The sequence below is a fragment of the Amaranthus tricolor genome, chromosome 2 (assembly GCF_026212465.1).
Source record: "Amaranthus tricolor cultivar Red isolate AtriRed21 chromosome 2, ASM2621246v1, whole genome shotgun sequence".
Classification (NCBI taxonomy): domain Eukaryota; kingdom Viridiplantae; phylum Streptophyta; class Magnoliopsida; order Caryophyllales; family Amaranthaceae; genus Amaranthus; species Amaranthus tricolor.
The window spans coordinates 7,996,679-8,134,178 of NC_080048.1; the positions used below are offsets into that span (position 1 = coordinate 7,996,679).

The following is a 137,500-nucleotide window of genomic DNA, read 5'->3' on the forward strand; positions in this document are numbered from 1 at the left end:
GCAGGATACTGATGATGCTGGAAGTGAGGACATTTCTGACTTTGAAGATGCTGCAAAGAATTTGGACATTGAAGATTGTGGTTGGGCTGGGCCTAAGGTATTAGAAGGTTGACCAAGTACTTTTGTTGGCCCAGAAGTGGAGTTAGACCACAATGAAATGGGAAATAATAGCCAAAACCCTAAGTGCAAAAAAGTAGAAAAACTAGCAGCCTTCAGGAGAAAAACAAAGGCTTGTTTTGAACAAGTAACCATTGAAGATCCAGAACCACAGATTGGAACAGAGGATGATGTATTATATGATGGTGCCGCAGATGAAGATATACCAGTAGGTGGGGATTTATTTGCAGAAGGTGTCACCAAGAACTTGGATAGTAGGGTTGAGAACGGCCTGCAACAGCACAAGTTCCCTCAACTGACTGTTAGGGATGAAGAGGTTGAAGTGAGAGAAGATGATGATTTGAATGAAGACTCAGAGGAGGAAGGCAGTGGAGCAGAATCAGATGATGATAAGGTGGATGAGGGACCAGTATTCAATCCTAAGGTTGACTTAAAAAAATGTGGAGTTGAAGAAGGGAATCAGATTTGAAAGTGTGCAGGATGTTAGGAAGGCCATTAGGCACCATGCTATTATGAACAGGTATGATTACTATTTCTTGCATAACAATACAAGAAGAGTTAGTGTATACTGTAAACATAGATGCAAGTGCCCTTTGAAGTACGGTAGGTATATAGAATGCATATGTGATGAGCAGAAGTGTTTATTTAGAATTCATTGTAGAAAATTAAAATTGGAGGAAACTTGGCAGATTAAAAGTATGACCAGTGAACATAGTTGTGGATTTCACAGTGCAAATCCCAAAGTTACATCTGAGTTTCTAGCTGAAAGGTATTTAGACCATTTTAGGGATGACCCCAATCTGAAGCTCAAATACTTCATGAAGTTGATTCTTAGGGACATTGGGGTAAGTGTGAAGTATCACAAGGCCTATTATGCCAAGGTCATTGCTCTTCACATGATTCATGGTAGTGCATTAGAGCAATACCAAAGGGTTTGGGACTACGCTGCTGCAGTTAGGAAGTATGTAGTAGGTTCATCTGCGTTTGTTATTGTGAGTGACATAGAAAGTCCCCCAACTACATTCCAAAGAATGTACATCTGTTTACAGCCTTGTAAGGAGGGGTTTCTACAAGGTTGTAGGCACATAATTGGTGTTGATGGTTGCCACCTGAAAGGGCAATGGCCAGGAGTATGTTTGGTAGCTGTTGGTAAAGATGGGAATAATAACTTGTTTCCCATAGCGTGGGCTGTTGCAGAAGTTGAAAATAAATATAGTTGGACATGGTTTCTTGATCTGTTGACCAAAGATCTTGGTAGTGTTACTGAACACATCACTTGGGTCCATGAAAATGAGCAGCTAACCTTCATGTCTGACAGGCAAAAGGTACAATACAGTGCCTTTGTTTTGCTCCATTTCAAGTATTCCATAAAAAATTTTAACACAATTTTTGTGAAACAGGGACTATTGGATGCATTCTCCAAAGTAGTGCCAAATGCAGATGTAAGGTATTGTTGCAGACATATATGGGCCAACTTCAAACTCAATTTTGCAGGAACGGCTTTTAAGTCTTTGTTTTGGCAGGCAGCAAGGGCAGGGACCAAAGCAATATTATAAACTCTTCTCTTGTTTAAATAAGGCAATTTTTGTGTATTGATGCTTAAATAATCAATGATCACACTTAAATAATGCAGGACAAATTCAATGAACAAATGCAAGCCATTAAGATGTTGTCTATTGATGCTTTCAAGTATTTGGACAACATCCCTGTTCAAAGGTGGAGTAGGCATGCTTTCAACCCCAAGACCAAGTCAGCCATGGTGTTGAACAATTGTTGTGAGTCATTTAATTCGGTTTTGAGGGAGTGTAGAAACAAACCAATATTGAGCATGATGGAGTGGATAAGAAGATATGTCATGGCAAGGGCTTTCAACAAAAGGGAGGGATGTAGGAATTATCAAGGGTCAATCATGCCAGTTGCTATGAAGGTGCTCAAAAGTGCCCAAGATATGGCCAAGAACTGCTTTGAGACAATTTCTGATATTGACTTGTTTGAGGTGGATCATGATGGAGATAGATGGGTGGTTGACTTGAAAAGGCATTCATGTGGTTGTTTCAGGTGGGATTTGACAGGAATCCCTTGCTGTCATGCATTCAAATGCATCATGGCATTCAGGGGCAACCCTGAAATGTATGTGCACAAGGCATACAGTAAGGAGATGTATGCCTTAGCGTATGCACCTATTTTTCAACCAATGCCTGGAATGAAGCATTGGGATTCTACAGACCATCCCAAACCTAACCCTCCTGGTATGAAAAAGCTCCCTGGCAGACCATCACAAAGAAAAAGAATCAAAGAGAAGGGTGATGGGGAAGCTGAACCTAAACCTCCAGTACTAAGAAAGAGGAAGCCCAATGCATGCAGTAACTGTGGAGGTCTAGGCCACAATAAAAGCAAGTGCAAGAACCCACCTGCACCCCCTAAACCTCCAGCAAAAAGAGGAAGGCCAATGGGTGATGGTGTTCCAAAACAAACCATAAAGAAGAAAAGGGGAGAAATGAGCCGAAGTAGTCAACAACAACTCTTCACAACCAGTAGAAGCATCTCAAACATCTCACACATGAATTTAGTAGCTTTGAAGTTAGTTTGTTAAACATTATTACTTTTTATGGATGATATTATGCATTATGAAAATTGGTTGAATACTTAACAAATGGATGATATTTAAGCTGCACAGTATAAAATGGATACAAAAACAAAAACATCTAACAAATTTAATTCAATACTTCAACTTTACATTAGCAAATGGAGGCAAACACAAAAACAACCGATGAGTTTGGTTGAATACTTCAACAATACATATTGAAATTGAGGAAAACGCAAAAACAACCAACAAAACAACCAAACTAGTCCATCATCTTAAATACAGTTCCTAAAAATAAAACAACCAAAAGAGCCAAAAATTGAGATTTGCTGCAGTTTTTGGCCACCTTGAACCTCCCAACATGCCAACCGTCTGATCTGAAGTGAGGAAAAATACATGATTTGTCATACACCGACCTACTCAACCGACTCCTCAGCACAATCACTTCATTCATCAGTTCCTTCTTCACCTCCACCAACTCATTAATAGTTACCCTTTGCCACTCTACTTGATCCGCATCAATCCACCTGAAGAACGAGCAACCCCTTCTTCCACTTTCAATGTCATATAATTTACAAGCCATGAACCTACGCCCAGGATTTTTGGGGGTCCAGGACCTCATTATCGCAATTCGCATCCCACAGTAGCATCTACAAGGTTGTGAGTTTTCAATGGCATGAGAAGAACCACTAGAAGAAGACATACTAAATGGAAGATCAAAGCATCAACCTTGAAAACCCTAGAAATTGAACTTCAAAGCATAGAGAGAGAAAGACAAGAGAAGAGTGATTTCAAATAGTATTTGAGGGTGTAAATGGAGTGTTTATGGAGGTTGAAAAGAAAGGAGCGTGGATTATAAGGAATTTGCAAACACGCGCACGTTTTTGGAGGTCAAAACGCAAAGTCAACGTCAGAATTTGGACAAAACCCACCGGAATTTCAATTAAGGTGTCTAATTTAACAAAAAGTGTCTTTAAAAAGTGTTTTTTTTTGCAAAAAAAAATTTTAAAAGGTGTTTCTTTACAAAAAACATGTTTTAAAAGGTGTTTGTTTGCAATTTTCCCAAGTATTAATTTAAACTGCCGATATAAATAATAAGAATTTAGTCGGTAAAGTCAAACCTAAAAATTGACTTGATCTTTCTAGAAAAAGGCGGCTGCGGATTTCGACTAAATTGCAACTAAATATTAGTCGACAAAACGTCAGAAAAGTCAAACATGAAATTTGACTGTATTCAATCAAGAAAAGGCGGCTATGTTTTCCGACTAAATTCCTACTATTTATTAGTCAAAATATAGCCGAAAAATTATATTATTAAAATAATTAATCGGGTCAAATGTAGTCAACGATATTGACCACAATTGACCAGAATTATTATTTTATCGATAAAATAAATTATCGATCAAATAAAACAATAAAACGATAAAAATAAGCTCGAATACGGACGAAACTAAATTTATACACAAATTAAAAAAAACATAAAAGTATCTGCCAAATAAATTATACTTCCTCCGTTCCATAATACCCGCTACATTTTCTATTTTTGCCAATTTTATATTACTTGCTACATTTCCGTTTTTAGTAATAAAACAATCATTTAAAAATCTACCTACCCTATTTTTATCCTACTCTATACTCTATACTCTATAATAAAATACTATACTATACTCTATAAAGTAACCTAATAACCTATTTTTCCTTTTTCTTTTTCAATTAACAATAACAAAATATTATATTCTATAAAGTAAACAATCAGCTACAATGTAGGTCAACATTAAGAAACTGAAAAAAAAAATGGTCTAGCGGGATGGTGGCGGCGGAGGACGTTGTTGGAAAGCCGAGTTCTGTTGGAACAACGTGCGCACAAAGAATAGCAAATGGTTCACCTCTTTCCTTTATATATATATATATATATATATATATATATATATATATATATATATATATATATATATATATATATATATATATATATATATATATATATATATATATATATATATATATATATATATATATGAGATATAGTTTATATATTAATTTTGTGAATTATTGTTGAATATAAATATTATTATTAATTTTTGCTAATAAAACGCATAAAATAAGGAAATTCTTAATTAGGGTTTAAAAAATTACTTCCTCCGTTCTTTTTTGATCTTCCATTTTGGGTTTTTCACACATATTAAGGAAGATAGAATCTTTGGGTTGTAGTGGGTATTATTTTAATTAAATAGTAGTGTGAAGTAATGATCGTATTGAAAGTATGAGGTTGTAGTGGGTATTATTTTAATTAAATAGTAGTGTGGAACTGTGGAGTAATGATTGTATTGAAAGTATGAGAGAGAAGATAATTATAAATAAAAGAAAAGGGGTACATTAAAAGAAAAGTGGGGATTTTAAGAGGTAAAAGTGGGATAAATACTTTCTAAAAATAGAAAGTATTCTAAAGTGGAAGAAGTTTTGAAACTATCCGTTATAGTAATGTGGAAGATCAAAAAAATAGAGGAATTATAATTTTTGAAAAATAATTTATTTTACTGTTACTGCACATTTATTTTTCATTTAAATAATTTATGTGAAATTTTGTGATATTAAATTTTAAAGAAATAAATTAATAATCTAAATTGTTATAATAGGTGAAAAGAAAGAAAAGTGAAAAAAAAAACTAAAATTATTTTATTTTGGTGAATAAAAATATACACCAACTCATTTAATATTAGTTAATTTGTAAAATGTTTTGTTTTGATTTTAATCTTAAGGAAATTAATTATTCATGTATTAAATCTAAAACTAAGCTATTAAGAAATTAATAAAATAAAATAAAATTTTATTTTCTAAAAATTTGGATAAATGAGCTATGATTCATAATAAACCCAATATGTCCTATTTAGACATTTTTAGTATTTATTTATGATGGAACTATTTATTTTATCATTTATAATAAATAGACATTTAAGAAATTAATTAAGCTAATTGAAAATTAATCTATAAATAAATGCTAAACACCCATTTAAGTTTTGATTTAGTCTTATAATAAATGATTATTTATATTTATATTTTTATAAATTTATTTTTATTATATGTTATTGTAATGTTGCATTTATATGAAAACAATACCATGATAATAAAAAAGGCTTGATAGTAAGGAAATGTCGAACCATGCTTCCGCATGTGAACAACGTGGGACGTGTTTTCTGGCACGTAAAATACGGCGAATACAGTAAGGTTATTTAACCTGACTTTGTGGCTCGAGCAACATTGTATAAGAGGAGTGACGACTCCCACTAAGTTAGGAGTTTTTGTTTACCTCACCCTAACATGCCCTTACATATATCAAACAAAGATCATATGTGTTGCATTCATTAAATAAGTAATCGAATTCCATGCCCTAACGCTCAAGCAAAAGTGCTAGTAAATCACGCCCTGGTACTCAAGTAAAAGGACCGGAAGTTATATATATTAAAATTAACATTAAAAAAAAACAAATCCTCTATATTGCATAAATAATTGCATAAATCATTGCATATTACTTATTGAAATACACATGTTTGTATACTTGTATTATGCTGGCAAGTTTTTATACTCGGCTTATTAGCTGACCGATTCCCATCGGTTGTTCCCTTATAATAGGAGCAGATGTTGCAAGTAACTTTACATGAGATTATTAAAAAGTTATTGTATCGTCTATGTGATATTAGGATATAGTATGTATGTAATTTATATAATTTGTATGTAATAACGATAATTATGTATTAAAGAAAGATGTAATACGTAAAATTATATTTTAATGTTTTAAGTTTTGTTGTTTTGTTTGAAAACACTGTTTTTTTTTTGCAGTAATAACGATTCGATAGGCTTCCGCTTTAGCATTACTTACTATTATATTATATTAAACCTATATTTAGAAAAAGAATAGTCTGTTACAGCATTTCTCTTGTTCCCTCTACGCAGGGGTACGAATATGATTGTCTGTCACTTTTCCCTTCACTCAGATCCTTTTTCGAACGGAATATTAAATCGATGATAATAATGATGAAAAATGGTCTAACAACTTAAATAGGCATAAAACCGCTCATATATGTATGGTTTACATAAGTTTATGATTATTATTGGTTTTACTTCATTTTTAGTGGATTATTGGTCCCCTACATATACTCATCTAAAACTTTTTAGTTGAAATATCAGATTCTCATTATCCCTAGCTAATATCCTAGATGAATCATCATATTGATTGACACTTTACTTTTACTTGTATCATATCTAACCTAATATCGTGTTTTGAAAAACTCAAAATCAAACATGAAATAGTGTTTTTTTTATTGAGAATCATTTCTTTTAGACAAAGTTTTGTTTGAATATATAATATATCTTGGGGCCTTAACTATCATCTTAAGTTTTTGGTTGATTAGTTTCTTGACATGGTATTAAAGCCAATGTGATAAGAGATCACAGATTCAAATCTCAACTATCTCAACCAAAAGCTCAAGTTGATGGATAAGGCCCCATGGTATATTATATAATCTAACAAGTTTTGGGTTTGATATTCATTTCTTACCAAGTCTTTCCTTTCCCTCAAAAAGAGGTGCTGATTAGGTCGATTTTGAATCATGTGTTTGGGGTCAGTTTAAAATTGGATTATTTGTATATATTGATTTATACATATATAGTTGAAAGCCATTTGATGTCGGGTTAAATCGGATTCGAATATAAGGTTGGATAATTATTGAGATGTATGATTAGTTTTGAACAACTCAAACCTTAGCCTAGCCTATAATTTAAAACGTAAAAACTTGAGAGAGACTGCTACATATTGAGACTATACAATTGGGTCAACCCAAAATCCAATAATTACAAAATAAAAATGGTCCAAAACGCAGAAATTATAAAAGAAAAATTCAATTTGACCTCAAGGGTAACAATTCTAACATTAAAGTGATCAATTTCAACTTAAAGTGAATCTTAAATTAAACAATTAAAATAATAAATTTTAATTCTGACTTAAAAGTGATTAATTTTGATATCAAAGTAATCAAATTTTACGTATAAGTTTATAACCTTAAATAGATAAATTATTTTAAAATTTTCAATTTCGACGTTAAAGTGATAAATTCAAACTATAAAAAAATCAATTATACACAAAGTGATCAATTAAATCATTAGTTATATAAATAAACTAATTTTAACCTTAAAAATATTAATGACTATTATGTTGATCAATTACTAATTAGATATTGTAAAAAATTATAATCAACCAATTGGCGTATTGGTCTCAATATGAGCCCGGTGCTTCCAAGACCTTCTGAATTTAAAAAGTACAGTTTTTTTTACCAGTTGACTTTGCAGGATTTTGAAGAAGGATTGAAGAAGGAAGGAGCTATGAAGCTGTGTAACTCACCGAAAGTGTTGCAACTTGGGTACTTAATACTTAGGAGATTTCTGAATCCTGATCTACTTATATTATTCATATTCAAAGATTTTCTTACCATCAACACATGTCTAATTGATACAACAATTATGATAAAAAAACATTGACTTGAAATTCCCAAAATTGGACTATAAGAAAGATTTTCACCTCTATATATATATATGGAGAAGTTCAAGTGAAAACTATCCTTATATGAGAACCGTGAGAACTATAAAAAGGTGTTACCTTTTATATAAAAATGTGTTACTTTTTCAGAAAAACGTGTTACTTTGCATTTATATTTTTTTCTGAAAGTTACACTTTTTTTTGTAAAAGTACAAGAATTTTTTTTAAAAACAAAAGTAACACATTTTTTGTGCAAAAGTAACACCTTTTCTGTAAAAAGGTAACACATTTTTTGGTTTTCACGGTTTTCATATAAGCTTGGTTTTCATTAGAACTTGACCCTATATATATATATATATATATATATTTATATATATATATATATATATATATATATATATATATATATATATATATATATATATATATATATATATATATATTTGATTTCCATATTACATAAACTCTTTTCTTGTGTAACTTTAATATAACGTGTAATAACATTAGTGGAGTAGGATAGATCAACAAGCAACTTAATATCAACCCGTAAAAATCATTTGAAATATTAATTGAATGTATTTAAAAGAGGTTGTAATAAATTATACACGTAATTAAAATTGAATTGAGTTCGTTTAATTTAATTTTAAGTTTTGACAAAGTATTGTCTTTGCATGATTTTCTTTTACTGTTCTTCCTTATTTCACATGTAGTTAGCTACATTCTTTTCAAAACCTACATTCTTTTCAAAACCTACATTCATATACAATAATATAATTGAAATTTAACAAACTCACTATATGAAGGAAGTTACATTTATAAGACACTTATTCAATAATTACACTAAACTTTCTATATTTTAAATTGACTAAATTCTTAACAAAAAAAAAAAAAAAAAAAACTTCTACTAATTAATGTGATTTCAAGAAATAACATTATCATAATTTAGTTTATACTTTGAAAATTAGCATACTTCCACATATTGTAATTTTCTAAACAATCTTTACATAGGACTGTGACAAAAATTTCAAAAAGTACTAAGCTAACTAAATACACTTTAGTTGACTTTTAAAATATTATCTAAATAAATAGAAAAGTCAAAAAATATCCCATAAAGATATATAAAAATGGGTCATGACCCTAAATGAAGGAGGCAATTAGAATGATCAATCTCAATCTCAATCAAAATCAAATTATATCTTTGTGATGGCTCATCTACCTCCCAAAAGGTCACCAACCAATAATCTCTAAGTGGGGTTTTTACTAACAAGATCAAGGAATTATAATAAACATCAACATTACTCCATGTTCCTCCCATTTTACATTAGTTGCAAAACAAATAAAATATAGAATAAAGAAAATTTATATTGGATAAAGAGATAAAAAAAATAAATATTAGAAATGAGTGATTAAAATGAAAAAATAAGTATAAATTTACAGATTAAATAAAAAAAAGTGAAATCATTATTAAAAAAATGTTAAATAAATAAAGCAAATTAAAATGAAAAGAAAAAAGAAATATTTTCTAACAACAAACAAATTAGAAACTATCTAGTTCTTTCCGTGTAATATCTTGTCAAGTATCTTTGCCTAAGTGTATGTCCATATCACTCTCATGGACCACCATCAATTAAACACACGTGGATTTAGCCATGTCATTATACTTAATTATAATTAGATTTTAGTTAATGCACCTATTATTAACAATGTGAACAATCTATAGTGTAAAGATGGCTAGCTTTGACTTTTTCAATACTTCTATCCACATTGGCAGTGCTACCATAGTTTTTTTTGATTTCACTAGCTACTAGGTTTTGCTTATGGGTGCACTTACATAATTTTTATCAAGGTTTTATAGCGTTGCTTAATAAATAAGGCTTTTTTCGTTGATATAAGCATACTCTTCCTATTTTAGGGTAGATTAGGAAATTTCTACGGATTAGATAAAAGGAGTGTTAATTGTAAATTATTATCTCAAAGATAAAAGAGAAAACTCTCAGTCAGAATAACCTATGATTTTCACCGTACATTTTAACATTAGAATAATGGTTTATAAATATTTTAGGGAAATTCCACATGGTAGCATCTAGTTTTCATGAAACGCCAGTGGTAGTACTTTTGTAAGATTTTTCCACATGGTAGCATCCAGTTTATGCACTATCTAACTGTCGTAGCATTTTCCGTTAAATTCTTGTTAATTTCTGTTTAATTTAATATTTTGTAAGATTTTTCTACATTGTATTTCCACATGGTAGCTTTCAGTTTATGCACTATCTAACTGTCGTAGCATTTTCCGTCAAATTCTTGTTAATTTCTGTTTAATTTAATATTTTGTAAGATTTTTCTACATTGTAGCATCCAATTTTTGCTCTCAAATGTTTAATTCACCATTTTAACGTTTAATTCACCGATTAATTTATCAACGCCCTTAAATGTTGTAACAATTTTATTTTCATTCAAATTATTGGCATTATAAAGTTCAAAAGGTGCATCACAAACACTAATAAATAATTCAAAAGACGCATTTTATAAGCTCAAAAGGTGCATTTCATAAGTTCAAATGGTGCATTCCAAGCACTAATACATATCTACGTAATCGTTACAACATTTAAGGGCGTTGATAAATTAATCGGTGAATTAAACGTTAAAATGGTGAATTAAATATTTGAGAGCAAAAACTGCATGCTACAATGTGGAAAAATCTTACAAAATTATGAATTAAACAGAAATTAACAAGAATTTAACGGAAAATGCTACGACAGTTAGATAGTGTATAAACTAGATGCTACCATGTGAAAAAATCTTACAAAAATGCTATCACTGGCGTTCATGAAAACTGGATGCTACCATGTGGAATTTCACAATTTTTTACTCCTTAAATTAAACAAAAAATGCATTTTTAAATTTTTGTGTAACTTTAATTTCCTATTTGCGACAAAGTTGATGACAACAAAATGTTTTGTCACCAATATTTGTCCATAAAAGTTGTTGAAGACAAGAACGACCACACAATTCTTTTGTTGACATTTCTTTTTTATTTTGTAGTGTGATGAAAAATCAGCTTTATGTGATGAGATTGAAATCTTATCTCATATGCAGAGTAAGTACCACTTTTCACAAAAGATCTTAGATTTTATTATCACTTAACTTTTCTCTTCCTTCATTCTACAATTCTACCTTATAATTATCAAATAGGTATATAAAATGATTTAAACATTTTTTAAAAAAGGTTGTTTCCAAATAAAAATGTGTAAGCAAAGTAAATTATCATGCATGTCTAAATATAACAATTATACTACAAATGAAGACTCTCTAACTCCATTGTTTGTGAAAAAGTAGAGTTTAATTTTACAAACATGTTAATGATAGTAGCACTTAATATTCTAATTAAATGTATTATTTTATTTCACGAACTTATCAATATACTAATTTGACTTTAAATATTTTAATTGTGCTTGGTTAAAATTTATGAAGATTTGATATTAATAAAATTTATATTGAGATGAAACACACAACAACATTATCTCATTTGATTATGTTTTAACGTGTAAATTCTGTAAAACAAAATTAACTTTTCGCGACATAGGATTTAGTAGTATTAAAAAAATGTCATTGATTTAAATTTTTAGTGTAATAATTTTTTGTTTTTATTTTAAGTTCCACAATAAAGTGATTTAGTGACACTTTATTGGACCTTTAGTGACATGTGTAATTGTTACTATAGTCTATTATGACATTTATGATAAATGTCACTAAATCCAATGTCGCGAAAAGTTTTAGTATGATTTTTTATTATGCCGCTAAAGTGTCTAATAAATGTGGCTAAATGTCTAAATCCACTATAGATACCATGAGAAACTCAAAGTAGTGACATTATTAATGCTACCAAATATATCCTACTAAAAGTATTGAGAATAAAAAAATATAAACTAAGAGCGATTAATAGTGATATTTACTAACATGTATTAGAGTATAAAAATATATTATATGGCCTCAACTATCAGTTTAAATTTTTAATTGATTAGGTTACTTAAAATGATATGAGAATTGATAGTTGAGGAGTCAAATTATATCTTATTACATTACACATTTATTTGGGTATTCAAAGCCAAACTCTAGCTTTGCCATTAGAAGCTAAGGGGAGATTTTTCGTCTTCTTTAGAGCTTTTGCCGTTCTCTATGATTGTAGGGAATTAACTTTAAGTGCAATTACAAACCGAAACAATACCATTTTGAACTAAACTAGAGCATTGACAAGAAGTAATATAAAATGTTAAAAGGTAATAGGGATGGAGCAAAAATAAACACTAATTTCAAAGGTTTTGTTTATTTTATTTTATTTTTTTATACTTTTAAAGATGTACAAACACTATATAAATTAATTCAAAAATAATATAAACTAACATCTATTAATGTTAAATGTCATTAAATTAGTGATCCTATGTAATTGAACACCTTATAGATATCCAGAACCACCCCTAAAAAGTAAAATAGCTTAAAGAATGTTCAATGAAACATAACGTGTCAAAATACACTCCATGTTTAAGCTATAATAATAGATTAAAAAAGAGATTAAAAACAGAAATAAAGTGTAATTAGGATAATTAATCAGTAGATTGTAGAGTTTGAAACCAACATAGTTACGTGTACTAGTGAGAAAGACAAGACCAAAAAGTAATTAGTAATAATTTTAATTAGCTTTAAAAAGAAACTTTTGATTAAGGGCGTGCGCTTGAGTTCCTAAAACAATGTGTCGAGAAAGCCATAGAGACCATTATGTTTATGTGAGACCAACTTTGCTCATTTTCTATAACCTTTAAACTTTAATTATTGGCTCCGTCTCCATAATATTGTCATAATACACAATTATAAATTCTTAAATGAGACAGTGTTATAGTGATATTATTTTTTTGGTTGACTCAATATACACTTATTGTCTTAAAGTGATTATTTGTAACGTTCATGTTCTATAATCTTACAGTGATCACTTATAACCTTAAAATGATCACTTACAATCTAAAAGTGATCAATTCGAGAATTTGGCAAATTATAGGGGTCCATTTTATGGTGACACAATTTCATATAAAATTTGTTGTAAGAGAATATGTGTGGATGAAGAATTAAAAAAACTGATGAGAACATTAAGGAAAGTAAAAATGAACAAATCAAAATAAAAATGTTGGTATAGTCATGGAATATAGGGAGTACTTGCTTAAGATAAAGCAAACGTTCATGTACATGCACTAAATGCTTATATTGGGGTTTGCTTTGTTAATTAAAAGTTGTGTTTGTCTCCCATATAGCTTTCATTCATGCTTTAAAATAGTTATAATCCATCATAATGTAAAAGACAATGCATCTTATTAGCTAAAGTGATGACTAATATTCTTGGTGATTTTTGTTGTTTCTTGGAGAATAATAATTTTAATATAAGGACTTGATGCAAACTCGTGCGTTATGTTTGATGACATTCGTGCAAGGAAACTAATTAAGAAAGATATTATTAAGTCGACATAAGAATGTCTATTAAGCTCATAATGATCAATTTGTGTCCAATTAATTACTGATTTCCTTTCATACTGATTCTTACATTTAAGTAAAAAGTTTCCGTTATTTTGGTTAAAGTCTAACAAACAATATGAAATAAACGAAGTTTTAAACACATTGGTAATGTGTCTATTAAGAGAGAAACAACCTAACGGAATATTGGTAATGAGATAGTGAAACGGTATTGAGGCATAGTTATCAGAATTCTTGATTTTGATCTACCATTCCACGATTCTACGATCTAAAAATAGGCGATCGATACTGATCGTAGCTAGGATCTTAATATGGTAGAATCATGTGATTCTACTTAGCTGAAGAATTTAAGTGGTAGGATCATAACACGATACTACGATCCTACGATTTAATCCTAAAAGGGTAGTTTTAATTGTAAAATATTTTCATATAATCCAAATTTCACTTATGTATGAATATATATATTCAAAAGAATTATATCAATACTTTTATAAAATTCAAGTTTTTTTTTTTAAATTTGTAATTTAAAGTGATTATTAAAAATATTCTTTTTCAAATTTAATACATAAAGTCAAATAAGTTTTTACTTTCACCTTTAAACTTAAAAAAGAACAAATTTAATGAATAATCTGTAATCCAAAGTACATTAATGCGTTACCATTCCTAAGGCTCTTCACATGAAGCATGTGAATAGTTGATTTCTTGGCAAAAGCCGTTTCTTAAAAAGTAGATACAGCTCGTTGATATTGTAGTAGTATTTGTCATTTTAAAGTTCATATATTTCTTGTTTGATCTCTTCTTAAGATATTACAATAGGTGCCAAATAAGTAGACTGCAAATTTTATACGATAAAACATTTCTTGTGAACTATAATTCAATATAGGGGTGGATTTCATTAAAGGAAATGAAGAAATAAGTAAAATATTTCTTATTAAGTATGGTGTTTATGCCATCTTAATAAGATAATGCTCTATATATATTTATCACCTCTTTGATCAACAACATCAATTTTTCACCTTTATGTGCCCTAAATTTTATCAAAGTGTCACAATTTTGTCAACTATTATATGTGACCACTTAGAACTATATATAACTTAGTTGTACATCCTTTGAACCTATTCTCTTAAATATTTTCTAGCAAATAATTAGAATTTACTAAATTAATGTACAAATTATATATTCCTATAAATATTTAGTAATGGTCACAAAATTGTTAAGGACATAATCCTTCACCACATATATCCCACTAGTTTTCACCTAGACTTGGAGTTTTATTGACACATGTTGAAAAACAAAGGAAACCAATATATTTTGCCCACCTAAGTTTTCCAATACCATACTTGGTTTATTCAAAAGCTAAAAAAATACAAAAGTATTAAATAATAATTAACAATAATATCATCTAAATTTCTTTAAAATAGAGATAAATTTTTTTATAAAACCGTCTCATTTAAAAAATTTTGTGTAATAAACAGGGTTAATACTTTGGGTTAATTGTAGTTTGAAAAAATCAATCTCAAATTACTTTTAGTTGGATTCATTCCATTCTATTTTTACAGACCTAAAGTCAAGTCTGAATTGATAACAAGCTAAGTTTTAAGTTTTGATTGAATTTGGTTATTTAGATTTTTAGATTTAATCTTTATTTATCTATCACATCAAAAACTAATTAATTGTGTTAAAACAAATTTTAGAACACCACAACAAAAATATCTTTAAGCGCCAAATGATTTAGTGACATTAAATCAAATGTCATTGATTTATATTTTTAGTCTAATAATAATTGTTTTTTATTTTGAGTTCAACTATAAAGTGATTTAATGACATTTTATTTGGCCTTTAGTGACGTATATAATTGTTACTATAAGCTATAGTGACATTTATAAGAAATATCACTAGATCCTATATTACGAAAAACTTAGTCTGATTTTTTATTATGCTGCTAAATGATCTAATAAATTTCACTAAACTCACTACATATACCATTAGAAATTTAAAATAGTGATATTTAAATTAAATATCACTAAATATATCCCACTAAAAGTATGTTATGTTGTAGTGAAATTGGGCTATAGGTTGTATATCTAACTGATTCCCAAACTAGATTCCACTAAAGTTGAATTTGAATGAATAACTTAAACTTTAGTTAAGTTGGTTCCTTAACATGATATTAAAAATCAACGTGACAAGAAGTCACGAGTTCAAATCTGAACTACCCCATTTAAATGTTTGAGAATATGTTATTGAAGAATACTCTAACACAATGTACATTTTCATATTTGATATATTATTCATAGATTTGTCTTATACAAAATTAATTAATTAAGTCAAAGCAAATTTGTCTTTCCCAATTTTCTAGAATGTAGCTTTTGTAACTTAAATAATTTTTGAACATACTAACTGTCTCCATTCAGTGAAAGAATATAAATTAATTATTTTCTTATAATTCAATATATTTTTTGTTTAATTTTATTTTGTTTTTGACAATGAGAATGAGTGTTTTAGTCAAAGTGATTTTTTTATTAATCTTATATAATGATAAGAATATTGATCATATTATTTTAATTAACTACCTTAGTAGGTCAAAATATTGGACCCTATAAGCTTATCCAGCAGCTATTATCTGTACGAATCAAACTTGTCCTCTTTGCACCAATTAGCATAGCATGTGAAGCTCAAATTGTGTTTTAAATATTTAAGAATTCAAGGATTTAAGTTTTGTTTCAGTTGAAGAGTAAATATTACTTTTTAGGAAAGATATCAAGTTTGATTTTAATTTAGTACTCTGCTCTTCTCGGCCTACCTTATACTTAGAGTGTTCAAAACAGAGCTAATGACTAGATGTTTATCCGACCTTATAACCGAAATCGATTTGATCCTACATCAAAAATGGATGGATCAAATAATTATGTTAAAACCAACATGAATACAAGACCTGATTTTGAATCAACCCAAAACATCTAATCCAAAATCAACAAAAAAAATAACCTGAATGAACACTTTTATCCATAATCAATTTTTTTTTAAAATTCTCATTTTTTTGATACATGGACTAAATGTCTATTCAGCTATATATCCTTGTCCAATAGGATATTATCCAAATTCCAAGTCATGATCCCAAAAAATTAATCTTATTGACAGTATATTATGCCTATTGGCCTAATAGTTTTATGAATTTAATGGATCAAATTATATATAGGTCAAACTGTCAAAGGATGCACTGTAATGTCTCCTGCTTCCAAATTTCACAAACAAATAATATTTGATGAGAATGTAATGGATATGTAACAAAAGTCAATGCAAATTGTTTCATTGTTTGATAAAAATATTTTCAAGAATTTAGCCTCATCTACCAAGATTGACCACCAAATTGTATGTAACTTCACCTCCCTCTTTAGAAAATTAGATAACTACTAAAATACTATTGTGCTAGTTTTTAAATCGAACTCAATTAAAAATTTAAAAATTTAAGTTGATAGCTCAAATTTCAAAATATATTTTATCAATATATATATATATATATATATATATATATATATATATATATATATATATATATATATATATATATATATATATATATATATATATATATATATATATATATATATATATATATATATATATATATATATATATATATATGTCCCTTCACACGAGATTATTTTGAGCTTGTAATGTGTTTGCAGTTTGGCTTCAAATATTGCACTTAAAATGAGGAGTGGATGAAATTCGATTCTGTGATTGTTTCGTCATGCTAACTTTGATACTAGGCATGGCCACGGTCCGGGTTGGTCCGGTTCCGTTCCGGTTCCGGTTCCATTTGGAACCTGTCGCGAACGGTTCCGGTTCCGGTTCCGGGCGGTTCCAAACGGTTCCTTGGCGGTTCATGAGGCGGTTCCGGCGGTTCCAACTCACGGGACGGGCGGGTCGGACCATCGGTTCCATTTTTATTTTTTCTTTAAATATTTATATAATAAAAAAATACTATAATATTGCGGACGTACCTTTGATGATTACTTGATTATTCGCGAAATTCATTGCATGTCAAGTTGTCATCGTTATTGAAATATTTACTAAAAAGAATGAAAAAAATAAATTAATAACAAATGAATCAATGATAATGTCGATAAAGATGATTAATAAAAAAAAGGGAGAAAATGGACTTGAACCTAGTACCCAAAGGAATACTAAGCTGCCTACGTATCCCGAAGGAATCAAAGCCCATGTAGGTCTTTGTCATACCTTTTATTTATAGTTGTTGAATGTAGATTTATCGTTGTCGGATAGATCCTATTCGTCTTCGTCATCATCATGTAGTTGGTTAGATGCTTCCGCTGACTCACCTCCTGACGATGATGCAGATGTATCCATCATCATCCATGGATCATCATCGTCTTGATCATCATCGTCGTCTTGATCATCATCATCATCATGTATCCTTCAAATATGGGTTAGTATCATCATGCGTATATTTAAGGAGATGATAAAAAATAGTAATACACTCACTTATTACTAAGTGAACGTTCGGTTCATAAACATATGAAAAAATCTTAGTCGCGTGGTCATACGCTTCTAATATGTTATGTACACCTATAGCTAATTCCCAAGTGTCATCAGCTATGTAACTATCTGTACACTCACTATATAGTTGTGTTATAACTGGACGATAAGCAATCACCTTTCTTAATAAATCGTTGGTTGAGCCCCAACGTGTAGGAGTATCTAATGACCAATACACTTTTTTAAGTTGATATTGGTCACATAATTGTTTATAACGTCTCTTTATCTTTCCAATCCTAAGCCACTTCACTATATCCCTAATTGGTTCTAATAAGTCGCTTAATTGTTTTATGCCAGCTTGGCAAGATAAGTTAACTATATGCGTACAACAACGTATGTGTAATAAGCTACCCCTAAGGATAAAACTAAATGCAGGTTCGTTATACAAAAGTTCTAGACATTTAATGTTCGCGGTTGCATTATCAGTTGAACAACAAAATATCTTATCTAATAAGTTCCATTCTCTACGTATCTCTACTAATCTATATTTTATGTTTTCACCGGTATGTCTTTCTGGCATTGTCTCAAAAGCAATTATTCTTTTTTGAATAATCCAATTTTGATCTATCCAATGTGCTGTTACACACATATAAGATTCTAAATATGGGGGAGCAGACCAAATGTCAGTTGTTATGCTAACCCTACCATTAAAAGATTTAAACATTTCAACTAATTCATAGCGCATTGATTCATATAATTTAATTGTGCGTCTTTTAAGAGTGCTCCTAGGGATTGCTCTATATTGTGGTAGCATAGTTTTTCTAGCGTAACGCTCGTATGCCCTACTTTCACCGTGGTTAAAAGGCAATTCATCACAAATTACATACCTAAAAAATTCATCAATCATATCATTACGATTATATCTAAAAGGCATACCTGTGCTGGGAATGTCCCACTGTGTCTGTCGGCTTCCAGTTCCACTTGTGGTCCCGCTGCCGCTTGCTGCATGAGTTTCTTTTGTGATTCCATGCTTCTTTGCCAAATTTTTGTTAAAAGATCCCGTACCACCACCTAACACGTATTCACAAAACACAATAAATAAATTTTTATAAAATATGAATATATAATGTATGTATAAAAAACGTAAAAAGTATTTACCTCTGGCGAAATTGTATGAAACTAAGGGCTTTACTCCTTGACTTTCACAAATTTGACAAGTGCATAAGAAAATATCTGGATTCTCGGTTGGTTCTTTTGTGAAATACGACCACACATGTGAAACAGCTCTACCACTAGGAGGTGGCATTGCCGGAAAAGGTTGTCTTACTGGTTCATCTTCATCTAAATAAATAATTTAAAATTTGTAAAACTATAATTAAATAAATAAATAATTTAAAATTTAATTAATTTGAAGAATAAAATAATTTATAGTTTTCGCGGTTCCGGTTCCATGGAACCGTTGAGCCGGTTCACCCGGACCGGTCCCGGTTCCGGTTCCATGGAACCGTTGGACCGGTCCCGGTTCCGGTTCCAAACCGCGGTTTTTTAGGTCCGGTTCATGATGTATTTTTCCGGCGGTTTCACGGTTCCAGCAACTTTTTTTCTGGCGGTTTCACGGTTCCGCGGTTCGGAACCTGTCGCAAACGGTTCCGGTTCCGGATCCGGTTCCAAGCGGTTCGGGACCGGTTCGGTTCCGGGTAACCCGCCCCGTGGCCATGCCTATTTGATACCATGTCAATAAAAAGTTTAGATTACAATTAAAGTCTCAGAATATTCTATATATATTCTAACATATAGTATAATAAAAATTAGAGATAACATATATAGTAGCTTCAAGTATTGTTATCAAAATCACAATTTTGATATACGATTCTACGGTTTTACAATCCAAAAACAAGCGATCCATTCGAATCGTAGGTAGAATGGTAAATTGGTAAATCTTACGATTCTAATTAGAATAAAATTTGTAGAGGTAGAATCATAACACGATTGTACGATCCCATGATTTTAAGATCCGATTCTACAAATTTATTCTTAATTACAATTAATCTTTCTTACGATTTAACGATCCATCATCATATTTATAAAAAATAAAGTTATTCATCAGTATTACGATTTAAACTAATTATTAAATATTTTTCTGTTTGATTCTTAACAATGTAATCAAAGAAAGTTTAATTCATAAACTTAGACTTCTGAGATGAATAATTATCACATATTATAAATTTAAGTTTATTATAAAACTGTGCGATCCTACTATTTGATTCTACCGATTAGATTCTACCTCTCTGGACGAATCTAAGTAGAATCTCAATTTTAACAACTTTAGCTTTAAGTATTAGATTAAACTTTTGGCTGAATTAGTTTCTAGACATGGTATCAAATGTTCAAGTTATAGGTTTGCTTCTCATTTATCTCTCACTTCAAGTGTAATTATAAGCACCAAGTAGGGTGTGCATAATAATTCGATCCGAATTATCCAGTAATCGGGTTTAAAAACCGGATAGTTTATCTCTATTTTTGAATACTCAAAAAATTTGGATCAGATATTAAATTTTAAATCAAATCTGAATTTGAATTGGAGTTTTTGTATATTCGAAAATTTGATATTTTCTTTTTATTTAGATTTAAAAATAAAAAAAATTTACATAACTTATCAATTGGTTAATTAATTTAGGCTTTGAACATCCAACCATATCACCAAAAAGATTTTTTAACAAAGAAATTAGACTTAAATATTCATGTGTACAAAAGCGTAAATAAAAATCAAAATAGAAATAGATATAAAAGCGAATATCTGATGTCCGATCTTGAATACACCAAGGCACCAAGTTTGTGAAAGACTAATGTTGCCTTCACTCTTCTACACCAAATATATAATTAAGCATAATAGAGCGTTTGACATATATTGATGACACAATTATCAGCTTAAAGATTTAATTGAATTGAATTGAATTGAATTGAATTGGTTCCTTAACACGTGACATCAGTAAAAACATATCTACATCATAGGAAAATTTAAGATTTTAAAGGTGGAGTTGTAAAGTTTAATCTACTATATTTAACAAAAAAAAATATAAAATAAATTTTAAATTAGCAGTGATTAACTATGAAATATGCTAATCAATATAAAAGACATTCTATTTAACTTGGTTGAATACTACAACTATTTTCCTTAGAGGAAGGTTAATTCATATCTTTATTTTACACTTTCTTATATTTTTTGAAAGAGGATACACATTCAACTATTAGTGTAAAAAAATTATCTATCACGTGACATGTATTCAGATTCACTAATGTATTAAAGTATAAAAGTGTAAATACATAGAAAATTATACAAATTAAATTATTCTTCTTACCGTTACTCCATTGTAGCTAGGCATTTACAACTACTCTATACGTTGAGTACCACCATTGTCATCTAAATTAACCTAAGTCATTTCTATTGATTTAAGTTTTTTTTTGTTATTTTTGCATGTTGTGTGTAATTATCATATATTAAGGTTTTTAGAATGAGAATGAGAAGGAAAATCTTATTAATATAAAACATTTTTGGTATTTTGATATTATAGTGTGGATGAATAAATTATCAAACTCTATTTTCGTGCATTCAATGTTTTAAGAATGTATGTTCTTTTATTTTGGAAAAGAATTAGAATATGTGTGAATAGATTTATTTGAATGTATTTTTTTTCCTTAGTTTTGTTCTTTCGGAACATATATATATAGATTAAAAGAAAAGTAAGAGGAAACATCTTGAATAATAAGAAGATGACAATTGAAAAAGATTGTTCTTGAATGTATGGTGGCATTGAATCTTTTAAATTGTCGATATAATATTATAATTTTGTAATATTGATGCTGAACATCAAGCTAGGATGGGGGATATTGGTTTTCATTGTCCATGTGTCAAGTGTGGCAATGCATTATCAAAGATAGATAGTGTTGACATCCTTAGAGAGTATATACTTGGCATGGGCTTAGGCCTCAATATCATGTTTGTGCTGTTTGGTATGGTGAGAAGTGAGGACGAACTTTACGAAGAAAACATTTTACCACAAAATATACATGAAGAAAAAGGTGTCTCTAGCTCATATGGTGGAGAATAATAATGAATATGAGACTGATGAAGAGCATGTCAATAAGGACATATATCGTGTTAATGAGATGATAGAGGAAATTGAGGATTAGTTAGGCAAATATCCTCGTGTTTTAAACTTGTTGACATAGGCTTCTCAAAAACCTCTGTGCATTGGATGTACAAAATTCACCAAACTTACAGTCTTGTTAACAATTTTCAACATTAAGTCAAACTTCAATTGGAGCGAGATTAATTTCACAAACTTATTGGAAGCGTTAGGTAAGATGCTTCTTGATGGAAATGAACTTTCAAAATCGACATGTAATGCCGAAAAACTCTTATGTCCTCTTGACTTATAGTACCAAAATCGACATGAATCAAAAATATTTTTGGAGATGAATCTAACTAACACCTATCACTTATAATTTTTTGTATTTATCTTAATTGATTTTTACATTCAAGTATTTATCTTAATTGATTTTTACCTTCAAACTTTACAAGAAAGTCAAATATAGTGAGTATTAAAAAAGAAGCAGAAGTACAAAGCAATAAATCAAATATTCCTAAGTATTTCGTCTCACCATGAAATAAGCTCATATAAGTATCTTTTTTCTCCGATTAATCATTTTAAGAGTGTAAGGGATTATTTTAAGGTTATAAATGATCAATCTAAGACTATAAAAAGTTATCACATTAATACTATACATGATTACTATAGATTAATACTATACCAGTCTAATAGAGATGATTTCATTGTGAGATAATCTTATTTTGAGAATTTGTATACTTCTAACACAAACTGTTGTGAGAGGCCATCTTTGAAAAAGACGGTCCTAATTGGGTCGACCTATTAGATTTTTTAAAAATACAAAAACGGAAAATATAATGTAACTGCACGCTTACTCGGTGGGATTTTAGGATATCTCAAATAGGCATTTAGAATACGTCAAGTAGAGGTTCACGGTATGTCAAATAGGTGTTCTACACATGCTGAAGTTATCAAGTAGGTGTTATGTATGTGCTGTAGGTATTTAGGTTATTTGATGTAAGGGTTTAGGTTATTTGTTGTTGGTGCTTTTTTGATGTGTTGTAGGTATTTTTGTTATGTGCGATAGGTGTTTAAGTTAATTGTTGTATGTATTTATGTTATGTGCGGTACAAGTTTATGATACATGCTATAGGTGTTTAGGTTATTTGAATAAGGAGTTTATGTTATGTGTTGTAGGTGTTTATATGTCTACTTCAGTATACAAAATACCTACTAAAAATTGTAGTAGGTGTTTTGTGAAATGTCTGTGTGTAACTGAATTTGGAAGTCGTCTCTCAAAAATACGGTCTCTTAAGAGACTCACTGTACTTTTAATTTTTATTATAATAAAACATACTTCTAATTCTTATCGTTGTTCGACAAACTTTAGGAACTTGAAAATTGCAATACCACTATTAGCCTTTTTGGGCATTAAATTTTTCAAAAAAAATCCCTCGGTTTCTTTTAATTTTTCTCGACTCTCTGTTCTTTACTTGCTAATCTTTTCTTTTTCCTCTTTTCCCATGATTAGTCCTCAGTCCCTACAAGATAGCTAGAAAGAGAGAAAAGTGGGAAAGTTCCTCATCATTTTACATTTAGAAATATTATTATCATTCAATTTACAAAATGAAACAAAATTATATGGACTAAACAAATATCATGTAAAATGGTCAAAAAATCAACTTAATTAAAAGTTTAAACTGATCGTTCGAATTTGATTTAGATATGTTAGAAACTCTATCATACTCTTCACATGATAGCCCATTGGGTAAGAAAATATAGATGCAACACAGTGTATACTGTTAGAGTATATAATATATTCTAAAGCTTCAACAATCTAAACTTATAGTTGAGGCTCTAGAATATCTTATAGTATATAATATATCATACAGCCTTAACCATTAGCTTAAGTTTTAATTATTTAGTTGATTTTTTTACAATGGTATTAGAAGCCAGCTTGCATAAGTGGTCAAGGGTTCGAATCTCAATCATCCCCCCATTTAAAGCGGAATACATAGCTTCAAGTATGGGAAGGGACAATGTTACATCCACACTTCTAACCAAATGGCTTTTTGTGTGAGGGGGCGGTATATATCAAATTCTGAAGTCTTAACCATCAGTTTAAATTTTAATTGAGTTGTTTCCTTGATATATACCTCATACCTAATACTAAATATTTCAGTTGAAACGAGGAATAGATGGAAAAATTTCACCTCATATGTGATATTGAATTCTGGTATAATATAAAAAAACTAACTCGACCAAATCTTAAACTACTTATTAAAGCTTTAGAACATATTATATATTCTATGAGCAAAATTGAAAATTAGAAAGAAGACATAGCTACGTAGCTAACATTTCTACAGTCAATTTGGTTTGCATTAGCTGAGATCCTAAACTCCTTCGTTGTTAAAACTTGTCAGTTTTCATGAACACAACTTAGGTTCAAACTAACAAAATAATATTTTATCTCTTAATTGACATTTTGATTCCTTCACATACATGCACAAATAAACACAAAATAGAAGAAAACAAAAGTAAATACTTCATTTGTACTTTTACCTACATTCAAATACCTTTTCATGCGGTCCAATGCGTTTGTCGGATTGTTTATCTCTAAAGTTATACACAACTAAAAAATTATAAAAATTTAATATTATGAAAATATATGACAAATACAACAATATTTTAAATTATATTTTTTTCTCCTATAATCTTTGCATGTAATATGTAAAATAAATACCATAGAATACGGAACTATACAAAACTTGATTTGGGTGTGAGAAAATAATAGAGAAAATACTACCAATGCAAGTTGCTATTTCTTTGTGGAGTCCCCCAATTATTAAAGTAAACGCACTAGCTAATAGTGTATTTTTAAATGCAAATGGTTTATAGATTTTCTTTTCTTTTTGGTGCCTCAAGTGTACAATAAATTGGTACAATATAGGCTAATCCAACGTGAATGTGATCGGAGGTCACTTAAAGTCAAAGAAAGTCAAAATTTATTTGGTTGAGTAGAGATCACAAGCCCTTAACTAAGAGCTAGCATTCCCATGAGCATGAGTGTACACACCAATATTTGCTTTTTTAATTGTAGGATAGGCCGAGAAAATAGAAGAATTCGGTGAGATCTAAGAACTTATTTGAGAAAGATGATACTAAATAAAGGTATTATGAACTTCATTCTACACTCAAATTTGATGAAATTAACAAAAACATATAATAATGCTTAAGAGTTTAGTGTAAATTTTGCGTACGTGAATGTATGTAATTTTTCTAAGCTGAAGCACCTTCGTAAATAATATTCAAGGCAATCATCAATAAGATGCTCGACTTATGAAACACCCCAATTTAAACACACTTAAAACATAAATAACAAAGGGCTTAAAGAAAAAAGAACCATCAGACCTCCCTAATTATGAAGAAATTAAGATGATTAACTTAAAATTATGACATGTTTTATTTTTTATGGCTCTAAATTTTAATTGGATGAATATTGTTAAATGAGAGAATAAATATGTTGATACAAATTTTAATAATTGTTGAAAATTTTTCATAAAAAATGCAGTAAAATTAAATAAATTCAACAAATGAAAATTACAATGCAACAACGTAAAATGCAATACTATATATTGTCACCTTTTTGTATTGCATCGTCCTCTCTGTTAATAATTTGACTCCTTAACTTCTTTGAAACAGAAGTTCCAAAAAAAAATTTCTAACAGACCAAGGGAGCACACTAAATGTGTACCTCAACCTGACTCAATCGCACATTTTGTGCAACTTAACCTTTACTATATTTATTTTTATATTTCTTTAATTAATTTATTTTTTAATTATTTTAACAATATCATTATTATATATTTACATTTAATTTTTAATAATTATTGTAATTATTATTCTTATTTGTTTATATTTATATTGTTTTTGTTATAATTATTAGTATTGTTTAAGATTTGTGTTTAATAATTTGTTTTAAACTTTTTGTTATTAGAAGTATTCAAAAATTATTATTTTTTTTAATAATATTTAATTATTTTTTTTATTATTTTTAATAATTTTTGTTTGTATTTTGTTATGTTCAATCGTAAATAGTTTAATTTAGCATTGGTAATTAATAATAAGTTTTGTTTAGAATTTATTGCAAAACTTATTGTTTATCGACCTATCATTGTTGTTAACGAATATTGTTGTGATAGTGAATAATAATTACTTTGTTTATTAGTTTTATTTCGATATTAGTTATAATTATTGTCATTATTTATCGTTATGTTAACAAACTTTATTTGATCTCATTGTACATAAAATTAATTGATATCGTATCATATTATTCTTTGTCAATACTTCCACTATCACAAATTCCTTCATACTGAAAATCAAAAAAAAAAAAATTATAATAAATTTAGAAAGCTTAATTTGATCTCATTATACCTAAAAGTAATTAATAACATCGATAATATGAATTGGCTGACAAAACTTTTCAATGTTATCCTCAAACAGCTAAGATGTTGAATAATGGAGGGGTAGCACACTCATTCCAATTTTTAAAAACAAAGATGATGTCCAAACATGTAGGAACTATAGGGGGAATCAAAATCCTCAGCTACACAATGAAGCTGTGTGAGACAGTTATCGAGAGTAGAATTAGATGAGGATATTGGTTTTTCCATACCTTCCCTGGACCTTGACTTGGGCAAATTCATTGGAATGAAGATGATAATGATGCTAATGATGATGATGAATATGATAAAATTTAATGCCTCTAAAAAATCTAAAATTTAAAGTTTCTAAAAAATTAAAAAATAAAAATGCTGACCTAGATTTAGTTGCACGCTTTACGAGGCTACCTAGGTGCAGTCGTTGAAAAAGTGCGACTAGACCTAGCTAGGTAAAGTCATACATTTTGTGTGACTCTGCCTTGGTGCAATTACACATTTGCAACTAGACCTCAATACGTAGAGTGACACATTTTGTACACTTTGACCTTTTTATTTTAATTTTTTAAATTTTTATGAAAATAATCAACAAATTTTAAATTTTTGTTTAGAATAGTTATTGGAATTCATGTGTTGTGTTTATGTTCAAGAAGTCTTGAGTTTTGATGTATATTGAAAGATCACACCATTTTCAAGAGGTTGGGGCAAAATGGGCACATAAAAAGGTAATGACAATGGAAAATAGGCATGTCAAACATATTAGGTTGGGTTGGGTCCTCGGTTTATATATAAATAGGTTAGAAACCCCTTGATCCGAACCTACTGTTTAGTTAATTAGGTCGAAATCACAACCCTAACCTAACTTGCAACAGATTAGGTCGACCTGATTTTGACCCACTTGATCCGTTTAGAGTTTTTTTGTTTTCATTTTAAAGTTTTTAACATTGACTACGTCTAATTTTTTTAAATGGATTATGTTTAGGTTACACTTGTTGATTTAACTCGGAATTTACACGTTTGATTAAATAGGTTTTGAGTTTAAAATTCTGACCTAAACCTATCTCATTTAATAAACAAATCAGGTCGAGTCGACTCATTTAATTAATTGAGTTAAAAGTCTCAACTCAAATCTACTTATTTCGAGTTAAATTCGGGTCGAATTAGTAGGTCGGGTCAACTTTTCCTAAGCCTAACGAAAACCATGACGACAAATAATACATGCTAATTCTTTCTTGGCAACTTAACTAATAGTATGTTTAGCTTGAATATTTTTTTATTGATGGATAGGCAGAGGAAAATGAATGACTTTGTGAGAATCAAACTCAAAATTTTACATGAAAAAAATTATTAGCTTTCCAACTGAAATAAGAGTCGATTTTATGCTTAGCTTGAAACTAAACTTAATACAAAATGGTGCTTTTTTTGTGTATATTTGATGATTATTTTTGTGCCTTTTTGTTGAAACAATGGACTTTGGCTACATAAGGACAAGTTGCAAGTGTGCAATTATTGGTGCCATCGCTTCTAACTTCTCTAAACTTCTTTTATGTGTTTTGTACCTTCAATTTTTTATAGTGTGCTTAGAGAAAAGGGGAATTCTTTCAACCAAATGATGGAGCTTTTTTATGAAATTAATGACTTTTATGTAATTTATTAGGGAAAATTTTATGATAAGCCAAGTATTAGTCAAATTTAAGCACTACATTGGAATAATTACTTGTAAGTTTCGGAAAAGGAAGAAATAGATATAATGATAAACGTTTCATATATGAATAAATGTAGAAGGGGATAAAAAACTTCTAGAAATTTTAATATATGATTTTACACTAATTTTTCTGTTAACAATGTCTCACAATGAGACAATTTTTATTGAGTTGACTTAAATTATAATTATTCTAAAAAGATAAAAAGAGCAAAAAAGAAAGATTTAAAAATGGTTTTAGGAACATATTGTAAATAAATCAGTTAACAAATTTCTACTTTTTAAAATGAGTTATTTTTCATGGTGAAACAATATCATACAAGATGATGGTGATAATTTAAAAGAATCTATAAAGCATTATTTGACGTAAACATGTCATATAATTTTGAGTAATATATATATATATATATATATATATATATATATATATATATATATATATATATATATATATATATATGTTTTTATGAATATTTTCTAGAGAGTTTGTGAATTGATATTTGATGTAAATGACTTTTTTTAAGGAATGATGTGAATGATTCCTAATTAATTAAATAGAAATTAAGTCATATTTATAATACCAAATTACTCTAGAAAATTCATGACTAGAATAATAATATAGAAAATACATCAAATAATTAAAGGTGACAATAATAAAGATTACATGACATATTATCTGTAAATAATTAAAAAGCAAATTAATACTTAGTATGAATAACTGCATGTTGATTAATTAAAAATTAGTAAAGAATTCACCTTAACGTTTCGGTTAATAAATTTAAATAATTAACCTACACAAAAATTACCATTTTCACCCTCTCCTTCCACTTCTTCTTAACTTTTTCGATTTCTTCCCTCCCTCCTAGTGGTGAGCAAAGTCGGTTATGTGATCTGAAACATGCAATCGGATCAAATATCCGATATCCGAAAGTTGACATATTCAATATCTAATATTCATTTCGATATGAATTAGATATTCAAATCCGATATCTGAAAATATATGTTTAGTACTTCTACTATTTACTTCATTTTTTTGTGACCAATTTATTTCTTTAGAACTAATGTGAAAAGAATGAAAAAATTAGAATGATATAGTAGTAAATAGTTTAGAGTCGACATGAAGTACTCATGACTTTTAAGAATATGACTTAGAAATTGACTAAAAATGTAATTTACGCTGTCTTCACAACTAAATTTCAAAAACAAAACTCTGATATTGCCATAAAAATCTTTCAAACCCATTACTATTTGGGCCATTATATATTTTGATTTATTTTTTCAAACTATAAATTAGATATTAATGTAAAACATTAATAAAGTCCATCTTAATCATTACAATTAAATCGTCTAATTTCAGTTAGACTTTTTCTGAGAATATCTAACACCTCAAACTTCTGCATCCTGATCTGAAGCAATGTACAATTTCCGTCCCACGGATTTCTGCTATATTTTCCATTTTGGTCAGTTCATTGGATTTATTATTTAGGATTACTTCTATAGGTAAAATAGACATTTACCTAAGACCCATAGCTAGAGAGGGCCCTAATATCTGAAAATTATGGTTAATAAAATAGACACTTAAAAATTTGCAATTTATAATCAGTTTTTTTATCCATTTTCAAGAGCTAGTCTTTTGATAGATTGTCTCTTTGAGACACGTATTTCAAGCCCAGCCAATTAAACATTAATGCCTATTCATCATATTCTTAATGCCTACTTACAATATTTTTAAAAATATATAATGAGCCGGCCCATTTAGAAATGGTCTCTTAAAGAGGTCGTCTCTCACAAGAGTTTGTGTTTTATCAATTAAGAAGTATGACACCTACATTTATAATGATAATTATAATATATAAGGTTCGCTTGTTATTTTTCCGAACCACTATCACATAATTCGCTAATCTCTCTGCGAATTGCGAATCGAAAAAAGCAAATTTTGGTCGATTTTGGACCATATTTGTTCCATTTTGAGCGAATCTAGAATCTACACATGCGAATTAACTAGAAATCATGTGACACTGTTCCGAATACCCGTTAAAGTTCAGAATTGACCCTCTATAGAAATGACCATTTTCTTTCAATTTGCCTAGAGCCCATAAAACACCAAAGACGGCATTGTTACTACTTTCCATTTTTAGTCATAATTTTTTTTTTAATTTTCATTCATATGTGTAATTTAGATTTTTATCTAATACATATATTAGTTTCATTTTCGTAATTCACAATTTTTACCTCACTTTATCCATTTTAAGTTTATTTAAATTTTGTAGTTAAAGCAAATATTATAGGGGAGAACGAGAAATAGTATAACAGTGGTATGATTTTAGGAAAAAACAGAAAAGGTGCAGAAAAGTTTTTAGTTATCAACGTCAAATACAATTAGGTTTTTTGAAAAAAAAAATTTCTCCTCCTAAGTTTATTAAAATCGAGATTCTACCTAAGATCGTTAAGGGAATAAGATAGAAATCGGTAGAATCGAATTATAGAATTGTGTGATCCTACAAATATGCATTAATATGCTTTGGATTACTGATTATCAATTATATTGTTCTCTTTTTAAGTTTTTAGGGGTAAGTAAATATTTATTTAACTTCATCTATTAGTTTTGAAAAAAAAATACTTTTGATAATCATTTTTAAATAGCAAATCAAGAAAAAGTTGAATTTTATAAAGGTGTTGATATAATTATTTTAATTATATATATTTATATATCAGTGAAATCTATATTAGATAAAAGTATTTTACGATTGAAACTACTGTACGATCGGATTATTAGATTGTAGATCGTAAAATCGTGTTATGATTATACCACTTAAATTCTTGAGTTAAATAGGATCGCACGATTCTACCGCATTAAGATCCTACCTACGATTCGAATTGATCGCCTATTTTTGGATCGTAAGATCGTAGACTCGTAGATGAGATTCAGGATTCAGATAAGTATGCTCGTAAGATTATACAATTTGCTAAAGTTATAATCTGAAAGAATTGGGTGTTTGATAATTGGTTTTTTGGGTTTTTCTATTCTTGGCTTTCGATTTTTTTAATTGGTCAATCAGTTAAAAATGTGTTTAATAATCTTTTTGGATTACAGGGTAGGTAAAGGAAAGAATGGTGCTAAGTTAAAATCGAAAAAAAGGACTTTGCTTGAGGAAAGCGGTATTTACTCCAAAATTTGACAAGACACGATTCCAATTTAATAAATAGTTTTAAACCAAATGAAAAGATAGTTTCTAAGCCAATTTTTAAAAAATACTCAGAATAATAATAGTTTTTTCATTGACTTTTGAATTTTGACATTTTTTATATGATTATAAACAAACGGCAAACATTTAATATAAAACATCTCCATAAAAGCTACTCTCTACGTCCTTAAGAGATTGCAACACCAACAATTAACACAAGTATTAAGGATTTTGAGTGAAATAAAATGAGAGTAGTTATATGAATAAAAATTAAAAAAAAGTGATGAGAACACTACTTAAAATATAAATATTGTAAAATTAAAACTTAAAAGTACATACTAAAAGAAAGTATGATAATTTTTTGGGAATAAAGGGAGTAACCGATTATGTTTAATGGTTAATTTATTAACCAATATTTTTAATCAATCAAATAGGCGGATAGCTTTGGTTTATTGCTCCATCTAACGGCCATTTTCAAAGATTCTCAAGAGTATAATTTTATTTTATCAATTAATGGTTATTTAGCTGAACATTTGTACGTTGAGTTGACCTGTTTTCTAAGAGGTTGAAATTTGCTGAACTAAGCCTTTGACTTGGGTTGTTAATCATCTTTTGTCTTTGACTGATATTATTTAATTAATTTCTTAATGATGGCTTTGACTTTTGTCAGTTTGACTTATTAGCTTAATAAGTAAATATTATTAGTAACTTACTCCTAATGTGGTTAAGTCAAATCACGTGGCTTGCTTAGCGTGTGCGCCATTTTATTGAAGAGAGTCAATTAGGAAAACTATAATTTAAATTAGTAGCCTAATGTGGTTATAAACCCATGTTAAAATACCAAGGTCTTCTTCTTGAGTTCATCTTATGGCAATAAATTTTTGGGCAATTAATGACCCGTTTGATAGTCGGTATTAAATACTGGAAATGATAATGAAAAGTTAATTTTGTTTTGGTGAGAAATCTTTTGACAGGTTTAATGGTCATGTTTGTTCTCCTTGTGCTATTTCATTTTTGCACAAAAATTATTTCAATGCATTATCATTTGAAATGTAGTATTAGGTGGTAATGAAAAAATGTGAAAGAAAAAATTGTGATTAAAGTTTTAATACCACGAGAATGGCTTGGTACATGTAATTTAAATTTACACTACAAATCATTCTCATCACCACGATTATTGCCAATAACCAAAAATGCGCCATAAGTTTAATATAGATAGTATTCACTTCTTCCCACTTATTTAGCATCATTTGCTATTTTGCCCTGTTTCATTCATTTTACACCATTTTTAATTTTTAACAATGATCCACAAATTTGTTTTAATATTATTCATACATTTTAATTTTTTTTAATTCATTTCACGCCAATTTTCACTCTATTCATTTATTACTAAATATTTATATTTTTCTAATCAAACTCACTTTCTCTTTACTACTAATTCAAATGAACGGAGTGTATTTTTATTTCATTGAAAATTAGTAGTGTAATTGTTTATTCAAGACTCGAGCAAAATCCTCCAAATAATATGTACATAAACTGTAAGCGAAACGCCAAAAGAATGAAGAGTTTGAGAAATTGTAATGGGCTCATTTGAGCCAAATCCAATATAAACGAGTGAGCATGTTCACGAGATAATTGAGCATGAAAATAAACCCAAAACAAAAATACTCATCAATTCATCAAAAATACTCATCAATTCAACCCAAAACTAAAACACTCTTATACGTACAGAATTTGACATCTGATCCAAAAATAATCTGATATGAAAAAACCTTAAAAATGGGTCAAATTCAATATGAACGGAACCCAATTGCTTTGACCCAAATTTTTAAATTTCTTTTAGTCTCAATTTATCCTTTTTAATCAGTATTTCTTTTAGCGCAATGATACTTAAAGCAATATTTTATCACAAACTATCAGGAAAGATTGTCACAAAGAATGATGTTGTTTTTACAAGTTTCTTTGTTTTCTATTAGTAATAGCGAACAAATACTTTAACTTAACTTTGACACGAAAACGTTTATTTTGGAATTAAAATATCTTACACGTATTTTGGAACTATTTTTAAAAAAGAAACTATTTAATAGGACCATCCTAAAATTAGGACGTGTTCCTGATATCTCCCTCATTTCCCTATTTCATATGTGATCACTTTTAAACCTTATATAATCATTTTTTTATAAGCTTATTTGATCACTTTTAAGGCCTATGTGATCACTTTGAAAGCCTTATGTGATCATTTTCATTTTACTATGTGATCACTTTTAAAGCTTATGAAGATTGTATTTTGTGGTGGTGGTGGACTTGAAAATTAAATATGATCACATATGCCTTTAAAGTGATCACATAGGCTTTAAAAGTAATCACATGAATTGTAGTTACAGAAATGATAGAATCATTTCTGATTAGATCAAAAAAAAGTCAAATATAGACTTCCGATAGAGATGAAAGAAGATAGACAAAAAAATTTTCGGTTTATAGTAATTCATATAAAATCTCATGAATTCGATGGTTCCGACCAAAATGAAAGAAAAAAATAAAATAAAGGGGTAACCCGAAATGGCTGGGGAGAGGAAAGGTTCCTTTTTTTGAGGATACCCCCGGAAAAAGATCCAGTGGAGGCGGGGTGGGGCCTGTAGCTCAGAGGATTAGAGCACGTGGCTATAAGTCTTAAAAGTGATCAAATGGGCTTTAAAAGTAATCACTTATAATAGTCAAAGTTATCGCACATGCTTTAAAAGTGATCACATAAGCCTTAAAAGTGATTACATATGCTTTAAAAGTAACCACATAAGCTTTAAAAGTGATCCACACAGTAAATTAAAAATGATCACATAGGCCTTAAGGGTAATCACATAGGTCTTAAAAATAATCATATATGCCTTAAAACTGATCACATATGCTTTAAAAACAATCACTGTGATCATATAAGCCTTTAAAGTGATCTCATAAACGTGATCACCTAAGTCTCAAAACTGATCACATATGTGTGTGGGCTGATCCTAATTTTAGGATCGCCGCATATAATAGTCAAAGAGAAGCGTCCATTTGTTATCCATATGTAAGTGGAGATGATAAAATGGAAGCGAATATGGATATGCTCCACCCCCATCCCCATTCCAGCCTAAAAATTTTTTACCCGCCACCTGCCCATTGACAGGTAAATTTTTCATCCTCACGCCTGCCCATGTGGGTGTATGCCCAACACCACCACGACATTTTATCTACCCCATCATCGCTTAGTTTACCCGCTTCATCTCCACCAAGTTTACACATCTCATCACCACCTCATCCTTGCCCTATACCCACCACCTATCCACTACCCATGGCGGGTATGACGTTTCATACCCATATCAGTCCCAACTAAAGCAGATGTGGTGATCCCTACATGTGAGTTGTCCTATATTAGAGAAAGAGAAGTGTATACATCGCTTTATAAACTACAAAATTAACGTAACTCTTATTTCTACCAATTGATTTTAGTAGTGAACTTTTTTTTGGGTTTATAAGCAGTTATCTCTTCTTCTCCTTGTTTGGATTGTCCAAAACAATTTTGTAAATTCTATCATGATATTAAAACCCGGTTGTTGTTGGGCCTTTATAATTTGGCATATTGTTTTACCACTAATTAAATGTCCTTTAATTGAATGTTCATTCCCAATGAGATTTGTAACCTTTCTAATGGATCAAAACTCAAAAGACACTCAATGTTAAAATTTTTGTTTATTACGTACATGTGAGTTTTACATCAGAGAAAGACAAACATATACATCAGTTTTAAACTACAAGAGTAACTCCTACTACTACCGATTTATAAGCGAGTTACTTCCACTCTTGTCATTTTCTAAACAATAGGTCTCTTGAGACCGTCTCTTTAAGTGACGGCTTCGAAAGCCCAGCCCAATTAATTTGTTAAAAAAATGTATACAAAACGTCCTTCAGAATATGCACACACATTTCACAAAATATCTACTACAATTTTTAGTAGGTATTATGAACTAGTTTTAGTAGGCATTTGAACTAGTCTTAATAGGTATTTTTGCATACTCAAATAGGAATTTGAACATTTTTAGTGAACATTTGAAAAATTATAGTAAGTATTTTTTTGCGTTTTATAGCATATGTCGTTTCCTGTTAAAGTGGACATTTTAGTTGATGTAGGCATTTTGAACTAGTTATAGTAAATATTTTTGCATATAAAAATAGACATATAAACACCTACATCACATAACATAAACACCTACACCAAATAACCTAGACACCTATAGCACATACCATAAATTTCTACAGCATATAACAAAAATACCTACAACAAATAACCTAACACCTACAACACAAAATAAAAACATCTACAGCACATAACTTAAACCCTTACATCAAATAACCTAAACGCTTACATTACATAACACCTACTTTACAACTTCAATATGTTAAAAACACATACTTAACATACTGTGAACCTTTATTTGACGTATCCTAAATACATACTTGAAGTATCCTAAACCCCTACTTAATAAATATACAATTATACAACATTTTTTTTGTTTTAAAAAATGTAATAGACCGGCCCTTAGAAACAGTCTCTCGATCTCTCACAACAATCAGTGTTTTCCAAATTTTATCAAGGGTGTATTGTGTCTATTGTCAAACATAAATCTATCATTACCAATTACCATATCAACATAACTAACTTCCCCATCTATTCTCTCCTCTCTTTCTTCACTCTAATCCACTCCTTATCTACCCCAGAACATTACAGAGAGTAAGAAGAAGAGGAGCAACAGTATCATCATATAGCAAACACTACAACCAAGTAATAAAAATGGCAGCTTTAGCACAGCAATTAGCAGCAGGATTAAGATGCCCTTCACTTTCAAATTCTCACCTTTCTAAACCCTTTTCACCCAAACACACCCTTAACAAGTCTAGACTTTCCCCAATTGTATCTGCTGTAGCTATTAACAATGCTCAAACTAGAGAAAGGCAAAAGCTTAAGCAGCTCTTTGAGGATGCTTATGAACGGTGTCGTACTGCTCCCATGGAGGGTGTTGCCTTTACGATTGAGGATTTTCATTCTGCTCTTGATAAATATGACTTTAATTCTGAATTGGGTACCAGGGTATTTCTTCTTTTTCCTTCTTTTATTAAATTCAATCTTCCTGGTTTATACTACACTGAATTTTCGGATTATGTTTAATTGATGTTAATGGAATGAAAATTCATGTGGACACTGATGTATTGGTTGATGTAGCGGAACCTAATTTTTTGGGATTTGGATTTCACATTTTGGTTGTTGTTTATTGATTTTGTTTTATGGGTGTTTCTTTGGAGATTATATGGCAAGAATTTTTGGCTTATGTATATTAATTTTGATGATGAAATTAATGGAGTAGGAGCGTTCACGTGGATGACTATAGGGACTGGTCTATTAGTTGATTTAGCCAGCTCTAATCTTTAGGGATTAAGGTTTTGGCATTGTTGTTTATTGATTTTGTTTCCTGGGTGTTTTCTGGAGATTATATGGCATGAATTTTTGCATGTGTATGTTGATTTTGTTGATGAAATTAATGGGTAAGGAGAGTTCAAGTGGATGACCACTAAGACTAATCTATTAGTTCATGTAGTCGACCCCAATCTTTGGGTTGATGTTGGTTTTATTGTTTGTTGATTTCGTTTTATGGGTGTTTCTTTGAAATTATATGGCATGATTAGTACCTAATTATGTTGTCTTTGGTATTCTTTAATTACTCTAACGGTCCCTTTGGTTAGTGGTAATAACTGAGGGCAATGGAAATTATTTATAGGTAAAATTTCATCAAAAGTTATTTGTCATTCCCATTGTGATGAAACTTTGATCACAAAATTTTTTTTGTTTATAAATTTTCATTACCACCTAATGCCATCTCTTCCAATGACAATGCATTGGAATGAGATTTTCCAATGACAATGCATTGGAATGAGATTTATGAAGAAAATGACATGATTGAAGTTGGACAAGTATGGCAATTAAGATAGCAAGAGATTTTTCAACTAAAATTAAACTAGTTTACATTCTCATTATTACTATTTAATACTACCTGACAAACAAGCCGTAAAAGCTGTGGTGAAGTTGATATGAGATAATGGGCGAGTGACTAAGTGCAAAAAATAAGTGTATCTTTGAGATAAAACAAAAGATGCATATCATAATTTTCAGCTTAAATCTATGTTGGTTTGAACTTTACTGATGGAGTGATGTAGCCGTGATGAAGAGAAGGGTTTAAAGTCGATGATTTTGTTTTTACAATTAACTTGAGTCTATAGAGAACTATATTCACCTATGCTTCATTTCATAGCTATTAGAGGAGAGTAAGGTGCATTTTATTCCTTTGAATTTCACTTATTTGATCTTATAAGAACATCTATGTCCTTAAAACTTGTCAAAAGTTAAAATTATTTTAGAAGATTGGCCTCTATTACCTTTTTTCTTTTTTTTTTTATGAATTTATCTACCTTGTTAAAAATTATTTGAACATTTCTCAATGTTTTGACCTTATTAAATCATATATGAACTTATTCTCCCTTATGAACCTCGACTTTAACTAATCTGAATCTTCTTAGTTTGAAACTTTTACTTTATGAAGTTCTATAGATGTTTGTTTTTCTAAATGCACCATTACTCACAAAACTGTTTAACGGCCCGTTTGGTTAGTGGTACTAAATGGTGAAAACAGGAATGATTTATAATGTAAAATTTCTTCAAACATGTCATTCCCATGGGGATGAAACTTTGATCACAAAAACTTCACCTAATACCACCTCTCCCATCGGTAATGTATTAGAATGAAGTTTATGAAGAAAATGAGATGATTGAAATTGGACGAGCATGACCATCAAGGTAGCCAAGAGATTTTTCAATCAAAATTACACTAATTTTCATTTTCATTTTCATTATCACCATTTATTACTACCTACCAAATGGGTCGTTAACTTTATGGGAGGAATGATGCTACTGAAATTGAATAGAGGTATTGCGTAAAGGTAAGCCGAGGAGAATATAGCCCAAGTCCTTTGAGAAATGCCTTCATTTTTGTAGTACTTGTTTCTAACTTTGAATGCCTATTTCTGTGTCGGTGTTTAACGTCAATTAGTTTCTATGAATAAATGAGTTCAATTGCGGTGTGTATGGAAGTCACGAAGTTCTTATGCAATTGTCGGTAATTGTTAGTTGCTGGACTAAGATTAGGAATTGATTACCAAACTTTTAGCGTGCCTGCTGCTGTGTTTCATTTAGGTTTTTCATATGTATACGTCAATTTAATTTTTATATAGCCTGCGGAAATGAGTCATTTCTCTCTTTACTTGCCTCAGGTCAAGGGTACAGTATTCTGCACAGACAACAATGGAGCACTAGTTGATATAACTGCAAAATCGTCTGCATATTTGCCTCTCCAAGAGGCTTCAATTCACAGAATAAAACATGTGCAGGAAGCTGGTATAGTCCCAGGTGTGCGGGAAGAGTTTGTAATTATTGGTGAAAATCAAGCTGACGATAGCTTAATCTTGAGTTTACGAACAATCCAGTATGAGCTTGCATGGGAAAGATGTAGGCAGTTGCAAGCTGAGGACGTTGTGGTAAAGGGGAAGGTTGGTATTCTCTTATGACTTTCGATTGCATTTCTTTTTATTTCAATGTGATCATCACCTACGCTCGGATTAAATAGAATGAACTGTGGCATTCCAGACACTACCGTAATTTATTGAGCCGTAAGGAAACATAATTCGCTTGTCAGTTTGCCTTTTAAATTCGCGATTCGCTCAAAATGACTCAAAAATAGCCTAAAAACCAACCTTAATTCGCTTTTTTTGATTCGCTATTTGCGAGGCGACTAGCGAATCATGTGACACTGTTTAGAACAGTAAAAGATCTAGAGTTCCATTGCACTTTTTGCTCTTTTAAATTGAATATATGAATACTAAACTCTAATCCAAAGAATTAGCTTCCGATTCTTAGATTTTTTTTTTTGTGGGCTATATAACGAAAAAGCCTAAATAGTGTTCCTATATTACAATGGTTCATGTTTTTGCTTTCTTGACTTCAGATTGTTGGAGCAAACAAAGGTGGAGTGGTGGCTTTGGTCGAGGGCCTACGTGGCTTTGTGCCCTTTTCGCAAATATCTTCAGTTAGTTTCTTCCATCCTATTACGTTTTCTCGTCCTTCCCCCATCCTTAGCTAAGTGTCATATATCGGTGTCTTATTTTTCAAACACTGCTTGTCTGGTTGATCTCCATGGATAAAAAATTTACACCTCCTTCGGTATAGAAAAGAGAATACCTTTGTTTAATTACTGGTCTTAAACCCGTAGCAACTTGTTATTTAGGTAATAGACTATAGTATAATAGTTCAAACATGTACACTTGTTATTTAGGTAAAGTTGTTAAAATTTTTTCATCAAGGATCGATCTGAAACAACCTCTTTGTTTTCTCAATGATAGGTTTGCGTACATTCGACCCACCAAATTCCACCTAAGTGGGATCCACTTAATGGAATCGGAGTGATTGAATATTGTTATTGGTGTATCTTGAATGCTCAATGCTTTTGGTTGATTGTTTATTCAGTGTATCATTGACTCTCCTCTTATACCCGAGCGTCTATAATATGCTTGCATGTTTCTGTACCAGAAATCCACTGCAGAAGAACTTCTTGAGAAAGAGCTCCCCTTGAAATTTGTTGAGGTTGATGAGGAACAATCCCGGTTGGTACTAAGTAACCGCAAGGCCATGGCTGACAGCCAGGCACAGCTTGGTATTGGATCTGTTGTTACAGGAACTGTTCAATCTCTTAAACCTTACGGTGCCTTTATTGATATTGGTGGCATTAATGGTCTCCTTCATGTGAGTCAAATCAGCCATGATCGTGTTTCGGATATTGCAACAGTCCTACAACCCGGTGACACTTTGAAGGTGATCCTCGAAAACGAGCTTTTTTGGAAGATTCAATTAGCCTTTTTATACAAAGATGTGATCATGTTTTTGAAATTTATAGGTCATGATTTTGAGCCATGACCGAGAAAGAGGCAGGGTGAGTCTGTCGACAAAGAAGTTGGAGCCTACTCCTGGTGACATGATTCGTAATCCTAAACTTGTCTTTGAGAAGGTAAATAATTCCTTTAATGAGAGTATAGCATAATTATGAAAAAGTATTGACATAGATTATATGAAGATTTACATGTGCGGCTAAAATATTGTATTTTTTAATATTTAGTTCGAAAATCGGATATATATTATTTTTTTGTGCCCTTAAAATTACGGGGCCTTGAGCTATCGCTCATGCCGCTCTTGTGATTTTGAGCCGACTTTGTGAGAAAGGAGAAGCCTTTTTGAATTCATTAAGAAAATATAATGTGATTGAAGTGATTCCTTTTATTAGGCGAAACTCAAAAGAGGTACATTAAGGAATAAACTACATGGTTCCTTCTTTCTCACTATAAGCGGTTTTGCTAAAATAATCCGAAGATATTGCAACAAGTGCTTGAAAGAAAACAAAGTCGGTATACTCAAACTTATCAATGTTCACCACCATTTATGTGCTTAACCAGGCTGAAGAGATGGCTCAAACGTTCAGACAAAGGATTGCTCAAGCCGAAGCAATGGCTCGTGCCGACATGCTCAGATTCCAGCCCGAGGTAGTGCTTACATTATTCTCGACTTGTCGTTCTAAATGTTTTTATCTTTCAATTAAAATAAATAAATAAAAATGGTAACGGTGTACTTTGAATGTTTCGAACTTGCAGAGCGGTCTGACTCTGAACTCAGAAGGACTCCTAGGCTCTCTAAACTCAGATTTGCCTGCAGAGGGTATAGATTTGAGTGCTGTTCCACTTGCTGATGAATAGGTCTGGTCTGCTTCCTTAGTGTTGAATTCACTATTTTGAGTACTTTTTTTGGTTGTAATGTAATGAAATGTGTAATATCATTTCTTAAAGCTGATCATTTGTGTACTTTTGCAAATATATATTTATTTTTTGTTATATTTGAGAAAGCTAGGAATTGAGATTTGAAAGTGGATTGAAATAACAAGTTTGACTAAATTAAACCATCTCTTATAAGCGGGATACACTAGGTATGATGATGATAACGAACGACGACTAATTAAAACCAGTTCAATTGACTATTTATTGTTAGTTATTGCAACTCGCTATTTGACACCAACTATTTGATAGTATACAAGCGCTTTGAATCAGCGAAAATTAAGAACTATCGCTGTAGTAAGTTTTTAAAAACGATGGGCGTTAAAGTTGGAATATGGGTGACAAATCAAAGTTGTCATTATAAATATGAAATAAATATAAACCAACAAGAGTTTCACAACAACAAAAGAAGATTTAACACAATATACTTTTCTATGGCTGCCAAAATGTAAGAGCTTCCTTCACAAAACAAGGATTTCATAAAGATCGGCTCGAGAAGGGACTAGCTAACAGCTTTATTGGAGGCCTTCTTTCCTTTCTTTTGCTTCTGTTTCAATTGTGTTAGACCTGCTGCGGTAATCTTTGAGTTTCCGATCATGGCGGCAACCAGTTCCGGATCAGTACATGCTTTCATTAGTTCTTTTTCTCTAAAGCTCGCTTCAGGCATGCGACTAAACAAATTCATGGCCGTTTTCGCAGCTAAACAAACAAACAAACAAAAATACATACATATCAGATTCAATCCGATCAGTTCATTCATACCATAAAAATGACAATAGGATTATGGTAGTTTTCACAAGAATACCTTTCCCTTTCTTAGCGGTTCCAGGAACTATCTTTACACGGTATTTGTACGATTGTAGTGCAGTATATGGACCGCAGACAGGCACAGCATACAAAAGAACATCATTAGGCAGTGGATTCCCAGTCAAATAATCCACATCTTTAAGCTTTCCTTTCTCTTCTTCACCTATCTCATGTATATCGTCATCCTCCATTGATATTTGCTCCATCTCAGACGCGGAAATACCTGTATCTCCATCAGGATTCTCAAGCTTACCATTTCTATGGTCCAAGATTTTCTCAGTGTGTTCCCGACAATCACGAGAGAGATGGCCAGCCTTCTTACACTTGTAACAAATTTTCAGAGCATTTTCTTGACCTGAAAATGAGAATGAGAACACGCACGTCATTACTTGAATACAATATTCATGTATCGCTATATACAAGCCTCAAGAATATGAGCTTGAAACCTTAACGAGGAGTAGCTATAAAATCAAAATCCGTTGGTTTCGTATGATGTACATGCAACACATAATTGCCGACAGATCCACCTTCTACATTTCAGCAAGAAAACCCTTTTTCGTCCTTCTCAGGCTGGACTCTATCCCATACAAGGCTAATAACATTTTACAAAGAGAAACAGCCCAAGTACTTGAACAAGTATCTAAAGTGGATGATTTTAGGGGATGGATTAAGGGCAAAAGAAGATCCTGTGCACCTTTAGTTTTAGCATTGCAAACTTTCTTCCTAGGTGATAGTTTCACTTCCAAAGTAATGTCCCTTCTAATGAGCAGCCAGTCTTGTATGCAGCGGTCCTAAAATTAGGACCAGCCCACACACAATTTCATGTTATCTCTCTGGTTTGAATCACATATGCCTTAAAAGTAATCACACAGGCGTTAAAAGTGATCACTTAGGCCTTAAAAGTAATCACATAGGTTTTAAAAGTGATCACATATAATAGTCAAAGTGATCACTTATAATAGTCAAAGTGATCACATAAGCTTTAAAAGTGATCACACAGTAAATTAAAAAGGTCTTAAAAGTAATCATATGCCTTAAAAAGGATTACATAGGCTTTAAAAAAATCACTTACAATAGTAAAAACTGATCACACATGCTTTAAAAGTGTTTGCATACACCTTAAAAATGATTACATAGGCTTTAAAAAAAATTACTTACAATAGTAAAAAGTGATCACACATGCTTTAGAAAGTGATCTCGTACGCCTTAAAAAAGATCAGATATACTTTAAAAGTGATCACATATGCTTAAGTGATCACATAAGCTTTAAAAGTGATCACATAGTACAATAAAAATGATCACATAGACCTTAAAAGTGATCACATAAGCCTTACAAAAAAGTGATCACATAGGTCCTAATTTTAGGACGGTCCTATTAAAGATTTAGTGTTTAATGAGCTTTTTGTGAAAGTTGGCATTGTGTAAGATAACACAATAATACTTATGATCCGAGAAAGACATCTTAGAAATCTCACCACATACCTATACGCTTTTCTAATTCTAGAGTGACTCTTAGTTGCCTGTCTTTCTAAAACCAGGGAGGGCTAATTTGGAGGGAGGGTGTTTTCTATTATGAGTCACATGACTCATGAGTTCCGTATTGTTCTTGATTAGTTGTAGAACTTCGGGGTTTTGAAACAAGTTTGAAGTTGGGGTGCAAAATAAGGTTATCTTCTGATATTGTTTGAATAGAACTTATACATCATCATAAGAATCACCTCTGATGCAATTTTTGGCAGAAAACGTTACCCTATATATTGTCCTGCATGATGATTCAAGTTTAACTCAATTGGAGACATCCAAGGGGATAGGGGTAGCATATATCCGACCAACCTCTTAATGCGTGCCTAGGTAGGACTAGGAGCCACTTAATGACATAAAACTAGGGGTACTGAAATATTGTAAAAGGATATGGGTTATGCTCCTCCCGTTTCATACTATGTTCACCATTAATGCATATAGTCGAATTCTTAATTAAAAGAGTTGATTCACTGCAACATACGAACAACGTCAAATCATGAAAAACTGGGAACATTTTACATTAGAGCTGTTTATTGTGCCGGGTTGGCCCATTGAGCGAGTTGATTCACTGGTAAATGGGCAAAACAGCAATCAAAAATAATCTCATATTTGTTTCAGCTCACAAGAAACCTTTTAGTTCCCTCTACAAGAGTTGGTCAGATGTTTACTCCACCATCATATAATATTCATTTCAGCAATGCTATTTTCATCCTGTAACCTTTCTTACAGTTTTAAGCCTTGGGAAGGCGGCTTTTATGAGCATAATATTCAAATTGTTGAACTCCCTCTTAAAATGGTTTCACTGTTGAATTGCAACAATAATGAATGGCCCGCTCTAGAAATAGTTAAACTGTGACCTGCCCTACAACATGCATGACCCGCAACCCGACCCGCCCTACACCCACAAACACATAATGCCAAGCCCACATTCAATCTGCCCCACATTTGACCCGCCCCACCCCAACCTGTACATTTACTAGTTTACTAGGTCCAATAGACATCCATATTGAGGCCATAAATACATACCATCAAGTTCCACTGTTGGGGTAGTAGCTAAAGTTTGATTTTCGGGTTCATTTTCGTTCTTGTCATCTGATACTCTTCCAGCTGACTGAAAATAAAAAAAAATAAAAAATAAAAAATAAAAAATAAAAAAAACTGAGTTTTAGAATCAGAAATTACAAATGTAGACAAAGAAAGGGAAAAAGACTTAACTTGGATAGAGCAGGTACTCAAAGTCAAAAAACTATACAAATATAAAGTGCAACCATCAATGATATCAACCATTTCAACTATTACCGGATAAATTAAGTTACTCACCGCAAGTAAAGACATACGGATGCTCCTTTCTTCTTCATCTTGATCAGCATATTTCTCCTTTATCTTTTTCAGCTTTCCCCTCTTACCCCGGGCTACCTTTCCACCAGTAGTGGAAGCATTTTTCTTCTCAGGGTGGACCGACGACGAATGACCTTGATCTAATTCACCTTTCTCATCTATAGCCTGTCCATCACCACATTTTGAGCCTTTCTTCAATTTCCTTCTTCCAGCTTTGGAGATATGTGGCTTATCCCGGATAGGGACCGTTTTATCTTGCTTTTGCCATTCCTCAGACTTAGTAATTTGAGAAGTTTGTTCATAACTGCTAAGAGGTACAGCCCCAGATCCAAGCTCAAGAGCTTTATCAATGAGATCCTCAAGTTGAACAGAAACAGACGTGCTGTTCTTTCCTTCAGAATCAAGAGTTGTATGATTTTCTTCTGATGAAGGTATGCTCCCGTTATCTTTTTCAACATTTGGCACTGAGGCCTCAGCATCTGAATCAGATTCAGATAATTCCATGGTCTCATTTTCTTGGAGAACATTTGAAGCCTCATCCTCTCCTCTAACTCGTCTTTCATTCAAATGCAATCCTAAAGAACTCTCATCTAGCCGAAATAACAGACCAAACCCCATTATAAGAGGATGGGGAGGAAGAAAATTCTTCTTTCCACGAATCATGAAGCTCCCCGTTGTAAGATATTCTCCTGTAGGAGCAGTTTTACTAACTTGGTCAGGGTAGACCCACCAAGCACTAGTAACAATTTTTGAGTCCCAAGCCTTACTCTGGCAAACCTAAGAAAACGGAAAAATATGCATGAAATTAAATTTAGTAGTTACAATATGTGCAAAGCACGAAACTTTAACATCCTGATCAACATACAGTATAACACCCAGCTTGGTTCAATGTCAAAGGGGGAACTGGCTGCCCAGGCTTGTGATTCTTGATTAGAGTACTTGAAGCTCCATGCATCTCGGCATGAACATACCTATTAAATTACATGTTATTTCAAAAGCAAATGCATTTTAAAGCAGCCTTTCAAAACTGAACTGTAAGAGCATCAGCTGAACTTTTGTTGAGAAAAACTAACTAATACTGGATACTTACAGGTCATCTTTCTCCATGTGACGCTTAACAATCATCTCATTTTGCTGAGCATCACGTCCACTAATAACCAAATAATTTTCGCTGCTGATGAACCAATTAAATTTTTCGAACCAATGGACTTTGCGCATATGAGAAATTCTGGCAACTGTTTTTTCCTGGTAATCGAGAAATGATGAGATCCAAAATTTAATACTAATGAACAATATCATGTAATAGGTATACATCAAAAATTTAATTACAATAATAATGATAATTATTATATAAATAATAACGATAACAACAATATACCACTGCTCAAATACCTGTGAGAGCTGGAAACGCGTCTTCCTCTCCGCAGCTTTGAAAGCTTTTTCATGAGCTGTGATAGTTTTTTCCTGTTTACTCTCTTGCTTTTTTTTCATCTCATACCACCGGCGAGCATTCCCATGTGCTGAAAGTGTCAAATCAACTTCTACCTACATAATTTGAAAGATAAGTATGACTAAAGAAAGAAATACTTAGATTAATATAGCATAACCGTGTAGCAATTCGCGTATGTTCTTTTAAATAGCTAAAATTATAGAATAACAAGGGATAATAAAAAATATACCAACAGAAGCAATAGGTATTGGAGAGAATAATGTTGAGACCATTGTTATTGAAATCACGATTCTGATCTACGATTCTACGATTCAAAAACAAGCGAGTGATTCGAACCGTAGGTAGAATCGTAAGTTGGTAGAATCTTAAGATTCTAATTAAAATAAAAATTGTCGAGGTAGACTCATAATACGATTCCATGATCCTACGATATAATAATTCGATTTTACAAAATTATTCTCAATTTTTATTGATTTTTCTTATGTACCATCTTTCATTAATTTTTGTTACGATTTAACGATCCATCATCATAATTTTTAAAAATAAACTTCTTCATCGGTATGAAGATTTAAACTAATTATTAAACATTTTCCTATTTCATTCTTAAAAAGGAAGAATAATTATGACTAGATAGCAAAATTTAAGTTTATTGTAGAATCTTACGATCCTACGATTTGATTCTACTAGTCTAAATGATTCCAAGTAGAATCCCGATTTTAACATCTTTGGTTGAAACAGGTAATAAGCTACGGAAGTTTGAAACAGAGACAAAGAATTAATACGAGTGTCAGCTATAGAAACAGATACAGGTATCTACTGAACGTGAACTATCAACCGAAGAATTGAAAACAGAAAAGTAATCTTGCCACGAATAAAGTCGATGGATTATCCAGTCACATGAAAATAGTAGGTGAAAAGGTTAAGAGAACTTTGACGTGAACATTAGCGGAAATATAGAAAATAATTTCACCTTATCTGCTGGAAGTGTCTTTTCTTCATCATCCATATCATCAAGATTATTGCTCAACAGGAGTGTTATGCAGTTCCTATCTAAATGGAGCTTGTCAATTAGACCAGCCACTGGATTTCCAGATTTTTTCTCTTGCTTCACCATACGTGCAAGATCATCCCAATTCATGCCATTTGCTAAAGCAACACAGACAGCCTTTATAGCAGCATCAACTTCCTCCAAGTTGTATTCGATCAATTGTGCCATTCTAACAGAATGCTCAACTTCTTTCCTCAGAGTAACCACACGATTTTCCTACAGAAATAAGGCAATTTTTATTAGCTTCTTAGATTTAGAAAAATCGGAAAAGAAAAAAATATAACTGGACATCAGGTTTATGAGACAAAAAGACCAAACTAATATAAGAAGAAAGTCTTTAAACTACATTCAAAGTTGCATAAAACAAGCATTTAAACGCGCTGTATATCATTAGGGTATATCGGGAAAAAGTCTTTATCTCCGTCTATCTAAAAAGAAATTCTCCTCAACAAAATGTAATTCATCTAAATTCCACCAAACAAGTGCTAAATCAAGTCATGATCTGAGAACACATTATCTATTATTCTCTCGATCCAGCTTTAAAACAACATGCTGACTTGAATGGAGTAATGGAAAAAGAAAGGAAAATAATTCAACTGCCACCCAATGTAATTCAACTATTACTAAAAGTACTTTAACGAACTTACAACAAATCTTGATTTAGAGAGTTTGAGGGAGGTGACTATTCTTTCCTGATGGAAGGGGTACATATTTAGGATTCAACGGAAAAATTCCCCACCTAACTCTGCCACATATCTTTTTCCCTTATAAGAAATTTTTCATGTATCCAATCCACCATCGTGTCCAAAGAAAGAGGACAAAGGAAAATAAAGATTAAAAGAAGCACTTCTTGCGTCGGTTTTGGAGCAAATTCCGTTGCAAGAAGGCAGGTTTCTTGCATCGGTTTTGAGCAACAAACGTCAAAGACCCTGCCCAAAGCTACTCTGTCAGGACTCTTTTTCTCAATCATTTTTCATTGAATTTCCACCACTGAAAAGACTCAAGAGAGCCCAAAATTAACTTAGCTCACAAACAAGATAATAAGTAATTTTATCTCCTTTCCCTTTAACCCCTTAAAAAATGTAACTTTATAAACATCTCACTAAACTTCTAACCACATACACCATAAAAGCTTATAATTCTTAGCCCTTCCAAGCATAGCGTAAAAATGTGATAATGATTGCAATCGCAATAACGGCACGATGATGCAGTATCGGGAGTGATGTAGTTATCATAACGCCTAAATGTCAGTCAAAACCATAAGATATTGCTTGATACGGCCAAAACACAATTTTTTACACCTTTACAATGCGGAAAATATCGGTTCGTTTTTTTTAAAACCTTTACAACGCGGTCAATACGGTACGATGCGGCCTTATTTTTACAGTATGCAATTTCAAGCCCATAGATTGAACCTAAATCAGCTCCAAAACATTACCAAAAGGAAATCACAGAGATACACATATAGAAAGAATCCTTCTTCCAATATTACATGCCATCACACTTGATATGCCGACATGTCGAACTATAGGCACAACACAACACACACACATAGCATTGGCATCATATCATTAGTTTTTCCTCTGCCAACCCCAATTGTATACATAAAAGCTCTTCAAGGGAAACCTGAGGTTTCAACTTCATTTTTCAAATGACTCACTATTACACTGAATTTCGAAAATTTGGCATATTTTGGCATCAATAGTGTCCTAATATGCCATAGCGTTGATTCCAAATAAATTTTCCTCCAGCAAACTCCAACTATTCTTATATATAGTCAAATGAACTTCTAGATCTAAGTCTCGCATATCCTTCCTCACTCGTGCCATCAAATTCATCTTTGGCCTCCCACGCCCAATATTTAAAATTTATAGGTGTCCCCTTCAAATGGAACTACTTCCGGCCTTTGTTACACATGGCCAAACCAACGCAGAGGACATTAGAAAGTTTAATTCATCTTATTCTCAATGTTTGCGACCCTTATCTACTTATTATAACCCTTTTTAACAGCCTAATATCCACCCATATGATGCTCGTCGGAAAAAATTTCCTTTTCAACCTTATAAGGACCCCTCGAACACACAAAACCCCTTTTGTACACTTGTACTTCTCTATGAGCCAAACACATTAAATTCTATGGGTCACATATTGGTTAAATACTTGAACATTCATACGATAGGAGTACGAATTCACCAAAAAAAGTTTTGAGGACGAATAAAGATCCATAAAAATGTGCTTTTAAAGTAAAAATCATTTAAATTTAGTACAATTCGGTCTGAAAATAGAAACCATAAGTTTCATCAGTGAAAATTAGATTTTATTAATAAACCTAATTTAAGTTCAATAACATTTCAAGCGAAGTTCCGTTTTCATAGTTCATCCACTCCAATAAATCATTTCTCAAGGTCATCAACACCATGTCCTCTTGGAATAATTTACTTTATATTTATAAATGCCAAACTCACACATTGTACTATGACCCTTTTTAACTTCTCTTCTAGCATCGTCAACTACGTGAGCCATAGGGGTTTCAGTCCAAATCTTCAAACATCAAAATCAAGATTTTGGAGGCCCTAAACACCTAGTCATGATAGAAATGTCTGTCTTGAGTACAAAGTAAGAAACATTAGAATCACCATGTATTAACATTTGAAACAATAGGTCTACGATATCCAATTCTATGCGTGGCCACTCAAAATCACAAACTTGAAATGTGATCAACTTGGAATTATCCCGTCTTCCTTTGTTTTTACACACAAAAGAACACCACCACAACCACAAAATAGAAACCTTCCAATAACTGAAAAAGAAGACATAACCCTCCACAACTACCCTTGAAGTTCAGGATCTGATTTAAGCACCACAACTCTGACATAACAATTGAGAAGACTAATGAAGAATAAGGAACTCTACTAACATCGGAAACCAATATTAAAAAGACATGAGACAGTATTCTGAAAAAGAGAAACACACCTGATCCATGCGTATTTTATCAAGCTTGTGCATAGCGGATCCTTCTTTTGCTTTTTGCTGCTGTTCAACTTTCTGGCTCTCAATTTTGCTGTAGAATTCATCCAAAGCTGCATCAAATGTTTCAAACTTCAAAAAATCCCTTGTTTTGAATTGATTTAGTAAGATTGGACAATATTCATCATAAATCTGCATATAAAAGACCAGAAAAAAGTAAATGTCATTCAACTAGGCTGAAAACTAACAAATAGATATACTCTTAACAAAACAGATAAAGCTCAATAAGTTATTCACATCTGAAATAGGATTTAAAGGAAATAGTAAGCCATTCAACGGAAGAAATATTGGACATTAACCTTGCTGGAATCTCCTGGCTCAGTGGTACCAATTTCCTTTCCCACTGCTTTCTTTGGCTGCATTAAAATGTATCCTTCAGGAACTTTACTTCCAAGAATAACATCCTCTAGCCAATCCTCAAATTTACTCACAGCTTGACCCAAAATCTCAACTTTACCCTCATCCAGCTTGCTCTCTTTTGAAATTTTCATGCTTGGAATCAAACCAGCATCCAGTATAATATGTTCAGACAGCTGAGGACCATAACCTAATCCCTCACCAAGCACCATCTTTAAGGTCCGCTGTTTTGAACGAGAGCTATCATTTCTTGCTTTGTTGACATCCGGAACTTTTCCACCCTTATTAGCATTTTTTTTAGATTTCAGTGTTTGCGACACATTGCTTCCATCTTCTTTCGTTTCAATATCTTTCGCTTCAATATCCACATCTTCACCCTGATTATATGAAGCTTCAAGAGCTTCTTTCAGCTTCGAGCTGGTACTCCGCTCAAAAACACGACATAATTCAGTTGGGTAGCGGTGCCGAGACATGATTGCAAAACCTTTATCGTCATCTCTGTTGAATATTTAGTAGCTTAGTATCTAAACTGAGGACAGAACGGTGAAAGATTTCTTTTCTCAGTACGGTTCAAACCATACTGAAATGAAAAGGCACCAAAGACGTCCTAAGAAATTTTTCTAACAATATGATGGAAAGAAAAGAGTCCTTAGAAGAAAGAAAATGCAAGAAAAACATACCAATGAGCTGCATTTTAGATTGTTCGATTAATTTTCACCTAAAAAACAGTTGTATGATGTAATCTCAAAACTATCAGAAGTCCTCAACATGTAATCATTTTCTTTAAAAATAAATTGGTTTAACAATTTTTAGTAAGCTTCTCAAAGTGCCCAGAAAAAATTTAAAGTTTTAGAAGCAAATAATTAAAATCATAGTCATGCAAACTCACATGTTCTGTAGATGCAGGTGTAAAATAGAGAATTAATGACTCAGTAGGTTTGCTGACAGGCATTAAAAGAAAGAAATGGAAACAAAAAGAGAAACAGACTAGGAGAACATTCAACGATCTATCAGCATGACTATTTTGGTTTACCACACATAACCACTGCACACTGTCCGTATGTGAAACTGATCAGAATTGAGGTATACTGGTTTTGCCAACACATAATCTCAACTAAGAGAAAAAAGATGCTTTTAAACAGCTTAAAACCAGCAAGGCAGCAACAAACTACCCACAGAACCAACTAAGCCAATAAGAACAGCCAAAAATTAAAGAAAATGAATAGCAAATCTACACCACAAACATAAAACCATCAATAATGTATAATGATTTGGCTACAAGTTATCACAACCGGAAGGATCTAGACATGAAACCAATTCGGACGGACTGAGCTAGAGGTGCTACTTGTGCATCCATGGCGAATACGAGGATAGTAATGTAAAAGGATTTTTAGAAACTAAGACAAGGGAACTTTAGTCCTTTTTTTTCATCTATAATCATTAAATTAGCTTACTTTCAGTAATTTGTTTTGTAACTAATGCTGTTGCTTTTAGATTGGATGATGACCATTTAATGCAGTTTGGCATACAGTACAAAGCAATTTATACTGATTTCACATATGTTTCTATGGATTAAGAATTCAACATTCAACAAATAGTTGCGGCGACAGATGTTAAGTAACTGCATATCCAAAAAACTCTATCAGCTACTTCATCCAGGCCAATTATCATTTCCACTCCATCTACAATTTCAAATCAAGTCATTGAAGCTTAATAGAGTTACCTTTCTTCAAATGATTAATGGACCTCAAAAGAGTGACAGTTTGACAGAAGCTTAGCTTAAAAAGTGTGAAGGACACCAAGGCGCAAGGGGTTGCAGCTCGCCTCTAGGGATGATAGGCGGGTAAAATTACACGGGTTTCGCATTGCATCCGCCCCAATTTGACTGAGTTGCCTCTAGTGTGCCATTGTGTGCTTTTAGGAAGAAAAAAAAGCATAGGCAAAAAATACTATACAACATTTTAATTCCGTGATTCCTTTACATGGCCCTGACCTAGCCGAAAATTAGTGGGGTCGAAAGTACACATGATGTAATGACTCATTTTAATATTGTTCATTATAATTCAAAAGAAGTTTAGAAAACATATTAACATGTGTCTTTTGGACTATACCTTGACATGTTTTTTCCAACAGAAAACTTCCGCAAAGTAGTTCAATTTAAATTTCTAAAAACCCATCTGAACTGCTCTATTCATATTAATAAACAGGAAAATCCATTTTCCATATTCCAAAAACTCCAAAAGTAAATTAGAAAAAAACAATCCAAGCATGGGTGACTCACCTATGAGATCGAAGCAGAGTTAAGACAGTAAATTCAGAATCTGTAAGGAGAATGTTTCCCTGAGCATAGAGCTCCAATATGACATAATGAGCATGAACACCCAACCCAAATTGGAAAAGAATAATCTGGAATATAACAAAGAACAGCATTAATATATCAACAGCAGAGTAGGCTACTAGTCTCTGAGATCAAAATAAATTACATACTCAAGCATGTATTCAAAAACAATAATCTCAATTGGATCACTTCAATAGTATATCGCCTCACAATTAAATTGCATAGCTCAAACCATTCCACGGTATATTCAACAAATTATAATCTCAATCAAATCATTTAAATTGTACTCTATTAAATTAAATGAGTTCCTCTCAATACTATGTTTGGATGGAAGGAAATAGATGAAAATGAAGGGTAGGGAAATGGAGGTATGACATTTTTTCATTTCGATACCGAAAGGAAAGGGGAAAGGAATTGAAGGTGATAAATCCTGTATATGACATATCTTCCGACAATGAAAAGATTTAGAAGGTAAATACATCAATTTTCGTACTTTTTCATCCCGTCCCCCTACACTTCCTTTTCGTCCCACAATGTTAGCCAAACATACTCTCGCGGGATAGATTAAAAGTACTCTAGACTCATCAACTCGAACCCAATACACACTATTGAAATATAATATGTTTCACTCAACCACATAAGAGCTCAAAACAAAAGGCATACAATAATAAAATAAACCCACAAAACCTCCTTACCCTGTCATACCCAAGCTGCCTTACATCTTCAAGCCTTTTAGTACGAATATGCTTCCTCAATTTTAGAGTAAACCCAGATGGAGTATTACTCTTATCCCTACCAACAAAAAATTCAAAAAAAAATTACAAAAAAATCAATTGGGTACAAACAAAATCAAATAGTCAATAAAAAAGCAGCATAAACTCATTAACACATAATTTTCCATTCTTGCTACCTGACATAGACAGTTGTATGAAGCCTAACACCACTTTCCATCAATAACAAAACTTTTTCACTCTCCCCAGATTCTGTAACTCCACTACTATTCATTAGCTTGAACATATAAGTCTGCAATTAAAAACCCATGATTTGTATTTGGAGAATAATCAAAATTGATATTAAATCGTGGAAATAAATTAGAAAAAAATTATATACCTTGGGAGTTATGTCATAGACATTAGAACATCGCATACCGATCAATTTCTTAAGGCACTTAACTTCTGCGGCCACATCGGCCGTGTTCATACGCACTTTCACCATCTTTCACCTTGTCTGCAAAATTTGGAGTTCAGACAGTTGAAAATGATGCCGGTGTTTCGATGTCTTATTTGGGTGCGTGTTCAAGAGTAGACTAACGTTTCTAATTCTTTGATTAAGCCTCACGTATCACAAGTGGGTAAGCACTAGAGTCTAAAGGTGTACTACTGTTCAAGCGGATGTTGGGTATAATATGGAATATGGCGTGTCCCGTGTCGGACACAGACATGCGACGGACACGTGAAAATTCGTGTCTGACACGCCAAATGAAGTGTCCAATATTTTAATATTTTTTCGGACACGCGGACACGGTAAAGACACGGGAGGAACACGGCAAGAGACACGACAAGCAGTCAATGACACGTTTTTTAAAAAAAAAATTAAAAAAAAAATTTCTTTTTTCCTCTTCTTTCTCTGCCACCACATGTGAGCGCCACTAGCATCGCCGCCTTCTCCTTCAATAAGTGCGCCACAACCACTACTGACATCCTCACCTTCTCTGCTCCTCTACTCATGCATTTAGGCCACCGCAGCAGGCCACAAACCACGCACCACCATTTGTTGCCCCAAACCGCACCACAATCACTTAAAATTTATAAATTACTTATGTTGATTGGTTAGTATTATTATGTTCATCACTAATTCTTAAATGAGACGGTCTCACATATATACTTTTTGTCTTAAAGTGATCACTTATAACATTTAAATGATTACTTACAATTTTAAATGAGAAGATTCATTTGTCTTGGCAAGGCGGATCTTTCTCTCGATGAGCCCGAGTTGGAAACTACTTTTGTAGCGGAGGATGACAATGGATGTCATATGAATGATGTGTGATGATCAAACTTAAATTTACCTATTTATTTGGTTTTCTTTGATTTGGTTTGTATGACTATTTTTAAATACTAATGTTGTTTATTTGGTACTTATTTGCATTTTATGTGAGTTTTATGTTTTTAAAGTGTTTATTTACATATATCAAATGAAAGATTGTAAAATTATCTTTAATTTGATATATTTATTATATTACCATTTTCGTGTCCCCGTGTCCGCCATTTTTAAGTTGGCGTTTTTCCGTACCCGTGTCGTGTCCGTGTCCGTGTCCGTTTTAGTGCAACCTAGGGTATAATATATCGAGCTTAGAATAGTTTGGTATTTCAACTGCAAAATATGTGGCTAAGTCCCATGACCTTATATATGCTCGTGGTCACATGACTTAGAACTCATTTTAATGATATGTGGCTAAATATCATAACGAATCGATATGTATCTACTATCTTTCTATTTAATTATAAAGTCATTCTGTCAACTTTAATTTTAAATGTAATACAAAAATTCTCGATTGTTTCTCTCATCGCAACCTTTCAATTTTTTAATAATTTCTTCAATAACATGCTCGATAACATCTAATCAAGTAAATTAAGCTTGTTATAATCAGCAATAATAATGTCAGAGCTTTAATTTCAATAGAGCGTGATAGCTTATTGTTTATGATTTCAAATTTTTTTGGAAAACTTGTCGTCTACAGTTTAAGGGCTAATATTGCGTTTATTCTATAAAAATCTAACATTTTGGTTATTTTTGCAACGAAAGAGCTTCCATGTAATGGCTACCTAGAGTTAGGGATGGGCATGGGTCGGGTCTCAAATGTGTGGACCCGGATCGGGACCCGGACCCTAAGGTCATGAACCCAAATCTGACCCAGATCCACAAGGTCCAAAAATAGGTGGATCCAAACCCTTCAATTAGGGTCGGGTCAGGTCTAGACCCTTAGGGTCCAAAACCCATGCCCATCTCCACCTAGAGTAATCAGTAAATCCATTTCATTTAATTTAAATGACACATGTCATGTTTTGATTGGATGATGTAATTTTATTTATATATGAAAAAAATTAAATCAAAAAAACTCTCACTGGACTTTATCTCTCAACCTACCTTTGCCTAACCGACCACCCTACCTCCACCCCACCCATGCCTCAATTTAGCCTTTTCTCTCTTCTTCACCACCCCTTCTCGCTCCCCTTTCCCCGAATCACCCCCATGTGATACCTCAGATTGAGATTTAAAAGGATTGATAGACTACTCATATCACCAAGGTGCATCTTCTTTTCATGGGAGCCCATTTGCTAAGAACTCCACAGTTAAGCGTGCTTGGTGGGGAGCAATCTTAGGATGGGTGACCTCTTGGGAAGTTTTCTCGGGTGCGCACGAGTGAGGCCAAAGTGCGTTGGAAAGACTTGTGTTGGTCTGTGGGGCCAGTCTACAGTCTCCATAAGTAGTCACCGACGATCCGAGGGGCCAGGGTGTTACACCCATGACTCCAATCCTCACCCATTCGCGACTATCTTGGACACTGTGGACGTTGTTATCCTTATCTCTTTATTTTTAGATTTTTCTTTCCCCTATTACATTTGAGCTTCATTCACACTGAATTAATTTGATATTTTCATATCATTTAAGGTAGAGTAGGTGGAAAAAAAGTGACAGTTAAGGGTGCGTGATTGTCGAATTTGGGCTGTGAGAGGCAGAGTAAGTAGTGGTTGTTTGAGTGGTTGAGTGGTGTTTGTTGTGGTGTAGGTAGCAAAAAGGTTGGTGGTTGAGGATTGGTGATTGTTGAATATAGGTTGTGAGAGGTAATGTTAGTTAGTGGTGGTTGTTTTATAGAGGGGTTTGGTGTTGGTGGTGGATAGGGTAGAGTAGATGGTAGTTGTTTGGTAGTGGGGCTGGGTAGTTAGGGTTTTCCCGCTTTTTGCGTATTTTAGGTTGAAAAGAGGTCAAAAATACTCAAATGTACCCTGTATAACAGGTTATAAGACGTCGACACTTACGTAGAGTTAGTCCTTTATGTTTAAGAGATGGTGAATTCCATGTTATCCTACTCTAGTATGAACGAAGGATTCTAGGGTGAAGCAATGTTGACGGCTTGTCACATTCTTAACCGGGTTTCATCTTGAACCAATAAGGAAACTCCTTATGAACTTTGGTACAAAAGAAAGCCAAACATAAATTATCTTTGTAGGGCCATTGTAAGAGTGCTCGACAACAAGAGAAAGAAACTCGGTGAATGAGGAATAAAATGTATTTTTATAGGTTATATTGGTTGATGCTCCATTAAACATGTCTCGTATTGCTTCAATATGGCTCCGTGAGACTCCCTTAGCCTCCAGGCCTGCCCAGATGATACATCGCGGTATGCTATCATAAGCCTTCTCCAAATCTATAAACACCATATGCAGATCTTTTTTCTTCTCCCTATATTTTTCCATCAGTCTTCTTAGCACATGTATAGCCTCAGTGGTAGATCTTCCTAGCATGAAACCAAATTGATGTTCTCTAATCCCCGCCTCTTGTCTGATTCTCTTCTCTATCACTCTTTCCCGTAATTTCATTGTGTGGCTAAGGAGTTTTATCCCTATATAATTCCCACAGACTTGTGCGCCGCCTTTGTTTTTATATAAAGGGATAAGTGTACTGCTCCTCCATTCTTCGGCATTTTATGCGTCCTCTAGATAACATTGAAGAGATTAGTTAACCAGTGATAGCCTTCATCTCTTAAACATCTCCATGCCTCAATCGGGATGTTATCAGGGCCAACTGCCTTGGCTCGCCCCATTTCTTTGAGAGCTTTACTAACTTTGTTTGTGGTTATGCCCCGGTTTACCTTATATTCCTGTTGGCTTTGGGCGGTGGGAATTTCTGCTCTTACCTCCTCTGTTCCCCTAGTTTCATTTAGTAATTGAGAGAAGTACCGGTACCACCTTGTTTTAATGTCATCTTGCCGCAACAAAACTTTCCCTTCCTCATCCTTGAAGTACTTGACTGTCTCAATGTCTTACTTCTTTTTAGCCCTAGCTTTTGCAAGCTTAAAAACATGCTTCTTTCCCTCTTTTGTATCTAGCTTTTTATAAAAGTCTTCGTAAGCTTGACTTTTTGCCGCAGATACCGCTTTCTTTGCCACTCGTTTGTCCTCTTTATATATTTCCCTCTTACTTGTACGATCTCTCTCTTCGTTACATGCCAAAAGCTCTTTAAACTTGTTTTTATCCATTATCTTCTCCCTCACTTCCTCATTCCACCACCACGACTCCTTATACACCTTTGGTTTACCTGTCGAGACTCCTAAGATCTCTTTAGAATATGTCAACTAAAGTTAAAAGGAAAGCATAATTCACACATAAGTAGCATTGTGTCTTGTATTCAATGTGGTATAAATCCTTTTTGAACTTTGTAAGCAACAAAGATTAATGACCCATAGTTGCTTTGGACCGTGATGAATGAGGTAGTCATTCATTAAAGTTCTCAAGGTCAAGAGTAGAAGAGCTCTTGGTGGTATCCATTTACGAGGATATGATATATGTTATGAGAACCTATACCTATATAAGTTCAAAGTTTTGGCTACTTCTAGTAGTCAAGATTGGCATATTTACTATGATAAACTTATGAATAGATTTGGACACGACCATGATAATGTGTCAAGGTAATGACTCTGTGTTATTAGTGTTATGTGTATTTAACTTTCAAGTGGTTGGATGGACTAGTTGATTCATCATTCAATCCATAGGGACATCATTTTAGTTCGATCGCTTGTAAAGAGTTTTATATTAGGCGCTAATTCAATCCGTAGAGATATAAGCGTTGATGCATAAAACGTGATTAATTTCTTATTTTGTAATAGAAGGAGGTCAAGTTATATTCTAAATGGGGAAGCATTATTGGACATTTAGAGTATATAAACACTTGGATTATATATACTACATACTAAGTATAGTAGTGGGACAATATACAATATATAGCAAGTCCAAAATATGTCGAATAAAGAAAAACGCAAATTGGAAAATAGTGGGAAAGCAGCAACTCGTCGCCTATTAGCGATGAGTTGTTGCTTGTTTAAAGCAGAGTCTCATTTTGAAACCGAAGCCAAGTCAAGTCAGCATTTGGTTGAAAGCCGAGTCGACTTTTCTGGCGACGACTCGTCGCCTGCCCTCTGTCCCATTTTTGTGGTTTTGCTAGTTTATTTCGTAAGTGTTGTTTGACTTCAATCATCACTAATGATTGGTAACCTACATATAGTGGTTAATTCTAATGGAACATCATCTAGTTTCATTTATAGGCTTTGGATGAAACTAACTCTTGTTTGATAAGCTTTGTTTCATAACTAGCCATTGGTTGATAGTTTCTCTATAAATAGAGGGAGTATGCAAAGGGCATTACACCCTTTCATAAAGACAAATTTCTGAATTATCTTAGAACATTTATCTTGTCCTTGTTTCTTCTTTACATGAGATTATCTTTGAAGGAGTAATTAACTTTCATTGCAAGCAAAGTTCTTAATCCATCTACAATAGTTTTTCTTACTCTTGCAATATCTTTTGTGCTAAAATATTATTGTATAAGTTATATCTCATTGTGAATTTCATCATCATCCAATTGCCTTGTGGGAGAGATATCACAAAAGGAAAGTGTACGCGTCTCCTTTAAATATCAGGTTTCCGAGCGACTCGAATTCATTGTCAAAACTTATTTTCGTGGTGTACTTTTGGTGATTAGAAAATTTCCATAGCCAACTTCAAGGGATTACAAATAGTGTAGTATTTGTTCTAACACATTTGTAATAACGTCATTTTGCAATAAGAGAGGCCACCATCACTTGCAATTTTTGTTTGGATTAGATTTCCATAGACTAGCTATTCTTGGCTCTAGAGCCCCTTGTTCCACCCTATATAGAAGTTGTAAATGGAGCAACATCACATCCTCATCGACTTATTGATGCTTTACTCAATCACTCTCCTTCTCACACGCATCATCTCCATGAGTTCCTTTCACCCTTTGTTGTCTCGTCGGTAATTCCATGTAGTCTTGTATCTCCTATTTATATATGCACTTTATTTTGTATATATTAACTTTATTATATGTTGACTATTTATTTTCTTTTAAAAATATATTGGTGAAAAATGAATAATGGTAAAGAACGATGTTGTAAAGAAGCATTGTTGAGATGTTGAAATGAATTTTAAAATTAATTGAGCGAGACTTTTAATTAAAAATAACAATAAAATAAAAAATAATACAATTCACTGAGTGAGATGGGAACAAATCAAAGAGCAAGCCGCTACATTATTAAGTGGTTTATTAATTGATAGAGAATAGCTCGGACCCAACAATGGTAGAATAAGATTTAAAAGATGAGTAAAAAGACAGAGAATAAACAAGAGACACAACAAACAACAACACAATGTGTTTATGAGCTATCTAATGATACCTCCCCTTAAAAGATGATTACTTTCATTAATCTATTCAACAATACATTAATGACTAACCAAACACACTTGAGAACAAGCTCTCAAGATAGTGATTCCATTCAACAATGGATATCACCTATAAATTAACACAACAAAGAAGAAAACTCTTGTGGTTTCTAACCCTAGCTTTCTCTCTGGTGTAGCCTCACACTCACTTGCTTCTAGTGATGTTCTAGGACTCTCTTATATAGCCTAGCACATATTAGAAGCCCTAGGACCAAACCCATGAAGGCCCACAAAAAATCCCGCATAAAACAGAAACTCACCGAAGTCGTGTACTGAAGCCCGCTCGACTGAGCCCTCATTGCTCGACCAGTCGAGCACTACTCCAGAACCTACTGGACTTCACCTGATGAGCTGCTGACTATTGCTCAATCGAGCCAATCCCGCTCAACCAGTCGAGCGCCTCAATAGTGAGCTTGTTGCCTCGCTTGTGCAAGGTTCTCCTTGAGCCTTGCCTTGATCAATGCATCCCTTATGCGCCACACACTTGTTCTTCGTCGTACCCTCATCACGGCACCCCGAAGACCCTCCACACAAGGGTGATTTGGTGCTTGCACTAACAATCTCACACCAAATCACCCCCTCAAGCCCTAATCTCCCTCCATCGACATGTGACACCACTCTTGGTGTCCCAACCAACACATCAGCATAGAATTTGGGTCTTGGTCCCCCCTCAAGACCAAACCTATCATCAACCTTCTTTGTGTACCACCCATCATAGTGGTCATCATCATCAAGTGTCACCCTCTGTCTCTTAGGTCTTGCACCCCTCTCAATATGATGCAAACCTCTACTCCTTAGCAACACATGACCATTGTTGCCCATCACTCCCTTTAAGTGTATTAAGAACCCCTTTTCCACCTTCAAGACTCCATCACTTTGAGTCTTCATGGTGTGCCCAATCTTGTTTAATGTCCTCAATGAGATTAGATCCCTCATCATCTTAGGAATGTATCTCACACCCTTAAGCTTCCTCAATATGCCATTGTGCATTTTAAAATGCACCTCACTAATGGCCTCAATCACAACTTCCTCACCACTAGGCAAGGTCACCCTCTCATGCTCACAAGCCATTACCCTTGTAAACAATTTTTTATCTCTACAAATATGATATGGGTGTACGGAGTCAAACACCCAATCACCATTATCATCACTCTTGGCCAAAAGCACATGACCATCCTCAACATTACTCTTGGTCTTCTTCACAAGTCCCTCATTAATGTTTGGGAACTCTTTCTTCTTTGCAACCCCTTTCACCAAAGTTGTTGCCTCTCTCAATTTCTCAAGTAGAACTTCCCTCTTCTTCCATTTGAGCTTTTCTCCATCACCAACCTCCATTGTTGGCTTCTTCATCTCCCTCAAAAGCTTCAAGCTTCTAAGGTCGTTCTTCAACTTATTGCAAGTGTATTGAATATGGTCTCTCTTGTGGCAATGGAAGCACACTCTATCCCCATACTCAAACCTTGCCTTGTTGATTCCGATTTTCCTCTCCTTTGATGGATTTGTCTCAATGACCTTTTCATCTCCCATAGATGGAGTATCATCAAACTTCATACCAACCCCCATGGATGGTATTTCCTCTTTAATGCTACTATCCCTAGTAGCTCCCTCTAGTTTTTCAACTCTCAATAACAAAAACTCTATCATTAGCCTTTACTCTACCACCATTGTTAATAAGCTCTCCTTTTTTCTTGAGAACTCCATTAACAATCTCTCCATCTTTTGATTACCCACTGATTTTCTCTTTCCCAAGGCTTTAACAAACCCTAATGGCTTCAACAAACCATCCAAACACTTCTTAACTTCTACCATCTCTCTTCTACCTATCTCTAAGCCTTCCCTCATTCAATACCCCAAGAAAACACACCAAGCTCTGATACCAATTGATAGATAATAGGTTGGACCCAACAATGGTAGAATAAAGATGTAAAAGATGAGTAAAAAAATAGAAGATAAACAAGAGACACAACAAACAACAACACAATGTGTTTATGAGGTATCTAATGATACCTCCCCCTCAAAAGATGATTACTTTCATTAATCTATTCAACAATACTTTAATGACTAACCAAACACACTTGAGAACAAGCTCTCAAGATAGTGATTCCATTCAACAAAGGATATCACCCATAAACTAACACAACAAAGAAGAAAACTCTTGTGGTTTCTAACCCTAGCTTCTCACTTGCTTCTAGCAATGTTCTAGGACTCTCTTATATAGCCTAGCACATATTAGAAGCCCTAGGACCAAATCCGTGAAGGCCCACAAAAAATCCCGCATAAAACAGAAACTCACTAAAGTCGCGTACTGAAGCCCGCTCGATCGAGCCCTCATTGCTCGACCAGTCGAGCACTACTATAGAACCTACTGGAATTCACCTGATGAGCTGCTGACTATTGCTCAATCGAGCCAATCCCACTCAACCAGTCGAGCGCCTCAAAAGTGAGCTTGCAGTCTTGCTTGTGCAAGGTTCTCCTCGAGCCTTGCCTTGATCAATGCATCCTTTATGCGCCACACACTAGTTCTTCGTCGTACCCTAATCACGACACTCCGAAGACCCTCCACACAAGAGTGATTTGGTGCTTGCACTAACAGTTGTCATGTCACGTGGTATTTTTCTATTATAATCAAGAAAGTTAGAATTAATTTCTAATCAATTAAACATATAAGTCACTAAGTTACATCTTTTCCAAAACATTTCTGTCATTAGAGGTGTTCATTCGAGTCATCGGGTCGGTTCGGACGGGTGTCATTCGATTCGATTGTATTTTGGATCGGTTATTTTTCGGCTGTGTGTTACAACGGGTCACACTCGGGTCGAGTCGGTTAGTCACGGTTCGGTTGGAGATCAGTTATTCAAGCTATCGGGTTAGCATCGATTCGGTGTCGGTTGAAGTTCGTGTCGAGTGTCAATCGGTCTCAGATTGTCATCGGTTACTAATTGGTTCGGTTTTTTGGGTACAGATCGGGTTCAGATTTTTTTTTAACAGAATTCGGCTACGTATTATTAACTACTATTGGTCGAATCAATATCAGTCATTTATTGATGGCAAGATTCCCTTTACTTAAAGCAAAATAGTTAAAATGCAAATCAATTAGTAATCATTATTGCTTTGTTACTTTTACTTGTTTGACCGGAAATTAAAATTATAATGTTCTATCAATTTTCATCTAATTCGATTAAAAGTAGTTAAATAAACATTGACCATTGATTATTAATTCTATATGAAACCATGTATTTATAAAATTTAATTTATTAAAATATTTAACACTTTATTAGATTAACTAATAAGATGATTGAATATGAGTCTATCATACTTCTATGTTAAAAATTGGTTAGGTTTACAGCAGTTCGATCTAAAATTCGTTCGAGCTAAGTCGATTTTAGCCGGATAGAATTCGGTTTCGAGCATGATTCGGGTTGGATATGACTCGGGTCGGTCATTATTAGGTTCGAATAATCTCGATTAGCGGTTATGTGTCGGTTACAAAAATCGATTACAGCTCGGGTTTAACTTTCCCATTTTCGGTTGTCAAAAGGTTCGGGTACTGTCGGTTCGATAAACCTAAAAAAGGAACACATTTTCAATTGGTTTACTTTCAATTTTAGTTCGGATTTTCGAGTCGGATCACTTTTGAACAGCGATCACTTAGCGATATATTTTAATTTTTTTTTAAATAACACTAAGTGAACAATAGGCTAAAAAAATTAATCGGTGTAGAATTAGTTTTATTTTGTATTTAAACAGTATTAATAGAAAAAAAAAATTCAACTTTCCTTTTTAAAAAATCAAGAAATTGGTTACTGATTTTGCACTGAAACATCGTCCATTCCAAATTTATCAAATTTCAAAGCAATACAATTTTGCCTTACCAAAGTTACTTGGGGGTGTTTGCTTTGAGAAAAGCAATTTATTTTTTTTATTTTTTGTTGCTCGGTTTGAAAAGAAAATTATATTACCTGCAAAACACACGACAACACATGTTACTAAAACCTAAACAACCGTTACCCAGAACTAGAGAACAGTGTATTACAAATGATAACACACTCCCAACATTATTATAATTGAAGTTCTCAAGAATCCTCCGTCTAGTTTTTCGCTACTGACCTTACTATTTGAGAATTCAAATATCTATCGGAGCTACCTCCCGTCTTTAGATATGCCAATTTATAAGTTAAATTCTACAAAACCAGGTACTACTCAATATGAGAATGGCTACCTTCTGTACAAACATACACCTTTCCAAAGCTCAGTGTTCAAAAACTATGACGTTTAAGACGTTTACATGTACAAGGAACGGCAAGCTGGCAATGAAATTATTTATATCTACAGTAATGTGTTCTGCAATCTGGGCATCTCTCTCCTTTGTGGTTTTTGCTTGGCCGTGCCCAATGAACGTGAACAAAGAATCATGTCGAGCTTCTACGGCAGTAACTGAATGTCGATCGAGAATATCCGAAGAGCACGGCTCTTTTCAAGCACTGGATGGAGTGAGACATGTGTAATACTAAATACTCTGACATATCAGCTCAAGTCGAATCCGGCCTCTGAGCTTATAGCATAGAGCAATTTACTTTCCAATTGCTCCTTGCTGTATGACAAAAGCAAAAAGTGCGAATGCATTATAATAAAGCCAAAACTTAATGCTGTGAAAACAGAGGGATTAAACGCATAAAGAGTGCAGAGCAAAAGCTAATGAAAATAAAATATATATGACAGAACTTAAAGGTGATAAATGGGAACTTAATAGTCCGCGTCATACATGAAGACCCATGGTGTACCGATTCAGAGCACATAAGAAGTTCATAAATACGTACGCATCTAGTATACACATTACATGATTATTAAAGAATTGATCAAAGCATGAGCAACTGTTCCCCGGGTAATTGGAATACACATTGCTGACAGAGATAACACCTACTACTATGTTAAGAGTAAAAGGAGGATATTTCATATTATAAGAAGTCAAGGTAGGTAAGCAGTGATTGGATAAGAAAAGTAAGCACCTATTAATGCAGCAAAAGATAAAAAGATTGTTGGGTAAGTGACATTTTCAAGATGTTGTACATGATCTCACGGTTATCGCTTAACAGAGCACAAAACTGGCTAGGCTCGAATGGCTGTAGAACTGATTCTTGCATATAATGTCATATATTTGCAATGTGCATCGAGTCTATTTACGTTTCACAATGTCCGTATTTAAACTTGTTTTAGGCAGAGTACTTGGTTTGTGATTTCCACAAGTAACGCATTGGAATTCGTGCCTCTCTCACCTCACGATGTGCGAAAGGGAACATGGTGCCTTTAGATAGGATCATGTACCAGTTCAAGACCACTTGACCAAAAGAAAAGATAGGAGAATCAGGAAAAATAGCAAAGCCCCCAGGTGGGCTGATCTCCGAAACATCAAGTTTCTAGAGATCAAGAACGAAATGCCCGATTGTGTCCAAATTTGGCATCCGGATGGGCTACGAACAAATCCCTTTTCACTCTAGCACAGTGAGAAAGCAACAAGGAAGCAAGCCTGGCTTGGCGCTCAGGTGAGCATGGTAGTCGACCTGGGTCAGGCTGGCATGTAGGAAGCCAATTTTCACGTGATTCCTTGATTTACTTCCCAATATGCTTTTGGAATCTTTCCCAAAGTGAACTGACAATGTCTCGGAGCATTAAATTTAACTAGCCCATGTTCCTAAGCACTCTTTACATACATTCACACATTGTTAGACAAACTTAAACATCCTTAGTAGATGAGATTTTAAAATTTTAGATAGAGAAAATATAGTGCCAGGTTGTAGAGAATTCAAAGCTCTTGGTTTAAGTGCATCCTAATTCATGCTCATCTTCTTAGTTGTAATTTTCATTTGTATTATTTACAATAAATTCAAATCAATCTTTCTATAGTTAGTCTTGCAATTTGTAATCTTTAAGCAACAATCATTTAGTTGTTTTTCGGTGAAGACTTGCAAGCATTTTGAGTTTAATTGAAGTTGAAGTTCATCTTTTATTTTTCAACCTTCAAGTAGTTACCTTATTTCTCATATTTAATCCTTAGTTTATTTATGGTTATTCTGTGGTAGTATTTTAGATTCATGCTAGTAATTAGTTTACGTTCATGAGTTTTGTTTTTTTAATTACATGTGTAGTGTTCCTAATTTTAATTAATTAGGTTATTTTTTAAAAATTAGTTTAAGCTTGCTTAATTTGAGTAATTAATCATGTTTAATCTTGATATGTTTGTTTTCACGTTTTGCTTAGTTATGAGAGACTTGTCTGTTTTTAGGGTTTGACGCATAATGTCTCATAGTACAATTAAAGGGTGTTTAATGTTTTATTAAGCATGGACTAGTACATGTGTGGTCAATGAAAGATGTGTTAGGACTCCAATGACCATTACTAAAAAGGACTGTCAATAGCGGAGATCAAGTTTTCTCGACCACTTAACCTCACTGTGATCACTTTCTATGGCTAATTCCCTTTGATGTTTGAGTATGAATGTTTTGTTGTGAAATGTGTAATTGACAGTTGAGTAGTTTAGAGACAATAGACTATTGATATTCTTTATAACTTGAGAAGGTCATATTAATGGATAAATTGCACACTAGTAGTCATCTTGATTATCAATACTAGCCATAATCTCGTTTGAATTTTCTTTTGAGAACATGGGTAGACTTGTCTTTTATAACCCAAAAAATATTCGCAAAAAAATGATGCACTTGAGTAGAATTTTCCCTAAAGGTAAGATGGTGCACTTGAAAAACAGAGGAAGTGTATATTCATAACCTGAATCTTCCCATGACCCCAATGAGATCAGATTTCTGTGCTCTTACTAGACTAGATGCTACTCCTTATATCCCCATGATTTTGCACCTCTTTTGATTTTAGTTTGTCCTACTTACTTGGTTCCCATTCCTTATTTGGAAATGGTCCTCAAATTTCTCTTATAAATTTATCCGCAAATTCATACTCTCTTTTCAACTCATCCACTTATTCCACTTATTTCTTCCATACAATTGTTTTTTGAATTATTCACGAACTATAAATTGATAAAACTCTTATAAAGGGGTGCAATTTCATAGGGACTGAGGAAATACTAACTACCAATACTAGTTCGGAGTCAATTGGCATGAGTGGAACATTAACAAAAGGTCTAGAAGAATAATATTGATTGTTGGCCATTCGGGTCTTGTTAACACTTGCTGATAAGACGGACGAACAAAAAGCAAACAATTCACTACTAGGGTAACATTGATGACTAAGTGTGATTCCTTCCGATAGGGGTATTTCCCCAGTATTATATAATCATTCGGGAATTTGTGATTTCTGCATTATGCATTCATCAGTCTTTTCTGCCATAGTATATTCTCTTGTCAATGGCGCTGACTAACAGCCTTCTTAGATAATTACCATTTCAAAAAAAAATCGAATATGATAATATCAAGTACCAACACAAAGCAATATAATTTAGATAAATAAAGGACCAGTCTTTCAAAAAGTTCATCTTTTACCAAAATGTGCAAGTCTAGGAAACTTAAGTTTCTTCAGTAAATTACATCAGACTCCTGAAGATTTAACTGTCAACAAACGTGGTGTAAGAAGCAGCACAGCCACAAACAACAGCAGATTGGAATAATACTAGCAAACTAAATAAATCATCAATAGCCCATTCTCATTTTAGAGGGCAAGAGTTTGGATGATATGTATTAGGCAAACAAACTAACCTTCTATAGGGAGGAAGCTTCAGAAGGTTCATACAAGTGGCTGATGTAGGCAAACGATCGAGAGCTTCCTCTGAAGCACTACCAGCAGCTCTACACAAGTAATCAAGCAAACTTATAGCAGATCATTTCATTTCCGTAACAAAAAAAAAAAGAAAAATGATGAGGAAGGCAAAACCTTTGTATACAAAACTGAGGCTCCAGGGATTTAAACCCAAGCAGTGGTCCGCGAGAGCATCCAGTGACAAATCTGGGACACAAGTAGAAGTATGCCACTAATTTAGGAAAAAGTATGCCACTACTTTTATCCCAAATCAGCTTTCTTACATACATCTAAACCTCCAAAAAATCTCACAATGAAGGAATGTATGCAAGGAGTTGTTCTTGTTCCAAAGGACAACATTGACCATTTGGGTTACTGAAAGCATACATAGTAAAATGCTTCGAATAAAAAACCAAAAAACTCACTTGAGAAATTTCATCTGGTTTTCTCTAGAAAAGTTCTTAAGGACTTCCCAAAACATCTCAATAACATAGTGCTCCTGTCAACAGGCACAACAGGTGATATCAAGTTAAAACTACCTTGTACTTCAAATGACTTTGTCTAAAAAAAGGGCAGGAAATAAAGAACAAACCATCTGTAATATCAACGTTAGAAAAAAAATTATATCATGAAATAAACCGCAGAATGTAGTACATTACACAAATAGAGAACACAATAAAGTTGGGAGTCTAGAACACAATCCTTTAAGCTGAATAAGGAGAAAAAATCAAGTAAAAAAGACTTACTGCATGGTATCCACCTGAATATTGAGCATTAGAACGCAGGTCGTCAACATCCAAACCATCAAGTGAACCAGATATCAGAATCTGAGTAGTATAAACAAATTAGGTGCCAGTCTAAACAATTTAGACAAGAGAAAGTAAAGAAGTAAATGAAATTGTTAAAGCAAATGGGTAGCAGTATACACTATCCCCGAACATGTAAATCTCAATACATTAATACATGTGACACACAAATAAAGACACACTATCCCCAGCCATATAGAGCAAGAAACGTGAGACTACTGGAGGTTAGCAGTATACAGATGGTTTTCAGCTGTTTAAATCCTTAATTATAGCTAGAAAAATTCTTCATGACACAGGTAAGCGATGCAAAAAAGGTATGGATGTAGTGATTACAATGTTTTCAGAGGATGATAATACCTGAAGTTCATGTTCATTGAACATGTCAATCCATTCCTTTCGAATAAGTTGCTGAAAGCCTCTCAAGAAATGCAGACTTTGCTGGCGTATCTGACAGTTAGAGCATTGAAGAGTTAGAAATCAAGGTTATCAGACTGGTTACCACGGGGAAATTTGGTAGAAGCTTAAACAGAAACTAAGATGTATTACCTGATAATTCAATCGATGATTAGCTATTAAATGGATAAATGGAATCACATTCTCATTTGTAACACGAACGTTTTTTCCTCCAGGAATCAATTCTTCTTCTGTTTGCTCCCCATATTCATTATTTACAATTACAAAGTATAACTCCAAGCCTGAAATATCACCTTGATAATGCTGCAGGAGGAAACAAGAAACAATACTTATAAGCGGCAAAAGATGACAAATGCTCTCTGGAAAAGGCAAGGAAACAGAAGTGTTATTATGACAGGAAACACATTTGTATAAATGATTAGAACGCAAACAGTTTGCCATTGCAAGGAAAATGGCAGCAATTAATAAAACTTTCAAATTAAAGATTTATGCTAAAAAACATAGATCTGCAAATTGAAGGGGGTGGGAGGCCAGGAGCTTATTATAAGCATTATATCTCATGATTGTAAGCGGGAGGCCAGGAGCTTAGAATAAAGCTGAGAGAATTGTTACGCACGAAAGGTGGAGGGGTGGCTAAGTGGAAGACAATGTCAATCAATGTCCACACATGGGACTAGAATTTAGATGTAGGGTAATTGGGGGAACTCCAAAAGAGATGATATGTAAAGTGATCACAATAAAGAGCAAACCAAACAATTATTAGGAATGAGACTTTAAATTTCCTTTTTATTTTCTTCACTCATCCAATCCAAATGCTTCCCTAGTTCCTTTTATTCTTATCTACTCTTTTTTTTGCAATTTAGTTTTTCTAATAAGTTAACTTATTTATAAAGGCAAAATCGTAGAAGGTGAAAGAAAACTAATTCATACGGTTTACGGGGAAATGATGCTTATTTTCAAAGCCACGAATAAAAAATACCCATTCCTTGCAAGTTGGAAGTCTATAAGAAAATATGAATCAAAGCAATTTCCAACTGCAATAATTTGAAAAACGAAATGTCTCGGCAATTAAAAAATGTGCAATCACTCGCCACGATGCTAAGAATTGTTCCAACTAAACTCCAACCTCTTCCCACTTCAAGGCTCCAAAGACTCGCAAACAGACCAACTAGCAAAGTGCAATGCCCAACTGTTTCACAAACAAAAGCATACAATGAATAAGGTAACATCGAATCATCCTTCTCAATTAATCAACCAAGAATCACCCCATTCACATTACACAATGAATTTCCCTCCCTTCTCCAACTCACCATCTACAAACACCTTTCCTCACTTTATTTGTTTCTCTTCCTAGAACATATTGCCCCTGCTATTTAAACTCTTTCTCTATCCCCCCCTTCTCGTTTTTCTGCTTTATGTCTTCCTCAGAATCCCTCCATAAATTTCTCTATTGCCCCTGCAAAAATCCAAACTGTACCTTCAATTTTTTTTTTAATTAGACTACAGAGGGTTTTATGACATTCTACCCCTCATATATCATCATGATCAGTGCAAAAATTTGCATCAAATTTAACAGGAAATGTTTAGCAAAATTCTACTTCCATCATTGCCATAGCCCAAATCTACCAACCTTGAGGACAAGGTGGATCTTTAGGTGGCTGATATGTAATGCATCACATATTGTTGGTATTAATAGAGATTATTTGTGAGGGTACAATAGTAATTATCAAGTAGTCAGCTTGGAAAATAAGTTAGTAGTGAAAAGTAGTAAAAATAGAGGAGAAAAAAAAAGATATAAAAAAATTATATGTTAAGTTCTAACTCATTTTGGAGTGCAAACTTGTAAACACTTTGTCATTTATGTAATCGTTTAGTTATATTATTCTGTTTTCATTAATACAAATTAGCCATTACAACACAATTGGCATTCCTGATATCTATGTTGTTCTATAATCAGGCAATATTTTGCACTACGTTGATGCGATTTCTTGTTACCCACAAGCACGGTTCTCTGTGTGAAAGGTTTGAACTCATCACCTAAGTATGAGTTGATGAGTTTTAACCTTAAGAAACACTCTGAACAAAATAGATTTTATTTATCTTTGTTCTTTATTGTTTAAAAAAAACTCCTAAAATAAACCATATTACTCAAAAACTTAATATTTGTCATTTATTACGGAGTCCAATTTTGGAATTTGGAACCTATGAAAGGAGTTATCAAGTCCTTAATAACACTAAAAGAGTTTGATGCTGCAATCCCTTACCGATTTACCCAAGTCTAGCAATATGAGTTCTAGTTTCCAAAGGTGTGAGGCTCTAAGGTCCCCTGAGTCTTTTGAAGTGGGGCAAAGCGCTAGCCTTTGGGTGTGAGACTCCCCAAAATCTAGAAACAAAAAAAATCAAAAACCCTTCTTCTAAGGCTAAGACCAAAAGGCGCTTGTTTTAAGCTTTATAAGGTGGAAAAAATAGCAAGTGCAACACTTGCAATAAAAACAAAGGTACAAAGAGGTAAGAGAGAAAATCATTTTAATGCGTAAAGCTTCATGCATCTGAACTTCATCAATCAGTGGCAAAATGTGGTGATTACATGTCGGTGACCTCCGCCACAAGTCACAACATCGTTCGTAGATAATTGCATATTTAAAATTAATTTTGCAATTTAGGATTTTGCAGATTGGATAAAACCCAATGCCAATTGCTGCAATTGATCGAGGGGTTGCTATGTAAGACTAAATTGAAGCGCTTTTTTCCTTTTTTATAGAGATTTAGATTCATAATAACTAGCCTCCTTAGTTTTGACCCCAAAGATGCACAAATGTAGAGAGCAAAAGTCGTAAATGGTGTAGAAAGTGTTTTTCTTGTGCCTTTTTGTATCTACCTCCAGTAGACTAACAAAATTGTTTTATTCTTTGCTTGCATGCACTTAATGCCACAAGTTCGCTTTTTTAAAATTAATCTTGTATCTCTCCCTAAAATCCACATAACTGCAAAAACTCATTGTAATGTCCGTTTTTGTTGCATGTTTTCTATGAAAAATTAAGGCTTGACTATCAACTAAATCAATAGGAGTCAGACATAATACATGATGATATAAAAAATTATATCCATGAAGATTATGGCAATATAGGCTTAATATTGCACACAAACAATTCATTCACACAAATTGGCACATTCTTTATTATTCCCGTGTTGGAAATGGACATGACGTGGACATGTTTGTGCAACTTAGCTATTATATGGAGAAATTTCAAGATTTTGGACAACATGGAGTGTCCTAATGTCAAGGATTTCATATGGTTGATAAGTCGCAAGTGTACACACTTTTAAAAATGTGAAATTTCATTCAGGTATGGTGTTCAATAAGATGGTGACAGTCACGCCAACACAAACCATTAAAGGGCACAACAAAACATTTGATGACGCTCCTTCCCTGAGAGTAAAGCAGACCTTACTCCATGCAGCATTGCATGCCACAGAACAGAACAATCTAAATATAAAAGAGAATATTATTTTCTAGACTTTAAACCCCTAATCCAAGAGCAATTGACTAGTCTAATACTTCACACAGACAATTTGGCTTCTCCAATAATTTTGATTTTAGTTCCTTCACCTATACAATCTGAAACATTTTTCAGGTAACATATTAATTCTAAACCCTTGCAATTTCATCTAATAGGTAAGAATTTTGTAGAAATTGGCAGGATGAATAGACAAGAATGCTTCAACATATGCTACATAATGTACATTTTATACAAGGGAGGAACACAAGGTGATTGAAGCCAAAGACGTGTAGATCGAATTTTTAAGATCGCAAATTGGGAACTCCTTGTTGATACTATCCAAGTATTAAAGGGAAATGGAAGGCTAATTGTTCAACATTTATTGAGTTGGAAATAATTAAAAAAAAAAACATGGCTTCAATATCGAAGAAATAGCCTTATCAAGATACATACCTTCAAAAAGATAAGGTGGCGGTATAGTTCTGGATCCAGTGATGGTAAGTCATTTAAATAGTTATGCCTGATCAAAAAGACACAAGATTTTAGGATAATAATGCCACAATGAAAAGCATGTGAAAAAAATACTAGGGCTTACTATATCCTTGTCACCACAAAAGCTACTAGGGTAAAAGAGACATTATTATTAAGAAAGAGCACTCATTCACTTTCTAAGCCTGACAAAGCATGTATAACATCATATTCAGTCATTTTTTACATCACCTATTATCGATCCCTAGTCCCTACCTCACGTTGATTGTACAACGCATAATACAAAGCTTGGTGTCCCAAAATCAAGAGGTCTTGCTTTCTTTCACATTACTGAAAAAAGAAAGAAAAAAACCCTATAATCTATAGCAAGTCAACTCGTGGTACCAAGCATCTAGAGTGCCAAGCATAGATTCAGCTGAAAATTGCAACTTGCATTTGGGGTGCTAAACTATTTAAGAAAATTGTACCAACTCGAATGTTTGTTTTGGCTGATTCAGTCATTCATTGAAGGAATATGTATTTACATTGTACTGCAAGGCATAAATTTAATTGGAAATAGTATATTGCACCTGGGTGCACTATACACTCAAAAGTTTATTTTTTTCCACTCACTTGGTGATTTATATAAAGGAAAATGTAGTTAAATTTTATTGTCATTTTAGATCGATAAAAAAAATAATAAAGCTATACTCTCACTCCTTTATGTCCCTTATTTTGATGGGTCAAAAATTTATAGTTCTTGGTTTCAAATGATAATTGACTAAATAAATGATTCATTAAATCATGTGCAATTCTTGGTTTCAAATGTTATCGCTAACAAGGGTAAGCTGGCGCATATCTGACCCTCTAACCCCACATTGGGATCCACTTACAATGGAATTAGGGCAATGGAATGTTATTTTTTGTTGTACTCTCACTCCTTCTCTATGTATCTCATTCTATGATCATTAATCTTTTACAATTTCATTTTCAAAAAAATTAAAATATATCTAGGCCATTGAAAGTGAAATATTTTTTAAAAATTATCATGAATCAAGAGCATAAAAGGATAGCCATTCAAGCAATGAGTGGCTAGAAGAGGACAAATATCATAAGTGTCCATTGTCCAATTCAACCTAAATGGAATGGTCTCTTGGACACACTATTTCAAGGGTAAGAGACTAACAACTATTTTGTTGATGAACCTTGTTAGTGCTCTTCGGTCTTTTCAAAGAGCACATGTTACTACTTACTATTGTGAACTAGTGCTAAACGAAGTCTGGTTGAAACTGCTAACCAAAGCGACCAAACCGCAGTTTTGGTATTTGGTTTGGTTTAGGGTCTAAACGGTCTGCATCTTATTTTAGCAACGATTTTCGATCTAGTCTAGGATTTTAGTTTTTTGATCGGACCAAACCAAAAACCTTAATGCTATTCGGTCCGGTGAAAAATCGTAATTTAGGGATCGAAAACTATTTTAGGGTAAGCTATGAAATAAGCCATGAAATAAGATACCAGATTCTAAATTCATAATTTAATAGGCCCAATGTGTTTTAATACTCCATCTCCACCCTCCAAACCCATCTTTTAATACTCCGCTTTCCAAGAATAAGTTACAAAAAATTAAAACCTTAGTTTTCATTTCCTAACCAAAAAAGGCAAAGACGCCCTTTCAATTGAGTACTCTTTACTCAATTTACTCATTCTTATGATATCTAAGGAGGCAGAGAAGAACTTCAGAGGTTGATAATAACTCGTCTTTAGATGAAGTTGATAAGGAAATGGTTTAGGTTTCTAAGTATGATATTGAAGTTCATTCATTCTTCTTTGTTTGTCCTCTCCTCTTCTCTCAGTTCAATCGTCTTCCTCAATTATTCAAGATGGATTCAAGTGTCGAATCTTGTAATTTAAGTTTCTAATTTATGCTACTCTCTTTTTATGCTTTTTGAGTTCATTTTTCTTGAATTTTCGAAATTTTGGTGAATTTTAGTGAGTAAATTTCAGTCTTTATCTTACATTTAGTGTTAGTCTTTCATTTAATGTAATTTTGTTGATTTGTTTTTGGTACTTTATTCTTTTGATTTGTTCCTTTGTTTGATCTGTATCTGTTACTTCATTTGTTTTTACTTTCGGTGTATTTTTATTGAATTTGTCCTGAAATCATATTTTGTTTTTGGGTATATTTTAGTTTTGGGTATTTTTAAGAAATAGATCAAAAAACAGACTGGATATTGTAATTTCTAGCATCAGGAGAAAACTTTTCCAGTTTTGGATATAAATTTGAATCTTGTTCTTGTAAATAAGTAAAAGCAAATGTTCTGGTTTCTACAGTATATATATATATAGATTGGATCTTGTGGTTTATTAAAAGCGTATGTCCATTTCTATGTTTTTCTCCCAATTCTATCCATTCCAATTATTTTTGTCCATTAAACTCATATGTTTACATTTTCCTATTTTGCATAATTTAAAAAGAAAAATCCTGTAGACCAGTAGATCGGTTTGGTCTGGCATTTTAAATGGTCTGGACTAGTCTAAAAAGTTCCAGATAGAAATTTCTAGTTTGGTCTGATTTCGGTGTCAAACTTGACCAAATTTATACTGTGAATTGTCCCTGCCTTATGATACTGATTTAAGTAAAAATTAGATCTCAAGAAAGCTATCTTATTACTGTCCTCCTAGAGGTTTTTTTTTCTTCCACATCAGAATTTCATACATTGGGATAGATTTCCATAATCCAAGTCAACGGTTAGCCTTTCCATAGAGTGCCATTGATTACCAAATGTAGATTATGAAAGCTCTGGCAGATTTAATTTCTTATATCTAGTTGTCAAAGGTATCCCCTCACTTAACTTCTTAATGTCAATAGTATAACTATTAATCATTTTCAGTTCTAATTCATTACCCTTGCGCCATTATAATAATCATCTTTCATCCAAATAGAAAATTAGAGCACAAAACTGAATCAAGCTTGTTGAGTATCCTAGTAATACGATAATGAGAGTATTTCCAATCTTACTTTTGTTTCAGTTTACTCAAGAAGAATGTTGCAAATGGTATGTCCACAAGAATGCCTTCAAACATAGCCTGTCAGTGTAAAAGCAAACAACACATAAGTTGCACATAAACATGGGATCATGCAAATCAAAAGGACATCCCAGCCATGCCCCAGCTGAAGCACAGTACAGCATAGAGGGGTAAGAGTCATGCAGGTTGCATACTGCAACCAGAATGCCATATGCCTTCAACAAAGAGATAAAAATAACATCCAAAAGTTGTTTAAGCACATAAACAGACATTTGTCAACAATAAACCAATCCAAAGATAAAGAACAAAGGAAATTTATAAATCTTAAACAAATATAACTAAAACAAATGACGTCGACATCATCTTCTTTCAAAAATGCTTATGTCACTTTGTACTAGAATTTTTTTCCCTCTAAAATGTCATGATGATGTCATCATCATCATTTTGTTTGGTAAACTAATGTCGTCATCATAATAATTATCATATTTTGTATCAAATTAGATATTATATTATTTTAATGGATTCAATATTATCCATGTTGGAAGATTCTTTAAATTAAAGACAATTTATAAACTGTTTTATACGGTGCTAAAAATATAATTTTCTTGAATTTTAGAAAGAAATTATCAGCATGCCCTATTATTATTACACAGAAATCATCAATTGCCATAGTCAAGTAAAGAGAAGTCTACAAGACGTAATAAATTGAAACCATACTTCACACAATCATGTGAAATGAGATAATTCTTGCAAAAACTATAGTAAATCGATTTCACTACAAAGATATCTGTTGCTTTGTGGAGCAAATCAAAATACATATACGTCCAATTGTCCAAATAAGCCAATTTTTCCTACAACAGATTTTAAATGCAAGAAAGAAGCAACATCAATACAATTCTCATCAGTTTCAGTGCACCAGATCAGACTATGTTCAATAAAAGAATGAAAAATGGAAAATAACAGGTTTTACCTTTGCCAAAATAGTTCCCAAGAATCGGAAGTACTGCAGATGCTGCTCATGAACTAACCCCGATCCAGGGTTAGGGTAGAGCAGGTGATCAGAAGTCTCCTAGATTTACAAAGACAAAGTAAATATTCTGAACAAAAGAAAGGTGGGTTTAAGTAGAAAAAACAAAATGGAAACATCATTGTAGTATGGAGCATAGATGTTGTGATTAGCTCTTTTCGACAGCCAAAATGCAAAACAACTACCACTCATAAAACTGAAAATTAATTAATAGATTAGAATAAGAAAACTAACAAGAGACAATAAACAAGAGGATATTGCCTACTTTGGCAAAATATCAATCTTCATAATCTGTGAAAAAACGAAATCACACCAAAAAGGGACTGACAAAGCTTATCCAGCTATAACATACGCAAACAAGTCATAACAAAGTCAAGCCAAGGATCCTCCCATCTCTGGAGGCTAGCCTAAAGACCCTTTTCATTATAGGAGTAACAACACTTGGTAGAAAAAGGAGAAAAGGTTGATAAGCAAGACGAGGCAGGAGGGGGCTCCGTAACCCGACTTTTTTCCCGAATATACTTAAATGCATAATGACACCATTAATATCATAAAAAACTGTTGGATTCATGGTAAAATTAATATTTTCAAAGAAATGTCATCAAGCCTTTGCCCCCTCTAACTTTCATCCAATATTAAAGTCCGAAATCTAAATTGTCTGGCTTACCTTATAACCCAAGTTTCCCCACTGGTAACATTAAAGGATCACTTATGGGCTCAAGAGTTTTGAAAGAACACAGCCAACAAAACCCACTTTATCATAGTAGGTATAATGCAAAAATGAATCGGTCATATCGTAAAGGTTTTCAAATACCAAATTGGTTTTACCCGCATCGTAAAGGTGTAAAAAATGCGTTTTAGGCCGTTTCAAGCGATAATTCATGGTTCAGGTCGAAATTTTGCAATAAAATAAATGCATCACCCCCATTACCGTATTTGTATTCATATCCGTTACCGCAACCAAAACTGTTACCATGCTTTTGCACTATGGTAGGTAAAGTAACTGTGAAAAAGTTGATAAACAACTAAATCATGGTTTACAATAGTATCGAGTATCGATTGCATTCAAGATTCAAGAGGCCTTCCTCTTCTTGGTTGCAACAAGTTAATCAAACTGCACTCAAAAATGTTACGAACTAGGCATGCAAGATGCAAAAAAACAAGGAAAAAAAATTATGATATAAGAAGACATGAATTTATTGTCAACCTTAAACAACCCATACTGTATATCAAAAGCTGCTCGAGTGACGTTTTCCATAAAATCTTTGAAAATCCCACCACCATCTACACCAGCTTCCTCAACCCCAAGTTCATTGATGAATGTTACACGAATCTGAAAATTGAAATTTTCATATTTTGCTGAAGAGGAATCACAAGTAAAGTTGACAAAAATGGTAGGTAGAAAATAGAAATAAATTGCTCTACCGCCCCCCAAAAAAAACAGAATATCTTGTAAGATTTGTTTCAATATTTATAATGAGAAAATTACCCTTTCTCTAAGATCATCATCTGACAAAGAATTCAACTGATTAAAAGCATCTTCCAAGATGTGATCTCGCCGTATTTTTAGTCGATTCCTAGTAAAAAGAGCACGAGAACCATCTGTTTTCCTTGCAGCAGCTAGCAGTGACTATAAAATCAAAGAATTACAACAGTAGTAGGTTACTTCCAGTTCCAGAGGTTGCCAAATTAAATGCTAGATATACACATTTGACTGAAAAAGTTATCTTACGTGTCAATCCAAACAAGTACCAAAGCATTTTATATGATAGTAAATAGACAAAATAACAATTCTAAGCTGGAAGTACAGAAGTAGGACAAGATTAACCTAATACCGAAGGAAGAGGGTGAAATTATAATCATTGTGGTTAACATCGAGGCAACAAACTGATAAATGTGATTTTGACTATGTAGCTCCTTGTACATCTCAACAACCTATGACATCAAGCAATAAATCTCCCGCCAAACTTCACACCATCAATTAAAGTACCTACTAATCTACGATATACAGGTCTACCGCCCTCATGAAACAAAATCTTGGTTGCAATAGCTGCTATGAAAGAATCCAAAGGAATCAAATACATAGGGTTTCAACTTTTAATCACTTATCAAACGGTGGTATGTTACCTTACTTAAGCTAAACAAGATCCAAAGTTGGTTAAACCAAAACGTTAAGTGTAGAATTTTTTATAAAACAATATGCTGAGAGGTTGTGACCTAGGGCGAAAACATAATGGTTTGACAACAGACAATCATGTGTACAGGCTTTGTTAAAAAACAGAAAGAGTTGATGCGTCATATTACTTCAATGACATTACAAATTAAAGTAATTTTTGCAAGACTGCCTGCCAATAAGTTATGCAACGGCAAGCTTAACATTCTATCAACACGTAGCATTTCTTGTTTTAGAACCAACTTGCAATAAGTTTGATGCCTCCACCTCTCCTATGTCCTATCAGAAAACCATATAGGTAATACCAAAAGGCGAACAAATTCAAAGAATTAGTTGGGCACCCACAGCAAATATTTTAACTCGGCTTGTAAATGGCACCAGGAATGGAGCTTGCTTTACTATTTCAAATGCCCTAGTATTTTCCTGCATAGCCTGAGAAAATAATACAAACAGGAGTCATGACCAAAAATACTAATTTACCTCTGAATTTTCAAAGACTAAATGCAATTACCTGAGAGATAAAAAAATCATTCACTCCATCTGCATGGAAATCACTTGAGGGGGCAAACTGTCTTCTATTGTTCCAATCTTGCAGCTGCAAATACAACGAGAAATGAAGCAAGTACATTAGCATTGATATTATATCACGAACCTAAGAAATTAGTAACAAACAAAAATAATTTTGTGGGGAGATTAAACCTCAGTCAATAAATAGCCAACTTAAGCCACCATGAAATACAAGAGAAGACTTGTGTGTTCTGCATATAGTATTGCCTTTTCGGCAGAGTAAGCATTGATTTGTTTTTTGGTTTAAGTCAGAAACCAGAATAACCACGTCCGTACAACAAATAGAAAACTAACCAATAAAAAATACATGGGCCCACTTCAAAACATCTTTCAATGGCATTCAAAATAATTTTAAAAGAAACACAATGAAGAGTAATTAGGCTAGCTGAAAATCAAATTTATAAGATTGGTCAAATACATCTTATGTCCCTAGTAGTGGACTAGAAACGAGGTTGTTTGTAACAGAATTTCAACTTGCCAAACAGAAAAATCTCGTCAAATAATGCATGGTTAAAATCACACCAAAACATCTGTCATAACTCATAAGCTGTTATTTTATCATATCAGTCCTTATAATCTGTTCTTTAAACATAATAGGGTGAGTAAACTTAAATTTTATATGAAAATATAAACTGATGTTATAAAACCTCAACATTTAGGAAATATTAAAAAAACCTTTATCAATTTTCCATTTCACGATGGAATAGCCGTGAAGAGTGTTGTAAGCTCATGAGATCATTTATGAAATATTAAAAAAAAAAAAAAAAAAAAAAGACACCGTTATCAACATTTATGAGATCATTTCAGCAATAGCCATGAATGTAAACACAGCTAAGATATGTGAATTTATCAATTATCTATGAACAACTCGTTTTTATCTTCAATAAAATTGTACAAAGTTAAAAACAGCAAAAAATATTCAATGCAACTCATGGAGAACCAAGTCAACAAGATAGCATTACAAGATCATGAGCCTAGGATACCTGAGTGAGAAGCTCAGCAACAACTATGCTGACCCTATGCTGCAAAAATTCTAATGGCTGCTTCTTATATGCCAAGCTCTCAACATTATGTCTAGCAATGTTTGATGGAGCCACCGGATTTATCCAAAGAAGCTGCCACAAAGCCTGTACAATAAAGAAAAAAAATCATTTATGTCAAGTTGGAAGTTACAGAACAACCTTCTGACATAACTCTAGAGCACACGACTAGTTTACATGTTAAATTGACCTGCATAAACGCATACATACAGCATAGAAGCAATTGTTATCTTTTACCATGCCAATTATGAAGCTTGTGCTACATGAACTTGCGATTAAATTGCAATTTCAGTTTTCAATTGAGCATAAACAATGGTTTATAATCCACTTAGAAAATTTGGTTCATTTGAAAATGGATTCAGGAATTTCTCTGGCATTTGCAGATGTATGTACCATATGATGCATGAAACATCAGGACTTTAAGTACCAATAATACATGGAGTCATATGATTCTAGAGTAAAGACATGGAAAAGGTCTCCATTCAACAAAAATTGTACAAGAGTGACAAGAAAAAGGATTAACTATCAAATGGAAAGCACCAGAACAATCATTGACAAAATAACACTCATATAATACTTCGAGAGACTTAAACACTAAGAGGGAAAACCCACAAGTCCAAATGGTTACCTGCCGTAAAATAATAATCAAGTATCTGATATCCTTCAGTGCCAGTGGTTTCTCCTTCTCATAGAACTCTTCATTATCAACGATCATAAGCATATGCCTACCGACCAGAATGGAAGGATTGGTTATTCATGCACAGTACAGAGCAATAAAAGCACAACAAAATACAATATCCAGAAAAAACAGAAACTAATCACAGAACACGTCATCTGTTACTCCAAACACCAGTCCCACAAGAATGCGAAATTTTGTGAACCCAACAAACTATTAGAGTTCTACAATTAGCCCTTACAGCAGAAATAACAAACTATACCCTTACTACAGAAATAACATACAAGTTAAGCAAAGCCACTTCTATCAATTTTTGTATAAACAACAAACAGATCAAATCAATCCTGAGCATTATTCTTCTTCAATAATTTAACACTCAAATCATCTAAGTTCTAAACTTTCTCAAAGTGCAGTCATAAGAAAATCTCTTGTATCACTTTGTAGTTTTTTGTAGATTGCTATTTCCGCAAGATGATATTTTTATGGACAACTACAAGTACTTTCAAATTCTTTATCTTCCAATAACTAATAAGGTGGACATGTCAGAATCGTATCATGTTTGATATAGCAACAAAATGGCAAATTTGTTATTCATGTATATCCATCTAATAACTATTTCCTAGATAATAAACAATAAAAACTATCAACCATACCGTTTGTCAGATTTGCCAAGGTGTATGGACCCATTTAAAGTATTGAATTTTAATTTGATCAAGCTTCATCCGACACCCCCAAACCCCGCCTTAGGTGGGAGCCACTTAATGGCATTGGAGGAATGAAATGTTGTTGTTGAAGCTTTACCAGCGACAGACACAGTCAGCAGCCAAACCATAATTAGCATAATAATATATTGCTAACAAACCCTTGAAAATGATAAGTGTGTACAGACGACCAAACAACAGAAGTGAAGAATTAAGTAAATACTAGCAGTTGTAAGGACGCAGAAGGAAAAAATTTAAAAAAATATATCTAAAAATAAATAAGAGCAGGCAAAAAAGGTGGGTCAACAATTACAAACATGGAAAAATTACAAGTCATAGAAGCATCAGCAGGTTACAATCAATAATCTCATTGATGAAAGAAAACTGAATGGAGACCATAAGCCGAAAACAACGCTAAACAAAACCAACTTACTTATATATAGGGCAGAAAACAGCCAGAGGTAACAGCCAACCAGGTACACCTTCTGGCAGGTAAGTAGATCGTTCTGCCAGCATCGACCATTTGTCAGTCTCGTGACATCGCTTCATAAAACTCCAAAGAACAGGAACAAGTGTAGTCCTGTATGCTAGGATCGTCATGATGCGTTCAAGCGGCAAAGTGTTAAAAGTTACATGCAGAAAAGCACATGCGGCTCCAACAGCTATCACTTCTCTATCGTCAGGAATGTTTATGAAGGTGACTGAAGAAATATCTCCAAGCAAAACATTTATCTGCAAATTGAAATCAAGATGTCCACTGTCATACAGGACATATAAGTTTGATTTCCAGAAGCAGTGGAAGAGCATAGTTACAAAAGGATTTCAAAAAATCTACTAAGCAAGTTATTAGCACACCAATTGTAGAAGAAATCGCGGGTCTATCACATCAGAAATTTGGGCTTCCAAATCCCCACTTAAAGCTTTGCCATTGTATTCTTCCACGTTCATTGTTTCATCATCCTCCATAGCAGAATCTGAACCAAAAATTTTAAATAATGAGTGAGCTAAGATTTAAACTTAACAATTAATATACTTAGAGAAGCATGTTTCATTTCAATACAAAGAAACTAAAAAGAACAGGGATTAACACATAATAGGGAAACCCCCACCTCCTCCCCGCCCCACCAATCCAAAAAAAGGTAACTATAAAAAGTCACTTGAATTGGTAAAAGAAGACCATACTCTCTTTAGCTTCTTTGCTGAATGACTTCAAAGGAGGGAGCATCTCCAGGAAAAAAGTAGCCACTGCAGCTAAATCAACAGCCTGAGAAATCAAATTGAATAGATCAACACCAAAACCAGCAAGGCAGTAACTATTAAATCAATCTTAACTTCACAACAATGGAAACGCAAGGGAACAATTCCCAAGTAAATCATGAAGAAACCTCGTATAAGCATAGGCCTTTCAACCATTGTTACCAGGATCGAGGATTAATTTGGGTCAGGGAATAGGGTTGGGAACGAAATTCACCAAATTTCAAAATTTGAGGTCAGGTCAAAAAGTTTTTTGGATTGAGTTTTCATAGGTTGCGGAACGATGTAATCCGGATCGAGGTATGATTTGGGGTCGATTACTCCCAAGGATAAATAATATATATAACTTTATCATGTAAAGACACATGTGATATATTTGTTACTAATATAAGTTATAATAAACACATGTAATATATTTTTTGCTAATATAAGTTGTAATAGACACATGTAATATATTGTTATGTTACTAGTATAAGTTGTAATAAACCCATGTAACATATATTCTTTTTTTCTTTTGAGTTTGCTATTGAAAGTGACATGTTGTGAAGAGAAATATCACTCTAAGTAGCAAACTCAAAGGGAGTATTTGTTACTAATAGAAGTTCTAATAATCACATATAATATATTTGTTGTTAATACAAGTTATCATAAACCTATGTAACATATTTGTTACTAATATTTGTTGTAATAAACACATGTAATATCATTGTTACTACAAAAGCTATAATAAACCCATGTAGCATATATTTGTCATAATAAACCCATCAAACCAAGATAATACAAAGTGGAGTCCAACGGTCCAGGCACATGGCAACACCCACCAATCTTAATCTACTCTTTTTTTAGATGTAATTACCACCTACGTCATACGGTCATTTCATATTCTCGAAGCAATTTGTTGCCTCATCTTCATCTTCATGAAGCAATTCTTTCCTTCATCTTCATCTTCATCTTCTTGACAGGTTAAGGTTAAAGCTTCAATGGTGTTATTGTCATCCTCTTCTCCATCTCCATGCAACAAATTGATGGAGCATTAATAGTGCTTATCATCTACTCTCCTCATCATCTCTATCTCAAGACTATAGAAAATCAACAAGTTTCCATTTCATTGTTGTTATCTTTCCATTTTTGTGAGTGCATTAAGAGTTCTTAGATAGACTATTTTGTCGTTTCAGATCGCAAAACCCAATATGCATTCGGCTATTATTCAATGCAAATTGTAATTTTACTTATGGAGAAATTATGACATAAGTAGCATCTCCTTTTGGCCAACGTGAGTATTAACAATGTCCCGGATAAGTACGATCATGAAAAAACCACGTTGACAATTAAGAAAATCACTTCTTTTACATTTTTCAATTAGATTTCTATTTGAGTAACTAAAAAACAAATCAAGTTGACTATTCAGTAATGGAGATTGCCATAAGCCTGGAGCTAAGAAAAAACAAGTGCATAGAATAGCCATCAATGAAATTGTAAGCATACTCTGCTAATACATACATTAGAAATCAAATTAGAAGTGGAAGCATAGCAAAAAACCTCAATTCACCCTTCCCCAATCCTTGCTCTGCAAGAATTCTTTGTGCACTAGGTGCCAGTTTTAGTATATACTCCTCTGTCCCCCTCAATTTACATCGATTTCTATTTTAAGATGTCCCAATCATTTTGCATCATTTTCTCAATTGAAATTGGAGCTTACCACCTTATTTTAATCCCATCCACACATTTAACTCTTTTTTAATATCATCCACACAATTCAACACCTCTCTTCATTTTCATATCACATTCATCATTGTAAAGGACGAAGTATTACAACTTTCCATAAATTCACTCTTTTTCTCTTTGATGCAATTCTACCGGGACATAAGGAGTATACTAAAAGCCTATTTAAGATGATTAATTCTTGTTCATATGGGTCTAATGTCTAAACAGTCTCCAAAGACACCACATGGGGACAATTGCATATATTTTTGCTAGAATTAACAGTTTATAAGAGTATATTTACATTATACACTTTAATTAGTTCACAATAACTCCTTTTGATGAATTTTAAGTATTTATTAAAAGAAATTTAATTTGAGATAAAAGCAAGGGTGAGATAATGGATTTCTAACTATCTACATCGGGATAGGAACCAGCTTTGAGAAGGCATAAAAGCATTCGGCCTTGTACTAAATGAGCCTTTAGATACAACCCACAGCCCCTAGGTCCCTACCTTACAATTAACATACACGAGGAGAAATAAGAAAGGGCAGTCGCAATAGGAGCAAAACGATAAATCTGGGTAGTAAGGGCAAATTAGTAAGTGTAGCTGGGTTGTGTTTTGTATATATAGGAGATAAATAGATCCTAGAAAGGGGGAATTGAGTAGGAAATAATTTTAAGGAGTTTAAGGGCGCTTGAAATCCCTAGCATCGTTGTTGATTCTTGGTTGAATATAAGAGTGTTTTCTTAAATTTTGCCTTCCATTGTTGCACTTGCTTGAACATTGGTCCTTATCACCTTTCCAAAAAAATAAGTTTACATTAGGAAAGTAAAAAAACAAAGTACCATTTGAAGTTAGTAGTCAAGCATACGCCTTAAGAGATACCACATCTTCATTTTGTATACAATCAGTTCATTATGCTTCAGCTCTAGGTCATAAATTGTTTCCTTAACTCTCTTTTGTACATGGGTGACACACTGACACCCCTTTCGTGTCTTTCAAACATATAATGTTATTACTTACCTAGACACTATCAAAATATGAGTTCAAAACACAGAGCGCTAAACAGTCTGATTTTTAGGTATACTTAAGCTCCTTAAATGCTCGACTCAACAAAGAAAAAAAAAAGAGACGGCCAATATTATTCAAAATGAATACCACATGAAAATAGGCGAGTCAAAACTCTTTCTAGATATTGGCCTTCCTGGACCATATAGGATGTATGACACCTCAGTGGTTCCCTAAGTGTGAGAAACTCTTTAAACCGAAGTGTTTGTTACTTTCGTGGACCATATAGGATGTATGATACCCTAGAGCTCGTAGTTTAGTAAAGATAAAAATCCTTGTTGTAGCAACAAGAAAAACTATGAAAAGAAAATCAACTTCGTATTTTCCGCACTAAAAAGGTTGACTAGGATTACGCTCTGAAGCAACTATCCCGATCCAAATAAAATGGAAGAACAAAAGTTGAAGATACGTGCATTATCTTGCAGTCACAAGAAGGCAAACAATCATCATGAAATGCTTATACTCAACATATATAAAGGACAAAAACAGAACATGATTTTTTTTTTTGATAAGGAAAATTTTTTATTAATGATAAAATACTACAATATCACGTTTCAATTACTTCTACATAAATTATCAAGAAAGCAATGGTTGAATAATCCATGTGCCTTAGCCCTAAATGATGCAAAAAAGACTACTTTCTCCCATAGCACTTCTACTTGTACAAATCGATCATTAAAAATTCTCCTATTCCTTTCTAACTATATAGACCATTGAATGGTAAAAGAAAAAATTACCCACAGCTTTTAAGATCACTATCTTGTCCCATACCATAATGGTTCAAAGAAAATTTCCAATCCTTCTCGTAGCAACCCACTCTTCACTCCAGATCATAAAAAACATTTGTCATAGTTCTCTCGCTATCTTGCAATAGCGAAATAAATGATCATTATCTTCTTCATTCTCAGAGCATAAAATACACCAATGGGGATTAAATGCATTATAATGCCTCCTTAACTGAAGGTTCCCCATCATGTTCAGCTTCCCTTTGGCTACTAGCCACCCAAAAGTCTTGATCTTTTTGCGGATCTTAACTTTCCAAATTTGTTTAGCCAAAGGGAAAGAAAAAGACTTATGAGGATGGGAAACCAAGTTTGAATATAAAGTAAGTGCAAGAGAAGAATTTTGATGAGTTAGGAATTTTGAAGAATATCTAATAGCTCAACCAACAACAGCAAACCCTTCTCTAATGGATCAGTAGAACATGATTTATAGTTCCTTGGTTTCGGAAAATAATGATCTATTAAAAATGGCTCAATGAATAATGTGACATGTACACTTTTTATTTATGTGAAGTTGCAAATCATATTTGCTATCAATGGCTAATTGGATACGGTAATTTTCTTATCTCAAGTATAAAGTTGTATATACCCATTCTCCGATACGAAAAGGAGGATTAACCCATTTATTTAGTATAATAAAGCTTTGTACATTAATAATATGCAGATCATTTCTTCCAAGGTAAGCAACCAAATTACTAAAACAAAAGCAAGTGCTTCAAACTGCAGCAACCCAGTTTTCCTTCAACCACCTATGATGCTCCAAACATGTCTCACCAACCAACTGAAAATGCAATGAAAAGGCTACAAAAAACTTTAACCTAACAAATTATGCAACTAAAATCTTCTAAACGCCAAACACATTTCCATAAGTAGAACACCTGGGTGCATCGAAGTTTAAATTATTAAGAAGATTGCTGAAACATCACAGATTACGTAGATAATGACATTTTGTTATTGGACGCTTCGGCTCAGCCAACATATTTAGGCACTCGAAGTCTCGAACCATAGAGAAAAACGGATACTTCCTCCTTTTTTTTCAACCACAATTGGTTTGGACACGCAAAGTAACGAATGATGAGACTGTGTAAACTGTAAATATACTGAAATGCCTATGTGAATATAAGAGAGTTTGTGATGCCCTTCATGTGGGTTGGTGAGTAAGGGTAAATTTGTCTATTATAGCTCAAAAATTGTACATAAAAAGAATTGAGATTGGTGTAATGTGAATATGGGTAATTTGGCCATTATAGCTCAAAATTGGCCATAAAAAGAAATGATGAACTTTATTCAGAATTGTCCCGAAAGGTGTTCACTTAGAAAACCAGAGGATGTATATTAATCACAAATGCATACATTAACTAATTGGACAGATAATTCATTGACATAAATAAAAATCTAACATGGCATTCCGCATAGAAGCTGCAGAAACTAAAAGAGATACAAAGAATATTTAAGCACCAATACCATCTCAAATGAATTGTCAGCTTCTGACAAAGCAAGTGCAGCAGATTCTAATATGTTTCCAAGTAGACAAGCAAAACTTGGATATTCAGCAGAGACATCTTCTGGCAGAATGTTGGTATGAATATGCAAACGCAACGACATCTGGTGCAGATAATGTCTGCATAACGGCTGTCTAGCTAAGACCTGGAAAGATTAAAAAAAAAGTTCCCAAAACCCGAAAATGATAAAATGTTAGCCACAAATAAAAACATATATTAACACTGCCACAGTTCCAAAAGAGAGCAGACTGCATTATCATACAGCAGAGCAAAAAAGGGAGTTGGAGAAGAATATAACTCCTACAAGTCCATGATGCAAAACAAGATATATTAATGGCCAAAAAAACTCATCAAGACCCTTTCACAACAAGAGACTTTGGTAAATCAGTGACAGTAAAGTTTAAAGAACACCTTGAACAAAAACAATGTAAAGTTTAACGAGAGGAACTAAACCATAGTTCAACAATTCTACCTCTTTGAGATGCGGAAAAATCTGCCACAATAATGGCACCGTAAGAATTTGTGACAAAAAGCTCCACCACTGGTCAGCATTTTGGCACACACATGGCTTCTCACCGATATGTGATATGATTATGGTGAGCACTTGCTCCAAGGAAGAAACTTGAATGATTTTCTGAGTATTCAAACTTCCCTTCACAGCATAAGGCACATCATTTAGTTCTCTTAAACCAGCACATTTGCATTAACAAAGTTTGACAGGGAATATGAAAATGTTGCCACCAAACACCACAAAACAAAAGACTTTTCACCACACAAAAAAAAATGCAAAACACTTTAATAAGTTAATTACATTGTATCTAAACAAAATAAATAATGAAATTTTCAAAACAAGAAATCTTTTTAAATAGTTGGTAGTACAGCATATCCTGGTTCCTGCCACGTGTCACTCCCTTCCAAAGTAAGATTCCAAACTAAGTCATCCCCTCTCATATAAATATATCAATGGTTTTTACCAAAAAGATTCGAACTCCCAACCTCATCACTTCAATTCAATGTTTTATCCACGACATCATAGACTACTTTAGCTACTGCTAGCCAAACAAAGTTAATCCTCCCTCTATCCCATATGCCAACCCTACTACAACATTGGCCATTAATATCTATAATTGTATATTTGTTAGGTAATAAAGTATTTCTTCAAAATGAAAAAAGTTTGACAACAAATGCATACTAATATTTGTTTATACATTATAGCATTCTAGTGCGTGAACAGCGCCCAAACGTTGCAACTAAAATAGAACAAAAATAATATCAAAAAATAGGACAATGATCTTATCAAAAAAAAAAAAGAAAAATGAATCCATTATATATATTTAATGCATTAAATTCAACTTACAACTATCTTTGTAGGACAAACTATTAGGTAATGTTATGTGTTTGGGTAAGCATGTTTCGTTATCTAAAGGAAGATAGGGTTGTGGGCAGAGTTGTTGAAAGAAGAGCTGAAAGTTTGGCAGAAACTGGAACAGGAAAGATGAAAGATGCACGGCATGTACCGGTCTTGAGTCTTACCCCTTACAAGTTACAAACAGACCACTTCACACCACATCCTTAGTAAATTAGCACTTTGCTAAGTACAATTGCCTTGGATCAAAGCTCCATTTAGTTGTTGAAAAAACAAATTGTACCCCACGAATTAAACATCTACATTAGGAGATTCAATTAAAAAATTTCAGTTCCCATTGCAATTTGTGGAAGTGAAACTTAGAGCGCTTTAAATAAGTGTTCTTCAGATGTATCTTCCAAAGAGAAAAAGGAAGTCAATTTTAAGGAGCATTAAGAGAGAGAAAAACCACATTAGAATGACTAGGTAGCCTCCCTTTTAAAGATAATTACAAGAAAGAATGTGTGATATATATTAGTTAAAAGCATAGTGTAAAAATAAAGCCACATCTTATCGCATCGACCACATTGTAAGCTTTTTAAAACAAACGAACTAATATTGTTAAAGTAAAATCATCGTGTTATGGGTTGTATCAAGGTATATCTTATGATTCAACCCATATTTAGGCGTTACGATAACTGCATCACCGTTCTATTACGACATTTTTACACTATAGTTACAAGGGTAATATGGATAATTAGTACAGGTTAGTTATAGTAATAGGGGAGAGAAAACTAGTATAAATATGAATGATTACAAGAAAATATTACAGTATACATTGTAAACACATTGGTGAGTTCATACTCATTCCTAGGAATGAGGATGAACTTGTTGAGAGGCTTGTTACTCTCTACAAATGAGTATGAACTCACCAATGAGTTTACAAAATATTGTCCAATGTGTTCCTCTACTTAACCTTATTTATACTAGTAATCTCTCCCCTACTATTATAACTAGTACTAATTATCCTTAACACCCGTGTAACTAATATGTCACATAAAATCTAATGGAATAGATTTGAGGCCATTACAAGGTTATGGAACTTTGTCACACATCGGTTGTATGGGAACTAATGTGGGGTTTATAAAGTAAATGGGCTCTCTCACCTACTAGGCTAGTCTATTAGGTGAGTTCTCTTGTTTGTTCTATAACAAAATGACAACCACACTTGGCATCCAGAAGCATATAGGGGACGGCAGCAATAAATCATAGACAAGAAACATCATAAATCCTAAACATCTAAACTCCAGTAGCCTTATTGCTCCGAAAATCAATGTGGTCACTGACTATAGCCAAAGCCCCAAATTTATTTTATGTTTACCACTTCATAAATTATAGATTAATAAGGACCAAATTCTGCACTTATGTAACCTATGATACAAACATTGATTTCAAGGCTCTCATTGGAACCAAACTTAGAAATTACAAAAAACTATGACTTATCCAAAATGACTGTCCACTCAAAAGACTTTAACCTTTACGTGAATCTTTATCGTCCATACATCATTTAAACATCATTTAAATTCAAATTCAATTTGATATAATAGTCAAAGCTCCATCCGTCATCTTTAAAAAGATATTGCTTCTTCAAAACGTGAAGACTTCAAAAATATATTGCTTCTTCAAAACATGAAAACAGATTCACCTCACACATACCTACACTAAAGATCCATATCAGCCAGGAACTAGAGAACTTTTTCTTAAAATTAAGAGTAAAAAAAACTTACAGAACATTTGATGAACCTTCCAAATCATGGGCAGTAAAATAGAGTATCGTGTATGGTAGAAGCTGTGAAGCACAGAAAAGATGTTTTCCTAGAATTTTTAGCTCTTCTGCTATAAAAGAAAGAACCAGTATGCAAACAAAATGTATCAAAATGACACGCTAGCAAGTTGAAAAGTTTGCATCAATTTCAACCACACACTATCAGTTTACCACCAATCGCACCTCTCCTTGCCAAGAACAATTTGAAAGAAAAGGGGAAATGAACTAAAGTTGCTGTAAAAGCCCTAGCTTGCTCTAGGAAAGCGGCCCTGTCACAATACCATTGTGTTTCTGCCACTATTGGTGCTAATGCTGCTTGGCCAGAGCAGCAAAGATTAAACAGATAGAACCAGAAAATGTCTGGCAGACAAAACCAGTACCAGAAAGCATTCAGCAAGCACTTAATAACAAAGAGTTGTGAATTGCGAGAAATTCCCTCTCCTCGACTAAAGGCTCAGAAAACGTTGATCGTGAAGAAAAGAGGAGATCAATCATGGAAAGTATGAATAAGCTCTAGGAATAAATTTTTCCGCTGTGAAACATGCCATTCAAATTAAGTGATTAAGAAAAAGGGAACTATGTCATATTTACAAGGAGATACGGATAGATATAATTGAAATTAACTCATTTCAAAAGCCATTAAGTATGAATATGCTAGATAATTATATCTCGATTGTGAAGATTATCATATTAGAACAATCAACAATTGGATGAGCAGAGACTACACAAGAGATCGAGGGATACCAATGATGACATCGATGGCTGGGTGAATAAATATATTCAAAATAAGGTCAACGATTAAGCGTTGAATAGGAAAAAAAAAAAAAGAAAAGGTGATATGTTGCACAGGAACTCTTATGTTGGCTTGTTTTGGTTTAGGTAGCCGACCGCCCGACCCATGTATTGGGATTAAGGTTTTGGCAACAAGCCAACACTACAGCTTAATTTCCAAACATGCAATGAAACTAGGAAAGTAACCTAAAACATTTATATCTATATTTATAAAAATTATCTATTATTCAGTATATTTCATGAAGAGTTGAATGATTTGAACAAAAGGTTTTTTTAAACTTCTATTAATTTTTCTTCGATGCGGAGAAATTATTATTAAACAAAAAAAAAGATACAATGTGGCTAGCAGCATGGCAGTCTCTAAACATCTAACTAGAACAGCTTTATGCGAAAAAATTCTTCAGTTTCTCTCCATCCAAACGTTCCAAAGAATGATAAAGAACCAACTATTCCAAAGAAGTTTTAGGTGACCCTTAGCTCTGAAACCTCATTTGATAGAAAAATCTACAATTTTCGGAGGCTCTATCCAAAGCTCTCCCTTGATGCTAAATAATTTCATCCACATGTCTTTGAAAAACTTGTAGTGGAGAAAGAGATGATCTTTTTTTCATTCTTCCATATTATTCGAACACATAATGCACTATTGGGGTTTAGAGATGATTTGTTTTATGAATGGGGTTGAGAGATGATTAAGGACGTCTTTTTTGTAGGTTCTCCGAAATATAGAGCTTTCTCAAGGCCACGAACCAAGTAAACACCCTAATCTTAATGAGAACCTTTGCTTTCCAAATTTTATCGGCTAGGAAAGTGAGTCGGATTATCAAGAGGTGCAGATTACACAGAATAAAATGATGTACGGACAAGGATATGTCAAATCCTCTTATCTTGGATTAAGGAGGAGTGGAAGCTCTTTGAAATAGAAAGAAGCTCAACCATAGACTCGCAATCTCAATCAAATGGGTCAAAATACAAATTCATTTTTTTATTATTAATTCAAATAATGGTGGAAAAAGTGGGATTCTCAACCTTGGTATCAAATCCGATATTTACATAATGGGCTCAAATGGTGGTCGAATTGACCATATATTGCAGATCGCAAATGTTCATGGTCATATTTGACAACCACTGAGTCGAGTTTAACTTTGAAAATTAATCTGAAGTTCAGATACTCAACCATGGAACTTTTTATTTTTCTTTTTTTCCTTTCTTCTCTCAGATCTCAGATTATAAAGAAAATTGAGAAGGCAGCGTTGTTTGAAGACTTTTCTGGTGGTTTATAGGGTGGTTTATGAGCTGGTTATTGTATTTGGTAAAGACTTAAAGAGGGTGGAAGCCTGGGAGGGGAAGAAAATTTTCACGGTACCAAACTCAAAGAAAAGTCTGCTCCAGAGCGCTTCCACTGACTTTGTTCCCTCACAATATTTCAAGCGGAAAAAACTACTTCCTAATGTATACATTGAATCCAGTTAGTGGGATAATTTTTTCAAATTTCTATATTTTAAATACATTCCAAGCATATATAATGATATAGTTCTTTAATAGATGATTGAGATGCGATGAAAGACCCAAGGATCATACACCACAATTCTTCACAGGTACTCACTACCCAGTCTAGCTAAAAGACACAAAGAGCTGATTGAAAGTATGGAACAGTGCTTAGAGAGGGTGCAAGGCTACAAATACAAAGAGCGAGAGGACAAAGGAAAAGGCAAACTTTCATAGTATTCGAGAAATGAGGTCTTTAGTTAGCAAGCACCATCTCAATTTCAATCACCTTATAAAAATATCCAATAAAAAAATGCTTCGCAGTGTTAGGTAGTATAAAAAATAGACATTGAAAAGGATTTGTCATCGATAAAGTATGATAAGGGCATATACCTTGGCAGCAAGAGTCATCTCTCTAAGCAAGGTCAAAGTACTTCTTTGTAAAAGATAGCCAACAATTTTGCAGGCCCACGGAAGTTTGGGATCTATCAAAATAACAACAGATTCCAGTAAAACTGATAAAATATGTGACATGGATTCTGACACAGAAGATTGTTTCTTGAGTTGGCTGCTGCAAAGAGGAAAAAGAATGAGGAAACTGTTAAAGACGGTATTAAAAAGATGAACAAGGGTCGAATCTCAATATAAAAAGAACCACTGTAATACCTAATGATCTGAATTTACAAAACCGTAACTTTATAGAGAAAGACACTGGTTTTCACATCAATTAATAACACTTCCATATCCACGATAGATGTTCGTGAACTATAACCTGAGATTTTTTTTTAATTACAACACTTCCCTTTTAGGATACATCATATGAGTAGCAAACATTCCATTATTCTCATCCCACTTTACTTTTCATTTCTCAACTCCCACTTAATCTCTCATGTTTTGTTCTCCCCTCCCACTTGATGACTGTCTAACATTCTAAGTTTGTGCGCAAACCAACTGTTTGCAACTAGTAACAGATGAAAAAAGCAGCATTGAGTTAAATACAAGAAGGAAACAGAAAGCAACAAATAACAAAATGATCATAGAGCACACTATTGAGTGAAGTACCCCTTATCAGGAAGTATCGAATACACGCTAGGCATCAAGTGAAGTACCCATATGAAGCTTGTATTAGGAAAAATAAATTACAATGCCCGACATTTGAGAGAGTACAACAGAAAATTGAAAGCCAAAACATTACATGAACCTACGCAACCTTTGCCGGTCATATCTTTGAACTTCATGCTATGAGAAAAGATAAAATTTCCAATCAAATCAAGCACATGGAAGTTTGAAGTAACTTTAGAACACCTTTCAAAAGGGTCTACAGAGCCATTTTATCAAGTGCTAGAACCTTAAGACCAACAGTATAGCCAACTAAACTTAAAACAAGTAAATACTTCTTGTTTTCCTAGAAATAATTTCAAGGGAGGTAAGAGTGCAAAATGAGTCCTCTGCTTCTTAGATAAAAAAAATAGAGAATGTGCTTGTGAGATGAATTAGATTTAGTGGATCTCAAGTGGGGTAAAGGAGGGCGAAAAAAAAATGATTTTAATATATATAACCCTTAGGGATGATGTCATTACGTAAATATCCCACTCAAGTTCCACACCAGGTAGGTTTTACAACTTTGGGGATTGAATGTCACAACCTACTCCTTAGGTATTCCTATAAGGATTAAATGCATATCCTGAAACAATATTACTTTGGGTTCTCTGGAAAAATTAAACATCGATAAGAGTCATCAACAATCGATATTTCCACTCCTAACTTCATATGTGTGTTGTCTTCTACATATAGCTTTGTCAAGAAAAAATGATGTTACCAAATAAGGAAAAGTAAAAGTAGAAATAACTTCATGAGAAAGACTTAATTTTTTTTGATAAAGAAAATACATTAAACTAGTTACAAAATAACCCTCGGTTCACTTTGATAAAGATCTCCTAGAAAAACATCATTCAAAGATCCAAAAGCTTTCGATCCATAAAAATGCAAAAAAATAAATTCATCCCGCATAACTTCTACAATCAAAATTGGTCCATAATAATACGAATATTTCATTCTAACCAAATGATAGCCAAGAAAGATGCATTTCAAAGCTTATGTAGGATATTGTTAGGCCTAAAGCCATGAAATTTCATCCCCAAGAAAACACAAATATGTTGTGGAGCAATCCAAGATTCCACTTTGATGTGAAAGAGTCTATCTCATAATCTTACTTGCATAATCACGGTGAAGAAATATGATAAACTGGTTAGATTAGAGTGAGCCAAATTGGGTCGACGAGTAAGATGAACTTGAAGGAGAGGATTGAGTATGCAATTTTAAAATACCTGTCCTAAAATCAACTCAACAAATTTTAAAAAAGAATACAAATTGAAACTTTTTTTGCTCATGTAGTGATGTTCTTGATCATAAATATATTGCATCTAACGAATATGAGTTTCTATGCAGCTTAGAATCGTGTCTTAATTGTAATATCAACAATACTTTGTCTTCTTAAAAAAAAAAAAAACCAATCTGTCTTGGACACATAGAGTAAAATCTAAGTTGTTGAGGCCATGCGAATGGTCGCAGATGACTTTTGAAATCATTGCAAATAGTTTTATGGTTTGTCTCTTCCTATATTGTGGTCATACTAAGCTCAAAATCTTTAGAATACGGTCATAATGCAATCATGTGGATGATAGTTTGCACTATAGTGCTATATTCTAGAATATACAAAAAAAGGATATTAATCTTAGAATGAAAATAGTTTATAGATAAAAGTACAAAATTTAAATTGTTAAAGTGATATAGATATAACTTTGGAAAATAATAAAGAAAAAGTGAAAAACAATTCAGTCACAAGTAAAGATTGATCTTTTTAATATATTAGTTCTTGAAGGAAGATTCAAAATAGTAAGCATGAAAAGCATTATGGGAAAAATGGTCCTTAACAAAAGCTAGAGAGAACCACAAATAATCCCCTCCAAATGTAACTCATTAATACAAAGTATGTCTATCGAGCATATTTCATTCTTTTACAAGACTCAATTGTATTGGTAAGCAAACTATTAAAAATTTTCTACAAGTCCCATTTATTCTCATCTTCCATCTCTATTTAACATGCATTCTTTTCATATTTCATGGCGGAGAAAATATTGGATAAATAAGGTAAAGAGAATCTTAATTCAATTGAAATAATTGTGAACCACATAAATGAATTCGGTAAGGAATATGTTCCTTTTATCATAAATACATTCCAAAACTAAATTTGCGAAACAAACCTATTAGCATGAACAGCCCGAATGCATGCATATGTCAGTCGCTTCACCCTGAAATCTACCAATCTAGTATTTGGTAAATAGGTCGTGCCAGCAAACAACGTAACGACATCTGCAAATTGTTCAAAACTATAAGCATACATAAAAAACCCAATGATTAAAAACCTCCATCTGGTGAGGTCATAAACCACGCAATATACCAAAAATAAATAATTCACTACTCAAAAACACTTGACCATGAAAATACAATTAATTTCTCAGGTGAATAATCACCATAATACTCCAATGTTGTCCCATTGAGTTTCCTACTTTACAAAAACCTCAATTAATTGGAATTTACATCTTACCTACGTACTCGAGTTTGATTTTACACTAAAATTCATATTATTTTTCATTAAATGTCAAGTCGAATGCACGTATTCACTCCCATAGCCAATACTTGTAGTTGTATCCATGTAACATAGGCCAAAAGGTTGCATTCAAACTTGGATATGGAAACTAGGTAAAGTGAGGGAGAGTAGCGGCTAGAAAGGTAGTAATAGGTAAAAAGATAGAAAGAAAAATCTAGTCTTATTCTATTATAGGTGATGCTGTAAACTCATTATGACAACCTACATAAAATATAGAGCAAATTTAAATCGACCAAGGCAATAATAAATTTTATAAAGCATACAAAATTTCTCAAGACTTCAAGTCCATCTAATGTTTCTTTCTTCATAGACTAAATTATTAAAAACGCTCTTTGTTCAAATATAATGGTTTCATGACCTCAATCATAAAAAAGTGCATAAAAGAAAAGACCTCATATTCAAGGAAATGATATGATTTGAGTTTCTTTTTAAGAATTTAAAAAAGAAAAAATTCAAGTACTCCTACTGTTCCATAGAATTAGCCACAAGTACAAATGGGTGAAAATCAAGAAAAGTGAGTAAAAATGGTAAAAAGGTGTATTTAATGGTGAGGTAAAAGAAAAGAAGAAAAGTATAAAATAGATGAAAAGGTAAGTTAAATGTGTAAATGAGCATTATAGAAAGAGTGTGGGTCATGGCCAAAAATACAAATAGGGCAAAGAAAATAAGGTTAAGTCTATAGGATAGGAGTATAAAAAATGGAGAGCAGAAGATGGGTTATACTTTGTGAAAACTCTCATCATTAAAATTTTAATAATGTGAAAACTTTCTTTAGGCATCTTCAAATATTATAAGAAATGTAAACCTAATTATCATAAGAAATACTCCCTCCTATTCATCCAATGTGTCACATTTGACTTTTCACCTTTTTTTAGGTGGTCTAATGGGACCACATATGAAAGAAAAAGAGTGGTGTTTTAAAATTTTGATAGATGTAAAGTGGAGTTAGTAAGTGTAAAGGTGTGAAAAAGTTAAGTGTAGTGAGGATAAATTGGTAAAGTTAACATACCCAAAATAGAAATGAGACATTTGGGGTGATTTGACCCAATAAGGAAATGGGACACTTAAGATGAATAGGAGAAAATATTTATCTAGTGTCCCATCCCAAAAAACATTTGAGATGAGATTGTCGTTTCTAAATTCTAGGATGCCAATACTACTTGATCATAAATCTCATTATACATTAAACAACAATAAACAAAAAGTTGAAATTCAAGAGCAACAATATATTACTCTACATCTAGTAACTATGAAAAGATACATAAGTCTTCTATACCCCCGGCCCCAATCATCTCTTATCCATTTAATATCCACCCTAATTTGCTCAAATACCTCCAATATAACAGAAACCATTTCTTCCCAAGTATTCTAGTTATTTAGAACATGGCCCAAAAACAAGGGTGCATTACAGTATGCGACCGCCTATTGCGACCGAAATAGAGGCTGCATGGACCGCAAAATGATCCGCATTAGACCTCAAAATTGGTTTTGGACCATTAACGCAAACGTTACCAAATCCATATTTTTGTCCTATGATTTAGATTCTTTTACATGTCCAATAAAGATACTAGGTTGACTTCTAGGACATCCAACCTAGGCTTTGTCATAGACTATAAGGCTGCCCCTAGCAACCACAACAGTTACACATATCATCCAAATCCCGGCCATTTCTTTTTCATTCAATTTCAACCCAAATTTGCTCAAATAGGTAGAGTTTTGAAACACAATCCTATTGTTGAGCACAAGAGCCCATATACCTTAGTTGAACTTAAAATAGCAAAAAGACTCATCAATAGAATCAAGCTTATAAGGTGTTACATATGACCAGTCTGCCTAATGTCATGAATGTGAAAACCTTCCAAAATTATTTATTTTATGAAGAAAAATTTTATCAATGAAGAAACTTCATAAATACATAGGGATAAGAGATGTCTACAAAGTTCGGCCATCAAAGTCATTAGAACAATGTTGAAAGAGGCCATTTTCCTTAGCCCATAACAAGGCTAAAATTGTGCTTTATCCCAGATAATTTCCAAGGACAAAAATCAATCGTTAAAATTTGTATATTTCTTTCCAGCCAGATAAACCATAAAATTGCATAACAATAACCCATCCATAATTTCTTGAAGTCTTTATTGCCATCAAACCCACAAAAAAAAAAGTAAATAAGAAAATATAAACATAAAAAAAATATAAAAACATTCAAAGTGAAAGACCAAACATTTTGCAACTCCATACCAACCTAAACATAGAAGCAAAGCAAATATAATATATTAAGGAATAAAGATTGATTTTCGGACACATTTAACTAAAGAAAAATTCACCAGTATCTTGAGCAAAATGCTGAAGTAGTCGACATGTTTCTCCAACAGCAAGAAGATCATCCTTGTTTCTTGGGTTGAAGAAAAACAGTAATTCACAGAGAAATCTTGAATCTGGACCAAAACAATGCCTAAAGAAGCAAACATAAAAAATCAGAGTACTAAGTTTCTCAGAAAAATGAAACAACAAATTTTGAACAGAATATGATAGAAACAAAGGAAACACAAAAAAAGAAGATAAGATATATAGGAGCTATAGTAAACAAAAAATATCTTCACCTGTCTACATTCTGACAGTGCTTCCCATATGTAATGAAAAACTGCTCCCGCACCTTATTTTGTTCAACTTCAACAGCCTTCCAGGCTCTGTAGCATTTCTGCAATTAGTGAGCAAAAGAATAAAGTACATCACAATGCATAAGACCTTTGCAGCTCAATCGGAAGCCAATAGCAGAGACTTAAAAAGGAGTATCAAATTTAACATATTTCAAAAAAGCAACAAGTGGTTCATTATGCAAGCAACTAAAGTATTAACATTCTTTCCTGATGCTTGCAAAACATATATATGGGTTGAAATATCTACTTAAATGATCAGTAATGACCCTGAGGATGAGTATTCAATGTTTGACTGCAAGGTAATAGCATAATATCTTCTTTACCTCTTTGCATGTTTCTTATCGTTGACAATTAAAATCTCCTTGCAAGGCTAGCAATGGCACCGAGGATGAGTATCAATGTTTGACCACACAATAATAGCATAATATCTTCTTTACCTTTTTTGCAAGTTTCTTAAGGTGTTGATAGATTGAAACATCTGCTTTCAGGGCTAACAATAGATAATATATCTTCTTTTCCTTTCTTGCAAGAATCTTAAGGTGCTGATAGAGTATTCAGTCACGGTAAAAGCATAATATCTTCTTTTCCTCATAACAGCTACTCCTTATGTCCCAAAGAATTAGTCTCATTTTAGTTTAGTCCGTCCATTGATTTTTCCCCAATTCTATTTTTGGTAATGACCTACACTCTTTCTAGAATTCACATCTACACATCTAACTTACCTTATAATCTCATCCTCACGTTTCTCTCACTTTCTCATAAAATATACATTTTTACCTTTTTTACTCCTCTTGATTTTCACCCGTTTGTATTTGGAGCGGATAGGAGTAAGTAATCAGGGGCTCACTATTGTTACCACTGTCAATGATTTGCCTAAACATCAAAAGCAACCCTACAGCACTACAGCTAAGGTAAGGGGTTACTTTGGTCCTAAGTAAGCTCATTTTTCATCTTTCCCAAGAACCAAAGGCAATGAACAAAGCCTTCCCCAGCAAAACCCTCTCCCACTAGTCATTGACTCATTACAAACATAAATTTACAGACTTCTAAATTGAAAAGCTTCCTGCATAAGCCGATGAACGAAAACTACTCTAGAGCAAATATATCAATATTTCACCCAAAATGTAGCTCCTTTGATATTATGTCTATCCATCCACCCATTAGATATAATAACATAACCTAAAATCCTCTATATTCAGTTATCGATATACCAATTACCACCAAAAAATTTACAATTAACGTGCAACAAACAATATCAAAAACCCGTCAAAATTCCTAAACCTAAACAAACAGCAAAAAAATTCTCACGATAGTCTAAAATTTTTAATAAAATACCACAAGTCGCAAATTTTAATAAAAATGAACCTGAATTTTGAGAGCAGCGGAATTCTGCTGGCGTTGAAACATTCTACGATTACGCTCCAATCGAGTTTGCTCCAAAAGTTTTTGCCTATCTCTTTCTTTGGAGCTCCGGCCACCCAAATCAACCCGTTTTCTCGTCGATGGATCCCCTGAGAAAAACATCGTCTGCTTTTTTGTTTTATTTCTGTAAAATAATCGATTAAACGATAACCCACGATTAATTCAATTTAATAAATGTAAGAATTTCAGAATTGAAATCTTTAAATTGAACAAAGTATTAGTATTATTGGATTGATCGTTGATACTTTTGATTGATTCAGGTTGCCCTAAAACAAGAACAAATTAGGGTTGAGATTGATGAGTTTTTGAATTTTGTTGAACTGGTGTTGGGAAAGCAAAGCAAGCTATGGAAGTTTCGAAAAGGAGGTGGTTGTTAAATAGAAGTACAAAATAATAATACTAGCACTGAATTTTGCGATTGTTCGTAGTGTGAGGGGAGGGTTATTAGAATCAAACTTAAAACTTTTCTTCAAAAATGGTACTTAATCTTGAATTGATATTCTTTTCTTAATCATACATAGCCATGGGTGAGGATAGTGATAGCAACGAGGCGGTTGCGTCGGTTTCGGTTCTACTAAAGTGGAACCATGCAGTTCCATGGCAGTTCAAAGGGTGATTTCAATCGGGTCGGGAGAGTTGGACCATTGGCTTAGTACTTTATTTTATTTATTTTGCTTTAATTATATATTTATATATATATATATATATATATATATATATATATATATATATATATAAGAATCAAATTAAGACTTTTCTTGAAAAATGGTACTTGATCTTAAATTGATATCTTTTCTTAATGGTGCATAGGGATGGGTAAGGGTAGTAATGGTTAGGATATGGTTTGAGTCGGTTCCATTTCTATCAAAGTGGAACCAGGTACTTCCATGACAATTCAAAATGTGGTTCTAAGTGGGTCGAGCGAGTTGAACCACCAGGTTAGCATTTTATTTTATTTATTTCTTTTTAAATAAAAATATAAAAAATTAATGAAATTCTTTGCATGTCAATAATCATTTAAATTTTTACTAATAAGATGAAAATAAACATAATTATTAGTAAATAACAAAGTAAAAATAAAGTCGATCAATTAACAAATAAAGGGGAAAAAGACTGAAAGAGGACTTGAACCTAGTATCTCGATAGAATACTAGCTGCATATGTATCCTCAAGGAACCAAAACTTACATAATGCTTGACATACCTTTTAATTGTAGTTTTTGGTTGTTGTTCAATTGTCCTTAATCCTATTTGTCATCTTCATCATCATCTTGTTGGTTTGATACCCATGTTGCCGCTACGCTCAATAATGCAGATATATTTGTCATCATCTATATATCATCATCACCTTAATCATCATTGTTCTTTAATCCTTGTGCTCTTATATCAATTTAATCTCAATCTTTCTTGCACACACATAAATGTACAATATATGGAGCAAGACTAGTTCTTTTTCCTTTTTGCACTTTCTTACCTACATTCAAAACAGAGTACGATTAAAATATTTATGTTCATATAATATTACTGTTTGATATTTAAGAGTGTTCCTAGGTCATACTACACCATACAAAAAAATATTTGAACGTTTAGGATTTCGAGGCAATTCACTTCACAAGTTGATGAGCTAAGGAATTGTGGTTATTAGGCATTAGGTGGTGTTAGAATAAGAAAACTAGAATAAAATCAGTAATATTGTTTTTAGAATATTGTAATTTAAGAAACTATTATATTGCAATCCCTATAATTAAGGGAACCCTAGCACAACCATCATTCTATATAAACTCAACCTTTGTATCAAGATCAATAAACAGAAATAAGAGAAAACAGATTAGAACCCAAATACTCTTCTTTACTTCTTATCATGGTATCAGAGTTAGAACGTTTCTAAAGTGAAAATCGTTCAAGCGGCTTCATCACCTACCCAATTAATACTTACCTGACCAAAGAAAAATGGCAGATGAGTCTAAAACCGCCATTATACCTAAATAGCCGTAACGAATAGTCAATTGTTGCAACTGATTCAACAGTTAAATACCAACAACCAGCCCACCGAAATCATAACCAACACTTCCCTTTCAATATCCGAGAAACTGACTAACCAAAATTATACCAAGTGGTCCAGGCTGATGCACTTGGCCATTAGTGGTCGTGGTCGACTCAATCACATCATCACCGACCCACCACCAAAAACTGATCCAGGGTACAACCAATAGACAAGGTATGACTCGATTGTAATTTGATGGATTATCGAATATATAAACCCAAATTTGGTGAATCAATATCTTGATTTCCGAACATCAAAAGCCTTATGGAAGGGAATTGAGACTATGTACAGTAATGGTAGAGATGGGTTACAAATTTTCGATTTCACCGTAAAAACCAAAAAAATTCAACAAGTTGGTGAATCAATCGAAGAATACTACAGCAGACTCATATCACTATGGAAGGAGATTGACAGGAGACAACCAAACCCCATGAAAGACCCGGAGGACATCATCATTTATAACCAGTTAATACAACAAAACAGGTTATATCAATTTTTAGCAGGAATAGATGATATATTTGACAAAGATAAAAGGGATTTACTCCATCTAGACCCATTACCCACGGTGGAAGAGGCATACGCTAGTATACGGCGTGAGATAATAAGGCGGGGAATCATGAAGAAGAAGCCCTCAATCTCGAATCGTCAGGCATTGGATGCGGTTTTACGGTCCGAGGACGAATGGAAAACACTTGCCAGCGGGAGGATGACAAAAGCCACTTGAAATGTACCCACTGTGGCGGCATTAGACACACCAAAAATTGAGTGTTTCAAGTTGATTAGTTATCCGGAATGGTGGCCGGATGCAAAGAAAAAGGGGACCAAAGTGGCGACAAGATCCACCGATGGTGGTCGAACCTATAGAGCAGCCATGGGGCTAAGTGTGGATGATGAAGCAGCTAGTGAACCAAAAATTGATCTAGGTGTGGCCCTCATCAGAGTTTCAGGCAACCATAAAGAGTCTCGCTCTTTCTCCAACGGTACAAGTCAGGGGGGGAGTTTTGGGGTATAGGAGTGAGAAAGAGGAGTTAGGGTTTGATAATGATAAACCCTTAAATGAAGGGGAGTGTGCCACTGACCCTTTAAATAAAGGGATGGGGTCGGTTGTGTTGGGAAGGGGAAGGGACATCTTTTTTAAGGACAACTTTAATCATGCTTTATCTGCTTTTGAGAATTGTTGGATCTTTGATTGTAGGGCTACAGATACAATGATGATTTTTTGTCCCATGTTAAATGGAAAAAAATAAAACCAAATTAAAGCTGCTAATGGGGAGAGTATTACGGTAGAGGGAGCCAGGACAATTTCATTGTCTAAAAACCTCACCTTGGATGATTGTTTATTTGTACTAAATATTTCTCATAAGCTTTTGTCTATCAGTCAACTTACAAAAAATCTTGATTGTAAAGTGCTCAACAAACCTGGTTATTGTATTGTACAGGATGCTAGGACAGTACAAATTATTGGGCGTGGTATTGAGAGAGGTGGACTTTACTACTTGGAAGAGACGGTTCAAAAAGGCATTGCAGTTCTTGTTCTTAGGTCAGCGGAAAGACAATTGTGGAATTGGCATAGACGTCTTGGACATCCATCAATAGGGTATCTGGAGAAACTTTTTTCTTCATTAACTGGGTTTAAATCAAGCTTTAATTGTGAAATGTGTATTTTGCGAAAAGTCATAATGTAACACCCCGAGATTTTCTGACGTCATTAATTAATATTTTAATAACTTTTGGGGATTTTATAATTATATTTAATTAATTTAGAAGTAATTTTAATAAATTCCTTTCATATACAAATTTAAACATTAACATATATTTATATTAAAAATACAATTACGATCTCTAAAATAAAGAGGTTCGAATCAAAATTATTATTTTATTAAAATGTGTGAGCACACAAAGGTGAGTTTCTTAGTTGGGCCTCGCAAGAAGATGTATATAAATAAGTAAATAAACAAAAAATAAATAAATAAAAAGATAAATAAAGTAAAAAGCAGTTAGGGTTTTAAAAAGGTACTCCTTGCCACATTCATTTACGCCTCCATTCCCTCTTCCCTCTCTTCTTCTCTCCCCTCTCCCTCACTGCTGAGCCACCACTACCACTAAGGGAAGCAGCCGTGACTCACCCCAAGCAGCAGACGGCAGGCGTGACTCACCCCAAGTAGCAGACGACAACCGTAACTCACCCCAAGCAGTACACAGCAACCATGAGCCATCCCAAGAGTAGTTGCTGCTGTTGCGTTTATCCACCTCCAGCAGTGGCGGCTGCCCCACACGACCACCAATTGTGGTCCACCACTACACTTACCAAGTTTATGAGTTTAGTATTGATTTTTGTATTATTTTCATTGAATCTTTTTGTGGATAAGAGTTCAATGGATTTGAATTGAACATATTTATGACTTAGGGTTTGAAGTGTGATTAGAAATTATGGGTTGTGATGATTGTGTGTTAGTTTATTTGAATTTTGTTATGAGTAACAATTAAAGGTGTTATCTTTGAAATTAGTAATAGTGTGGGCTTTCATGTACATTATGGTGGTGTATTAGTTTATTGATTCTTGTTTTGGATAATGGTTAAAAGTATTATCTTTGAACATGAAATGACTAGGGTTTGGATTTAGAAATGAAATTACTAATGATGTGTGTTCTATGCTATATTTTGGTGGTGTGACGATTGATTGGATAACCTTACAAGTTGTTTTAAGACTTAGTTTGGTTAAATATTATTGTGATAGATTTAGTTGGTAATGGTTATGAATAAAGTTGAATATAGAAGTGGTGTGGTTGTTAAATTGGGAATAATAGTTGCTAATTGTGTAGTTTGATTGTTGCGAATTACAAGTACTCTTATTTGGTTGTTATTGAAGTCATAATGTATAATTTTAGTAAGCCAAGAGCACAATGTCAACTTATCGTCGATGGTTGCTAAAGTTACTTGTCATGTTGTTTTGATTATAATTCTTTCTAACTTTGAAGAATGTAACAACTGATATCGCAATTCGATAATTCTAAGATTTGCCTTATTGTTATATAAGTGTTATATTAAATTTGTAAGGCTTAGTTGTGATTAGTTATTTGGGTAATGCGAACCGATATACTCAAAAAATTAGTTAATAAAAAGGAACGATTCACATATGCTTTTACTTATAAATTGGTGAAAAGACTTACGTTTTGTTGAGTTAATGATTTTGACTTGTATTGAATGAGTTGTGTACATGCTAGAATAATCGAAAACTCATATTGAATGGATGATAGTGGTTACTTAGGCATTTATTTGGTATGACAAAGTAGTTAAGGGAACTTATTAGTTCTATTCCTAACTTGTATAGGTACCCAGTTCATAAGAGGAAAGTAAAATCTTAGTTGGGTGGTTTTGTAACTTTTGGTCGTGTGGTGACTCTTGCAGGTACGTATACGCAGTAACTAACCCTTATATGCAATTTGCTTTAAGACATTATTGTTTATTGTGATAATATACATTGCATCAAAACTATGAGATACTAGTGAGTATACTTTATATGAAGAGCTATCGATTATGAAATCCTTGCTAGACTAGTTTAGAGAATAAGAGTGTTAGTAGAAGGCGGGGACCACCCCCTTTGTTTATTTAAGAATTGGATTATACCTTACTTGGAGTTAGAATGACTCCCTTATAGGTGAATTTCATATTTTGTTTGAATTGCTTAGTGGGTTTCGGCGTTCTGCTATCCCAGGGCACTCATTAATAGTCGAAAGCGGGAATTATTCCCATTTGATAAAGTATTAGATTATGATTAGCTGGCGTGACTCACCTGGATTATGTCCGATTGATTAGTAGTCCCCTAGGTGAGATTTGACGGGATCACCGTATGTAACATCCATTTTTTTTAAAAAAAATAAAATAATAATAATAATAAATAAATAAATAAATAAATTTCAGAAATTTAAAAAAAAATAATAAAAAATAACTCCCCATTAACAAATAACTTCCCACATCTCCCTCTAAATCTTATAACTAACCTCACTTACCTATTATAAATTAAACCAATTACCCTTGATTCATTCACATTATTACTCACACTTCCTTTTTTTTTTCTCCTACAAACTACTTCCTCCATCCTCCAATTACTTAAAATATAATCAAGAAAAGGCAAGATTTTGATATTAAAGACATGTAATTTCATCTCTTTATAAAATTGTTCTACCAATTTCAATCTAAATTACACATTTTGTATTTGATAAAAAAAAAGAAAAAAAAATTATTTCTGACCTTAGTTTTCCGGCGATACGGCAGTCACCGGGATACCACCGGCGTGCGACGTCAGCCACCGGAGTCACCGTCGGCCGACACCTTCTCCTTCTTCCTTCTCCCTTTCTCCTTCTCTCTCTTCTTTCCTCCCTCTTCTTTCTTTCTGCGTGGTACCGTGGGTTTTACCCATTTTATTTCTTTTTTTTTATTATTCCTTCAACCTTATTATACTTATTATAAAATATTATTTATTTTATTTTTCTTTTAACTTTATTATGTTAATTTTTGTCCTTTTCTCTTAAAAGTCATTTATAATACTCTTAATATTTATAACTAAATTTTGAAACTACCTTTTTGAATAAATTATATATATATATAAAAAAGAGTCTTTTAATTTATTTATTTCGATGAGTTGATCGGGGTATTAAATTGAGATATATTATTTTCTCGTGTAAACAGCGAATTCGTAGACAGAGATTATTAGGAGCGTACGTTGTCTAGGATCGCGTGACAAGGTAATTCTTAATGTCCATCTAATTAGGACTATCCCGTTAGTATTATGTGCTAAGTGATAATTAATGTGTTTAAATAGGATGCATGATTTTATATTTTATATATTCTCAAATTATATTTACTATTATTTTTGTCAAACTTGAATTTATAATTACTATTTTGATAAAATTTATATTATTATTTTGATAACGAAATTAGATACGGTTTAATTTGAAAGAGAAATACTTATAATATTATTATTTTGATGAAAGTTATTATGATACTTATAATACTTATAATTTGAATTTGGGAGAAAAATATTATGATATTAATATTGCAATTGAATATTCTTGAGATATATTTTTTTCTTGGGAAAACCTGTGATTATAAAATAAAATGTATAATGTATTTTTGATTATATGTTTGTGTGCTCGCGACTAATTATTAAAATATATTAAATCACGTAAAGTGTAACATGAGGGAAATGAAGCTCTTATATTTGTTGTGATCCAAGTATAAGGGTGATGAACAGGTTGTCCTGTTTGGTTAGTATAGCTGCCGACGGGTATTATTATTTCTTATACTTGATACGATGTTTGGTCTTCCTTCTATTTGTTATGATCCAACTAGAAGGGGTGTGCACACTAGGGTTCTCTAAGACTACTCTGCTGGCCTTGAATTATGTGGGGTGATGACCTCTTGATGAAGTAGGTACAGGGGTAAAGCCTCGGCCTACTGGCGTTCTCATTCCCTCAAATTAAAAAATTTGATTATGTGTTTGTCATTATTAAATATCAAATTAATAAATTGGTTTATGTGATATTATATATATTGTTTTCTCCAATTATTTTTCTTTTAAACTCGGCTATTACTTATTTTCTAAAATTATTTTCAATTTGATTATATTTTATTTTCTTAAATCATTTTCAAACTTAATCGTTTTACGGGATGGAGTTGGAATTACTCAATTTCCTGATTTTGGGAGTTTTTCCCTTGTTTTTCTTGCATTCTTATGTTGCTGGTTATTGATTGCGTGGGAATCGTGGAGTGAGGATCACCTAGAAACATAGCTTTTATTAGAGTAGTATTTCAGTTTAAATTTTACCTTAAGTTGTTTAAATTTTATATGGACATAGATTGCGTTCAGTCTTTTCTTGTGTTGTAAACCCTCTGTTGGATTTAAAGTTATTAAGTTATTTCTTAGTCGTTAAGCCTTACATTTATTTTATTAGAAATAGATGTGGCGGTAACACTCCCATGAGTAGGTTTTGGCTCATGTTTTTCATTAAAGGTGTTTTCAAAAGTCCGACCTATTCTGAAGGTGTTACACCGTAAGGAGGGTATGAGCATACCTTTGTCATTGGGCGTCGGATGGCCGATACTGCCCCTTGACTGAGGTGTTACCATGCGGGCCTTACAAACCCCAATATGGTGGCCTCTTCACTGGTTTAGTACCTCAGTGTGTTAGTTTTTCCCGAAGGCAGGACCCGAGAGGGTCAGCTGGAGGGGGTATGAGCTCATACTTTGCCATTGGCGCTGGATGGCTGATAACGCCCTTCGCCGTGTCACTATGCCATGAAGTGGGGAAAAGATCCACTGATAGAATGTTACTCATTGACAGAAAGTTTATTCATTCATAGGAAGCTTACACATTGATCGAACGTGTAATCCTTGATAGAAAATTTATTCAATGATAGAGTAGTTTATGCTAGTGAGAAGTGCACCTAAGTTAAGTTACCTCGAGGGAGTTACTAGTCCCAAAGATAGATTATGATCACACCTACTCTAAGATAGACAAGCTCTATAGGGTCATGTCTTAAGTAGTCTGTTAATGTCTTGGTTGAGTTGATACTATGCGTGTTTTACAAGAGTATATGTTTTGAGAAGAGGAGTTTGAAGATCTGCATTCTACCCAAGAACACATGGTTCGGGTTGGAAAAGACGTAATGAGATTAAGAAGTATAGGTGGACAATAAATGGTTACTATCTGTGCTTGTGTCTTATGAAATCATCTTATGTTGTTGTATAACATAATGTTACCTAGTAGTTGGCCTTATTATATTTGATGCTAGTTACTGACGTGCACGTGTTTGTGTTTATGTTTGATTGTTGATGACTTTCTATGATTGTCCTGCTATGACACATTGGCTTTTGGTTTAATGTCGAGCAACAGGAGGATCATAGACAGGTGAGGCAAGTATTGGAGCTTCTTTTGCATTGCATTGCATTGGGGGAGAGTGATGAGGGCAAAGCATAACCTGTGTCATACCACTATCTTTTGACTTTGTAGTTCCTATTTATCTTTAGTAAACTTTGGTTGTATACATTTTTTCATGAGGCCTTGTGTCCTCCTTTGTATATTTGTATTTCTGCTGCGTAGTTTATAACTTCGTATAGTTTTAAAGAGTTAAGTCATCTTAAAACGCAAGCGTTGACATTGGAACCACGATCCATGCTTGGCATGTTGATTTAAGAAACCGACGATGAATCATCCCGCCGTGGTGTGAGATTTTAAAGGAAATGATACCTTAGATTAGTTTAATGTTTTTATTGTGCTAATTGCTCTACCACATGTTTGAGTTTTAGTAGAGATGCTGCCAAAATTTTCACTCACCTTTTTAAACTTATTATTTAACATTTATATAAATTTTTTTCCTTTTCTTTTATATAACACCCGAAAATTCCCATCCTTCACGAGTTTGGTTTTGAAAAAGGGGTTGGAAATTCAGGGGTGTTAGATCTAAACACTCGTATTCTAATAGTTTGAATAAAGCCAATTTCCCATTTATGCTTATTCATTCTGATGTATGGGGTCCTGCTCTCGAAACAAGAGCACATGATTTTTCTTATTATGTTTTGTTTATTGATGATTGTACCCAGATAAGGTGGATTAACTTTCTTAGACAAAAATCTGAGGTGTTTCAAACGTTTGTTGTTTTTTTCACTATATTCTGTACCCAATTCCAAGCCAAACCCCAAATCTTGAGAACTGACAATGAGGGAGAGTATAAATTCTTTAATGATAAAGGGCTTATCCACCAAACTACTTATCCTGACATACCCCAACAGAATGGTGTTGCTGAGTGGAAAAACAGAACATTGCTTGAAATAACACGAGCCATCATGCTTGAATCAAATGTCCCCACTTCCTTCTTGCCAGAATATATTGCAACCGCCAACTATCTTTAATCGGGACATTACGTCCTTCAATAGTAATACCGCAAGTGTGCGGCGTAGCTTAGTACGGCTACAAGTACAGGTCGAATCCACAAGGAGTGGGGGTTAAGTCAATAGTTTCTCAATCGATTAGTGTATTCGAAAACGCATAATAAGATGTTTGGAGATAGAAATAATTAAAGCAAGCAATTAAAAGTATTTAATGAAAATGAAGCATAAAAGTAAATAAGGATACAATTGACTAAAGCAACGATAAAATGATCAATAAGCTAAGAGGCATAGGTTAGGCTTTCTCACCAAAGTAGTGTTTACTAAACTTTAACCTAAGGTCATGGATGTTTTGTTATGGGGAAGAACGTATCATAAGTACTAATGTTCTCTCTCGAGCAACAAAAGGTTCCTAAAATATACTCAACTACCTATTCTCATGGAGCTAAGCATAATTTAAGACATGAAGCACACATCCAACATTTCCAATCAAAGCATCTACCTATTCTCATGGTGATGTCTTAACTTTTAAGCATAGATTATCGTTAAAAACCGACTCTCACCCTCAATTCAACAATACTACAACATGATAGAAAAATCCATCTTAAACCATAAACAACACAATCAAGCCATAGTTAAAGAAAGCAATTTAAACTACATACATGGTGATAATGCTTAGCTTAAGCCAAAACAAACCACTCACTCATACTCATATTGAAATTATAGATTGCAAACAAGCCAAGAACCGTAGATGAATAAATTAAGCTAGAGTATCCTAAAGAGATGATTGCAATATAAGTTGAAGAACTACAAGCATAAATATATAAAACTAAAGGCAAACAATCAAAGATAACTACGTAACAGAATTGAAAACAATATAAGCAAAGATAGAAGTTACTCTTTTAGGTTCAATTTAAGGATGAACAAGATGATTTGATGATTCAAAGTAATACCCTCCAAAAGCTTCAATAATAATATATCAATGGTGGAAGAATCCAAGTTGCAAAATATATACAATAAAGGATGAAGTTAAGATTGTAATTGAAAATTGAAAGTACTTAATTGAATTGAAAGGGAAATTATGCCAAACACTAATTCTTAATTGAAATGAAAGAAAAGCTATGAGGAATACATATGAATTACTCAAAATGAAGAGTGAAATCTTCGATGCCTAGCTCCATCTTCCTCTTCTCTATTTATAGACTTCAAAAATAAGGGAGGGGGAGGGGGTGCTTTCATGACTGCTTCACAACCCCTAGGTTGTAGGAGGGGGGTGCCACCCCTAATGGATAAGGTACGGTGGCTAATAGTCTTGACTGCAACAATTAGAAGCAACAAATGTAATTGGACCTCGAATGATATTTAAAAAGATCGCAAAAGCTGTTGCCGCCCATCTCGCTCGAGCCACCATCAGGTCCAACATTAGAAACTTCAAAAATTGGACAAAATGTGAAAATTCGCTCCGCTTGGCCCGAGCCATCTCGCTCGACCAGTCGAGCGGATGTCCTGTACTCCTGAATTGAATCCTGCTAATGATTAGAAGCTACTGGAAGTTTGAATGCACTTCGCTAGACTCGAGCCAACTTGCTCAACCGGTCGAGCGACCTTCAGGAATGTGATACTCAGCTTCTGATCTCAAGTACATGCTCCTAGACTGCTCGAGCTACCTTTGCTCGAGCTCATTCTGGTCGAGTGGGTCTACTTTGGCTTCTTTTGGCTTGTTCTTATGGCTTGGCTCATGATGTTTCACTTGTTTGAGCCCTCGACGTTTAGGTGAGCAATGTATGCAACAAAAGGGGCTAGTTTGTGCTCGGTGTTGATGATTAGATCCTGAAATGAAATAAAACACCAATGCAACAAAACACGCGTAAAATCCAATAAACCAATGCAATAACATATAGTTTCCTCACGTTAAAAAAGCCACTTATAGGGGTAAAAATAAAGATAAAATGTAACTAACAATCTTACTAGTAGACTTCCCACAAAGAACCTTAACTATAAAATCCCTCTTGACACCCTTAAAACTCACCATCTCACACCTTCCTTACACTCCCTACCCCATCGCATTTTTGGGTGTACTGTTTTTGTCCAATTCTCTAAGCCACTACGGAATAAACTTGAATCCTGTGCAGTTAAGTGTGTCTTTGTTGGGTATGGAAGAAATCATAAAGCATAGCTGTATTTTGATCTCATAGCTATAAGGATATATACCACCATGGATTGTGACTTCATTGAAACAGAATTCTACAATCACCACCTTTGATGTCAGGGGGAGAATTCAGGTGACGATCTCAGATGGTTAACTGGTCCATGCTTGTCTGACCTAGATCCTATAGAACAAGTAGGCAATGCCATAGAACTGTCTCCTCAAGCTGTTCAATCCACATCTTCAACAGGCCTGTTTGATCATCAGGTGAGTCGCTTGGTTGGTGAAAATGAAACTCCTAATGATACTATCACTAAGGAGATTGTTGCCACCTCATAACACGAGGCATCCCTCCAAAGAGGTACAATCCAGAGTATGAAGCAAGGAGATTGAGATATCCAGTTAAGATTTCAGGAGGGGAGAACATGTCCCAAAGTGCCATGGCATTCAATGCAGCATTGTATTCAACTAAAATCTCAAACACAGTTAAGGAAGCCCTACAAATGACCATTGGAGAATAGCTATGGAAGAGGAAATCATTGCACTTCGAAAGAATGGAACATGGGAAAAATGCATCCTACCGAGCAAGAAGAAGGTAGTTGGTTGTAAGTGGGTGTTCACAGTCAAGTATAAGGTAGATGGTACTATAGAAAGGTACAAAGCTCGGCTCGTGGCGAAGGGATATACTCAGACTTATGGAGTAGATTACTCGGAGACCTTTTCTCCAGTAGCAAAGATTAATACTATTCGAGTAATATTCTAAATAGCAGCAAACTTGGATTGGCCGCTTTATAGATTTGACGTTAAGAATGCCTTTCTCTATGGAGAATTACAAGAGGAAGTGTATACGAAGGCCCCACCAGGTTTTTCTACATACTTCTCAGCTAATGAAGGATGTAAACTGAAGAAAGCTCTATATGGGTTGAAACAGTACCCTAGGGCATGGTTTGGAAAGTTCACCTCAACCATCAAGAGATTTGGATATAGACAGAGCAACTCCAATCATACTTTATTCATCAAGAGAAGGGGAAACAGAGTAACTTGTCTTATAATCTATGTAGATGACATGATCATTACTACGGATGATAAGGAAGAGATTAAGACCCTTAAAGGCATGCTTGGATTGGGTGTACATATTTAAGGGGAAAATAAAGTCAAACTAATGAAATGAAAGCAAATAGAGATGTATTTGAAGTAGTTGAGATAGTTATGAAGAAGATAGAATGAGGATAAAGTAAAAATAATGAAGAAAAAAGAAGATGATTTCCCCTATTATAGAGGTAATACATTCCCCTACCCTCCTCTAGGTTAAATATCTACCCAAAAAAATTCAGAGCTCTCTTTATTTTTCATTACTTTGTAACTATTCTCCCACCTTTACAATAATGAAATTTCACTAATTTCTCATTTAACAACTTTGTTTTCTTACTTTTGACCTTTTTTTACACCTTTAAATATTTACACCCAATCCAAGCATGCCTTAAGAGTAGATTGTTTCAAGAATTTGAAATGAAAGACCTTGGTAGACTCAAATACTTCTTTGGAATTAAAGTTCTTCGATCACAGAAAGGTATCTTCATATCCCAAAAGAAGTATATCTTGGACTTACTGGCTGAGACAAGTATGCTAGATTGTAAACCGTTTGAAACTCCGATGATGGTGAACCATATATTGCAGATAAATGAAGGAGGAGAACCAACCGATCGTACAAAATATCAACGATTGGTGGGGAAGCTAATCTATCTGGCACATACACGACCAGATATTGCATATGCAGTAGGTGTAGTCAGTCGGTTCATGCACAAGCCTCAAGTTCAACATATGGAAGCAGTCAGGCGATAGAGATGATAGAAAATCAACTTCAGGTTACTTCACTGTAGTTGGAGGAAATCTTGTAACTTGGAGGAACAAGAAACAGAAGGTTGTCGCTATGTCTAGTGTTGAAGCTGAATTTCGAGGGGTTGCAAAGGGGATCGCAGAGATGTTGGGTTGAGAAAATTGCTAAGTGAACTTGGATATACTCCAAATTGGAGTTGCGAACTCATCTGTGATAATCAAGCTGCTATCAACATTTCAGAGAATCCAGGTCAACATTACCGTACGAAACATGTGGAGGTTGATAGACACTTTATAAAGGAGAAGTTGGAAGCCAAGGTGATTAACCTCCCATTTGTATGTTCGAAAGACCAATTGGCAGTCATTCTCAAAAAAGCAGTGGGAGCTCACCTGTTCGAAGTAAGTTTTGTGCAAGTTGGGTGTTGTTGATTCTACGACCTAACTTGAGGCGGAGTGTTAAAATAAGAAAACTACGATAAAATCAGTAATATTATTTTAGGAATATTGTAATTTAAGAAACTATAATATTGCAATCCCTATAATAAAGGGAACCCTAACACAACCATCATACAATCTAATAAAAAAACTGTAAAATCCTACATGGTATACTCCTAATGATTTGTCATATGAAATATTTCTTACCAAATTTAACATTAACTTACTACATTATTTTAATATATGAGTAGTATATTACAATTAGATATGTTTTATTAAATTTTCTTAGAATAGTATATTTTTGAATTTAAAGCTACATAAGATTTCCAATTAAAGTTTCATAGAACATATATTTGCTTTTTGATGTTGAAGTAATTGTTAATTAATAAATTTTTTTCATTAAAATTTTAATTTCTAAAATATATTATCAAGAAACAAAAGAAACATGATAATTAAATATTATTTTGAGAATGACAAAGAATCTTTATGATAACATTGTTGGAAGATTACCTAGATTTCCCTTAAAAAATATGAGAACTTAATTAATACTTATATTAACAACTACATTTTTAATTCATTAAAAGCATTATATATTCTAAAATTTTTCTATCTAAACTATAAGAAATATTATAAATCATTAAAAGCAATATATATTATGAGTTAAATCATACATAGATTATTAGCCAAGGTTAATGCATGAAAGATGTAGGTCTCCTTCGTGATAGTATTCATCATGTTTTATTATTAGAGAGCTTCAAACTATAACGTTGGACCTTTGAGTCTTTCTAAAGTCTAACTACAATTAATTATCCATCAACCACGCCAGTTACATAAAGTACTTCCATTCCCAAACAACATCAAAGGGAATGGAGTATTTCCATTCCCTTTCCCTTTCCTTAAGACCCCCAACCAAACGCCCCCTTAGTCCTAACAATGATACTACTCACTCATAATTATATTACTCACGAAAATGGACGAATTATTTTCAAGCATGATTAAGCTAACTAATGACAGAAACAAATTAAGAAAATGAGAAATGCGACAACTAAAAGATTTAAACATAAAACATGTAAGGAATTTCATTCAATGCAACAAAATTTAAATACTACAACCTTAAACAATAAATAGCTTGAAATAAATATGGAAGGCAATACAAGCATAGGAAGATATAAGAACATCAAGCTTTTTCTCCATTTTTTATGCCAGCGACTTCATAAAATGTCCCTTAAACCTTTTAGAATAACACTAACCAATTTTAAAAAAAAAAATTATAAGAACATCAATTTAATAAGCTTCTTCATTGGTCTTTACTCCCTTGAAATCCAAAGTTCACAATCCTTTTCTTGTTCATCAAAATCCATTAGTTAATCACTACAAAATATTACTATTGGATTGTTCATAAATATTACTACAACTTAATTACGAGAGAATGAAAAAAAAAGACCTAAAAAATTGAAGCTCTTGACAAATTATGTAAGAAAAACTAAAGACTCTACTATGGCTTAATTGGAGTATGGAAGGATGTTGCAATTGTCACTCCAAACCACATAATTCAAGTGGTTAAAGAGCTACTACATACAAATAAGAAAGAGACATTTTCTCCCCTGAACAAACTCATTCGACTAGACTTGGTTAGCCCGATTAGTCGAGGGCTAAAGGCTTACTCTTGGCTCGTAAATATAGCATCAAGTGAAGGCGAGGAAGGTTGCTCTGGCCCAATCGAATACATATTGCTCAGCCGGTTGGGCGTGCGTACCTTCATCAAAGCTATTGGATGTGAGGATCTTCTTTTCTTTCTTTACTATTGATCAAGTGTTCTTCTAAGTGACTTTTGAGATTCATGAGGGTATGTATATCCACCTTATTATGGTAGGAATCTATTTGAATGCAATCCAACACGTATACCTACAATGAGGCCCAAGACGGCCCTCGACACAAAATCAAGTAAAAACACGAGAAACGACACATATAGAGATGCAAAGTATGACTTTGATTGGGGAAATTGTACTAAAATGACAACGTAATACGAGAGGATCGAACCCCAAAGTTTAAAGGATCACAATTAATAACATGATTTAAAACAAGAATCTTGAGATCTATTTAAAATACGAAATTTCTGACTAAAAAACCCCTAAGCATAGATTTTGTAGTTCTTTTATAATTAAAACACAATAAAACATGCTTAAAGGATTAAATTATAAAGAAGAAATTAGATTAAGTTTCTCAACCTATGATAGACAACAAAGAAAATCCAAATCAACCTTTAGAGTTTAAAGATAATATATTGTTCTCTTAAATCTTTAATTCGACCAAAACACTAATTAACCTAGTTTCCTTAATTTACAAGTTTAAGTTAAAGATAGAAAATCATCATGGGCTATTCCCATGAGTGACACAACCAAGAGGGTGTTTTATCCTTAACTATTTTTTCTTTTCTTTTTTCTTTTATAAATGTATGATAAAATCTTTGTTTGCTAAAACAATGGTTGAAAATAGTAAGTTTTCTTAAATCTTTAGGTTTTAAATCAATAATGCTTTTAATTTATTAGTCCTTTTTTAAATTTTCATTCACTTTTTGGCATATTAAAATGTCAACTTTAAAGTCAAATAACTTTAATAGTAGGTTTCTAAAAATTATCAAAATTTCAAATTTGAAGAATATATAATAAGACATTCATTAATATTCCACATAAATATTATTTTTAATTTTTTATTCAGGTTGATTAAAATTTATAGTTAAAATCTGACTCTAAAATTTAAATAATTTATTTAAGAAAAACAAAAAGAACGAGAAAATAGTTAAAAAAGTCACTCTTATTCTAAAAAGTTATAATCCTAAAAAGAGAATTTTATCATTCAAACATAAGATTTAATTCTTAAATTATTGAGGTGTTACAAACTACCCTCTCAAAATATACTAGTGTGCTTAAACTCTTGCAGCTCTCTAGATAGAGCAAAGGTAAAGAGATGAATCAATCGATGCCCAAATATTGTTAAAAGTAAAATTGTGATGAAAGTAAGAGGTGAATTGGGAGTTTTTAGATTCTAGATAGACCAAATTTACCCGCAGGGAGGGGTGTTCAAGATTGATCCGACAATCTAATATTTACCCAAATTTATAATCAAATTCAACTTAATCCGACTTCAAAATAAAATTAAAAAATATGTAAAAATGCCAATATGAACACAAAATTCAATTTTAACCAAACCTAAAATACCCAATAAAATTAACTTAATGACTCAAATGATTCATAAACATCAGATTTGCAACTAATACTTCATACAAGTATACAACCCAATACAATGTGGTGACTTTTGTCCCTTTATTCCCCCCTCCAACAAACAAATCAAAGACATCACCATTTTTTTTTTTTTTGCCTTTTCACCATTCCTGGTGATCTGTAAAGTCCATGCCCACAAATCTGATCCGACTGTTCTCAAAATCAGAACAAGAATAAAGTTTGTAACTTAAAATTCAAAATTTTGAACATAATAATACAATACAGCCTGACATTCTAGCTCTTGCAGCTAACTCATCAATTAGAATTAGTAACTACAACCCTGAAGAATGTGCATGTATATGATGCCGAGTCATCATCAAATATCTGTACTTCGAGTAGCAATGCAAAACTCCCAAACAAGTGGAAACGAATCAGCTGTTGAACACAAATCAGGTCACGTTGCTACTATCTTGCTGGTCATTCAGATCCTGGAAGAAGGTCTTTGAGGCTTCGTATGTAGACCAGCAAATGGCGGCAGCAGGGGCATGAAACATCATTCTTGGAGTCCACCCCCTCATGAGCCCTCGGTAACCATCTTTTGCTACTATTGTCTTGATAACATCACTTATGGAACCACTAGTAAATCTGTCACAGCCACAAACGCCCTGTGCAAGAGTCGTTGTACAAAGTTAGCAAAGGCAAAAACGGCGGCAAAGAGAATTCTTAGCAGTAACTAGTAACAGAAGAATCTTTCCAAGAACACAATAGACAAATAGACAAATAGCACTAGTAGGTTTATTTTGGTGTTTTTGTCCAATTTAGGGGCCAAAGATAGAAGATAACTCATCCGCCTCACCCAACTACAGTCTTCTAATATCTATGAAACGAATTTCAACTATAATGCTCCACCATAAATAGACAAATAGCAGCAAGATTGGATCATTTCCCCAAAAATTAATGGATATTTTTAGCTGAAACCAAACCATCCAATGCCAAAGCAAGGTCTCACATCTGGTATACGTAAAGTGAAATGGACTCCATAATCTATTTATCCGCAGTAAATATGCACTCAAGAAGGATGATGTCTACAATCAATAAAAGCTTACAATTGTTGAAAAATCAAGAATACACTACAAGACGCAATGATTGAAGTTCATGAAGCAGTTTCCCCTTATGTGCAGATTTCCAGCAAGAATCCTGCTTTTCACATATTTTCCCTGCCATCCAAGGCTATCCAAATTGTGAACCCCCAATTGGAAAATCATGGTCCGCCACTGAGTAGGTTAGCGCAATGATAAGCATGCAAAGGTTTTTAGTTTGTTACTAATAAGTTGTACGCCAAATGTGATGTTGTACATCAATTATCATTATATACAATAACAAACACAAAATTGAACTTGACACATCCCAACTCTGTATTAAGAAAGTTCAACCTATTTTCAAGATAAATTTAAAAATTAAGATTTTTATATATTACTACTTTTTGAAATATTGATAAATTTGAAATAAGTAAGCTAAAGATTGTTGTTTAAAATTTTAGTCTAAAGATGAAAAATATAATTTTGGCCTATAAAAAGTTATAACTAATTAATTGATTTAATTAAAAAATAAAGAACAATAATATCTATAACGCTAAACAAAAGATATCACTAATTAATTGTTTAGTGTAAATTAAATGAGAATGAGTATTGGAGTTGAAGCCCCAAGCACTTTAAGTTTGGCAAATTTATTACCATGGATTACACCTGGTAATTGAGATGGGAAATGAAAAGTCCACTATCATTTGTTTACCTCCACTAAAATTGACTTCTTCCTCAGTCTAACCTAAATCCTAATGATTCTACAATTCTACACCTTCCTTCCATTTCCATAACTCTGAAATTCTCCAAGGTACAAGATGTTTGTTTTATCCATCAAGTATAGAGTTTATCCCCACATTTTTTCATGGGGAGAAAATTATATTTTGATGGTGTTCTTATTCTAGTTAGAAATTCAAAAGACCAATTATACTTTTCAATAAACAAATTATGGACTTGAAATGAGAGGGTAGCGAAAATATGAGCATGAAAAAGTATTCCCATGGCACCAAAATAGAAGAAGATATATTGATAATATGAGGGAGACCTAATAACTCCCATTCCTATCCTAGACAAAGGGTTTGGAAATATAATCAATTCCAACCCTCTAGTCTCTCAGTTGTTCCTACTCCCAAACAACCCAGCTTTAAGTGTAAGCATTACCTTTGCTTCTCTTCACACGCTCCTTTATCTAAGAATTTTCTTCCATGGATACATATTAAATTGATAAGCCACCACACATCAAACCTTTGATAGGTTACCATGTAGACATTATAGATAGACAAGCATTAGACTTTTAGCAGTTTATTAAAGATGAATGTTGTAGATAAACCTCTTGATACCAAACCTAGGACAAGTGACAAGGTATATGATTGGAAACTACTCCCCCCCTCATGAGTTGTCCAAATTGATAGAGAGCATAAAGCTACAAGCAACTCACGGCAAAATAGAAAAAATTATATCGAGGATTTTGAAGATCTTGGAGGAATTGTTGCAATGACGGTTGCAAAAACAATTTTGTGGTCGGTGCTTTCGCGGTTGTGTGGCTTACTTTGTAGTCATGGTAACATAAAAAACTTTTACAATGCGGTTACTATATGATGATGGGACTAGTATTTTGCATTATCCTAGAGCTAATTTAACATGTCTTACCAAATAAGGCATGCTTGGATTGGAGAAGAAGGAAGGAAGTGCATTAGAGAAGTAACAAAAGTCAAATCAAAGCAACCAAAGGCCATAAAATGAGGTGACTAGCATGTTTTTGTTTAAGTGAGAAATTATGAGATACATCCTGGACTCTGCCATATCATAACAGGTTAGAAGCAGAGTAACATGCAGCATGTTAAGTGCAAAAGGAAATGCTATCCAGAAGTAGTTCTTGATTCTCTATGTTGTAGAGGATGGCAGGCTTAGAGGTAATCAAGATGCTCAGATCCAAAATGGATAGAGCACATTAGCTGTTGGTTGACAAGTGCTTTAATAATCAGGTTACGTTAAGAAAGAGTAAAAAGAGTACCGCAACGGTGATCTAAAAGGAATGGATATCCTTAGTGCTGAAGATAGGCAGACACAGTAGCATGAGTACAACTAACTACAATTTGCAAGGGTTAACAAGAGAAAATTTGTAGCTGTTCTGTGATCATTATAGCGATGGCAATTGTTGCTATGTACCAATCACATGGTAAAAAAACTTAAATCGTTAAGTTTCTAATAGTTAATAGCTTGTCTTAGTGTGGCCTCTATTTGGGCCATTTGAAGGCATGAGTAAAGCTTAACAATACTAGACAAAGTTGAATATTGTCTTAATCTTTTAACGTTCCAAATTTTTTAAAATATGGCTGTGTTCTGTTATCCCTAAATCTTTTTTCTTTATGTAACTAATTCACTTTGTCCCTACTCAACCAAATCATTGTAAAAACAAACTAGTGGAAGCAAAATGCATCAGGAATAAAAGCTGATGGGTCATCACAGCTAACAAAACCATTGATTTGAAAATTACAATTACACATACATAATCAGGAGAACATGTTCAATACTTGCAAGATTATGTCAACTGCATTCGGTAAAAGTGGGATTCCCACTATAACTCAAGCATCAATCCCCTTACAGATTGAAATAGACTGACAAGGAACCGGGTCATAAAATTTTTCCTTTAAACTAAATTCAGCATTAAATTTCAAAAATTGATTGAAATTTGGGCAATCAATATGTTGCAGGACTTCCATTTGCACTGACACTCTAACATTGAAATAAGAACTAATAACAGACAAAGTACCATCAGCTACAACATACAAATTTCCAAAGTAAATGACAACAAGTTTAATCATAACATTCAATTCATAAACTTGATATAATCATGAATCAAACAAAACAAGAAATTTTCACCTGGCATTGTAACTGAGTCTTGACAACATCCAGAGGAGTGGTAACAAGCGCAGCAAGCGCACCGGCAGCCGCTCCAGCAGTAGCATGAACAATCAACTTATCATCATCATCATCAGGCGAAAGCAAAGCCTTTTTAGCAGCTTCATAGGAAGCAAAATGCACAGCAGTAAAAGGCGCGTTCATAATAACAGTAGTTCTATACGAAGCATAAAAAGCTCTAAACCCTTCATCCTTAAAAACCCGTTTGACACAATCCCAAACCCCATTGTAAGCTCCACCAACACCTCCACTAAGCTGCAACCTCTGTTTCACCATATCCATGGGAGTCAAAACGGCGTCGCTCATTACAGTTGCACAAACCCCTGATAAAGCATGAGCTACATGGTTATTAGGATTGCCACCTTCTAATTTCTTCTTGCAAAACTCGTAAACAGAGAAGTAAACGGCGTGGGCAGGGCCAGCTCCAAGGCCCATAGCGGCAATTCCACGGTACAACCCAGCAGCCCCATCGGACTTTAAGAGTGAGTCAAGCGCGGTTCGAACACCCACGGTTTTAATAGGGCAAGACCCGAGAGCTTGCATACGGGTTTTAATGGTGTCAACGGGGAACATAGCCATATGTTCGGCACAACCTGCAATAGATCCAGCGACCATGAATTGCCAAAAGAGAAGACCATCATGATGATGATGATGATGATGAACATGTGAATCCATGGGTTTTAAAAGCTGTTCTTCATCCGATGATGATGATGCAAGTGGATGAATTTCATGGTTGTGGAATTTGGGGGAGGCTTCGGTTGTAGCCATGGATTTTGAGGAGAGAGAAAGGAGAATACAATTGGAGTAAAAATTAGGGTTTTAGATTCAGGTTTAGGTGAGGACAGTGAGACTAAAATCGACATTCAAAGGGAAGCATTAGATGCAAAAATTGAATTCGAATTGGGGAAAAGGATAGGTAGAAAATGATCTGCTTCAAAATTTTCCTTTGACGAAGATTTTTTAATCGGGGAAAATTGCTCCAGCAAATTAGGGTTTCCAAGAATGTGGCGACTGGCGAAGGAAGAACACTTGTTGGCGGTAGGTTTTATGTTTACCATAGACCAGAGTTTAACTACATTTTAAACGAGTCCCTCCCACGCTTTCATACAATTTTGAAATAAAGTTTATATGGGATCTCTTTATATTTCTATTAATTTATATTCTATTATTATATATTATCATATATTTTTTAAATAATATATTTATTTGGGTCCTCGTTATATTTGTGTCAATGTATATTATATTATAATATATTTTTTATAATTTTTTATAATGCGTACTTAAATAAAGATTTTAAGACTTAAAATTGTTTTGAAAAGTATGCAAAAGATAAAACAAATGAAAAAAAACATAAATAATATTTTATAGTAAAATACAAATTTTAATGATTTTAAACCATAACGGTTTTAGTAATTGAATTGAAATTGTTTGAAGTTAATTCAATTGAACTTTTTCTTATGTTGAAGCAAGTGAAAATTTAATTAGAAATGAAGTTGACAAAAACTAAACACAATATTAAGGTGATATATTGAGACCTTTTGAGTTTGGGTTCTTCACTTGGAATAAAGTTTTCATTCATCAAATTTTAATTTTATGTTTGAATGTTCTTAAAATTTTTGTTTTCTATCATTAACATGAATTCCAAATTAAAATATAAGTAAACATAATTTAAGCCTAATATACTCGTTTCGTTTTCAAATTTTTTTTCTCAAATAGAATTTATAATTTTTAGTGTCAAATTTTGACTATGATTTTTCATCGATCTATATGAAAAAAAATATTCATGTGGGATTTTGATGTATTCATCTCAATATATACTTCATCCGTTCCTTAATGAAGTCCCCATAAGGAATGTATACGGGAATTAATAAAAATAGAATCTTTTATATAGTTGAGATATTATTTTATTAAATAATAAATTTAATGGAGAAAAGTGGGGACCATAAACATTAAAAAAATATTAAAAGAAAGTTAGTAGAAAAAATATATAGGAACCACTACTAATAAAAAATACTCCCTCCGTTCCTATTTGTTCTTCCTATTTGGGTATTTCACAAAGATTAAGAAAAAGAGAATCTTTGGTGGTAGTGGGTATTATTTTAATTATATAATAGTGGGAAGTAATGATTGTATTGGAAGTATGAGGTTGTAGTGGGTATTATTTTAATTAAATAGTAGTGTGAAGTAATAATTGTATTGGAAGTATGAGAGAGAAAATAATTATAAATAAAAAAAATGGGTACATTAAAAGAAAAGAGGGATTTTAAGGGGTAAAAGTGAGAGAAAAACTTTCTAAAAATAGAAAGTATTCTAAAGTGGAAGAACTTTTGAAACTACCCGTTATAGTAATGTGGAAGATCAAAAAGGAACGGAGGGAGTATTTTTATAAAGTTAGTGAGAAACATGTGGGGACCATAAAAAATATAAATATATCAAAATGAAGTTAGTAAAAGATATAAGGAGACCACAAGCATTATTAAAATACTAGTTTAGAAGCCCGTGCATGACAGTTTTTTTAGCATAGACGTATATAAACATATATGAAATTGAAAAAAAATAAAGCAAGTACATATTATCGTTGTTTATTTTAAAAATTTTTACTAAAATGTAATGATGAATATAATAATTATATTACGATTTGATAATATACAACTTAAATGAGAAGAATGGTGCGTTTTAAAATAAGATATTTTATAAAAACTAATAATAAATTACAAACAAACATTAAGTATGTTTAAATTAAAAATAAAATGTCAACTAACATTTATAGGTTTTGAAACACTTCTTTGTAGACAACATTTTCAATGCAACGACATATTTTACCATCTTTATCACATATGAGAATTTTCAAATCTTTCCTGCTAGTCACCCTAGACACTGCTACGTAAAATTATCCATGACTAAAAACAAGCTTAGGTACGAACAAACCAACATGTGATAGAGATTGTCCTTGAGTCTTATTAATAGTCATCGCAAAACACAAAGATACCGGAAAACTGCCTTCTCTGAAGAGCAACAGGGATTTTGGAGCTATCTGAAGGTGTGAGTGTAATCCTCGGAATAAAAACCTTATAACCAATGTTAGAACCATATATCACAGTTGCTTGTATAACTCGATCACCAAGATTATCAACCAATAAGCGTGTACCATTGCATAAGCCACCTGACTGATCCATATTCCTGAGCATCATTATTAGAACACCAACTTTTAACGCTAACTTATGGCAAATGCACGTATTGAGTTGAGAAACGCAATTGAAAAGGCATCGTAGTTGTTACCATAGCTACTGTCAGATTTGTCGATTGAATCTGAACCTCAAGTATGACTTTTCTTCTCCAGGATAAAGTGACAATACATATTCATTAATCTTATCAACAATCTCATTTGTTGGTGCTAGTATTTCCCTCTCATGAAAGTACGAACTATCAATCAAACCCTCACGAATTCCAAGGTAAGTGCAATCAACAATTGCAGCCATTGGATTAGATGCATCCTTTATTAATAGATCTTTTGGTATATCGATAGTAGCCTCTCCGTCATTAGGCCCTCCAAACATTCCATACCAAACGTTGGGAATTCAATCAGCAAATTCTCGCAGCTCTTCAACATTGGCTAATCCGGGTCGTAATCTCATGTTTTTCGTAAGTCGTAACACCTTGCAATAATTCTAGATCTTTGAAAAATTAAGTGTCCCGAAGACGATCTCTTGTCTTGTACCCTTTCGGATTACTAGCAACACTTGCCTAAAATCACCACCAAAAACAACAACCTTGCCGCCAAAGCTTAACTCAGACGGTTTACCATTAGAACATCGTATTGCGTTGCGTAAACTTCTATCTAAGGCTTCAAAGCAATGCTTGTGAGTCGTTAGAGCTTCGTCCCAAATAATAAGTTTAGTTCTTTTAAGAAGGCCTGCCAATTGACTATTAGGTTCTACACCCCTATACATAGAATTTTCGGTAACACTTATAGGTATCCCAAATCTTGAATTGGCAGTCTTTCCCTTAGGAAGTAACAAATTTGTTATACCACTTGAGGCAACAGGAAGAACTATTTCACCCTTTGATCTTAGACATGCACATAAGATCTTCCACATAAATGTTTTCCCAGTCCTACCCTGTCCATATAGAAAAAACACACCTCCCGTACCTCTTTCAATTACTTTGGTAATTTCATTGTATATCAAAGTTTTCTCTTCAGTCATCAATGGAAGTAACTCTTGCAAATCAGCTTTCAAAGATTCTCTATCATAGTTAAGCTCCTCCATAATTAGTTTATTCATCAAAGAATTTCCATTATTTTCGAGTATATCCTAAATATCACGCAGAGCATAATTCTTTAATTGATCATCGGTGAGGTTTGAATCTGTAATATATACATAGAAATTTTAAACATTTTCTATACCACAATTGACTCTTATTGTAATAGTCCGAGTTAAACTGAACCGGATAAATTCATACAAATATGAATTTCGGTCCACACATCGAACATTAAATTAAACCACTTCTAGGACCGACGACGTTCTAGTGATAAAGAAGTAAAATAGTAATGACGAAATAACAAAACAATGGAAGTCTAAAATTACAACTTGAGAACCTACTGGCCTCTTCAAACCAAATACAATCCAATTCAAAATGTACTTACTGAAATAAAAATAATAAAGTTTGGATGGATAAAATTCTAATAGTAATTTCAGGCACGATAGTTAGTTCGACTACATGTGCTATTAGAAGAGTCCTCACACACTAGTCCCCACCTGCAAGTCAACCTACTAGTCGTCGAATGACAACATCATAGCAAGTTCCAAAGCACATAACAATACACGTCAGAGAAAACATATAATGTCTTATATGAGTTAAACACAAGAAATGAGTTCATCCTAGCATGCGAAGGCTCTATTAGTTAAATGTCACGTTTGACTTTTCGACCCCAACTCATGTCGTTGCCCGTCTAGTTCGGGTCGACAGAGTATTCTCCAAATTTTGGAGGAATACACAAAGGAGAGCTAATCCCAAGGCAATCTCCGACCTAAGACGTTGCCCGTCTTGTTCGAGTCGTCAAAGGCAAAAGTATGCATACCCCATAGTGACTGTAATGATCCAAAACTGCCATGGGAACAATAACAACGGTATTCCAATTTCAATTAAATAGCCCCATTTGGGTACCTACACAACCATCCTCAAATTCCAATTTAAACTCTTTACAAATTATTTTTGGGGTCTAAATCTTACGTGATATATAACATCACAATATCGAATGAGTACAATATTACTTTACATAACCGATTATAAATGTATGGTCTAAGCGTGTACCTTAGTAGCACGATTAAAGCAATTCAAGCGCTTCGCAATTTGAATCTCAACCTCTTATGAATTGAGGTCCTAAACAAAACACACATACAAAAATCACATATTAGAACGTGTTCACACATTTAATCCACTCCATACCATTAAGGCACTACTAAAACTTTATAATTTTAAATGATTTCACCCAATTTCAAAATTTCCAAAATTTAAAATCTAACCAGTAACTTAAACGACCATTTCGGACAGTTTAGAAAATTTAAACGGAAAATTTGACTTCGCCACTACGTCCGGAAGGCACAAATTACCTTGAGTACCAAATTTCATAATTTCTAACATGCAGTTACTATTTTTTAATTAATTTTAGCGTTTAATGAGTTTTGAATACAACGGATAAGTGAAACGACAACAAAACACACTCAACATATCAGATCGGGGCGCGACTGCCGAGTCAGTAGCTGCTGTCCCAAAATTTATTATATATATTTTTTTATTATTTAAATCATTAAATCCTTTTAGTCTCATCCTTATAATTACATCACTAAATCACAATACATACAAAACCACATTCACTATTACTAATTAAATCTCAATAGTGAACCAACCGAAACTCTTAACACTTACACAACTCAAATATATATATATATATATATATATATATATATATATATATATATATATATATATATATATATATATATATGTATATATATATATATATATATATGTATATATATATATATATGTATATATATATATATGTATATATATATATCTATATATATATGTATATATATATATATGTATATATATATATATGTATATATATATATATATATATATGTATATATATATATATATGTATATATATATATATATATATGTATATATATATATATATATATATATATATATATATATATATATATATATATATATATATATGTATATATATATATGTATATATGTATATATATATGTATATATATATGTATATATGTATATATATATGTATATATGTATATATATATGTATATATATATGTATATATGTATATATATATGTATATATGTATATACATATATATATATATATATATACATATATATATATATATATATATATATATATATATATATATATATATATATATATATATATATATATATATATATATATATATATACATATATATATATATATATATATATATATATATATATATATATATATATATATATATATATTGTACATCTACTCATATACAAAACTTCATTATTAACCCAATTCATAATCGAGACATAAAGAATCGTCAAATTAAAATATTCCCATAAATTATAAATCAAAATTTTATTTATTTTTTTTTTCCTTTTAACATAAAAGAAAAAAAATCATGAACATGATCCTTCATGAAAACTTGGAATTTATAAGTTGTAATAATTAAACTAAATACTTAATTCTCTTAACAAAGTTTAATTTGTTAGAAGGATTAAGTCATGATCTTTTTTTTCATATAGCTTTTTATGATCAGTAATTCTTTAACTAAGTTTAAATTTGTTATAAGAATTATATTTGTGTTGATTTTAAATAAATTCTTATGATTTATATTTCTTTAACAAAATTTTAATTTGTTACAAGGAATTAAAATATATGGGCTAATTTATGTAGTCACTCATGAGTTCATAATCCTTTAACAAAATTTAATTTACTTGAAGGATTGTGTTTATATATCTTGATTCAAGAAGTTGTTTTTTTTTATTATGATTGTCTAACGAAACTTTAATTTGTTAACAAAATTTTAATTTGTTAGTGGAATTTTGTCATGATGTATTATGTACTTCCATGATTTATAATTCTTTAACAAAAAATGTTATAATTTTTTTTTGTTGGAGGAATTAATTCATGAGTTATTGTATATAGTTTCTATGATTTAGAAATCCTTGAAGAATTATAATTCATGCAAACTATATAAAAACATCATGACAATATTCTTCTAACAAATTAAATTTTTGTTAAAGAAAAATTTAATTTATAAAAATAACTAAGATAAAAAAAATATTAAACTAAGAATTAAAATTCTTTAAACACAAACAAAACTTTGGTAAAAGAATTAAAATTCCAAACTTACAATTTTCAAGGATTGTAGATTGAATAACACAATTACACACCCAAAACTCAACTTAAGAATTTTCCTCGCTTTTTCTCTCAATGCTACACTTTGGCCGAAAATTTTGAAGCAAAATGTGAAGAAAATTTCTGATTTTTGTGAGTCAAAAGTTCAAGGTCATTTGCTTAATTAACATCCTTAATTTTCATTCCTTAATGCCCAAAATAATTACCCCCTTAATTAGTATTAAGGGAGGAGTTACAAACTCCCCAAAAGCCACTCCACAACCAACTCCCCCTTCCCAAATTATTATTATTATTATTATTATTATTATTATTATTATTATTATTATTATTATTAATTTAATTTTTAAATTTTATTTTTAATTAATTAATTAATTAATTGTTCGGTTTAATTGTTAGACGAAAAGTAGTTACGCTATAAACTTGTTACGCGATAACACGCGCATACCACAATAAAATAATTAATTTAAGTTAAATAATTAAACAATCAAATAATTAATTAAATTAAATAATTATATATATTTTTTCGATATTTTTACGGGATGTTACACTTATTGTATTTAAATAGTAAGCATTTGAGATCAAAAAAATTAAATTACCTGGCATTTGTAATATTCTTCTTTGTCTATGTAACACATCTTCAGACAACATCTTCCATGTGTTATCCCATACATATTCTGGCCTTGATATGCTACCCGACATCAACAACATTGAAAACAATTTCCTCATAAAAAATGCTGATCCCCAACTCGCTTCAGTAGTACCATCAATATATTCCTTATCATCGTCAAGTAGGCCTATAGAATAGCAAGCATCCTTAAATGTTGGATGTAACACACCATCAACAATCCTAATGTCTTCATATGATGTCGGTCCCTTAACGAAGTTGAGTAGAATCCTCAAATAATATCGTTCGCCACAGCCCGTTGCAACGTGATATAATCTGCCTATTGAGAATCCTCTTTTTCGTAGAGTCCAAATTTTCTTCCTTGTCAGGCAACTCGACAGATATGAATTTGTCTATTTCGACTGGATCTTGAATCTTATCATCTCGATAGAACAATACTATATGTGCATGTGGAAGCCCTCTCTTTTGGAATTCAAATTAGTGTATATATAATATGTAAAGAATTAAAATTTAAATAAAAAGGGGAAAGTATGAATTAATACTAACACGCAATTACTCTTTCGAAAATATTTTCCTTCTTTAGATCTCTAACCAAACTGTCTAATTTCATTTTGAAAACCTGCGCCTAGGCATGGCCACGGTCCGGGTTGGTCCGATTCCGTTCCGGTTCCATCCGGTTCCGGTTCCACCCGGTTCCGGTTCCATTTGGAACCTGTCGCGAACGGTTCCGGTTCCGGGCGGTTCCAAACGGTTCCTTGGCGGTTCATGAGGCGGTTCCGGCGGTTCCAACTCACGGGACGGGCGGGTCGGACCATCGGTTCCATTTTTATTTTTTCTTTAAATATTTATATAATAAAAAAATACTATAATATCGCGGACGTACCTTTGATGATTACTTGATTATTAGCGAAATTCATTGCATGTCAAGTTGTCAACATTATTGAAATATTTACTAAAAAGAATGAAAAAAATAAATTAATAAGAAACGAATCAATGATAATGTCGATAAAGATGATTAATAAAAAAAGAGGGAGAAAATGGACTTGAACCTAGTACCCAAATGAATACTAAGCTGCCTACGTATCCCGAAGGAATCAAAGCCCACGTAGTTCTTTGTCATACCTTTTATTTATAGTTGTTGAATGTTGATTTATCGTTGTCCTTTGTCGGATTGATCCTATTCGTCTTCGTCATCATCATGTGGTTGATTAGATGCTTCCGCTGACTCTCCTCCTGACGATGATGCAGATGTATCCATCATCATCCATGGATCATCATCGTCGTCTTGATCATCATCATTCCTTAGTCCTTGTGTTCGAATCTCCGCTTGATCCCAATCTTTCTTGCAAACACATATTTGAATACTATGTGGAGCAAGACGAGATCGCTTTTCGTCCAAAACTCTTCTACCTGCACTAAAAGCAGACTCCGACACAATTGTTGACGCGGGAATTGCAAGGATATACTTTGCAATTCTCGATAAAATGGGAAATTTAACAGATTTTTCTTTCCACCACTCCAAAATATCATAGATACTTTGGTCTATTTCAAAGTGGTGTTTAAGATAACTATCTAGTTCTAAATATGAGGTCGAGGAAGAAGAAGATGATCCTACAAAACTATCATCTTGAGTCATTATGTTAGCTATTACCGAATTATAGTAAGAGGGACGTGCCGAAACGCTAGCACGCCTAGACATATCGCGTTTCGGGTTGTATACACTAGCGTAAAAATCATAGAGTTCTGCTAAATATTTTTTACATGTTCCTACATAATTATGTACATCAGTAGACGGGCGATCTAACGATTGGTAATAAAATCCTATTACTTTAGTAAGGACCTCAGTTTTAAAACGTGGGTCCAAAATGGTTGCGATTCCATAAATATAAGGAAAATCGGTAAAATATGCTTGCCATTTTTCCATCATATCTGCAAGAATCGGCCTCAATTTTGGGTTAGTATCTTCATGTGTATATTTAAGGAGATGATAAAAAATAGTAATACATTCACTTATTACTAAGTGAACGTTCGGTTCATAAACATAAGAAAAAATCTTAGTCGCGTGGTCATACGCTTCTAATATGTTATGTACACCTATAGCTAATTCCCAAGTGTCATCAGCTATGAAACAATCTGTACACTCACTATATAGTTGTGTTATTACTGGGCGATAAGCAATCGCCTTTCTTAATAAATTGTTGGTTGAGCCCCAACGTGTAGGAGTATCTAATGACCAATACACTTTTTTAAGTTGGTATTGGTCACATAATTGTTTATATCGTCTTTTTATCTTTCCGATCCTAAGCCATTTCACTATATCCCTAATTGGTTCTAATAAATCACTTAATTGTTTTATGCCTGCTTGGCAAGATAAGTTAATTATATGCGCACAACAACGTATGTGTAATAAGCTACCCCCAAGGATTAAACTAAAAGCAGGTTCGTTAAACAAAAGTTCTATACATTTAATGTTCGCGGTTGCATTATCAGTTGAACAACAAAATATTTTATCTAATAAGTTCCATTCTCTACATATCTCTACTAATCTATATTTTATGTTTTCACCGGTATGTCTTTCTGGCATTGTCTCAAAAGCAATTATTCTTTTTTGCATAATCCAATTTCGATCTATTCAGTGTGCTGTTACACACATATAAGGTTCTAAATGTGGGGGAGCAGACCAAATGTCAGTTGTTATGCTAACCCTACCATTAAACGATTTAAACATTTCAACTAATTCATAGCGCATTGATTCGTATAATTTAATTGTGCGTCTTTTAAGAGTGCTCCTAGGGATTGCTCTATATTGTGGTTGCAAAGTTTTTCTATTGAGACGCTCGTATGCCCTACTTTCACCGTGGTTAAAAGGCAATTCATCACAAATTACATACCTAGAAAATTCATCAATCATGTCATTACGATTGTATGTAAAAGGCATACCTGTGATGGGAATGTCCCATTGTGTCTGTCGGCTTCCACTTGTGGTCCCGCTCCCGCTTGCTGCATGAGTTTCTTTTGTGATTCCATTCTTCTTTGCCAAATGTTTGTTAAAAGATCCCGTACCACCACCTAACACGTATTCACAAAACACAATAAATAAATGTTTATAAAATATGAATATATAATGTATCAATGTATTATGTATGTCAGTATGTATAAAAAACTTAAAAAGTATTTACCTCTGGCGAAACTGTATGAAACTAAGGGCTTTACTCCTTGACTTTCACAAATTTGATTGGTGCATAAGAAAATATCTGGATTCTCGGTTGGTTCTTTTGTGAAATACGACCACACATGTGAAACAACTCTACCACTAGAAGGTGGCATTGCTGGAAAAGGTTGTCTTACTGGTTCATCTTCATCTAAATAAATAATTTAAAATTATAAAACTATAATTAAATAAATAAATAATTTAAAGTTTAATTAATTTGAAGAATAAAATTATAAAACTAACCGATAGTTTGGAAATTGACTCGTTTACCACGAGCTTGTCTTTGTTGTTGTTGTTCTCCTTGTTCTTCATGTGATCTTGTTGATGACTGTCGAGATATATTTATCCCAATTGGGGTCGTTGGTTCCTCTTCTTGTTCTTCTTCTTCATCAATTTGTATTTCTCTTTCCATTTCTTCTGCATAATTATGTAACTCCGGGTCGTACCCTTCCGGATAATTATGTTCATAATTATAATTACTAATGGAAGGTGTTGTTGATACCGACGGAGTAGAAGTGGCCTTTCTTTTGGACGAACTGGAACCTCCCAATGATTTTGCCACTTTAGTAACTTTTTTTGTGGCTTTTTTCAAAAATGAAGACATGATTGATAATATTGAAGTAATAATAGAAATATAGAATTAAGAAATAAATAATTAATTAATTATGTAACTAACTAAATTAAGAAAAAATTAAAAGACTAATTATTTAATTAAGAGAATAATTGCGTAATTAAATAATTAAGTAGAGAGAGTAAGTAGAGAGAGTAGGAGAAGAGATGAGTTGTGAATGAAAATGATTGAAATTGATGAGTATTTATAATGAAAAATGCAACGGCTAGTTCAACGGTCATAAACGGTAACTTTTGGCGAACCGGTTCCATGGAACCGGTGGGCCGGTTCAACCGGACCGGTTCTCCCGGACCGATTCCGGTTCCAAACCGCGGGTTTTTTACCCGGTTCACGACGGTTTTTTCCGGCGGTTTCACGGTTCCGGCAAATTTTTTCCGGCGGTTCGGGGCGGTTCGGAACCTGTCGCAAACGGTTCCGGTTCCGGATCCGGTTCCAAGCGGTTCGGGACCGGTTCGGTTCCGGGTAACCCGCCCCGTGGCCATGCCTACCTGCGCCAATATATCTGGTCGATCTTCTGGACGCAAACCTCTTAACTGAACAAAACGTGTAATCTCTTTCCATTTTGAGTTACATGTAAATGTAATAAATACATCTGGAATATGTCTAGCAAATACCCATTGCGTCATGATATATCTTCGTCGTAAAACACGGACTCCCAGGAAATGTTGATGGTAAAATTATGCGTCTATCGGTATGTTTGACGAACCATCTGGTACCGAGACAATACCTTGTAGATTCATATATTTATCTGCTCTAAGAACATTCTAATTTTTCCGTACGAAGCGAAGCCTTTCAGACTCTATCATTGTCCACCCATCGACCAAAAACTGATGAAACAATTTACCAGACCGCAAAATCATGTCAGCTTCATTTGTTCTATCCATTATTCTATAAGAAAACCATTCCCTCATTTTCAACTTCACCTGCTTCTATACATTTGTTTGTATCAGTTCAACAGTAAGACCGAGCACGTCCAGTTCAACCCCTTTATGAGATATGTCTAATCTATAACTATCCTCTCCATGTGGAAACAATAAGGGGTATTGTAATGCCAGATAACATAAATGAAGTTCACTGATACGATTTAATCTACCATCACAACCTTCAACAATTATGTCTCGCTCTTCAGCGACACTTTCTATGTCCCCAACAATTAAAGCAGCAACTTCGGATGCAGAAGGGATATTATGAGTCCTTCCATCATGAGTTCTCTTACTAATAAGTTTCAAATGAACATCAATGCTTTCTGCATGACGTATATTGTCACGTGCCATTCTGCATGTCTTCACATAAGGATTAGTTGAATTTAAAAGGTCCTTCAAC

At 33.1% G+C, this 137,500-nt stretch overlaps 8 protein-coding genes across 10 annotated transcripts; 3 read left to right on the forward strand and 5 right to left on the reverse strand.

The window, feature by feature from the left end:
* Positions 1-157: 157 nt before the first annotated feature.
* LOC130805473 (uncharacterized) lies at positions 158-1,673 on the forward strand. Its single transcript, XM_057670249.1, has 3 exons — positions 158-541; positions 597-1,442; positions 1,518-1,673. Exons 1-3 carry the CDS (start codon positions 158-160, stop codon positions 1,671-1,673), a joined length of 1,386 nt encoding a protein of 461 aa, XP_057526232.1.
* Positions 1,674-1,783: 110 nt separating this feature from the next.
* LOC130805475 (uncharacterized) lies at positions 1,784-2,710 on the forward strand. Its single transcript, XM_057670250.1, has one exon. The coding sequence runs from the start codon at positions 1,784-1,786 to the stop codon at positions 2,708-2,710; it is 927 nt and encodes a 308-aa protein (XP_057526233.1).
* A 33,637-nt stretch (positions 2,711-36,347) lies between these two features.
* Positions 36,348-41,729, forward strand: LOC130804331 (30S ribosomal protein S1, chloroplastic). The gene is made up of 7 exons (XM_057668732.1): positions 36,348-36,805; positions 39,037-39,312; positions 39,768-39,848; positions 40,349-40,630; positions 40,713-40,823; positions 41,266-41,352; positions 41,461-41,729. Exons 1-7 carry the CDS (start codon positions 36,509-36,511, stop codon positions 41,560-41,562), a joined length of 1,236 nt encoding a protein of 411 aa, XP_057524715.1. The 5' UTR covers positions 36,348-36,508; the 3' UTR covers positions 41,563-41,729.
* Positions 41,730-41,880: 151 nt separating this feature from the next.
* On the reverse strand, positions 41,881-54,894 carry LOC130804315 (uncharacterized). Of its 2 annotated transcripts, XM_057668711.1 has the most exons (14): positions 54,634-54,893; positions 54,434-54,546; positions 54,219-54,315; positions 53,467-53,591; positions 51,128-51,683; positions 50,775-50,960; positions 47,724-48,017; positions 46,696-46,848; positions 46,394-46,548; positions 46,169-46,274; positions 45,286-46,080; positions 44,992-45,076; positions 42,443-42,799; positions 41,881-42,336 (listed from the first exon to the last, which is right to left on the reverse strand). In XM_057668711.1, exons 1-14 carry the CDS (start codon positions 54,736-54,738, stop codon positions 42,140-42,142), a joined length of 3,324 nt encoding a protein of 1,107 aa, XP_057524694.1. In that variant the 5' UTR covers positions 54,739-54,893; the 3' UTR covers positions 41,881-42,139. The 2 variants fall into 2 exon arrangements, with proteins under 2 accessions (XP_057524694.1, XP_057524702.1); XM_057668719.1 differs by lacking the exons at positions 41,881-42,336; positions 42,443-42,799; positions 44,992-45,076 and adding an exon at positions 45,087-45,211 and having other exon boundaries at positions 54,634-54,894.
* Positions 54,895-65,023: 10,129 nt separating this feature from the next.
* LOC130804337 (E3 ubiquitin-protein ligase UPL6) lies at positions 65,024-103,173 on the reverse strand. Of its 2 annotated transcripts, XM_057668744.1 has the most exons (27): positions 102,950-103,173; positions 102,648-102,828; positions 101,226-101,323; positions 100,950-101,077; positions 98,219-98,327; positions 95,349-95,526; positions 89,981-90,160; positions 89,471-89,653; positions 84,380-84,461; positions 84,053-84,171; positions 83,631-83,929; positions 82,449-82,545; positions 81,764-81,907; positions 80,725-80,808; positions 80,559-80,645; positions 79,530-79,670; positions 79,248-79,373; positions 77,984-78,082; positions 77,006-77,073; positions 73,972-74,038; positions 70,151-70,321; positions 69,962-70,051; positions 69,545-69,625; positions 69,224-69,297; positions 68,934-69,005; positions 68,759-68,848; positions 65,024-65,631 (listed from the first exon to the last, which is right to left on the reverse strand). In XM_057668744.1, the coding sequence occupies exons 2-27, from the start codon at positions 102,804-102,806 to the stop codon at positions 65,565-65,567; spliced, it is 3,093 nt and encodes a 1,030-aa protein (XP_057524727.1). In that variant the 5' UTR covers positions 102,807-102,828; positions 102,950-103,173; the 3' UTR covers positions 65,024-65,564. The 2 variants fall into 2 exon arrangements, with proteins under 2 accessions (XP_057524727.1, XP_057524735.1); XM_057668752.1 differs by having other exon boundaries at positions 95,349-95,523; positions 102,648-103,173.
* Positions 103,174-120,237: 17,064 nt separating this feature from the next.
* Positions 120,238-125,369, reverse strand: LOC130804349 (uncharacterized). Its single transcript, XM_057668765.1, has 2 exons — positions 124,235-125,369; positions 120,238-120,937 (listed from the first exon to the last, which is right to left on the reverse strand). The coding sequence occupies exons 1-2, from the start codon at positions 125,039-125,041 to the stop codon at positions 120,722-120,724; spliced, it is 1,023 nt and encodes a 340-aa protein (XP_057524748.1). The 5' UTR covers positions 125,042-125,369; the 3' UTR covers positions 120,238-120,721.
* A 1,668-nt stretch (positions 125,370-127,037) lies between these two features.
* On the reverse strand, positions 127,038-127,830 carry LOC130805476 (uncharacterized). Its single transcript, XM_057670251.1, has 3 exons — positions 127,589-127,830; positions 127,263-127,453; positions 127,038-127,150 (listed from the first exon to the last, which is right to left on the reverse strand). Exons 1-3 carry the CDS (start codon positions 127,828-127,830, stop codon positions 127,038-127,040), a joined length of 546 nt encoding a protein of 181 aa, XP_057526234.1.
* A 5,614-nt stretch (positions 127,831-133,444) lies between these two features.
* Positions 133,445-136,200, reverse strand: LOC130804358 (uncharacterized). The gene is made up of 4 exons (XM_057668774.1): positions 135,790-136,200; positions 135,515-135,697; positions 135,276-135,404; positions 133,445-133,745 (listed from the first exon to the last, which is right to left on the reverse strand). Exons 1-4 carry the CDS (start codon positions 136,148-136,150, stop codon positions 133,513-133,515), a joined length of 906 nt encoding a protein of 301 aa, XP_057524757.1. The 5' UTR covers positions 136,151-136,200; the 3' UTR covers positions 133,445-133,512.
* Positions 136,201-137,500: the final 1,300 nt, after the last annotated feature.

Excerpts from the sequence above, each read along its gene's own strand:
- LOC130805473 (XM_057670249.1), top strand. The coding sequence starts at position 158 with ATGGGAAATAATAGCCAAAACCCTAAGTGCAAAAAAGTAGAAAAACTA. Across the intron at positions 542-596 it reads GACCAGTATTCAATCCTAAG|GATGTTAGGAAGGCCATTAG; the intron begins GTTGACTTAAAA and ends GAAAGTGTGCAG. Across the intron at positions 1,443-1,517 it reads TCATGTCTGACAGGCAAAAG|GGACTATTGGATGCATTCTC; the intron begins GTACAATACAGT and ends TTTGTGAAACAG.
- LOC130805475 (XM_057670250.1), top strand. The coding sequence starts at position 1,784 with ATGTTGTCTATTGATGCTTTCAAGTATTTGGACAACATCCCTGTTCAA.
- LOC130804331 (XM_057668732.1), top strand. The coding sequence starts at position 36,509 with ATGGCAGCTTTAGCACAGCAATTAGCAGCAGGATTAAGATGCCCTTCA. Across the intron at positions 39,313-39,767 it reads ACGTTGTGGTAAAGGGGAAG|ATTGTTGGAGCAAACAAAGG; the intron begins GTTGGTATTCTC and ends TCTTGACTTCAG. Across the intron at positions 40,824-41,265 it reads CTAAACTTGTCTTTGAGAAG|GCTGAAGAGATGGCTCAAAC; the intron begins GTAAATAATTCC and ends GTGCTTAACCAG.
- LOC130804315 (XM_057668711.1), bottom strand. The coding sequence starts at position 54,738 with ATGGTGAAAGTGCGTATGAACACGGCCGATGTGGCCGCAGAAGTTAAG. Across the intron at positions 50,961-51,127 it reads AGCCAGGAGATTCCAGCAAG|ATTTATGATGAATATTGTCC; the intron begins GTTAATGTCCAA and ends TTTTATATGCAG. Across the intron at positions 42,337-42,442 it reads AACCGCTAAGAAAGGGAAAG|CTGCGAAAACGGCCATGAAT; the intron begins GTATTCTTGTGA and ends TTGTTTGTTTAG.
- LOC130804337 (XM_057668744.1), bottom strand. The coding sequence starts at position 102,806 with ATGTTTTTCTCAGGGGATCCATCGACGAGAAAACGGGTTGATTTGGGT. Across the intron at positions 81,908-82,448 it reads TGATTATTATTTTACGGCAG|GCTTTGTGGCAGCTTCTTTG; the intron begins GTAACCATTTGG and ends TTTATTGTACAG. Across the intron at positions 74,039-77,005 it reads TTGAGTAAACTGAAACAAAA|GCATAACTATTTAAATGACT; the intron begins GTAAGATTGGAA and ends CTTTTTGATCAG.
- LOC130804349 (XM_057668765.1), bottom strand. The coding sequence starts at position 125,041 with ATGGCTACAACCGAAGCCTCCCCCAAATTCCACAACCATGAAATTCAT. Across the intron at positions 120,938-124,234 it reads AGACTCAGTTACAATGCCAG|GGCGTTTGTGGCTGTGACAG; the intron begins GTGAAAATTTCT and ends ACTCTTGCACAG.
- LOC130805476 (XM_057670251.1), bottom strand. The coding sequence starts at position 127,830 with ATGTTTGGAGGGCCTAATGACGGAGAGGCTACTATCGATATACCAAAA. Across the intron at positions 127,454-127,588 it reads GAAGAAAAGTCATACTTGAG|GAATATGGATCAGTCAGGTG; the intron begins GTTCAGATTCAA and ends AATGATGCTCAG. Across the intron at positions 127,151-127,262 it reads TCAGAGAAGGCAGTTTTCCG|TGTCTAGGGTGACTAGCAGG; the intron begins GTATCTTTGTGT and ends TTTACGTAGCAG.
- LOC130804358 (XM_057668774.1), bottom strand. The coding sequence starts at position 136,150 with ATGTCTTCATTTTTGAAAAAAGCCACAAAAAAAGTTACTAAAGTGGCA. Across the intron at positions 135,405-135,514 it reads TTCATACAGTTTCGCCAGAG|GTGGTGGTACGGGATCTTTT; the intron begins GTAAATACTTTT and ends AATACGTGTTAG. Across the intron at positions 133,746-135,275 it reads ATGGGACATTCCCATCACAG|GTAGAAGAGTTTTGGACGAA; the intron begins GTATGCCTTTTA and ends CTTTTAGTGCAG.